The 105,928-nt window shown below is 38.7% G+C and overlaps 6 protein-coding genes and 1 long non-coding RNA gene across 18 annotated transcripts; 2 read left to right on the plus strand and 5 right to left on the minus strand.

The window, feature by feature from the left end:
* Nucleotides 1-2,100: 2,100 nt before the first annotated feature.
* On the minus strand, nt 2,101-16,703 carry tmem154 (transmembrane protein 154). Of its 5 annotated transcripts, none has more exons than XM_023957744.1 (11): nt 15,358-16,703; nt 14,630-14,749; nt 14,076-14,123; nt 11,694-11,759; nt 10,996-11,028; nt 9,921-9,971; nt 9,795-9,830; nt 8,808-8,978; nt 8,385-8,439; nt 8,201-8,277; nt 2,101-2,936 (listed from the first exon to the last, which is right to left on the minus strand). In XM_023957744.1, exons 1-11 carry the CDS (start codon nt 15,425-15,427, stop codon nt 2,932-2,934), a joined length of 732 nt encoding a protein of 243 aa, XP_023813512.1. In that variant the 5' UTR covers nt 15,428-16,703; the 3' UTR covers nt 2,101-2,931. The 5 variants fall into 5 exon arrangements, with proteins under 5 accessions (XP_023813512.1, XP_023813510.1, XP_023813513.1 ...); XM_023957742.1 differs by having other exon boundaries at nt 10,996-11,031; nt 15,358-16,689; XM_023957745.1 differs by having other exon boundaries at nt 8,808-8,942; nt 10,996-11,031; nt 15,358-16,673.
* A 3,407-nt stretch (nt 16,704-20,110) lies between these two features.
* Nucleotides 20,111-27,006, plus strand: tma16 (translation machinery associated 16 homolog). Its single transcript, XM_023957750.1, has 7 exons — nt 20,111-20,243; nt 20,336-20,439; nt 21,857-21,894; nt 21,981-22,065; nt 22,330-22,478; nt 23,182-23,224; nt 26,610-27,006. The coding sequence occupies exons 1-7, from the start codon at nt 20,241-20,243 to the stop codon at nt 26,779-26,781; spliced, it is 594 nt and encodes a 197-aa protein (XP_023813518.1). The 5' UTR covers nt 20,111-20,240; the 3' UTR covers nt 26,782-27,006.
* A 682-nt stretch (nt 27,007-27,688) lies between these two features.
* LOC101155329 (E3 ubiquitin-protein ligase MARCH1) lies at nt 27,689-43,533 on the minus strand. 3 transcript variants are annotated; one of them, XM_011476768.3, is made up of 8 exons: nt 43,039-43,533; nt 36,535-36,585; nt 34,891-34,961; nt 33,232-34,041; nt 32,131-32,311; nt 31,905-32,049; nt 28,789-28,833; nt 27,689-28,711 (listed from the first exon to the last, which is right to left on the minus strand). In XM_011476768.3, the coding sequence occupies exons 1-8, from the start codon at nt 43,123-43,125 to the stop codon at nt 28,389-28,391; spliced, it is 1,713 nt and encodes a 570-aa protein (XP_011475070.2). In that variant the 5' UTR covers nt 43,126-43,533; the 3' UTR covers nt 27,689-28,388. The 3 variants fall into 3 exon arrangements, with proteins under 3 accessions (XP_011475070.2, XP_020559604.2, XP_004066053.2); XM_020703945.2 differs by lacking the exon at nt 43,039-43,533 and adding an exon at nt 40,351-40,487; XM_004066005.4 differs by lacking the exon at nt 28,789-28,833 and having other exon boundaries at nt 43,039-43,532.
* Nucleotides 43,534-55,665: 12,132 nt separating this feature from the next.
* LOC101158421 lies at nt 55,666-57,673 on the plus strand. Its single transcript, XR_177315.3, has 3 exons — nt 55,666-55,959; nt 56,946-57,035; nt 57,277-57,673. It is a non-coding gene; the product is annotated as an uncharacterized LOC101158421 (long non-coding RNA).
* A 258-nt stretch (nt 57,674-57,931) lies between these two features.
* tmem192 (transmembrane protein 192) lies at nt 57,932-68,501 on the minus strand. Of its 2 annotated transcripts, none has more exons than XM_011476790.3 (6): nt 68,313-68,501; nt 67,824-67,976; nt 67,131-67,392; nt 66,904-67,026; nt 59,541-59,646; nt 57,932-58,649 (listed from the first exon to the last, which is right to left on the minus strand). In XM_011476790.3, the coding sequence occupies exons 1-6, from the start codon at nt 68,340-68,342 to the stop codon at nt 58,535-58,537; spliced, it is 789 nt and encodes a 262-aa protein (XP_011475092.1). In that variant the 5' UTR covers nt 68,343-68,501; the 3' UTR covers nt 57,932-58,534. The 2 variants fall into 2 exon arrangements, with proteins under 2 accessions (XP_011475092.1, XP_004065988.1); XM_004065940.4 differs by having other exon boundaries at nt 67,824-67,979; nt 68,313-68,496.
* A 1,122-nt stretch (nt 68,502-69,623) lies between these two features.
* LOC101155575 (LIM and calponin homology domains-containing protein 1) lies at nt 69,624-98,659 on the minus strand. 5 transcript variants are annotated; one of them, XM_023957773.1, is made up of 31 exons: nt 98,185-98,659; nt 90,296-90,366; nt 90,122-90,191; nt 89,943-90,049; nt 89,815-89,845; nt 89,607-89,717; nt 89,333-89,460; nt 89,107-89,177; nt 87,002-87,203; nt 86,625-86,831; nt 85,870-86,178; nt 85,487-85,732; nt 83,267-83,524; nt 82,240-82,599; nt 81,848-82,141; nt 79,987-80,316; nt 79,784-79,819; nt 79,242-79,371; nt 79,004-79,158; nt 77,856-78,900; nt 77,338-77,679; nt 76,677-76,773; nt 76,558-76,583; nt 76,238-76,351; nt 75,964-76,056; nt 75,676-75,877; nt 75,472-75,571; nt 74,569-74,643; nt 74,378-74,486; nt 72,562-72,664; nt 69,624-70,867 (listed from the first exon to the last, which is right to left on the minus strand). In XM_023957773.1, exons 1-31 carry the CDS (start codon nt 98,293-98,295, stop codon nt 70,842-70,844), a joined length of 5,559 nt encoding a protein of 1,852 aa, XP_023813541.1. In that variant the 5' UTR covers nt 98,296-98,659; the 3' UTR covers nt 69,624-70,841. The 5 variants fall into 5 exon arrangements, with proteins under 5 accessions (XP_023813541.1, XP_023813544.1, XP_023813550.1 ...); XM_023957776.1 differs by having other exon boundaries at nt 76,677-76,749; nt 98,185-98,657; XM_023957782.1 differs by lacking the exon at nt 76,238-76,351.
* A 707-nt stretch (nt 98,660-99,366) lies between these two features.
* uchl1 (ubiquitin C-terminal hydrolase L1) lies at nt 99,367-103,146 on the minus strand. The gene is made up of 9 exons (XM_023957806.1): nt 102,756-103,146; nt 102,647-102,658; nt 102,117-102,245; nt 101,709-101,850; nt 101,090-101,175; nt 100,788-100,835; nt 100,438-100,507; nt 100,279-100,337; nt 99,367-100,047 (listed from the first exon to the last, which is right to left on the minus strand). The coding sequence occupies exons 1-9, from the start codon at nt 102,786-102,788 to the stop codon at nt 99,964-99,966; spliced, it is 663 nt and encodes a 220-aa protein (XP_023813574.1). The 5' UTR covers nt 102,789-103,146; the 3' UTR covers nt 99,367-99,963.
* Between the last annotated feature and the right edge of the window lie 2,782 nt (nt 103,147-105,928).

The following is a 105,928-nucleotide window of genomic DNA, read 5'->3' on the forward strand; positions in this document are numbered from 1 at the left end:
GATGAACCTCCTCTTTGGTCTTCTTCTCGGCCTCTTTCCTGGTTGCTCCCATCTAAGCATCCTTTCACCAACATAATCATTTGTCCTTCCTCTCAAAGTGTCCAAACCATCTCAATCTTACACATTTGCTTCACACATTTTATCTCAATTTTGATATATGTTTAAATACATTAAATTAGTTAGTCAGATTTACTTATTTTAACTAGAAATCATCATTATCTTTGATTGTTACGGTTGCACCTTGTCAGGAAGAAATTTGATTCAAAAGCTTGCATTGTTCAGCTCGGGAATTCTGAACTTTCTCAAAAGAAAATCATATTGACAAGCTGTGGTGCTCATAAATGTGTAAAAGCAACAGTTTGTAGGCCTGTAAAATGTTTGATTGTCTTCATAAAGTTTAAAACTAAATTGAATTTATGTGGATGTAAAAAACTGTTTTTTTACATAGTTTTCTCACACTTAGTCACAATAGTGGAGAGTGCTGCCAAAAGTCTGACATATCTGTTTAAAAACCAGTCTATTTGGCATATCAACACAAAAGAACACAGATTTATTGGTCTGTGCAGAGTTGCTGTTTGGAAATCTAAAGGGGAAGCTAATAAAAAAAGGGGAAAGTATTGCCAAAGCATTATTTCTTATTTGTATTGTCTGGAGTGTTTCACCTCCATGTCCTTTCCTGTGAGTCAAATCATCTGACCACAAATGAACATCAGATGTTCAGATCTCACAGACAAAATATTAGACTGTGAATTTATCAATTTAGACAAAGCTGAAACTACTGATCAATTACAGAAGCAAATGATGCATCACACTTTTAGTTTCAAGTTTTATAACTGACTTTTTTTTAGAAGTCTAACATTTTTTTCTTGTTAGAAAAAAATCCGCCTGACGCCAAGAGATTTCTGAGATAGATACAACAGAAAACAATGGCCTGTAAATAAAAAAAAATAAAAAGTTATCATATTAGACATGACGAGAGCTGTTAGGAGCACAATGTGGTCAAAGAGTTTTAGCTCAAATGAAAGGAAAGAATTTTTCCAAAACTTTGGCAAAACCAGCCATGTTGTTTGACCTATAGTGGCTCTAAAGAAAAGAACAGAAGCAGAGCTGGAGGTAGCAGAGATGAATGTGCTGGGGTTCTCTTTGGGAGTGACCAGGATGGATAGGATCAGGAACAACTACATCAGAGGGACAGCACATGATAGGGATTTTGGAGATACAGTCAGAGAGGCCAGATTGAGATGGTTCGGACATGTTCAGGGGAGAGCCAGTGAATATATTGGTAGAAGGATGCTAGAGTCTAGAACTGCCAGGCAAGAAGTCCAGAGGAAAACCAGAGAGGAGCTTTACGGATGCAGTGAACGAAGACATGAAAGTAGCCGGTGTAAGAGTGGAGGATGAAAAAGATGAAGGAAGCTGATTCGTTGTGGTGACCCCTGAGAAGAAAAGCCGAAAGGAGAAGAAGTAGAGGGAAGACAAGCATAAACTACTGATTACGTTGATGGAATTTAATATTTGAATCAAAATCACAGACATCCATTTGTCTGAACCTGCTGTATTCCCGTTTGGGGTCTTGGTTGTTGCTGGAGACCGTTCCAGTGGTTGTTGGCTAAAAGTGTGGTACACCCAGGACAGTTTGCCAGTCCATCTCAGGGTAACACAAAGACTTACAACCACACACATGTAGACACTTGGGGCAGTTTGGAGTCACCAATTAACCTATGAAGCATGTTTTTGGACTGTGGGAGGAAGCTGGAGAAAACTTACACATGCATTAGGAGAACATGCAAACTCCACACAAAGAGTTCCTAGCAGGGATTTGAACCAAGGCCTTCTTATTGTGAGGCAAGAGCACTAACCACTACCCCACAGTGCAGCTCCATCACAATCATGAACTCTTTTCATTTTTTTTGCACAAAAATAACTGACCAAAAGTTGAAAAGTTTGTCGCTTGGGTCCACTAAGGTGAGGTTTGAGGGTCAGGATCAACTTCAACAGTTTGTGAGGATTGCATTTTAAATCAATACTTCAAATAAATAGTTATAGTTTCTTTCATTTATGTCAAAACCATGAAAGACAGACGATTTTTTTGGTCATTTTGTTTTTAGAATTTTATCTAAAACTGTGACAGAAAAACAGAAATGTTTGAAAAAAGTAAAAAATGATACATGTGTTAGGTCTTGCTGGTCACGATGATTTACAACGCAAACTCTTTAACATCTGACTGAATCACATTTTTTACACCATTAAATCTGCTTTGAACAAACACTTTGAGGGCAAACTGATAACAAAACACACACACAGCCTCTGCAAATATCAAGTATTCAGTCACAGAGTATACGTTATCCACAGTGAAATACAAACTTCACCATTAGCAGAAGGTGAGTTCAGAAAACAACAATAACTTATCAAAAAATTCTCATTTCATGAACTGAAGGCAGAATAACAATTCTTTGTGCGGCCGCTCTACACATATTTACAGACAGTTGAATCCTTTGAACCTGAGACGGCATGAATGTAGACCATGAAAAAGAAAAAGGCAGTCAGAAAATGATAAATAAAAATATCATGCTTTCACTTTTTGTACCCAATACCTGGACATTAATGTTTACTTTGCAAATTTTTGATTCACTCAGAAATATAATTGTTGCCTCCTGTGAAGCTATGTGGTGTAAAGGTTCAAATGGAACTAATTGAGTTTCCTAAACGTCTTGCTGCAACACTTCATGTTTCCATTTGCAAAAGCTGACGGCAACCATGCTTGAAGAAGAGCAAAAACCAAAGGGAACCATATTTATCTGTTGAGCCGCTGCTTGTTGCTTTCCAGGGAAGACAGTCAGGAGGTACACCTCTCAGTTTGCCAATGCGGTGAAAGGTCAAAGCCTCAACAGTCTGTCTGTCATTGTGGGTCCGTGCAAACCAGAGTGTCCTTTAACCTGGGGTGGAGGAATTACAGGAAGGTTGTTAGGAAATAAAAGCATTCATTAACCAATTAAAAGACTGCCCAACATATGAAAATATCCACTTTTACATGCATGTGAGTGTTAAATACACTCTTTTTTTGTGGAGCACCACCTGCACAACTCCACATCAGGCTGAAGTGCAAAGGTGGAGTGGTCGAGCTCTGATCAAAAGATTGCAGATTTGGTTGAAAGTATCCTTGGGAAAGACACAGAACCCCACATTGCCTCTGGTGGTTAGGGGTTGGCGTCAGTGTTCGGCAGCACAGCCACTAGCAGTGTGTGAATGTGTGTGTGTGTGAGTGAATGAGACTGTGACTGTAAAGTGCTTTATTGGGCCTTCAAAGAATGTAGTAAAGTGTGATATACGTAAATGCCAATTAGCATCACCATGAAATATTAACCTCCTAACAACTTGTGGAAAAGCCCTGCTGCTCTAAACAAAGCAGCCTGTTTGGGGTTTAGGCTCCCAGCTCTGGGATCCAGAAGGCTGAATTCTCCCACATGAAATGCACACTTCTAGTTTTTCCACAACATTTCACAACATCCTAGGTTAGAGAGTCAAGACTTTCACTTGGCCATTTCCCGAACTTGGCTTTGCAGTCCTGTTACGAACATCATTGTTTAGTGTCCTCCTGCTGAGTGTTAGGATCAGCCAAGCTAAATTTTCAGTTCAAATTTAGTTTAACTCAATTTCGTATGAGTTAATGATGATCTGCACTAATTTTTCTGTTTAGACACCTGACTACAGAACACTAAATCCAAACTCTCTCTGGAGATGAAGACTTTCTGCAGAAATGCTCTTCTTTTGTTGCCACACATTTGGAATAAAACTTGATTTAATTTTCCGTTTATTAACAGCCTGGTTAATTATTTTTTATTAAATAAATGTGCAGAAATCTGGAAATGGTTTTAAGTTTTTGTCCAAAGTTTTTTAATGATTTGTTTAAATTATAGGATGGAAATGAAAGTGCACCATAGGAGTATTTCTCATTTCTTTTAAACACTGTATAAATACATGTTATTGATCATATAAGCCTAACACTATTGTCACTTTTAGTAGTATCAGTAAAAAAAAAAGAATAGAAAAGGGAATCTAAAATGGAATCCTGATTACTGCTTCCACAATTCTAGAATGAACGATGCTGTTATGGATGAACGTTTGAAGGAGTTTGATTAACGCATGATCAAACTCTTTGACATGTTTCATGAAATGCTGTTTGTTCATTCCACTAAAAATGTTACCAACTAACTCAATAAAAAACAAAATAACTTAAATGTCACCTTTGGTTCCTTACCAGCTGACAAAACAATCAGAGATAGCCTGAGTTACATAGCCCAGGAAAAGTAGAAAGTTGAGATTGAGATGAGATAAAACTGTCCTAACAAGGAAACTCACAAACACGCAGAACAATTTGGAACAAAGTGCAGCAACAAGGAGCTTGGATAACAAAACAGCAACAGGAGAATTTCTGCGTAAAAGCAAAAACAATCTGTCAAAGCATGTAAGAATATAGGCATGAGCAACCAATAAGTCGCCACATTCCCAGCAGCAAAACCATGAATTAGATTTTTCTGTAAGAAAGTACGGTACATTTTTTAATTTATTCTTTTTCCTCATTAATAATATTGTTCTACTTGGAAGCAACAATATAACACAGTTCACCTTTATTCAACAATCCCTTTTTAAGTCTGCCCTTTCTAAAAGCACGACGAATCCACCAACAGTGTTTTTTACAATTTATTTATCTAATAAAAAAATTGATCAACAAAACCACAAACACCTAATTCTTTCCAATAAACCTCCAAAGTTGCAGTAAAATCTGCTCAGCAGCAGTGCTTTTCCTCCTTAATCTGCTGCATTTTCCGGCCTGACTCACTGTGGAATTTCTCAGGTCTGACAAACAATACCCAGCTGCTGCGGGGATGGCATCACATTGTGCAACCGCAGCAGCAACAGCCTCACATTTACTTCTGTTCTGGGATCTCTTGTGTAACCCAAAGCATACAAAGAGCCTCCCTGCTGAATGAAAGTAACCTCTGGTCCTTGCACAGCCTTGGATATAAAAGCCTGAGAAAAACGTGGTGTGTAAACGAGGTTAGTCAACAGTCAACAGAGTGGACTTCAACCTCGCCCTCAGCAGTTCTTCAGTGAATTAGACAATCCCAGGGTTCAGTTTCACCACACTTCCATGCATGCCTTTCGTAATCACAAGCAGATGTTAGGGGACTTTGTACTTTCAGACAATATCATGCGTGATGATGAACTGGTCCACAGTTCATCAGGACAAACCAGATGGTGGATCACAACAAACACAGGCTGGCTGAGAAAGTGAAGTTATTGGAGGGATTTTTTGTTACTCAGTGTTGTGTGTTAGCCATTTGAGTCTTTGATAAATGTGATATTTTGTTGGACTGACTTCTGGAAGGCAGATGAATTTGATTATTTTCCTGCATTCATGCAGGGGCATGACCCTTATACTTTTGCTTGGCTCTTGGTGGATAATTGCTCAACTGCTTTCATTCAAAATTTTCCTAACAAGCACTGACAAGACTGACGGAAAATGAGTAGAAAATGTTTCCTTAAAAGAGAAACTAATGAGTTTTCTGTCTTTTTGAATGTTTTCATTTGGTTGTTTAATACCTCCCACCTGCTTAACATCATGACTTGACATGACCGATCTGAGAGTTTGAGAAATGTTATTATACATAAAAACAAAGTGTTGGAGTTCTTTACTGGAGATCTCTAAAGTTTGTTCTGCAGTGTTCAGCAGGGCTCTGGGGTAGACAGTTGTGTATTTTTTTGTGTGTGTTTTTGATTCGATAAATGCAGGTTTCTTCCCACACTCAGCCACCCTGCCTGCCTGCATGTAAATTCATGTCAAACCTGTATTTCTACACTCAAATTCACCACTTCTAATGCAAAGGTCTGCTGTCCTGTTTGACCTCTTCTCTTTGCCTAGTATTTGCTTTTAAAGTTCTCAGTGTTCGACAAAAGATGTGTCCTTGTTTAAACTCCCACCTATCACAGCCTAAACTGCCTCTGACTATTATGCTTTATTTAGCAGATAGTTACTGCTTGACTGACTTCAAACAAATACATTTATAATTTTTTGTATATTTAAATGGTGTTAAATATTAACCTAAGTCCATCTGTAGACTTTTTAAATCACACAGTATAATATATTTTTAACAAATTAGTTTGATGGTCTTTTATTAGACGTTTCTATACTGACTAAAAACAGATTTACATTAAAATTAAGAATTATTTTGGTTACATTCAGACTTGTTCCAATTAAATGTATTACTATTTTTTAGGGGAAAAAATGTGTTAAATACTACAAGACTCTGTACCTCCTTAATCCGATAAGACTAACAATAGGAGTAAATAAGCTACATGTTAACAGAGGAGTGTAGTTATTTTAACTTATATCGTCAACTTTTTCATTGATTTCTTCAAAATTCTATGTTCATGTTTTGAAGCTACAAGAAGAAGAAAGATGTCAGGTTTGGGGGGGCATGAAGCTGTTTAAAAATACATACATGCGAGTAGGATGACACCCAGCTCTATTTTTCCAGCCAACCCAACTCCACACTACTGCCTCTATTTGCGCAGGTTGAATGCATCAATGAAGTCAAATCATGGTTCACCTCAAACTTTTTAAAACTCAATAGCAATATAAATCTGAACTTCTTCTGATAGGCACCAAATCCACCCTGAGCAAGACCAACCATTTCTCTCTTTCCATTGACGGCTCCATCATCTCTCCCTCCCCTCAGGTAAAGAGTTTGGGTGTCATCCTCGACAGGCGTCTTTCTTTCACGTCTAAACATAAACTTCATCACCCGCTCAGCCTACTTCCATCTACGCAACATACAGTAACTCTCTTCTGTTTGGTCTCCCACAAAAAACCCTCCATAAACTTCAACTGGTTCAAAATTCAGCAGCTCGTATCATCGCACGCACTCCCTCCATCAAATATGTCACACCTATCCTTAAACATTTTCACTGGCTCCCCATCCCATACCGGATTCAATACAAAATCTTGCTCTACACACTCAAAGCCTTTCACAACCTTGCACCTCCATCTCTCTCTGACCTCCTTCATAACGCCATACCTGCTCGCTCTATCCGCTCCTCTTCCTCTATCCAGTTTTCTGTCCCTTCCGCCCGTCTTGTCACCATGGGGAGCCGGGCATTCAGTTGCTCTGCTCTCCGGCTTTGGAACTCACTCCCCCCTGACCTCCGCAACACTGACACACTCCCACATTTCAAATCAAAGCTAAAAACTCATCTTTTCCAAATGGCCTGTTCACTGTAACAGTAACTTTTGCATGTTTTTATATACATTTTATTGAATTGTGTATGTATTTAAATTGTTGTTGTTTTAACAGTTTATTGTGTTTCTTATACTGTACACATGTTGTGCGGCGACCTTGAGTGCCCAGAAAGGCACCTTATAAATTAAATGTATTATTATTATTATTGGGTTGCATAGTTAATGACTTTTTGAAGCTACAAAAACCTTTTACGTTAACATTAAAACTTTTTTTATGTTGTAATTTAATGTATTTTGTTCCATTTATCACGATTTCGTTTAAAGAAGCTATTTTTTAGTGTTAATACACAACAAACGGAATCATGTTTTCCCCAAAGATTTGCTATAGATGTGGTTGAATCACTATTTAAGGCCCTCAGGAGAATTTTCAAAAATATCAAAGGACTTTATTCAAATCAGAAAGAGTTTTCAATCATGTGCAAGAGTCACTGAGGCAGAAAAGTTAGTTATATTGGCTCCTTTGCTGGGTCCTTTATAAGACTATTAAAAGGAAATATAACACATTAAAATGGCAAAAGAGAAAAGCTGTGACAAAAGGAGCTTTCTATTTTGACCTTTTTGTACGGAACAACGCTGACCTCTACAGGAAAAAATATGCAACAACATACAAATCCAGGGATCCTGACTTCTGCTTTCATGTTGGCTTCAATGTGACTCAATCCAAAAAAGTTCTGCAATAATATACTTTCAGAAATGTCATCATATCCTGTTTTAACATTTTTAGGATGATTTCTTTTTGTTTATCACGTTAAGATTTCTGTCATATGTGCCCTGTTTGTATTTCTGAGCCTTTTAATTTACGGTAAATATCTTTATTCCTCACCATAAATGAGTAACATCCATGTTTGAGTTTAATAAGACCCTCGCTCACATTCGTGTAACATAAGTATGAAAACTTACAATCTTTTGTTATCCACTGGTCAAAATCTTCCATTTCTAGTTCAAGTACAGAAGGCACGTCCTCCTCGAACATGGGCCTGTGAGACACAATGGAAATAGAAAAAAGAGTGAACAGACAATTAAATCTGTGCACATTGGTTGAAGAAAATCCTAAAAAAATAAATGTCAAGGGATGCAAACTCACATCGGCACCTTCTCTGTGCTGGGTTCGTCCAAAAATGGATCTTCTTTAACTGACGCTAAGAAAAAAGAAAAGATGATGGTAAAGACAGTGACAGATGTGAACATGCATGAATCTTCAAGTTTTACTTTTTTAATTCCACATTATTTAGTGTTTTCTATATATGACCATTCATTTTTGCGAAATATGCTCTGGAATAGCTGGACTACAAGCAGATATATTATATTTAAGCTGTGTCCATGGACAACCTTCCGTCTCTTGTTGAGTCAGGAGAGTGTTGCCTCAAGAAAAAACTTTGCTTCATGCCGTGGGACGTTTAGATTTTGAGTAATAAACAAGTTAAAGTCAAAATTCTGCTGATGTGAGTTAACGTGTGACTTTGTGGCGAATTTTGGAACGTTTTTGTAGTCAGTTGCATGGACGCACCTCTTTTTGTGGCGTTCTGTTTCCACTTGCGAATGATGAAATAACCACAAACTACCATGCAGATGAGAGTTACTATCACCACAGGAATCAGGATGAGCATGAGGGTTGAGTCTCCAGGCTCCTCTGTCGAAGAATCTGAAGATACATAGTCCAGATCATATGTTACTGGAGCTGCAAAAACAAGAGATAATATAAACCTCTTACTGCAAGCTTGAGATTTAAGATTTGTCTCTGGTAAATTAAAGTATACAGTATGGAGCGCCAAAGGTGGTTAAAGTAGCTACAGTGTGCTTTTTGAAAGGGTTTTATTACTTCGAAATAGTATTACTCCAGCAGATTTTTAAAATTATCATTCAAATAATTGCTCAAGCATTTGGTGAAAAATGTTATTTTATTTTAACCTGAAACTTGTTTAATCTTATTTGCTTCCTCTTTTTTAATTGAATTCACAATTTAATTATTTTAAGGCGCTGCTAAAATAAAAAGGAAGAAAAACAGTAAACCCAGCAAAAAATGTTTATACATGATTGCATATTCCAATTCATTAAAAAAAAAAGATTACTACAGCCAAATTTCGTCTAGTTTATTTCAATAAATAGTCAGACAATCAAAATGGCAAGAACACCTGGAGAAAATTCTGATATTTCTGATCATTGAAACAGAACTGGTTAAAAATGAACATCCAGTTATGTTGCCAATTGCTACATGGTGGAAAAAAATTGGAAATATAAAAAAAGTGTTACTAAAAATGACTCTTGGTGAGGCTAAAAGTGCTCCTTTTGATCATATACCTGTTTAAGTGAAGCTAAAAGTTATGGTGCTTTAAAAGTACTCTTAGGGGTACTCAGTGTACAGTATGTGAAGAATTACTCAGGTAAATGTAACTTATTGTTAACCACCTCTGAGCAAAACGCATATCAATTCTTAGATTGAATCATTTAGTTGTAACATGACCACATGGGTTCAAAAAACAACCCAGGTTTGTACCTTCTTCTGATAAAGGATCCTCTGCACTCCCCTCAGCTGTAAGTGCAGGAAAACATAAAGTATGTTCAGTGGCGTGGTTGTGGAAACGCAGTTTTTCATAAAGAGGAGAGTGATGAATGTATTTACTTGCACTTGAACTGGCTTCATCTAAAGTGGTGGGACTTCTTGTACTTGCATCTGGAGGAAGTAAAAAAAAATGGTTATGGCTCTTAGACATCATTATATAGAATGCAATTTTTGGGCACATTTGCCAAGTAAAATTGTAAACCAAATAGGGACCAAAAAGGAAAGGTGAACTGGTTTCAGCCAACCAAACTCAAAGGCAGTGTCAAAGAAATAAAGAATTATCTGAAATTTGGTGAAAATAGCCATTCATCAAGCAAAAACAATATGTACCCGCTATATTTTCATGTTTTTCTGACATTTAGTCTGCCTAAATTTGACACGTAAATGTACTAACTTCAAAACATCAGCTACCCAGTTTCTATGCACTGCAGCTGTTGCCAGGTATTCTGGGATATCTCAGCAGTAAGACAGAACTTTATGGTAAAAAGGAACATTCATGCTTTTTTTGGCAATGGATGAATGCTACAAATAATTTATGTAGTATTACTATAAAATACAACTCATTCTAGCTGAGTAAGAGTGCTCATCCCAAATACTAAAACTTGTAGCTTTTTTAGTTAAATTTTAGGGTTTCATGTAAGTGCATCTACATTTAGCTTATGTAAAAACTCAAATAAAAAAAAAAAACGATTTCCTCTGCGTTGAACTTTTTCTCATTTATGCTGTACATCACCGTTTGAAAACATTGCATGAATCAAAAACATCCATTGAAAAGATTTGGGTAAAACAAATGTATAATATTTATTTTAAACTTCTAACTTGAATTTTTTTCTTCCTACCAAAAGTCTTCTACATCATTATCTACAAGTTTTATTAATAGTGACAAGATATGTGAATCTTTTTAAAAAAAAAAAGTAATAAATAAAAAATAAGCAATCGTTATCTCATAAACTGCCACTGAATAAAAATGTCAATAATTGTGTTGCGTGTAGTTCTTATTATTTTGCATTGTATCTGGCTCTTCTGGTTAGAGAGGGTCCCCCAATTTGTCTTTTGTAATTAAGTAATAAAGAAAAGAAAAACTATACAGTATCTAATTAAACTACTGCTGATATTTGTCATTTATAGTTCTTACCATCTGGCAGATTTTCTGTGCTTTCTGCCAGGTCTTCTGGTTGTGGGGAAATTGTGGCAAAAAAACCAAAACATTCTGTTACTTGGGACACAGTCGATGATCCATGGCAACATGTCAATTATTTCAAAGGCAAATCACTCACACTGAAAAATTGCAAAGTTTTAACAGTATTTTATAAGAACAAAACAAATTCAACAAAAATAAAGTCAGAAAATATTAAAAGTTTGCTTAACTCTTATCGACACAAAAATGTTTACTTTAAAATATTGTAAAGTTCACTAATTAGACAAGATGGAACAATAAAGTGATGTTGAGCTATTAGTGCACACTCTATTTAGTACCCATTAGTATTCTAGGGACTGATTGTTCCTAAATTAGAACCTCTAAAGAGTCTAGCAGAAACAAATTCCTTCTCAGTGGCACGAGAGACTGACAACATTGGGTAGAAAACGATTGTTCATGTTCTTGCTGTAGAAGCTTTTTAATCTTTCAGGGACTAACTTCATAAGTTTCATATACTGCTCTGTCTTACTCTGAAAATGAAAAATATCAACTACACGCTGTTTTGTATGTTGTGTTGTTTAAGTTATAAATACCTCAATTTAAAATGGTAACATCAATAGAAAGATAACTATTCATTCTGTCATAAACTACTGCTAAATAAAAATGTCACTAATTGTGCTATGTATAGTTCTTACCATCTTGCACAGCAGTACTTTCCGTGGTTATTTCTGTCTCTGATTGTGTTGCTAGATCACCTCCATCTGGGGATGTTAAAACATTTTGTTACTCATAGGACACTGTCATGTCACTAAAAGCAGTGATACTTACAAAAATGACAATTAAATAAAATATAAACGCACTCATGCTGAAAAACAGCAAGCTTTGATATGAATGCTCAAAACAACTTCAACAGAAAAATACTCTGAACATGTTAAAGGTTTGGGCAACTCACAGATATTGGAAAGGTTGGGAAAAAATAGGATGTTGAGCTATTAGTTCCTCACAGAATCTAGTTGGATCATTGCTGCTATTGCTGCTACAGCAGAACCATAAAGAGCTGAGCAGAAACAAATGTGCTTCAAGTTTAATTCAAAATGTTTAAAGATGAGATCCTCTGACACTGACAACAATGGCCAGAAAAAGATTTGTTCATGTTATTGCTGGTTTTTCAAGCTTCTAAATCACAAGACTGACTTTCTTGTTTTCCTATACTGTTTTGTCTCAAACAAGAAAGAAAATATATTATCTATGTTGTGTTGTTTAAGCAATAAGTGCCTCCATACAAAATAGGTTGTTAACCACTATATATTTTAATTTATAGAGTCTATAAGCACTTTCATAGTTTTAACTTATTTTATTTTATTCATTTATTCAATATAGGGACAGTAGATAGTAGCGAGGATCGGTGAGAGGAGGTTTACTCAGTGTTGACAGCTCTGATTGTCAATGAGACATTTCTTTAACTGTGTCTTGAATAAATGATATGTGTTTTAAATTTCTGATAGTGGTGTGAAGTTCTACTCAGTAGCAGCTCTAACAGAAAAGGCAGTCTGACCAAAAACACTTTTTCTGAAGGGAATGATACAGTCTCCTCTGACTGAACTCCGAGTTTTGTTGTGATCTGCTGTCCGGATGTTCACAAACTGGTGAAGAGGAGGGGATGATAAGCCATGAATGATTTTGTACATGAGACAGAGATTTGAAAATGTGACCATGTTTTCCCAACTCAGTAATCCATGTTTTTGTACTATGGACAATAGTGAAAAATGTTGGGTTTTTCATCCAAAGTTTTAACAGTTTGTTTGTACAATTTTTGGAGATGTTTTAAAGGTGTATTGCAAGCCTGTGACCAGACAGGCAAACAGTAAGTGAGAAAATCATGGAGTGCGTGTACATTTTTGCTGACTGTGTGGAGATCTGATGGCGAATGTGTCTAAAATGACTGAGGTTGAATTTGATTCTATTGCAGACCCTTTTGATGTGTGATTTGAAAGACATCTTTGAATCCATTATGACACCCAGATATTTGTATTCTGAAACAACCTGCAGCCTTTCTCCTTTTTTATTATTTATATTATTATTGGATTTGGTGATAAACCTTGCAACTGTTTTAGATGTGTTTAACTGCAAACAAGAGTACTTCAACCAAGCTGTGATGTTAACCATAGCATTGGTGAGCTTCTTAGCCACCTTAGAGGAATTACTGCCATGAACATAGACTACAGTGTCATCAGCATACATCTGCACAGAAACATCAGGACAACAGGTTGGAAGGTCATTAATGTACAGTAAAAATAACAAAGGTCCCAAAATTGATCCTTGGGGAAGACCAGTTGGCAGACTGAGAGCTGAAGATTTAAATGACTGGACTTTGACAAGTTGGGAGCGGTCAGTGAGGTAAGAGTCAATCCATTGCAGTGCATCAGAAGAAAAGTTAAAATTGCATGATTTTGACAAGACTGACTGTATGTGTGTATTTGTTGTATGTCTGATCTTGTTTGGGTTGTACTGGAACAAATTTCGTAAGTTAGTGTAAAAGCTGTACATATGACAATGAAAGGAATCTGATTCTGAAAAGGGGTAAATGCACAGAAAAAATTGGGAAAAGGGGAGTTAAGGAGAAAGAGAACGTTTTTAACATCACATTAGACTTGAGATATGCAAGATTCGATTGACTTGGACAAAATGTGTAGCTGTTCAAGGCAATAAGTAAAAAATTTGGTTTAGTTTGAGAGTTTGTTGTAAGTGCAACTACATTTAGCCAATGCAAAAACGTATTTATTTCCCTACACTTCACTCTTTCTCATCTGTGATCAACATGTATTACTTAAATCAAATTATTCGTTTAAGAGGTTTTTGGTCCAAGAAATTAAGAGGTGGTAGGAGACAAATTTCTAACTTGATTTTTTTTTTTTTACCCCAAAGTCTTGTACATTATTATCTCCATGTTTTGATTAATAATAATATCTATATGTGACTCAATTTTTTTTAAAGCAATATATAAAAACAAAGCAATTATGAATCATTATCCTAAACTGCTGCTGATTAAAAATGTCACTAATTGTGTTAGTTCTTACTTTCTTGCGTTGTATTTGGCTCTTCTTCTGTGTTGTCTGGTTGTGAATCTGAAAGACATCACATTAGACTTGAGATGAGGAAGATTTGATTGACTTGGATAGAATTTGTAGCTTTGCAAGACAATGTGTAAAATCTGGTTTAGTTCAGGTTGTTTTTGTTAGAGCAATTAGATGTGGCCAATGCAAAAATATTCTTCATAATAAAAATATACCGTATTTTCCGGACTATAAGTCGCCCTTTTTTTCATAGTTTGCAAGGGGTGCGACTTATACTCCGGAGCGACTTATAGTCCGGAAAATACGGTAATAATTCTCATATTAACAATAATATTTTCCTCTACCTTTTCTAAACATGTACGACACATTAATTGAAAAACGTTTGTTTAAAAAGTTTTTGGTCTAACAAATTAAGAGGTGGTGGGAAACAAATTTCTAACTTCATTATATTTTTCAACTAAAAGTCTTGTACTGTAATACCTGTAAGCTTTAATAATAGTGTATCAGTATGTTACTCTAATTTCTTTATATGTGATTAAAAAAAACAGCAGTATTACCATCTTGCGTGTTGTCTGAAGCTAAGTCTGAAACCTCTTCAGCCTTTTCAACATTTTCATCATTTTCAGTATTTTCAGTGTCTTCAGTGTTTTCAGCACCTTCATTGTCTTGGGAAATTGCTGCAATAAAGCAATAATAAACATTTCATGTCACTAAAAAGCAGTGAGACTTGTAAAAATGACAGTTATTTCAGAGGCAAAAGCCCTCATGCTTGATAAACTGCAAGCTTTTAACAGTGAAGGCAACAAAACTTCAACAGGAAAAATTCTAAACATCTTCAAAGTTTTGGTAACTTATCAGAAATTCACACTGTTGCAAAAGTAATTATATCGGACAAGATAAAAAAAACAAACAAAGGAATGTTGAGCAATTAGTTCCCCACAGACAGTTACAAAATTGTCTTCTATTTTTTTGGACGAGTAAGAAAGACTGGAAGAAAAATAGATATAAAAAAACAAATTTAAGTTTAAGGTGTGGTAATAAAATAGTTACAGTTCTCAGAGTAGCCATATGTTTAACAAGAGTTCAACAAAACTGAAATACTCATCAAATTAGGCTAAATTAAAGTATTGGACTTTTTTGGTGGGTTCAGTGAGAAGTAAAAATGTAAAAGAAAAAGTCTTTTTACTTCAAGTCATAAAGTCTGATAATAAAAAAAAGTCAAGTAACAGAGTATAAGTAGGGCGGAGAAGGTCGTTTTCTCCTAAACCAGAAGTGTAGTTCTTACCTGTTCTGGTCAGACTGGCCAGCAGCAGCAGCAGCAGCAGCAGAGGGGTGTTGACCCAAGCGTCTCTCATTTTACAAGTTAAAGACCCAGAAATGGTGGCATTATGCACCAACGTCTTCCTGCACTGTCACAACATTGCACTTCCTGATCTGACTTAAGGTTTCTGAAAAAAAAAGTCCCATACACACCCACAAAGTCACTCAGATAACTCACTTGGATGTGATGCAATAAGCCGTGTGCTTGTAGCCACAAGTCTGACTGTTTCTCAGCTGCAGCACAACTGCATTCCCGCCAGTTAGGTATGCACGCCAAAAAGAAGTGAGCAGAAGGCAGAGCAAACTTGGATGAAGAATGGCCTCTTCCTAAAAAGTTAAGCAAAAGGTTCCGCTCGCTCAGGTGTGTTACCCTCACCCTCATGGGGGAGTCCACTCCAAAACTGTGAACTCCTTCTGTTTTTCAGGGGAGAAGTGATTCTTAAAACCAGCTGATGCCGGATCCTTAGCCACACTGTGCGGTGAATTACTGATCATGAATCTGTGGGTCATGCTTCAGTGATTATCTCTTGGCAGTTTTTTTTTTTTTTTTTTTTCCGTTGAACGTTGGCGGGGGCATGTTCCAACACGGTGGCTGCAGCCTGAAGCGTCTGTGAACGTTGTCTCCTATCAGAGTATCAAACGTGGCATTAAAGAAAATTTTAAACTAATTTCTTGCTCAAGGATGGGAGCACACATCTAAAGAAAGTGATTCAAAATTTTTGGTTCAGTCCTCAATGAAAAATGTGAGTAAAAATCGCAGAACTTAATTGCAGACTGATTTTGCAAAACTGGGCAAAGTGTTTTTTCTTTAGTTTTTTTTTTTTCTTATTTTATTTTCAGTTTTGTGAGTCAGTAGGCCATGTTTTCCTTCTGAAGGCTGGTGCTAATAATCAGAGTACCGGTAATTGGAGCCAAATCGGTTCACAGGGTCACCACCGGGTGACTTGTTATTCAAGTGAGTCAGACCCCATTCACAACAGAAACTTTGTCCATTTCCATTTTCAGTGCTAATGCAAAATTTAGCTGAGACTGATGGGAGGACCTCTGCTTCTCAGGACATTTTATAATAAGAAAAGTTTTGAAATACAGTAACTTACAAATGAAGACATTTAAGTAAAATAAAAAAAGAAGCAAACTGAAATGAATGTGCCACTGTGGTAACACTAACAAATGTTAAAAGAAAAAAATGTCTTAGTTTTATCTACTGATCACCACAAATTTTGTAGCACGGCATCTGATCTGAACAGATATAGCACATAAAACAACCATTAACCACAGAACTGCAGTGTTGCTTGCAGTAATAAACCCTCTGAGCATCAAAGAAGAGACTGTTTGTACATTACCATTGAACCAGCAGTAAAGATATACCATGTATTGTCACTAAACATATTCCAAATCACAGACAGATTGAGTTGGGCAGAAAAACACAATGTACGTGCTAAAATACATCTCTAATTCATAGCTCTTTCTGCTATTTATTTGTCACAAAACAGACTTTTGTCTAAAGGATTGTTGTTTAAGTAGTCCAGCATTCATAAAAACAGATCAATAACAACCAAGCAACTTCAGTGTACTTGTTTTTTTGAACATCAGATGAAGATATAAAGGCCATGTCACTCAGCAACTATGTACCTTTTGCACATTTTCCACAGATAAAATTTGGGTCTTTTTGTAATACAGGCATGACATATGTAACTCATAAAGAGTTTCTTGCGTAAAAGGCCCGTACACACCGGGACGAATATTCGCCAGGCGTTATTCGCCAGCGTTTTTCGCCACGTTTTTTGTGTTCACACCCAGGCGATTTTCGCTGACGATTAGCCGAGCGAACATGCAATTTCATTCCCTGACATTAGATGGCGCTTAATGTAAACAGAAATACTCCTGTACACAAGGTGGCGCTGCGCAACTTTACGATTCTTAAAGTCGCTTTTCACTCAGAAGAAGAGAGCAAGTATTTACGCGCTTGTCAGAATAATACAAAGAAAACATGAATATTTCAAGCATCAGTAGCTCCAACTGGTACTTGGTAAGGGGATATTTAAGAATGTCCGTCATTATTTCTTCGCGGCAGTGTACTGTAGACGCTACTTGGCGTCTATCTTCTTCGCTGGTATGTGTGCTCAGCAAGGCAGTTTTGTGTTTGAGCGCCCCCAAGTTGTGTTTTACTGTAACTTCAGAAGCTCCAGACACGTGTGCAAAAGCGCAATTCTCATTGGTCGAATAGATTTCGACGCGACGCGTCGAAAAAAAAAAAAAACGAACCCGAGGCGTTTTTTTTTTTTTGACGCTTTGGCGCGTGGCGTTTTTTCGCGTCGGTGTGCACACTCACATTGGTGCCCTTTGTTTAGTCACGAGGCGTTAAACGTCGGCGAAAATCGCCGGCGAAATTCGTCCCGGTGTGAACAGGCCTTTTGTCATTTTTTTAATGTGTGCAGATGTCCGTCGAGGGTTTTTACGTACGTTCGGTTTTGAGATGTTCAAAATTTTTGGTCGGCTGAATATTGTGCAGCTTGCGCATATCTTACGTTGTTTTGCGGCAATTATTACGTAAATCGTACCCAATTAAATCTTTGCTAGATGCATGTGCAAATTTGAGGCTTCTACGATCATTCCACGTTTATGTCTAACAGACATTTCATGCATTTCCCACCCATGTATAACTTTTATATTTGTACGGCAATAGACACACCTATTTGTATTTGTATCACATTGAATTTACGTAATAGACACACAAATCAGTGCGTTCTTTGCATTGTTTATTTATACCGCTACCGTGGTTTTGACGTGGTCATTCGTGATACATCTGCGAAGATTTCACGTAAAGACCACAACTTTTCTCCCTTTTTCCATGTATATTCACGTATGACCAATTTTCATCTGTGCAATATGCGCAAAAAGTACATAGTGGCTGCGTGACATTGCTATTAAGCGATATAAGTATCTTTGTTTTTTGTTAAAACTATATAAAAGTTAAATTGTGCATTTATTTAAGCTACCGGTAAGTGTTTTTTTTTTTTAACAATTGTCAAACATCTATTTCAAACATTTGATGTTATTTAGAAAAATCAACAATAGCTTTGAGAATCTGAAGTCCTGGTTAAAGGAATAGACCAGAGACAAATGAATATAAATATGTTGAACAATCTGAAGTGTTTTGCTTGGAAGCAACCAAAGCTAACAGTCTCTCTGAGGAGCTTCTGTTCAAAATGCAAAAGAGAAATCTGATGTCTAAAACCGCTAGCCCTGCTTCAAAAAGCTGTATTTGTCTCAGTGGGTCATGTGAACTCAGCTTGTTAAGGCTGTAACTCAATTTTGGAGACACAAAACGTGTTTTGTTTTAACCATTTTTTTCATCTCTCGCTTGAAAAATTTTATGCTGTTTTTTTGTTGCATGGAAGAGGATTTTTTCCTCTCCATCATTTTACTTTCAGGTAATGAAAAGGGGTAATGGGACTGGGCTGACTTTAATTGAAGGAGACATCTATGAGCTGAGTTCATATAAAGGTATGTCGTATGTTTTAAACTTTCCTTTAACATCCTTTTTATGCAAGAGTTATACTTGCACAACAAAATATTAATGAATATAAGAGGAATGTGTTGGCAAGAAAGAGTGCATCTACAAATGGTCATGTCTGCAAGACAAGAATGCAGGACACCATAAACATGGAACACTATGTTATACATTTTAGATATTCAAACAAAATAATAATTTAAAAAAAATTATGTTTTGACCAAACAAGTTGTGTTATCTGTGTGGTCCATCCTACTACTACTTCTACTATCTTTACCTTTATTTATCCTTAAAATGCTTTTTGTTCTTATTATTGTCAGTGGAATTGTCAAGTGTTTTGCTTTGAAAACAGAATGGTGCCAAGGCTGAGAAGGGTTTTTTATCTGATCAGTTTCCAAAAAAGATAAATAAAAATAAGCTATAAGATCACTGACTCAGATTTACAACAAATATATTAAACATTTTGTAGGGGGGAAAAAAGGAGTAAAAGAGTACAGAAGCATCCTCCAGTTTAAGTTAGGTGCTAACATTTTAAAAGATAGAGTTTATATAATTAATTTCTCTTCTTGCAAGTGTCACTTAAAGCTCATATTATACAGCCAGCAGCTGACTCCCCTTAGCAAAAAGTTGGTATGGTTGGTATACTTCCTACACCACATGTACATTTGGGTTGTCACAATTCTCAGTTTAAAACCAAATTGTGTGTTACCCCATTAAACCGCATTGGGGGAAAATTAATTGTTGCATCCTTATTGCATACATTGAGATATTTTTACATTGTCAAACATTTGTGTTGTGCAAAAGATTTATTTGTTGTTAGTTTTATTATACTACTCTGGGCTTAATATTAGCCAACTAAAAGGTTTTTCTTAATTTTTAATGGCATATTTTAAAAAATACATTTGTGATTTTTTTTGTTTGTTTGTCTATTTGTTTTGCATTACACAAATCAAATATCAAAACAAAAGTGTGACCCAAAACTTGAGATCTCTTTTATAGTGGACTTGCTGTTCTTATACTCAAGTATACTTCAAGTGTACTACTTTTTGCTAAGGGTAACTGAATATTAGCACAGCTCTTTTTAATGGATTAAGCTACCAATATATGTGAAAGTACTCTCCGTCTAAGACACTAACTAAAAACAAAGTTTCAAATTCAAGAATTGTTTATTTATTTAATTAATCTAAAAGCCCACTTTGTAGCTCCCGGAACTTTGTTACCTGTCCCTTCGATGCACACGAACAGTGGACAGTGAAGGACAACTTCCGCTTCCGGTCCAGCTGTCAAAACAGAACCACGCGTTTTTGTTTTGTTTTTTAAATAGAACTTTAAAGATGGTGAGTCTGCTGCAAGTTATGTCTTTAAACAAAACCAAAATGTTATTTTAAGCACCCTACAGAGTAATGTTATGCTTTGCACGTGTTTTTAGCCGAAAATCCAGAAGATTAAAGCAGCGGAGAAGGTTGTTCATCCGTATAGCAGGAAAGCGGGATATCTAGCCCGAGAGGAGAGCAAGCTGAAGAAGAAAGAACGGTGAGCAGATACAGAAAAACAACAAAAAACTTAAAAACCAAGCACTCAAAAGTAGGTACGACGATTATCTTAAAGAGCGATCAGACTAAAATTGTTGTTGAGGCTGGGGGGCGAAAAGTCAGGAAATATCATTTGTCTTTTTACACGTGACCTGCAAGTGTTCAGTCCGTCATGTTAATCTGTTGGAAAAAAATTGAAAAAAATGTGATTACATCATTTGTATTTATTCGTTTAATCCATGTATATATACACACTAATACCCTTGAAGTTAAAAATTAACACAATAAAAGTCAAAATTAACCTTACATTCAAATAGTGCAGGCAGGGCATGAGTTGTTGGTCATATAAATTTTATTTTATAGACATCTAACTGTAGCCCCCCTTCTAACTTGTCCTGTCTAACAGCTTAGCAAACATAAGAGATAAAGGCTTCTTGTGTTTGACAGATTTTACTGTTACAATAGGAGGTTATTCTTCTGACACATCAGGTATATATTTGTATAAACCCCTTTTGTTTTTTGAGGCTTACCTTTATGTTAATTAAGTTTGTATGCATTGCTTGTTGGACAGGACAGAAAAAAAAAGGAGGAAAGAAAGTGGGATATTAGAGATGGAGGATAAAGTTACAAAAGGAATTAAATGTTGTTACACCCTTTTTGTGTCTAGGGGTACCAGGAGGAGCATAACATAAAGGCAAAGTGTTTTGCCCTGACTTAAAATTATTAAAACACCAAACAATCATCTCCATACAAATTACAATTTAATAAATACCAAAACCAACAATAACTTAAAGGTGAAGCAAAAAGGCTTCAGGTTGAACCAAGGCCAAAACAACAAACAAAACCCCACCTAACTGAAATCTGAAATGAAAGAAAAAGGAATTCAATGACAAAACTCTAACCTCCCTAGACTAACATGAACTGGAGAAAACATATGTGAAAGAAAATGGCAGTTCACCCCTACAGCTTCACTTAAACATAACTAAAAACAAAAGACTTACACAGAGTGGGCCTGAACAAAAAACCACAAAGAAAGTGCAACACAAACTACAGAAAAGTTGGTGAGGAGCACACAGCTGCAGTGGAGCCAGGTTGGAGCAAAGCCACCTTCTCACTGACTGGAAGTCCACATGATGCTTTTAAGGCTGCTGCCATCAGTTTGGGAGCCACACCCTTTCAATACCACACCTGAAAATAATCAGACAGAGAGACACACAAAGATCCACAAACACAACAAAGTCCCACTTTGATAGAAATAAAATACACAGAACACCGAACAAAAAGAAAGAGCAACGCTAAATACGGCCACAGCGTAGGTGTTCCATTTTAAAAATTCTTAACGCACTTTGTGGTTTTATTCTGTTAAAAAGTTTTACTAAAGTGTATTTTTCTCTATGATGGTTTCTGCTGTGCTTCAGGTTAAAGAATGAAAAAGCTACACGTCTGAACAACATTGGTAAGCAAGTCCATGCATCAAATCAATTCATATGCATCAAGCCCAATGTAGATCTAATTGCTTGTTTCTGGGTGTTATAATGACAGGTGAGAAGCTGCTGTGGTTTCAGAGTCAGTTGGATTCAACAAAATCAAACTACACACGGAAAGATGCTTGTGAGATAATAGAAAGGTATGAAACAGATTTCCTGTTTCGTTCTGTTTGAATTTCATGCAGCATATCTTTGCATCGAAGGGAACAACAACGAAAAATGGGTTTAACACTTGTGTTTGTGGATGTTTGGCAAATTGCTTCATTTTTAATGCAGACATTTTTTTAGTATTTGTTACTATAGATTAGAAGCTTAATGGTTTTATATTGCGCCTTCTTATTAAAATATAGTCTTGATATGTTCTCTCTAAATGGCATGTGGGTCATGAGTTTGTGTCTGTTCAGATACCTGCACAGGTTCGATGCAGAACTTGAACAGATCGACTTAATGAATGGGATTAAGGGTCGACAAGGTCGTCTCCATGGTGCCAGAGAGGCTGCCATCAAACAGACTGTGGAGCGTGAGCGGGCGCAGTATGAGGGCATCGGGTTTGGTAAGTCGAAGGGGAGGATACCTTTGTTTTTAACTTACAGTATCATCAGATGAAAAAATAAAAACATCCTGAACATGTGCTGAAATATAATAAGATGAATCGGATTTGAGATAAGCTACACACTTTTCTGTTGCCAATTTGGCAGCGATGGCTGAAATTCTTCTGTTAAAGTAGCTAAACTCCAACATTATCAACCAATTCCAAAATAAACCAGCTCAAATCATTGTTAAATAAAATCTAAAATTGTGAAATAAAAGTTTAACTGTTGTATTAACTTATTCACTCCTTTTCCCTGTTAGGCTACCACCCCCATTTTTTAAATAAGATTTCATTCTAATTAAGAGTCTGTACTTGATATTTGCTTTAATTTTAAGAAACAAAGATGCTTGCTCGTCTACTTAAAAAAAAATCTCTTTGACTCGTGTTAATGTGTTGTTAAAACTTAGGGGTGAGAAACATTTTTAACTCTTGTAATTTTGTAATTTTCCAGATTTGTTTTTTGCATTTTCTGAGCTTGCGCCAACATTAACTCTTTGGAAAACTTGCTATAGTTTTCTATTTGTGAATTATCATTTCAGTTTTAAATGTTGACTAGTTTAAAACGTCTTTTTTTCCCTAGTCCCAGATTAACGAGCAGAAATAACTCTTCTTTTCTCACACCTGTAGTCAACAATAATCACATTTAACATTGTTGTACTTGCAGAGATCCCAGACATCATGAATGGGAAGCATCTTAAAACATTTAGGTGAGTTTTTAAAATATGTATATTGATTTTCTTTTGCCTATATGTTGACTGAATTTAACTGAGCAGTTAGCAAAAATGGTATCTTTTCATTTCACTATTTTAATGTAAAAGATTTCACACAAAAATGAGAAAATAAAAAGGATTATAAATTTGGATTTATTAAGGTAAAAATCCAACAATGTGAATTCCTAGATTTCTTTTTTTAAACATTCTGTCTCTCACAGTTGAAGTGTACCTGTAAATGAACATTACAGACCTCTCATCATTTAAGTGGGACAACTTGCAGAGTGGTGACTGAGAAATACTTGTTTCCCCCCACTATATGTACAACAAAAATAAATCTTCTGGTTTTATTCACTCATCTCTGGAGGGTACTGGTCGTTGCAAACATTTTTTATGCTGCCTTCATTCTCAGGTTAGTTGCCTACATAAAGGCCAGCTGATGTCCTCCAGCTCTTCTGTTAGTGCAGCAGACTCATATTGTGTAAAACACAAAGCAGAATCAGAACAGGGATCCTTAAACACCAGGACAGTCAGAAAATGTCAGTATCCTGGAAGGGTTTTATGATCTGTAATTTGAGGTTTTTGGAGGAAGAAGAGGAGAAACCTGAAGCGTGTCCATTTGCCCTTCGTCCCCGCTTTTTAGTCAGTCTTATTCATTTTTATTTCAGTTTATTTCTTAAGCCCTGATTCACATAAATACTGTCCAGCTGCATAAGTTGCTGCCTTATCTTTGTTCATCTGTGAATCTCCTTCACTGAACTCATTGTCTTTACTTTAATGCCGTGCGGCTCCAGTATCTCAAGCGCTCCTTTGTTGTGAGCTCAGCCTCCTCACAGTTGTTTAGATCCGGGTTGACCTCTGAATGGTGGGCGTGGAGGTGTGAAGCGGCACATTCGCTTCATCCAGCGGAGGAGGATGAACTGTTCACTTCAAAGAGCTGGAGGCAGAAATCAGTTATTTTTGCATTTCTGTGCTCTTAGAGAACGTTTCTAAATGAAGAGTGGAAAACTCCAGACTCTAAAAGTTGACAGAATTTGAAGACAGGAAAAAAATAGAGGAAGACGATGATATCTGATTGACCTGCATGTGTGTTGTCTTATTGAGTAGATTTGTAATGAGTCAGCATACAACTTGGGAATACACCTGTCTGTCCCTTTAGAGTTACAAATCTCAAGAAAGTAAATGGAATACAAGTGCTGTTATTTTTAAGTAAACCAGCACTTTCTTTACAAGTGTTGTAGAAGAAATCTTTTTAAATCAATCATATTTGAAGATATCTCTTTTAAAAAAACAAAACATTTTTATATGTGTTTTTAAGTATTTGGAAGTATTTGTGTTGAGATTGGCTGCTGTTTTCCATGATGGAAAATCACTTTTTACCTATTAAAAATATTGCTGTACAGCCTCAAACAGGTTTAACTGTTGCTTATAGGCGTCTTATTTTAGAATAAGACATTTCCTGTCACAAAAAGCCCCTGTGTTCAAAGTTATTTTTAACCCTTGTGCTATCCTATGGGGTCAAGATGACCATTGACGTGTTCTCCCTACCATGACAAAGGTGGATAGAGGTGGAGAGGATTTCATGTAATCCATGGACACCAGTGAAGATCATAAATCATTGAAGAAAAAAGGTTCAGCGCACTGTCTAGTGGGTCTAGATGACCCAACTCCCAATGTTAAAGTGCCTAGGATTGCACAAGGGTTAAAACGTGTTTGCTTACCACAACAAGAAAAAGTATGACAGAGGTAAAGATGAATGTTTGATAGACTAGATTCAGCAAGAGAAACTTCAGATCTACCAATTTAACCTTGTGGTTTTCTGTGGAAGAAATTAACCCAATATAACCAATCTATATAATCTTTCATAAACACATTTCTGAGATTTGCATCTCATTAGTGGGATCTAAACTTTCCAACTTCCATCATCTTTTTATCTAATGTAAAAGGATTCCCAGTGGTCTTTTAACCATGATTACCTCGAACAAGGCCCTTCGTCCCCCCAAGTGCAGACGAGGTATGGTTGATATCCCACCATGCCTTTATTTACACTCTCTCACGCTAGCTTACACCCCCTCACAACCCCAACCGTATATTACCGGCGCTACAAAAATGGCGAGCAACATTGGAGCTATCCAGCTGTAGAGTTTTGAGCCAGATGCCAGCTCAGACGAGGAAAATGAAGACGTTAATGGATCTATTTGTCTGAAAGTGGATGCATCAGAACGAAACTGAGCAGGGAGACTTTGGCCCATCCATTTCAGTTGTGTCACAAAAGAAAGCCTTTTCAAACTGGATTTTATAGTCTGCTCCTGGGTCATTCTGATTTGAATAAGTACTCAGAAATCTTAAATAAATGTCCTCCTCGTGAAAAGAATTCTACAAGAACATGTTAAAATCCCCCAAAACACTATTTTCATTGGAGTGGGTCTTTAAAACCTATTGTATGCAACTTCAAAAATGTTTTCTGCCCTGAAGTTCAACAACATTCCACTAGGGGCAGTAGTGGAATTTCAAAATGGCTGCTTCAGTGAAATCTCAAAAACCTTGTTGGTTGGAAAAGTTTAGCTAATTTTTCTATACTTCATGGTCAGAATAGCTCCTTTATTGTTATTCATTTCTAAAATGACTACTCGCTGAATTAAATAAATGCAAATTTTGTTGACAGTAAATTCTTTCTAACAATGTCAATACCATGTCAATAATATGTGGATCAAATTTGAGACAGTGAATAAATAAGGTGCTTTTTTGTCCTGAACATTCATGTCAGAGTTTGCACATCTTAAACTAACATTGTTGCGAGCAAAAATTTACCAAATGACCCCACCCTTACATGTTATTCCTTGTTATTCCTAACATGACAAAGGTGGATAGAGGTGGAAAGATTTCATGTAATCCATGGACACCAGTGAAGATCACAAATCAGTGAAGAAAAAAGGTTCAGAGCACTGTCTAGTGGGTCTAGATGACCCAACTCCCAATCTTAAAGAAGTACCATAAAAATCTTCTATTTTGTAAATTTTTCCCCTTTAAAATCCATTCATAAAGTAGAATCATGTATTTATTAGTGATGCTTTGAACATTGATATAAATAAACAGGTTGCTCTTTGGTTGGTCTAAAGGAACATTCTTAGAATCGTTAGACCTCTTAAAATAAGGGGATTACATTTGCTTAAATGAGATTTCTGGACACCATGCTTAAGAAATGTCTTACTGCAAGAAAGGATGTCATGTTGTGTAAAAATCTGCTTGTGGTTTCATAAGGTTCTCCCTCATTTGAGACTTTTGCAACTCTAAAGTCTGCGTTTCTGATGTGTTTTGTTTTGTATGTTCTGCAGCTTAAAATGAGATATTTTTGTCGATTTCTGTTTTTCTTTCATGGCAGAGAATGGACCGGGGATCTGAGAAAACTTCCAAACATTAAACTGCGAAAGGTGTCGAATAAAGGGCTGGGCACAAAGAATGAAGGAAAGGAGGATGTAGAAGAGGAACATAAAGAAGATAAGGATGATTGCAGTTATGAAGATGAGTCAGCGCAGATGTCCGACTCCCACTGAGACTGCAATGAGGCTTTTGTGGAACTGCCACCAAACTGGCCTTAAAATAAAGGACTCCTGTGAAGCACCTGACCATGCTGAGCTGTGTTCGACTGAACGACGTCACCACAGCAGCCTCACTCGGGGTTCTACATTCAGTCTTTATTGCACAGACAAAAATGGGCGTTACACCCAGAGAATCATGTGAAACGTCAAAGTGAATAAATAAAGCTGTAGAAAAGTGGATGAACTGTGGTCTATTTCAGTGCAGTGTGACCAAACAGCTTTAATCCAAGTTACAAACTGATGGCAACAATAACATTTCTAGTGACACAAATGCATGAAGAACTGATCTCCAGTGAACGAGAACACACAGCTCCAATCAAAACAGCTACTTGAGGTTCGATTTTAACATTTAACACATTCCTATGGCAATAATATATATGTATATATATATATTTGAAACATTAGATTTTTATACTTCAGACGGAATTACAATTTATTTTTGAATACCTGTTTCTGTACTTGTGAACTCTGACTCTTTGGTGTCTGGTGTCCTGATTGTCCAGAGCTAATGTTAAGGCCCCAGTATGCTTCAAAGTGCAATTCAGATTTCAGCAGAGGCTCTGGAACGAGGGTCACAACAAACTCTGATCCTCTTTTTTTTTTTCTGCATCAACAGAAAGCTTTAGTGGGACTGATGACTCATCCAAATGCATTTTACGTGTTTCAGCTGTTATTCTTCTTTGAACATTCAGTATCTGCTGGTTATAAGATAAAATAATAGTGGTCAAAAAGAAAAGAGGGTTTGGATTAACCCTTGTGCTATCTTAGATGACCCCCACCCTTATATTGACGTGTTCTTCCTACCATGACAAAGGTGGATAAAGGTGGAAAGATTTCATGTAATCCATGGACACCAGTAAAGATCACAAATCATTGAAAAAAAAAAGGTTCAGCGCACTGTCTAGTGGGTCTAGATGACGCAACTCCCAACGTTATAGTGCCTAGGATAGCACAAGGGTTATAACTGGGATTTGTCAGTCTGAACATGGCTTGTGTGAAGTGAAAAAAATCGGCAGAAAGGAAACCCTTCATAAATGCTCTTGAGTGAATTTAAAGTGCAGTAAATTGTGCAGCATCCACAGGGCGTTGACCTTTGTGCAGCAGCAGAGGAGCATTAACTCCCACTTCATTCCGGATTTCTGTCTTCCACTCCTGCTGATGTATAGTTTATTTTATCTCACATTAGCTGGTCTTGAGTGTACTATTTGAAGCATAGTGAGGCCTTTCATTGTTAGCATTCACATGCTTTTGAATATTTTAAGTTAAGTCAGTGCAAGTTTACAAAGTGCATACAAATAAGATGGCATCGGTAATACCATTTCACAAGTGTCCGCATTAATTTCTGCATCTTTGCTTCTGACCTTTTTCTCTTTCTCGGATAGGCTTATATTTTGCTGCAGACGATCTGCTCAGTTTCCCAGTTTCACTGCAGGACTGGGTCAGTTCTGCTTCAACCAGCCGTCCCATGAGCTGGGGAGAAACTGCTGCAAGAGTCCACATCACACACAACAGCTGGTCTCGCAGGCTGAGCAGGGTGTGATTGACCTTTCAGGAGAATCAAGTCAAACGGGGTTTTGCGCTGGCGCCACTGCAGCCTCTACAGACACGTCCGAGTCCACTTGGGCCTCAGGTGTCGGGATGGGAGCCGGGGTGACCGGCACCTCCACGGTTTCGTGCTTGCCGTTTGTGAGGGCGCTGCACTGCGTCTGAGACTTGTGCAGGTTTTTCTCGGGGCAGTTCTGCACGGTAATGATGCGGTTGAAGGCCTTTAGGCGGCGCCACAGCTGCAGGTAGACCTTACACTGGATGTACATGAAGATGAGGCCGCCGGTAAAGCCAATGGCCACTACAATGAGTTTGGTCCAGAAGGGCCACTCTAGCACACCTGAGGACACACAGTTACTGTCAGGTAACCTGCACAATGCGTGAGGCGGCCGCGATGGTGGTGTGTGACGAGCTTACCCTGCTGCTCATAGGACTTCAGTAGAGAAACTCTCCAAAACTCATCTGCAATCAAGAGTGAGCGCAGTTTCTCTTTATTTTTATTACAGTAAGAAGCCTAAAGTAAGTCAATCTGTTTTGATGCATTTCATTTTTGTACCTGAAGGTTATCACAACACACCACAATGAGCACATCTAGAGTGGAACACAAGCACAAGGGGTCTGTTTTTACTACACTTAAGAGCAAACTGATGTTTCAGAGATGCTCCAGTCTATGGCAGGAATGTTAGAATCCAGGCCTCGATGGGCGGTGTCCAACATGTTTTCCAACCAACCTGCCCTTGAATCTCTTTATAGGCCCAACAGACCTGATCCAAGTAATCAGCAGCAGATAAGGCGGGATTTCTGGAAAACCAGCAGGAGGCCGGCCCTCGAGGCATGGAGTTTGACACTCCTGGTACTGTGGTGTTAGTCAGACTCCACTGCATGGCTGCTTAAGGGGTTTGGGAACCCGTCAATTTCTACATGTCTTTAGATAATTGTCAAACAAAACACAAAAACTGTAAGAACAGTATTTTTATAGCTTTGCTATGTTCTGCATGGTTTCTCATTGTGCTAGACTGTCATGGTGTGCCATTGAGATTCCACTTATTTTCTTGCTTTACTTTTGCGTCTTTGCACTTTGTCAGATTTTTGCATCCATTTATTGTTACCTGGCTTCCTTCACTTCGGTTTTCTCATCTAAAAGTAGAATCTTTGAATGTGTTTGCTGGCTCACCTGTTCTGGTTGATTTTCACTGTAAGAAGTTGGTGTCTTTCCAGCTCATTTCTGATTTTTAAAAGAGCTGTGTTTTTGGAATCCTACACTTAACCTTCTAATACTCCTGAATTAAAATCAGCTATCGGCCTGCTGCATTATTGGAAGTGAATGAAGAAATCACCCTGTACTCATATATGACATTTCTTTAGGCTTTGCTATGAAGGGATTAGGTTTTATCTTTTGTTTTTTCTTCTTCCTTTTTTTTTGGGGGGGGGGGGGTATTGTAGTCTTTTTGCGAGAAAAAAGTTACAACTGTTAAATTCTGAGAACATAGTTGTACATTTGCAACTTTAAATCTCGTAATATTACTTTTTTTCTTTTAGTGGCCCTAAAACTCCATGGCATTAAAGTGATTTGGATTATCCTACAATTCTTCGACTCAGAATCAATCAGTTTGCCTAATATTATTTAAGATGCGTAATAAGAATGTAATCATTGTCTTACACTAGGAAAAAAGCATAGTTAGTTTTCAAACATGTTTTAAATTCTAACAGAAAGTTGTAAACTGTATGTAAGGCCTGTTGTTACTGGTTTTCAAGGAGTTGTGAAAATGTCCTTGTAGTAAAGACTTTACAGGCTGTAAAGTTTGATCTTGTGTTTGCCATTTACTAGATGCGTTATTACTTTAAATTTCTTTTTTTTTCATTTGTTTTTTATCTTGAAAGATCACAATTGTTCATAAATTTCAGCATTTTTAAAACCACAAAGAAGAACTCATCAAATTAGGCATACATTTTTTTTAAATGATTTTAAAATGTAAAATGTCACATTAATTAAATCAAATAATGCGCTGACACTGTTTATACAGTAAGTAAAATAAAATATGTATAACTTAATTTCAGTGGATTTTATAGATTTAAATGATCTTAGCCTGTCAGTACCTGTACCTGACAATGGATTTGTATATTACATTTTTAAATCAGCAGTTATTTACACTTTACATGTTAACCTTTAAATTCTGTCTAAATACACGCACCTAATTAAACATAGCTAAAGTCATGTTGATAATGAAATATTTTGTATATGACTGATCATTTTCTACACTAAGCTGAGAGTGTGATAAAGATGTCTAAGGAGCAGAAGGAAACTTTACTGGTGTTGTGTTTGTTACCTTTTCACAATGTTTATATTTATCTTTACTGCTTTTAGGTTTATTTTGCATTTTTATCCTCTTACATCGTTTATCAATAACTGCTGTTTTATATATTTACATTTTGATTTCACCCATCAAAAAGGTCATACATTCCCTCCCAGCCATCTATTTTCTTAACCTGCTGTATCCATTTTGGAGTCCCGGGGTTGCTGGGGCCTATCCTAGCTGCTGTTGGTGAGGATGGGGTACACCCCAGACAGGTTGCTTGTCTGTCGTAGGCCACACAACCACACCCAGGGACATTGAGAGAAACCAATTAACCTATTAAGCATGTTTTTGGACTGTGGGAGGAAGCCAGAGTGGCTGGAGAAAACCCATCCATGCACAGGGAAAACATGCAAACTCCACACAGAGGGGTCTCAGCTGGGATTTGAACCAGTAACTTCTCACTGTGAGGCAAGAGTGCTAACAACTTTGCCCATTATGTACATTGTATTATTTTTCCCTTTTATGCTGAGATGTATTTGTGATTCTTTAAAAAATTGCCTTTTGGCTTTCACTCTTTGCAGAGATGATTTTTAATGCACAATGCAAACTAATAAATAGATACAAATAAAGATTATTTCCTATACCTGTGAGCTGAATTGAATGAATGTGGAAAAGGATGTCTAATGAGCAGAAGGAAACTCTACACACCACCACCACCGCACTTGACCACCAAGGGACAACAACAGTTCCAGTCAAACGTTCATTTTGCTATTTCACACCAAATTTCTTTGTCAAACCTTTGACTGGTGCTGCATACTGACCAAAACTAGATTTTAAGGAAACATGTAACAGCATTTGAACAACAAGCTCCAAGTCCCACAGCCAGAGTCATGCAGGTGTGAAGATTGACAGGTGGGAAACCACTGCAGCTACTCTGTGCAGTTTGAACCGCTATGAGCTGCTTATTCAATGTAATTAACCGATTAACAATGGTGTTTCTGATCCCAGTGGAAATAACGGAATACACCAATGAGAAATGTCAATAGTTGTCACTGGTTCATAGACTCTGATTGCATTTAGTGAGTAAACGTCAGTGTTCTAGGGTGACTATGGAGGAAACCACATCACCACCGAGCAGTCCTTTTGCTGCATAGCCAGTGCAAAGAATTTTATGAAGTTGTGTCAGTCTGCATGCCTCTGCTCTGTGAGTGGGTAGAGGTTTGGTCGAGGGCTCACCGTTCTTCCCAAGTTTGATCTCCTCCGTGGTTCTTTTTACCAGAATGTAGACAGACCACAACATGCACAGTATTGCTATCAGGTGAAACAAGACTGAACAAAAGATTTTTCTCCTCTCGCTCTTCGACATGTGCAGCTTCTCCCACTGAAACAGAGGTGAGACGAGACGGTTGAAGTGCAGCAGGAACTAGTCCTCTAAAAAACCGCAGCTGGTGTGTGCGCGCACCTTGTTTAAAGGCTTGAGCTTGGTCTCCATGATGAAGTCAAACTTGCAGAGTTCACAGCAGCGGGTGTCTGAAGACTTGATCCACTGGTTGAGACAGGCCTGATGGACAAAGCTCAGGCTCCCCGTGCAGCGGCAAGGCATTATCAGCGGGAACTCGTCATCCCCCTCACAGTGGCAAATCCTGAACACAAACAAAATTAACAAAATCTGCCAATGGGGTAAGGAAATGGTCTGACCAAAGCTGCCATTTTTAAGAAAAAAAAGATGAAACTAAGATTATTTTGTTATTGAAAAACTTTTTTGGTAAGATTATTTTTCTTACGAGGCAGAAGAGTTAATTTTTTAATTTTTTAAAAAGGGTCTTTGTACAGTTTTTATTCAGTTTTTGCAGTGTAGCAGCTCTGTGTTTTATTTGGTTGGTTCAGGGGTCACATGTGACTCCTTTATTTCTCCACCGTGGCTCTTGAAAAAATGCGAACAATTTACATAAATAATGAGTTTGTAGTTTTGATCAATATGTTTTTAGGATGTTATTTATGTTTAGATTTTTCATATGTCACATAACTGATCAAAATGATGCACATAAAGCCCATATTTTGGTCCTCAGCTGCACAGCAGTGTCTGATTGCTGTTTAGAGGCAAAGTTCTAAAAATATGGATTTGCATTAACAAGTATAGATTTAAAAATTTTACACCAATTTTGTCATGTTTATTCGATAGTAAAAGGAGAAAAGGGTGAAGACAGACAAAAGTCATCACAATAGAAAATGTCATGTTTGAATTTCTTGATTGCTTGCAGTTTTAATTCTGCAAACTGTGAAGCTTTATTTTCTTTTTGCAAAGAACTTGTCCTGCTGTCAAAAGTAAAAGTTAAAATTGTTGTATGTAGAAGAAAGCATCACTTTTACGGTACATATTTAACAATTTTTGTGAATATTTAAAAGCTACATTTTTAAAGGATGGCATCCGGGTCTCAACAACATAAAGTGGGACTTGGTGGCTCTCACTGGGTGTGGTTGTTAAAAGACTGTCCCAAATGATTCTTTTAGCTTTAAAGGCTGCAGACTCCTGGGCTGATTGGAGGTTTTATTGCACACTGACCTGCAGACCTCCAGCTCAGAGTCTTCTGAGCAGGGTCGAGGCAGGCCCCCATTCACCCCACAGTGTTTCTGAGGGGTGGGCACAGACATGTCCCCGTCTCCTGACCCTCGTTCCTGGTATTTTTTGGTGATGAGTTCCTCTCCGCCCTCTCCCAAAGAGGAGCTGCCTCTCGGGCTCCGTGACTTGCAACTTTTCTCGTTTTCTTTGCTCCTGGACCTCTCTCTCTGTGACACATGACTGTCTCTCTTTGTTGACCCTACGATGCTGTGGCGCTTCTTAAGGCCGCCACTCTCCACCAGAGGCTGATTCTCCTTTCCTTCATTGGAGTCTACCGACTGCAGCTCCATCGTCTCTGCTTTGTCTCCCTGCTGCCCGTTGGCTGCTTCCCTCTCGCGGCTGCTCACACTGCGGCGGCGCGCTCTCCTGGCTTTCTCCTGACTCCAGCTGCGGGTTTCACGCCGTGTCTCATCCTCGGAGGAGGAGTGAGACTCCTGAGCACCTGAGCAGCGGAGGCGGGGAGGGAGCTCCCTGCGGTTCCTGAAGGAACGCTCCCTTTTCTCGCTCAGCTCACTGCGGTCAGAGCTGAGGCTGCGGTCGCTCTGCTCCTGTTTGCAGTTGGCCTCCACACAATCTAGGGTGGTGCAGCTGCTTCTCTTGCGGCGGTGGCGCCTCTTGGTTTGTTTTTTCTGACCCTGAGCTGCCGAGCTCAAAGCTGTGCTGGTGACTGTCATGGCAGAAGTGTTTTTTCTGGTCTTGTTGAGTTTGTTGCACTCAGGAGCATCCTCCTGTAAGTTGGTCAGCTGGCCAGAGCTGGATGTACACACAAACACATGCAGATGACAATGAGTGACAAAAAGTGAGGAGATGGAAAAGCAAATGTTTCTCATGCAGTTACTCTGGCATTTTTGTGCATCAACTGCCTAAAAAGACAGCACAAGGACAAAACGTTGACCATAAAAAATGAAGGAAATGAAAAGATGTGAAAAAAAGTATGGAATGAGCTGAATGTAATAAATGATGGTTTGACCACAGACATTCTAGCATCATCTGAACATCTCCATGATGCAGTCATGAAGATTTAGGGTTATAGGTCACATATTGGGGTAAAAGACAGTTTTTTTTTTACTTTATATAACCATCTGTATCACATTTGATGCACGCATTTCTCAGAGCCCTGTCATTATGGCATGATCTAAACGTCCCTTAAAAAAACACTGTTTATAACTTGGTCCATGTTTTCTGCCCTGTAGTTCATCATCATTCCACTAGGGGCAGTAGAAGGGCTTTTCCTGCTCATTTAAAAATGGCTGCTTCTATGAAATCTCAAAAACACTTTTGTTTTGCTAATTTTTAAAACTTAATAGTGAGATTACCTCATCTGTTTTTTCATCGACTTCTTGCTGTACTAAGAGTTTAAAATTTGTTGATAATACATTCTTTATATACATTCTTTATATGTCAAAAAGTGTGGATAACCAGAGGTTCATGAACTGCAAAGGTCTATTTCTGTGTGTTTTCTGTCTGCTCTGTGGGTAGATCATATATTTTTTACTGTATGTTTTATGATGCCCCAAGAAGGTCATACCAATTCACTCTGCACCTCACCAGAAACCAGCTTTAAGTTGTAGTTTACAACGGCTGAGAAAAGAGCTTTTTTACCTGCATATGTCCTGAGCAGATGTTGTTGAGGTTCTCGAAACGGAAGTGACTCCAGCTGTAGAGTTGCTCCCCTGAAACAACCAACATCTGCAGTTTAGCTCCAGCCTTGCTCTGTGACAACATTTGTGTCCCGAGTTATCACCCTGGTCCAGCAACTTGCAGACTAACAAAGCATGAAACCCATTAAGAGATCAGAACTCTAACTGACAGTTGTCTTGAAGACTGATGAAGCCATTTGGATGAGGGTGAAACATTTCAACAAAGAAGATTTGAAGTCCTGATGCCACATCTTCTTTTCTGTCTTCCAAGAAAAAATAATTTCACCAAGAAAGTTTTTCAGTTGCAAAAAAGTTTTAGTTTGAGAAAACCTGTTTAGTGACTTGAATTTTTTTGTAAATTAAAAATTCTTGGTAAGACCATTTTTCTTATCCCACTGGGGGATTATTTTGCTTATTTAAAGAAAATCTTCCAATGGGGTTAGAATTTATGCCTTCTTTCTAAGGGGGTTGTTTTTCACATTGCATGGATATGAGGGTGTTTGGTGTGAGTGAGGAGGAGGAGGCAGAGGTTAGTGTTAGATGGAGGCAGATCATTTGCTGTTCCCTAAAGTGAAGAACTGAAATGCAAAGAAGAGCTAGATTTAATGTGAGAAACATTTTATCCATTACAGTCCTTAGGTTGTGATCACAGACAGCTTTGCCATTTTTATCTTTTTTTTCTTTGCGCTGGGCATTTTGGGAGTTCTGTGCTCAACAATCTCCTTTAACAGTGACAAATCTTTGCATTTATCTCACTCCTGCTGCTGTCCATGTTGTAATCTACAGCAACAAACGTCTGTATGTTTCCAACAATTACAAAAATCCAAAAGAACATCTTTCGAACCATTTCTCAATTATAGAAAAGAAACGTTTGTGTCTAATATTTTTGTAACACCGTACATTCAAAAGTCGGATTAAACGAGTAATAATTTTATCTGTTGGTTACTTTTGACAAAGTTACTCTCGAATGATCTGATGTGTTCACGTTTTTTGCCAATGGGGGGCAAAATAACTGTAAGAAATTGACCATGGAGAGGCTGCTAACACCTGCTCCTGTTCATATTTGACAGCTTAAGTCAAACATGTTTGGTCTTTATCCCTGACCTAATTACAAATAATGTTATAAGGTAGATCCTCCTACATTTTAATTTATTTTCTCTAGCCCTTAGGACACTTTACAAGTAAAAAATAGTATTGAATTATTTTTTTAATCTATTTTTGTTAAGATTTAAATGATTAAAACATTCAGAAATACACTTTTTTGTTTTTAATAAAGAAAAATATATTTTACCTCGAGTGTCTCTGCTTAAGTTTTGATTTTTATGGTAACATTGTGCAAAAAAATTTGTCTTTAATTAATTTGTGAAAATATGGTTTGGAAAAGCATTAGTATAAACCAAAAAAACAACAACCCGTGATCCACTGAATCTATAGTCCTGGCAAAAAAGTGTGAATATACATTTACATATTTTTAATTTCCATGTTGTTTATTCATGCTTCACTAGCATATAACCTCATTTTATATCCAGTGTATGGTTTTTCTGAGTTGTTTCACATGAAAAGGTAATGGGGCCACAGATTCTAAGCTTTGACACATGACCGTCACCTTGGAGATGTTGCTGTGTCGACTCCCTGAGCGCCCAGGCACCTTCTTCCCCTACAAGAAGACAAAAAGGCACAAAAGCGTTAATGAATAGAAAACAGAGAATGATGCTTTTCCAGAAGCTACCTTCACGGGGCTTTTAACAAGAAACAGCTACCTTGGTGAAAACATTGACATAAATGAATCAAAGTGAGCAAATTACATAAACTAACAAGCTTTAATGGGTCTCTTGTGTGGTTTAGTCGTGCTGTATTTACTGTTCAAAATGCAGCATCAAAGGTCACATGTTCCTTCTATTTCACTGTGACCTGAGCTGGGGCCAGCAATCCAATTACCTGGTTATCCTGCCACACGAACACAATGCTGCTCTGCAATGTGTTGCTATTTAAAGTCAACCTAAGTTACTTTGTCAAGAACTTCCCAGACTGCTGATCACCTCCACTGCTGGACTTTGAACTTGACTCTGTGGGTGCAAAAATTTCACCCGGTGATGATTGAATGTAGACCAAACGTTTTATTGTTTTTTAAATCACATTTTGTGACAGTTATTCTGATAAAACTATAGCAAGCAAATGCAAAAAAAAATTTTTTTTTAAAACAAAGAAACTCTTCTTCCAGAAAATGAACTTCTTAGTAGGATCGCAACAATTAAAAGAAGTATTACATTTTTAACACCAAAAAAGTTTTTTTCATTTTTGTAATTAAAGTTGAATAAAATATTGGAATTCTTTTATTAAATAATATGATGAACTCAAAAAACGGGAAGAAGACTTCTTTTTGACATGATTTTTTTCTGACCCCTAAACTCATAAGCATTTTATCTCATGTAATAGTTCAGATGATACTAAGGCAAAGCTGGGAAATCTTCTTTGTAACAACAGAAGGATTTTGGTCTTCCACATCACCAATTCACTCCCAAGTCATCAGCTAGACAACAGATTATTTACTGTCTGGACTGCGTGTTCGTTAGGTCCTTCGTGTCGCCATAATTCGCATTTACTCAGTAACGCCACATTAATTTGGCACACTTGATGTCACAATTATGTAATTGCATGCTTTCTTGCTTTACATGTGTTAATATTCCTGTAAAAGTGGCTCAAACTAAGCATAAATAACTGACTATTAAATTTTATATTACTGATACAAGTTAAATTCCTAAAGATAAACAACAAAATCAATTCTAGTTTTTTTGCAAATGTTGTCTTTCCGTCTTTTTATTTTCTTCATCAAAAATGTCTCTTCTTTACTGTTAAGAAGAGAAGTTTTTGGTGCTTCCATTAAGAGGCTGTGACTTAAAATTGTCCTTTTCTAGGAAGCATTGAGGCCAAAGCAGATCAGCTGGCCTATGGTTAACCCGTAGAGTGTTCCATCTTCCAGCTACTTGATTTTTACTTTGGCAGGTTTGTTTCACACACCAAATTGTTTTTACAGCAACTGAAGGACAACAAGTTTATGTAATTTTCTAATGTGGGTAGTGTTTTAAAGCTACTTTCACACCGCCCTCAAGCAGCTACTTCGAATAAAAAGCCTATGTGAATACACGTAAATGCGCAATTTTGGGCTTCAAAACTCTTGCAATTATGCGTGACTGCGTAAGTCTTTACAATCATTTTTGGGCGGCCCTGATTGCAACCAATCAGGGACTTGAATTTGGTAGTGACGTATGGAGGTCGTCCCTTTTACTTCCCAAAAGTGCCAACTGTTTGAAAATTGATCAGTTGCACCGCTTTGACACCAACTGTGGGTGGTGGACATGCGCTGGAAAACAGCAGCAAAAGAAAAAGAAGCCCCTCCTTGCTTGTTTAGTGTGAACACCATGGGCTAAACACACTTTCAAGAACCTGGATTTAGTACATTCTTGAACGCATGTCACATACCTTGAGTGTTCTCTTCTACACAGAAGTACCACCTAAAAGTACATGTTTTCCTTTTTGGGATGGACAGCTTCAGAGGTCAGACAAGGTGAGCTTTTTTAGTCGAACAGAAAATCATACACTGATTAAATGTTTAGTCATGCTTTGTTTCCCCTTTACAGACTGAAGGGTGGGAAACAATCAGGTAATGGCATGCTTTGGAATCGTAGGCACAATTTTCTGGTTCTTATAGTAAATTAATGAATTTACTCCTACCAACTTAGAGAGCAAAAAGCTTCTTTGGGGCAAATTATTATATATTAGTTCATGACACTTCTAAACTATGACAGTAAAAATGTTGAAACTGCAAATGATTTGGAGACACAAGTGATAAATGCACAATTGAAAACTAGCTCTGTGTTGAAAGTTAAAAAAAGAAAAACAGATTTTAACTTTCATGTCATCAAGGTTTGATGAATTGCATGTAATACTACATTGCCCTGGCTAGTATACGAACCCTCTTGCAACCCTGGAGAGGACACTCCAGCCTCGCTGGCATTACTAGCGCGGCCGACATGAACCAAGACGAGAGCTAGGATACGTCATCCATGCTCAACATGACCGATGGAGGCCAAAAAAACACTCAGAAAGATTTGACTCTTCTTTACTTTTTTAGGTTTTTAAACACCAACTTCTTAAGAAACATCATCCCATCTACACAAACTCATCCTGGGCATAACAAAAAAGGTTAAATTACAAGAAAAAAATACAAAAGCTTTGTTTATGATTTATAATTTACCCCAACTTGAAATGATAAAGCATTTTTTGTTACTTCTATCCATGATATAGTTGCTGGAACACACCATGCAACCCATTAAAAATAAACAAGAACAAACTGACAAGTAGGAGACAGCATCACATAAGCTGATCAAGGGATTTTCTAATTGCCAAGTTTAAATCAGTGGTTGTGCTCGGAGTCAAAGCAAATGCACGTCCGCGTGCTTAAGCGGTTGGACACATGTACTGAGTTTTAAGGCACACGTTTATTCTGATACGCTGGTTTCTACGGTCTGACAGGAGAGATCCATCACTTTAGAGTCTTGACTCTGGCTGTGAATCAAATATTCCTTCTGAAACATCATGCAGAGTCACAGTTTCAGCTGTGATATAGTGTTGCTTCTACATAGAAGCTGTCAGCAGATTTACTCAAATGTATGTCTGCTGGAACCTGAAGCCATAAAGAACATTGCTCAAGACTCATTGCATCAGTAAAAGCATGCAGATGCTGGAGACACAGTTCAAACACAGACAGAGTAAAGTGTTGCCAGGTTTGATATTGTTGATATTACACTTATCAGAGTTGGGTCATGTGATATTTACTGCATCTGCTTGCTGCCCTTGTGCTACACCAGACTTAATGCAACTGCTAATGTAACAAAGATCTGTCCGATTTTATCCTGATCTGTGTAGTTATCATGCCTAGTCTTGTGCTCTGTTTGTTTTTGCAGTTTTTATCTGCAGAAATCTTGATTCTTTATGCAGACAGTGTCCCACACAGTTTTTGAGAAATAATGACAGGAAGGAACATCTCAGAACAGTTATGTGATTCATGCCACTGAGCTTGGAAGAATGTGTGACTGATAAAACAAAAAGCACAAAAATACTGTTTGTCAACACCAGGCTCAAACTCAAAATACATTTAAGCTATGATGCTTTTTACTTTTAAAAGAAGTACATCATCTTAAGTTTATACAAAGTCACATGTTGAGTCCTTTTGTCTTTTTTAAGTCTTTCTTTTTTAAAATTCAACATGATTGAAATAAAAATGTAAAATCAGGTTTAAATAATCCAGCTCTGCAAGCTTCCCAGTCCCAGATTTTACAGACTGGATCCGATCTAACACCACAGACCTATGCAAGAACATAGATTACAAATAAAACATCTGCAAACGAGAAGACCTACTTACTGCCTCCTGCTTAGGCCTTCAGTCACTTTGGAGGAACAAAGTAATGTTTCACAGCGAAGACATTACTGGGACAAACCTGAGCCTCCGCTCCTCAGCTGATACTGAGACACATCGCGGATTGCAGCGGCTCTGTGCGAGCACATGTGCATGTTTTCTGCAGAGGGGATTTAGTGATGCTGCGTGGACTGAGGAATGTATTTTGGTTCCGTTCTTTGGCACACAACCAAAAACGCACAACTGTGAAACTGCAGCTGCATGCTATCCTTTAGCTCCAAGTAAGCTGACCTTCATTCCACCACATTGTGTTCATATTTTCCGCTCATAAGGATGCAAGACATTTATTTAACTTTGTTCTGAGAATCATCAAAAGATATAAGTATATAATTTATCAAAGCTGCTTGTAACTCTTGTGCTATCCTAGGCACTTTAACATTGGGAGTTGGGTCATCTAGACCCACTACACAGTGCTCTGAACCTTTTTTCTTCAATGATTTGTGATCTTCACTGGTGTCCATGGATTACATGAAATTTTTCCACCTTTACCCACCTTTGTCATGGTAGGGAGAACACGTCAATGTAAGGGTGGGGTCATCTAAGATAGCCCAAGGGTTAATGGTTATGTCTTCATGACAACACAGCCAAACAAACTGAAATTCATGTATTTTTATTATAAACATCTTCACTAAAATATTGCAAAGGACATTTTAAAACACATGTAACAGAGAAATCTGTCATTCCAAAAATGTAAGTAATCTTTTCCCATTAATCATGTAAATTGAAGTTTTTAAAGACAGTGAAAGACGTTTAGATGTCAAAAGTGATTTGAGCACAAATTAAAAAACAATAAAACTGAAGCACTAAAACCCGTTGTTCAGATAAAAAAACAGCCCCTGATTCAATTTCTGGCTGTAAATTAACAAAGTTTCAACAACCAAAACTGAATTATGACCGAGAGGCAATTGGAGAGACCGTTTGCAGAATGTGTAGCTCATTTAAAGTACTTTTTATATTTTCTTCACCAATAACACTAACTTAACCTAGTTAATCATTCCCAGTGACACTCTTGCTTTGAAGGACTTCATGTTGAATCATTGATTTCAGCTTTAATTTTTCCATCTCAGACTTGACAAAAATATGTAATATGCAAAATAATTAATCTAAATGAGATATCAGGTTACACACATCTAAGTTGAGTAAGTCAAAAATCTATTCACATCAATATGTTTGGTTATGCCTGTGACTTTCAAACACAATTCCCCTGGATGGATAAGATAACTCCTAGACCAGCGTCAACCCTTGTGCTATCCGAGGCACTTTAACATTGGGAGTGGGGTCATCTAGACCCACTAGACAGTGCGCTGAACCTTTTTTCTTCAATGATTTGTGATCTTCTCTGGTGTCCATGGATTACATGAAATCCTCTTCACCAAGGGTTAAAGGAATAACTTAGGGTATAGATAAATAATTAGAGGCAAATGGTTGTTTTGGGCACGAAAGTGGATATTTGCAAGAGACAAAAAGAAATAAAACTGTTACACTGGTGGAATGATGATCCATGCAAACAAACAAAAAAAATTATAATTTTGTATTTGCACATAAATACATACAGTCTGTCACATTAATGCTTTTAAGGGCAAAAAGATTTGAGCAAAAAAACTTTTTTGTACAACACAATGGCAATACAGCTGACAAGAATAATATCAAGATCTGACCATATCCATTGTGGTGTACTCAGCCAGCTTTAGAGCTCATTTCTAATAGAATGACCTCATTAGACAGTTACAAGTGGAGCCAAAATTAGACCTTTTTTATTTCTGAATATTTAATTAGAGAGTGAAAAAAACAGACCATCAGGAAAATGTACCAAAGTTTTGTTTGCATTAAAATACTGAACACCGGTGAGGAGACAAATAAGTAGAGAAAGTCGGGAGAAGGACGCAAATATTTATACCCTGTTTGTATAAGAGGCCTTGTTTATAACTACATTTATGCCATTAGTTTGATATAACAGAAATATACACACTTGAACGACAGTGGGACAAGGGATTGAGCAGGTAAAGTTGTTAAGTACAAAAACAACAAGAAGAAGAACAACAATAATAAATAATTAATAAAATTAAATAAATTATTTCCTTACATTAATATATTTTTCTTTTGAGATGCTTTTAAACAGCAACAAAAATTCTACTGTGATTTTATAACCAAAATCTTTAGCAAAATCAGCTTTGTAGTCTTACTAAACCAAAAGAAGGGTCAATATTTTTAAGGATTTCATTATTCACTAATTGGAATTTACTAATTGGAAGAGTCAAGATCACGCAGCACGAGACAACGTATCGAGATTCTCATTTGATGATTTTTTTTTCTATTGCAAAAACGTCTTCGAAGAAAGGAAAAAAGATGTTTCTATGATATAAATGTGGAGTAAAGTGGATTAATGGTTAGAGTTTGTAACCAGGAAAGCATGGTTACAAAAATCTAGCCTGTCCTCAAGTCAAAGAGCAGGGTCAAAAAATAAATACGAATACTTTTCAAACTATTTAAAAAAAGAGCAATTTCCTTAAAATAGAAAATTCTAAATTTGACTTTCTTTTTATTAAAAAAACAACAGAAACACAACAACACTGGGGTACTTAGTGAATAAAACTGCTGACGTTTGAAAGCAGAATGAGGAGGTCAGAAACTCACCTCATTCTTGTCTTTGGATCGAGGAATGCTCTTGCCGTTGGTGGCGGTTTCTCTTGCTGGAACCACAGTTATCTGTTGTACTGGCATGCTGCTGTTTCCAAGCAACCTTCTTGTGCTACTCCCGCAGCATTCTCAGTGTTCCGTACCCTCCTGTCCTCCAATCTGTGCCCCTGCGTGGGATCCGCCGTCCCATCCACAGACAAATGAACCACTGCTGCCAGATTCCACTTGTTTATTGGCTCAATCCGGATCACCAACAGCAAGGGAATGGGATCAGGTCACCGTAGAAACAGGATGACAGCTCACAAGATGGTTGGGTGTGAGGTTGTCATGGAGACAAGGCGGAAGCTACTCAATAGTGCGCGCTGCTTCCTTCTCTTCCTCCTCCCTCCTCCACACAGACAAGAAGAGGAGTTGAGGTGTGTGAGCAGTAAACAAGGAAGCAAAGGGGAAAAAAAGCAATGATAAGTGCCATGCGTGCCTCACAGGGGGCGGGGCAATAATCTGGTTGTATTTGCTGTACAACAAACATAAGGTTCCCAAGGATTAGGGCTTAGACTAACCCCAATCTCCTCCTCTGACCAATGGTGTAGATAATAGGCTTACACAACTTGTGCACATGTAAGGCACTCATCCAATCACGCATTCTCCGTTTAAACAGTCTGTCTCATATTATAACAGTGGACTGAGATCAATAAAAGTTACTCTTTTCCTGTGTTATGTTGAAGTGATGAAAATGCATCAATACAGCTAGACTGGACATAAAATGAGATTTGTAAATAATGTGTAAACAGTTCCACGAGCATGTGTGGGCGGTGAGGTGGTAATCCTATTTTAAAGTTTCTCGGGTCAGGAGGATTATGTTTGATAAAAGTGGAAAATGTAGGAGTTAAAGTTGTTACTAAAGGTAAATCTGGAGATGTTCTTTCTTTTGCATTTAGATTTGATCATTCAATAACAAATATTGTTTATTGACAAAAAATGTTTTACCGTTCAACAGGGGAGAATTTTTGCCCATCATTTCCAAATACATTTGTTGTGAGTGAGCTGGAAAGGTTTTTAACAGTGACCTTTTAAAGACAAGTTTATTTCACTTATTCCATGGAAGATTTTTGTAGGATGCTACTGAGCCCTGGACATGACATTAAAAGAAACCAACAACAACAAACTGTTCCCTCATATCAACAACTTGACCATACATTTTTTTGTGTGCACTAAAAGTAGAATTTCTTAGCACAATTTGGTTTTGCTGCCACAAATTAGAATTATTTAGCATATGGTGCACACAAATGAACATTTTGTGCAAACAAATGAGCATTTTGTGCACACAAACTAGCATTTTGTGGCCACAAATGAATTTTTGTCTGCAAAACTTTGCTTTTTGTGAGCGCACATGACATTCCAAAAACAAACAAGTAAGTAAACTGTTCCTTCAAATTAATAATTTGTGGCCCCAAGTTAATATATTGTGTGCCCCAGTTAATATTTTTGTGGCTGCAATTGAGTATTTCATGGTCACAAATAGGTATTTTATTAGCAGTTTTTTGGGCACAAATTTTCATTTTGAGGGCACAAATGAGCATTTTGTGCCCACAAAATACAATTAAATTGGTACACGTGAGCACAAATTAGTTATTTGATGGCAAAATTTATTATTATTTCTTTTTTAATATGTTCAGTGCTCTATACAAATTAGTGTTTTGTGATAACAAATTAGTAGGAATTGAAAATACTGTAATACTAATATGTGCCCACAAAATGTTAGGGAAATGCTTATTTGTGGCCATGAAATAGGACCTGCTAATTTGTACGCACAAAATAATAATTCAAGGGCACAAATAATTAATTTCAAAGCATAATTTATAAATATTTATGTTTAAATGTCATGTGTGTATTTGCAGAACTACCTCCAGAGCACCCTGCAGCAAACTGGCGACCTGTTTAGGGCATACCCCACCTTTGCCCAACAGTAGCTGGGTTGGAACCAGCAGCCCCAGCGATTCAGCAGATGCTGAAGAAGAAAGATGGAGCATCTGTCTTGTTGAGAGCAGCAGTAGCTTTGATTTTGAGAGAAATACATTTAATGTCCTGTCCACATTGTTTTCCCACAAACCTTTGTGGCTTTGCTGTAGTTTAATGTTTTTTTTAAATGACCACACAAGGGAGACGCACTAATTAACTTTTCATTTTAAAAAATCACACGACAGATCTATATGAAAAAAATACAAACAAACAAAAATTTAGTTTGATCTTTTTTTACGATTTCAGTTTAGAACAAACTAAAGACAAACTTATTTAAAAACTCTGAGAATATTCTTATACAACATGCCAAAGAGGTCAGAAATCTTACATCGTAAGCATCCGCTTACATCCACACAGCCCATCAATAATTAGGTTAAATGTGATCTCACTTGAACTTGAGAGGGGATGTATAAGTTAGCACATCTTCTTTTCTTCTCTGCAAGTGTGAGACACAGAAAGACAAGAGTCACTGAACATGTTTTTGTGATGAAGCGTTAAAATTTGTACCTAACTGCTTTCACACAACACCCGGTGAGTTTTAAACTGTAATTTTCCTTTTTAAATTTCCAGCTGGCTATTGAGCTGACGTCTTGGCTTTGTTCATTTTTGCAGCTGCTGCTTTGGGTTACAAGTAGATGGCCTCTCTTTCAACTGAGCTTGAGGTGTTAACTATCATGTTTTCCCTTTTGGTTTTTGCCCTCTTCACACTGGTTGGGATGATCAATGAGGACTATATGCACCCTAACAGTATGTTTTCAAATTACACATGAGAGCGGAGGCTTCTTTTTGCTTTTTCATAATTTTTCCCATCGCATTTGTTTTTTTTTTGCCAATGCCAGACGCTTACACAACTTTCAAAAATATGTCAGTTGGCTTTTAAACTCATTAGGACAGGGGTTCTCAAAGTGCGGCCCGGGGGCCAATGGCGGCCCGCGGGAACATTTTTTGTGGCCCTCATTAAAAAAGAGCCAGATCAAGTTCTTCTGAGGAAAAATGTTGTTTTGGCGAGAAGAAAATGCGCTTTTTCTTGCCAAGTGAACAAATGCTTACTTTGTCGTCCCTTAAGGGCTGAATGTGCCTGATTTGCAAGCAAGTAAATGCAATGCTCAAAGTATTCACTATAAATCGTCACTATGTTACAAATCATAAAAACTATGACAAATTTACCGGCGCAACAATAAGCTTCAACAACAACAACGAGGCTATGCTGCACAGCAGATGTTTACAAAAATGTCTAAATCCAGTGAAGCTGTGACAGAAGCTAGCTACGCTGTGGCTTTGGAAATGGCCCGGGGTAGCTAGACCTTAAGTCACAGGGAGTTTGTAAAAAAGATGGATGCTGAAAGTAGCTGACATTATTGGTCCAGAGCAAAAGAAAAAGTTTGAAGAAATAAGTCTGTCAAATGAAACAATTACAAGACGAGTAGAAGATCTGGACAGCAACCACCGACTGCAACTGGGAAAACGTCTGGAGGGCCTGGTTAACTGTACAAATGACACTTGGTCATTATTGTTATTAAAAACAACTTTTCTCTTATTTCCATTTTTTTTTTACCATAATTGGCCCCCAGTCTAATGTCGAGTTCCTAATTTGGCCCTCCGCTACAAAAACTTTGAGAACCCCTGTATTAGGAGATCTGTGAAACTGAATGACGTAGTTTGTAATTCATTTGCTAATGTTTTATAATAATTTTTAAAGCACATGACATAACAAAACTGGAAAACTTTAGAACTTTATGAGTTTGATGTTACCGCCTAATTTCAAAAGTTTTCTGAAAACATAAAAAGAAAAAAATGCAGAGTCCCAACTAAGTTACAAGAAATTAATTTTCTTCCACTTCCACCTAACTGTTATTTGAAAACATGAGGGAAGTTCTTCTGAAAAAAGGGTTTTATTTTTGTTTTTTTAGAAAGGCAGTAAAAACTTAAACATATCCTTATGCCTCATGCTTTTCTTTGATCATAAAATAACAGATAATAAAAAAGGCATATTTGTGGTAATCATGCAAACAAAACATATTCCTAAATCTGCAAACTTTGTCTTCTTTTAATCATGTAAAATACAGTTATTTTAAAGGAAGGCCAATGACAGTGTGTTTATTTTATACCCTGCAGAAACCAGCATGATACCCCACAGAGAGGAGCTGCTGGTGTGATGGAACTGATGACGCATCTAAGAAGGCAAAAGAGAAGTTTTTTCTCCAAGTAAACTCTAATGACACGTAGGTGTCAAAAAGGTGTTGCTGTTTTTTTGAGCCAAGTTGCAGCCCTTTCATTTTTGTTTTGTAATGTTAGACCCTCTGAGAAGGAGGGTCTAAGGGCAGAAATGCCCAGTTTAGTTTAGTTTAGTTTAGTTTAGTTGAGTTTAGTTTAGTTTAGTTTAGTTTAGTTTAGTTTAGTTTAGTTTAGTTTAGTTTAGTTTAGTTTAGTTTAGTTTAGTTTAGTTTAGCAATCAGCTTTTGTATTTTCAAAGAGATTTTATGTTTTGCACAACTAGCGAAGCCCGTTGAGACAACTGTGTTGTAATATTGGGCTACATTAACTGAGCTTTTATTAGTATAGTCTTCCTTCATGAACTTTGAACCTGTGTTTGCACTGTAGTTGAGGATATACTTGTAATTTGCTTCCTGGATGAAACAATGTGATATACTAGATAGAGTCTCTCACTTGCTGTCCTTCTTTTTTCTTTCTCTCTTTTTTATTTTTTTCCCAGTATTTTGAACTTTTATTTTGAAGTTCGCATTTGGGACCAATCAAAGTAAGTCTAAGACGACACACGTCTTTTGATTTTTTTGTCTGCCCAGTTTGTAGAGTAGAAAAAAATGTGTAATAGGTATCATTATATTGATATCTGTTGTCATTTGCAAATTCGCGCTTATGATGTAAAAATTAATGGAGACCAGAGAAAGAATCAAGAAAAAAGAATTTGTTCTTCAACTTGTTTTGGTTGAAAGAATAACACACACACCCTGGAACAGACTAGCATCCTGTCCAGGGTGAACCCCAACAGTGGTCAGGACAGGCCCCGGTGACCCTGTGACCCCGAAAGGGATAAAGCAGGTAAAGAAAATGGATGGAAAGACAAACACATCACAAAGTAGCCCTATTACTAAACTGTACATGTTGCTGTAATGAAGAAGTTTCCCATGTGGTACTTTTCGTTAACCTCAATGTAACTGTGAATTGTTAACTTAGACATTAATAGATGTCCATTACTGAGCCATTTTATTTATTTACTTTTCATCTTAATTTAAACCAGAGTTAATATTCATAGTTTTGTATTTGCAGAAACAAATCAGTGTTGTAAATTAGCTTGTGGTCAAATTTTGAAAGTTTTTTTTTTTTAGATGATTTTGATAAAATGTTAAAAGCCACGTATTGAAACTAAATAATATCTGTTTTAATAATTCTCATAATGATATTAATTCACATTTCTGAACTACGTTCTTCTCGTGTTATTTAGGTATATAGCTGAATGTATTCACAAATAAAAGACTATTATTCTCTCTATGTGTCGGTGATGATTACAGTTACTGTTCAATTAGAGAACAATGCACCCTAGTGGACACACCTAGGTATTTTTTCCCCACTTGTTCCTTCTTTAAATTGAGTAGAAATGATGCAAACAAATAAATGACATTATTTAATATGTGATAGTTGGTCAGTTTGTGTTTTATTGAATCCTTTCCGTGTTCTTTGTGTTAAGTTTTGTGTAGATGGAACTACCATTCACAAGCTTTGAGTTGACCTTTATCATCATCGCCTTCCTGGTTTTTTCCCTTTTTGGCCTGGCTTCAGTTTGCATCGAGCCAAGATATGGTCGTCCAGGTAAACAAATGTCTTCTGCTGTAAGAAATAAAACAACAAACATGGTCTTTAGTGATGATGCTTACTCTTAGTTCCATTCTTAGTTTTTTGGACAGTTTAAAAAGAAATCTCCAAACAAGTCAGACAGAGGGAATCCGTTAAAAGCCCCAAACACTGTTTCTTATCTGTCTTGAATGGATGCATCAGTATTTCTTCATAGAGGTCAATTTTAGTCCATTTTGGGAAAAAACACTCTTTCAACAATAAGCATATTGTATATTTTGTATAGCTGGCTGCATAAAAAGAGAACACACACAAAAAAAATTGTAAAATCCAATATGGCATCACACAACACATTGAAACAGCAGCTCAATAACAAAAGGTTTCTAAAGTAAATATATCTAGCTTTAGGTGACAATAGTCCACATATGATCTAATATATTCTTTAATTAGTTTTCTGTCTTGTGACCAGAGAGCACTACAACTACCTGTACACTGTATATGTCCAAGAATACAATTCCCCATTTGTTATAAACCCAAACTTGACCTTATTTCTTATTTTCTGCTCCTATAGGGACTGAGGCATATGACCAACCATAACCCAGAGGATGTCTTCTGCTCAAGTCAAGCCGATCCTGCCAAAGGATATGCAGAAAAATTGAGCATCACTTTCTGCTTCCTCAGAGACTGTCAAACCAATTCCCAGCTCTATTCCCTGCTTCTCACATGTTCTTGCAAGTTTTCAAAGACGTTCACACTTTAAAATGAAGTTTTAAAGTCTTATCTGAAAAGATCAAAACTTCTTTTGATATTTGCAAAGAAAAAAACTTGAGCTTTAGATGAACTAATAACGTATTCTGTAATCAGACAATGTCTATGCATTGAAGCTGAATCAGTCAACACAGAGATGTCAGGAGGTTGGTGCTGTTTCTTTGTATTTTAGATAAACTCATATTTCAAGATAGAAGATAAATGGATTTTTATTAGCTTGTTAATGTTTAAAATCCCATTTTGCCTGAGGGTATTTAAGTTCTTTTTGAGATGATAATAATTGTCCACTTCAAATGATTTTTTTAACCACACGATTGTTGTTTTAAAATGTAATCACTGTCTTGAATCACATCTTTAATTGATGATCTACAACCACACATACTTTTTGGCACCATGTTTGACCAATCAGGGACTTGGATTTAGTAGTGACGTAAGGATGGCATTTATTTGAATTGACCAAAGTGCCAATCATTTAGAAATTATCATGGAGGAGATATTAATAATTGCAGTTTATTCTGAATTATATGACACCAAGTCCTTCATAGATTGGAATACAGCTGTGAAAGAAGACGCCTGGAGCAAGATTTGCAAGATTTGGACCTCTTTGACATTTTACAACAAGCCTCTTCCAACTGCAGGGGGCAGACATGCAGTAGTAAACAGTAGAAAGAGAAAAAGGCCCTTTCTGCATGTCCAGTGTGAACACTATGGGCCAAGAATCCGCGTTGAGGGCATTCTTGAACATTTGTCACATGACTAGTGTGTATGTAGCTTCACACAGATGTTAAGGCTGTGTCACACAGCCACAATGTACATTTTGCGCATTTTCCACCTATGAAATTTCGGTCTTTCAATTCATAAGTGATTCTTGCGTTCATTTTCGATGTGCGCAGATGTCCGTCGAAGGTTTCAGCCAACGGCTCTTTACATTTTTAGGTCGTTTGAGAATTACAGAGAACACGTCCAGTGGACTCTAGCTCTGGTCCTCATGAGCATCCGTCCTGCTTGATTCCAGCTATCCCTCCTCTGATTGATGAGGGTTTTCTGGACCAACTGCAACTAGAACCGCTAAAAAAAACAACTACGACAATTTCCAAAGACCGTGATAAAAGACAATAGATGTATAGAATGGACAGGACTCCAGACTATCAAAGTGGCTGTCATTAGTCTGTTTGAAATGCTACTTTTGTTTCTATTGACTCCTAAAGCGGTTTATTTCTCAAGAGCCTGAGAGGTCCAAACGATACTCACAGAAGTAATCAAACTCCACCCTGTGTGGCAGACTACTGACTTGTGGCTCGTGAGGCTCCTGACTGGTGGCATCCCGGGGGTTAGAGGCCGCTCCCTATTGAGTTTGACCCTCGACCTTTAAGCTTTCCATCACTCCTCTGTAGTCAGCCCTCAAACTGTTGTCAAAGCAAGAAGGAAAACCCCAGAAATACAGACTTAGGCTAAGTCTGTCATAGGAATTGCGCTTTTTTTTTTTACACCTCACTCTTCCTGGGACTCAGATTGTGTGATGCGGGGTCATTTGTTGTGTATTGGCAGGGCGTTTCTCTTCATGTGTATAAAAGTACATTAGGTTTTGCATTTGCCAGTTAGAGATAAAGAGTCTTAAGAGTAATTAAGCTTTGGCTGGCTGCAGCGCTCATTAACACTGATGACCTTCAACAGGTCAGCTATCAGTGTAACGATGGACAATGAACTGACCCATCAGATCACAATCAGCACTGCAAACACACACAGGCGTCCACCCAAAAGCCTTCAGACATCACGGCACTTTTATCTCTCAATGCCTACTCTGCTGCGTTTACTTCATGGAACTCTGGGCAGAATTAGATTATAAACTAAACATATGTTTCAATTCCTAAAAATGCACAAATTTACAATACTTTCATGACCTTCTGAATGTAAAAAAGGGTCTGGATAGAAACCCATTTGAAAGATTTGTTGGAACAGTCAATAACTGGAACTGAAATTTACTTTCCAAAAACAACAAACGCATTAGTGTCTTTCTTAAAACACTAAAAGTAGACCAGTTTATTTAAATTTTTTATGTACATATTTGTTTTGTCAGTAAAAAACAAACAAACAAGATATTAAAGTTATGGTGACTCTTCGGGGAATTTTAGACATACCAAAGGCCGACACAGTTCTCTCAATAAAATATGATGCTTCTACATCCTTCTTCTAAAGATCACTTCATTTAAATTTGAGAAGGAAAAAATTGCAAAACCACAAAACATGAAGACAAAATGATTATTCAGAGGTGTGCAATCCCACTAGCCCTCTTTTACAACACATTAGCTGTGGTCACATGTGCGAAATATCTTTGATCAGATCAAAGATTGGATTAGAATTGAACCTTGTACTACATGGGCCCAGAAATACCTTATCCGATTATAACAAACGTTTACATACGCTACACCTTCGGTCGGAATAAATCATTTGGACACACGCAGAACTCTCTAAAATACCGGAAACGACCGTAGAAGAAGAAATGTTGAGTTCCGTTGTATACAAAAAAACCTGCAGCATAGAGCGAGATGATCTTCTAAAGGTTCTTTTATTATTGTTATGATTATTATAAAGTGCATGTTCGCTCAAAATCTTTTTTAATCCATGCTTTTTGGCTGAACGGAGCTGGAAGTAGGGTTAGGGTTGGGCTAATATGTGCCAACAACAACATCTAGCCATGGATGCACCTAAAATCTATGCGGGCAATGCCGCAATGTGCACCTTGACTGAGTGTAAATATGTGGGAATAACATCAGCCCCTTATTTCTGTCTGGACAGGACTGGAAACATAAATTCACATGATTGTTTACATGGTTTCTCAGGACTGGGCATCGTTTCTCCCTTCAAAAGCCACCGCCGTTAGCTCACATAACAGTCTTAAAGCCGCTCGTCTGCTTGGCTGCTCGCTTAAGCTGAGCGGCCGGATGAACTGCGGTCCGAAGCCTCCTCTGGTGCGAACACTGTAACAAAGCAGCCTCCCCTGCCCGCAAAGACGAAGCTACGAGTCCTGCTGCTCTGGAGCGGCACAACGTCTCTGCATTATGCAAAGCCAGCGCAGTAGTGACCCACGATCAGAATAAACTGTTCATATGAACACGATCGGATCAACAATCGGCCTTATTTCGATCCGACAGAAATTTTGATCCGATTGAGTCTGATTGGGGCAGAGTATTCAGAACGGCGTGTTTACATGACGCATTTTTATTCTGATCAGGTGTTCATTCCGATTACTTTTGGCCATGTAACCGCATTTGTTTAAACTTCAGCTATTTGATATGTATTCTTACTGCCCATCAAAAAAGTGTCAATTTTATTCCAGTAAACTTCTCCGTGTTTTGAAAAGAATTTTTTTTTTAAAAGAGACTTAACTTTCCATAGTAAAAATTGAAAGTTAAGTTTTGAACTAGAAGCAAATTTGCCCTCAGAAGATCTTCCAGTCAAAGTCTTTTCCTACGCATGACTTACATTAATGCAATTAGCAAAAACAGAAAACAAAATATAGAATCCAACATTTCTGGGTCTTACTTTCATTTCAATATACTTTAAAATACTCTCATACTTTGAATATATAATAGAATCTTAATGTTATTTTATTTTTCAAAATCTTGTAGAAAATGCTCAATATTATTGAATTTTCACAAAATATGTTAATTCTCTGAACATTTTTTTAAACTATTTTAAAAGTCAAATAGGGGAGCCGGTTTAGCTTGTGCTGGTTTGTGGCGCCTTACGTCCGTGAAACCAGGATTCAAATCCAGGCTGCTCCCTGTTCCCTTCTCTACCTCTGTGCCGGTCCCAAGCCCGGTTGCTTTGAGAGGGTTGCGGCAGGAAGGGCATCCGGCGTAAAACATTGCCAAGTTTACCATGCGACTGATGGGAAAAGCCGAAAGAGGAACAATTTTAAAAGTCAAATATGGAAAACTTGTCAAAGTCCCATGCAGAAAGCTTAGAAATTTTTAGTAAATTTAATAAAAATATTTGAAATCCAAATATCATATAAGCCCTGCAACAGACTGTTGACCAGGGTGTACCCCACCTTTCCCCAACAGTAGCTGGGATAGGCCCCAGCAACTTCATGACCTCAAAAGGGATTATGCATGTTTAAAAAAATGGTTAGATAAAATATCATATTAATTGAATAGCATTATACCCCATTTTGCCATGAAAAAACTGTATTCTAAAAGTTGTAAAAATCTTGAAAGTTTGAAATGTTTGAGCCCTTATGTATTGTTTAATCAGGCTGAAATGTTACTTAGAAATCAAATAAATGAAATCTGGTTTCGAACATTTAAGATGATTTTACTTTTTTTTGTCATTTCAAGAGACCATAAATATATTTCAAAGTTTTTAATTTAAATTTTAATTGACAGAGAGAAGTTTTTCAAGGGCTTCCCCATGTGGGTCAGAGTGTGTGTGCCTCTCACATAGGGGAGTGTTTGAGCAGCCTGGGTAATCCTCGTAAAGACGTATAATCTCCCAGGGAGAGCAAATATTACAACCTGCTCTAATGAGTCACACAGAAAACCTGTGGAGAGAGTTTGGTATAATTCTGTTGTCTGCTTTCCGAAGAGCACGGCAAAAAAAAAAAAAAAAACTGAGGTCCACCAGCAGCAGTCAGCAAGCAGAGGACTACCAGGTGGTTCTGAATGACAATTAAACCAGAATTAACATATTCAAATGGAGAAAAAAAGTTTTTAAAAAGACAATGGCAGCTGAAATGCAAAAAAACTGGTCACCAAAGGAGAAAAATAAAAGAATGTTTGCCATGGGATGAGTGCAACAGTGCACACACTGAATCCGTCTGGAATCTTGGTTATTTTAAGCAACATTTTTGCAAACATCATAAAGCAATAAAAGCATATTTACAAAAGACACCCGGATGCAGATGTATAAACACTGCGATAGCAGTGGCAATGAAAGAAAAAAAATGCATCTGGAGAAATGCAGGTCCATGTGACTGTTCAAAGTGACTACCAGTCCTGCCGTCCATTAGTGTCCTGCTGCTTCTCTAATCCTCATTCAAATGTAATAGCTGGCATTTCATCTGTATATGTTAATTCATTAGCTGGTTGCTGAATGGAGTCTCAGTCCACAGAGACAGTCGTGGGCAGACACACTAATGAGTCTCCACTGCAGAAGACTGCAGAGATAATGCTTGCAAGTCTGCTGGAAAAAGGATAAAAACAAACCAGGTATTAGTTCAGCCAACAGCATTAATGACATGCAAAGAAACTCTTTGTTTATTACTAAATAAAAAAATACATTTCGTCATCAATATTAGAATATGAGTTACTCTGGGTGCATCATGAGAACTTTTTCTCACCATAATCTGCTTTTAGGATGAAGCAAGGAACACTTGTCTTGTTTATGAGATGTTTACAGAAGTGTCAGAAAAGCTGGCATCCTACTCCACCGAATCTCAGAAGCACAAGCAAAACTTTCAATTTTGCTGCAACAATCACTTCCAAAATAACCTGAGATTCTGCTCACAGCACACCTGGGAGAAGGCAAACAGGCACAGCGCTTCAGGCCTCTTTACAAGTCAACCCGCAAGATCACTTCAAAGCACTTTTAAAACTACAATTTCACCAAAGCAGATGTCCGGAAGGTCAAACAGACGGCTCTGCCAGATATGACACATTTCTGGATTTGATTTAGTCAAAGCTCCTGTCCTATAAAGAGCCCCCCACCCCCACCCCAGATGTTTGCCAGAGTGGGGGCTGGGGGTCTACCGAATGGACCTGGTGTCTTTTTTTAAAATTCAATTTCTAAAATCTGTGTTCTGAAGAAAATGATGATTTAACTCTGTCATGACTTCAATGCAAGTGTAAAATAAAGCTAAATGTGGGTTTTTGAAGCATTCGGATCCACTGAAAGGGGGATGTCCCTCAACATGTGGGGTCAATGTGCAGGGAGAGGGAGAGAGAATGAGGGGGGGGGGCATGGGGGGCAACCCTCCCCATCCCTCCCTCCAAACAGGCAACATATAGGAGACACCCCGGTTAGATTGCTCTCAGAGGTGGAAAAAGTCTCAGTGCGCAGGACTCACCAGCCGTCAGGACACGCACTCTCCTCCAGGAACAGTTTTTGGTATTTTCACCTGTTTCGAAGAGACTTTCTAAGAGGTGATCCAGGAGATCCAGAGCACGCCGAGCATCGTTTACTCCGTCCAGCAGCACCTTTCTGTAGATATCCTTAAACCTTTGGAGCCAGCTGGTAACCCCACCATGAGGGTTTGGAACCTGCTATACCTGCTGCTGCTGCTCGCAGCTGCGCTCGCGCCGGTCTTCTCTGCCAGGCCAGGTAAGATTCTGAACAAACCTCAAGTCTGCCCTAACTTAATTATTTATTTACCTGTAGTGCCAAGAAATAGTGTCATTTTCACCTCAGTCTCAGACTGAGTCTTCGCTCATGCCCATACATGCGGGCACACTACTGCGCCATGCCCTTGTAACAATTTGTAACCATAGCAACAAGAGAACACTTTTTTTCTCCCAAGTGGAAAAAAATAACTGTGTATTTTAAATCTACACCAGCTCTTCTAGTTTTGCGCTTTTTATCCAAATTATTAAGAAGTAATGGCACATTTGCGCATGCGCATTTACGTGCAAATCCAAGTTCTGCAGTTATTCGGAGAAGCAGCAGATGTAATTTCTAGGGGGAAGGGGGGCAGTGTTGTGCTCAGGTTCATGTGATGATGGAGTGAAAAGAAGACGAAGGTGGATGTAGGGGAAAAGGATGGGGGGGGGGGGGGGGGGCAGCTCGACCCCCACTGCCCCCGGTTGGAAGCCACTCCGGTGGGCTTTTGTTAACCACGGTGTTAAGGAGCAATGCAAATCGCCGCGGTTATTAACATGATGTGGAATCGCTGAGCCAGGCGTAAGGAAAGCTGCAGCTAGTTGGTCTCCAGGCTCGGAGCGGAGGGGCAGGTTCTGGTGGAGGAACTCGGGTGGGCTGAGACTGAGGAGGTGGTGCTGCGGGGGATGGGGGTCATAAAGTCATCTAGTTTATCTCTTCCTGGGCTTTGCTGGCTGGCAGACTGTGAACCGCTGAAGCTGAAGTGGATTTTTATTAGGGATCTTAAAAAATAATCACGTGTTAGGTCTGCGTCCCTCCCTGTGCGGCCAGCTGTTACTTTCCAGGTGTTTGACCTGAAACAAGCAGCAGGTGTGTCATTAAAGCACAGAAAAAAGTACAACTTATTTCATTCGAATGTTTGTAGATCTGATGAAACATTTTAATGCTCGCTTGTGTATGAACAAAATAATAATGTACTATTCCTATTTCAGACTTTTTGAACCTGAGGAGGAAATACCACAGACACCACTGCCTCCACAGACGCTGCATGCCCCTGCACTCCAGAGTCCCTTTTCCCTAAGGTGAGACGCTGTTCAGCAGAGGTTAAGCACAAGGTTACATCGCAGTAGAAAGGGTGGATGTGATTAGCAGCAGAGGTGTTCATTTGAAACAGGGCAAAAGAAAAAAGGTCAGACACAAATCTCATTAACAATGACAGTTTTAGTACCTTTGGTTTGGAGGAAAAAGTGGGTGAAGGAGACTTCAGATGTTTCTTAGGTTATTAGAAACTTTAAAGTACAATAAAGGTTTTATTTATTACAGACAAGTACAACAATGGGCGTCTCCTCCGAAGGAAAACTTTGACGTGAACAGCGGCGTACGTGGATGGAACCAAGTATACAAGACCTAAATGGATGTAGAAGTGGGGACATGGTATCTGCACACGTCCTGTGGACAAGACACACAGGGGAGGGGCGTTCAAAGCCAACCTCAGAAAAGGATTATGGGTAAATGAATTGAATCTGCCGTGATGTTGCAGCAGCTGCTTGGCAGGTACAGGCCGACAGAAATGCAGCCCAAAGACTGTAAATCCCATGATCCTTCAGGAAAGTCCAATGTACCCCAGACCCAAAGAGTTGTAAATGTCTTCTTATAAAGTGTTTTCTAATGTATGTATGCACTTCAAATGTTTATTAAATTACATTTTAAGCTTTCCTAACACATGTGCATAGTTTTTGTTCCCCTTGGCCAGATCGAGAATGTAAAAAGACGGCAGCTTTGAAGGGTCAAAGGTGACACTAAAGGTGTTTTTAGGTAATTTTCAGTAGAGAAGCACAAACCAATGGCCTGCAGCAGCTTTTGCTACCTCCAGGCCCTCAGCAGAAGCCTCATGGGAAAAAAAAAAGTCATAAATGCCTGAACTACAATGGGGGATGAAACAAAAGGTTTAGAAAGAAACGTCAGTGATTTCTAGACCCGGAGTTATGGTTTTTAATTAACGTTTAACAAACGTGAACTTCATCTAAATTCCTATCAATTATGAAAACAAAACTAAGTAAATTAAAACATGGGAATATTGACAGATTTTATTGGGATTAAAGTACACATAATAATTCACAGATTTACTGTAAAAAAAAAACAGAAATAGACAGATAAAATCAGCAGGATAGAACATTTTCTTAAATCCAGACGTGATGAATTCTCTTTCCTTTGTGCAACTGATCTCTCCGCTCCGTTTCTCCTTTAGAAACAAAAACCGGGTCGCTGCGGGTCAAGGGAATGATAAAAAGAAAAACCTTCACCTCTGATCTGTGACCCGTGACTCCTCACCTCGGTCCCATTTCTCCCTTTGCTCTCCACTTGTTTTTTTTTTATCTGTGAATCTCCGGTGAGGACGCCTCACAGAGCATGCGGGCTCAGTCTGAGTGTACAGGTGCTTTTGTTTGCTTTCGTATTTATCCAGCTCTTTTGAACTCACAGTTTGTCTCTGGGTGCAGTATAATCTCAAGGCTCACTCAGAGGGTTTGTGGCTGCTGTGGGGTGGACAGCACAAACAAAAAACAGGGGGGCCAGAGTGCAGTTAGTGCTGGGCAGTGAGGTTGAGCAGCCTCTTGCTCAGCAAACTGTTGTGGTGTTTCAGGTACTCTATCAGGTCGGCCTGCTTCTCAACCACCTCCTCCAGAGTGGATGCTCCTCTGTGAGAAAATGATGAAAGCAGATGAAATGAAATTCATTTGTCTTGTTAGTTACTACTTAATTACACAAACAAGTTTGTTAACCAATGCTCATATTTTCCTCTACTTGCAATTGTGCAGCAACTTTATATCACCAAACTCTAAGACAGCCACCAGATTCAAGGAGATTGAGGGTTGAGATGATTTTTAACCCTCAGCATAAAGTCCAACTCCAATCATCAAAAGCATTCCCAGTGGTCTCTTGATTTACGATTATGCCGTTTCAAAAATCGTCATTTTCAAGGACATAGTTTCTGCAGAGTGCCAGGAGTTCAAAGTGGTGGTCGGGAGCATTGCCGTGGACTTTGACCCACTTCCCATCATCCATCTGTTAATGTGCTTCCCCGCTACAACCCCAACCTAAAATTAGCGGTGCAACGAAACACCCAAGAGTTTTGAGTCAGATGGCACCTCAGACGAGGAAAATGAAGACGAATGTGGATCTATTTGTCTGCAGGGGGATACAGCAGCTTGTGGCCCACCCAGGATTTTCTCACAAATTTGTACATTCTTTTTCAAATAACATTTTTGCACTTTTCCCCTGATTCACATCGATTTGAATAAAGAAATACTCAGAAATGCAATTTTGAGCTTAATTTTCTTGCTAAATGAACACATTAAAAACTCCAAAAGCACAATTTCATTGGAGTGTCTTTAAAGTCATTGAATTGAACTGTTTTCTTTATTTCCTGTTTGAAATGCTCTCTTTTGCTAATGTGAATCACTTTGTGATTATGACTGATATAGGTGCTTAAGAAATACTCGTTTACTGACTTTCTTACTTTAAAGACAAATAAAACATCAACATTATAAAACATTCACGTCTTAAACCACAAAGCTGAATGTGAGTACCTGAAGCCGGTCTCAATGGGTTGGCCCGTCACACTGTATGAGTGTGAAAGCTCCTCCTGGTTTACATCTGGCGCAGCACGCTCACCGTTGAACTGCATTACTTTGACTGCAAACACAGATCAAAAACACGCCGTGTAAGTCGTTTGTGACAGTAGAGACATTAGAAATCAGAAGAACGTTCTGATTTTGTAAGTAAGTAACCAAAGCTTTAGATTGTAATGAGTATTTCTCTTTCCCTTAAACACACAGTGACTGTTATATCCTGCACTTAGTACTTATGAGGTGCCACATCCTGCACTCCAGCCGCTAATTCTGACACCCCAAACATAAAGGTTGGCTGTGGGTGGGGCTGGCGGCAAAGTGTTGGTGTGGATGAATGAAGTATTAATAAGAGGAGCAGTATAAGAGCTGGCAGTGGCTGAACTTCTGTGGATGCTGCAGATGAAGAGGAGTTGTTGGCCGAGTCTCGATAAGGTTTGGGCGTCATTAGCCAAAGGGAATTGTCAGGGAGGCTCTAAAGAGCGCTGTCTTTACCTTCTTTATCCAAAGAAATGCAGCACATTCCTGCATAATGAGACCCTAAGTCTGTGTGTTTGTGAGGTTGCCTGTAAACCAGGAAACGGGCAAGGATAAAAAAAATATTTTTACATGTATTTATTTAAAACAATAACCTAATGTTTAAATGTTATTCATCTTTTTCATTAGGACTCTGAAAAGACTAGATTTTCTTTAAAGTTTATGGAATATCTTAAAGATACTTGACTGTTTTTCTTTTTAGTTCAAAGGTAACTTACAAGAAGGATTTTAATTGTTGGTTTGATTTAGGGTTACTCTTTGGGAGGAGAAAGCAACCACTAAAAAACCTCAAAACCTTTTGTTGTGTGTAGTTTAAAATTCTGAAAGAAACTACTATATTTTTTTTACATTTTTGCTTTAGTAAAAAAAATGATACATTCAAATTTACATCTTATATTATTTTACTGTTTTTTCAAAGTGTTTATAAAAAATTGCTATATAAATTACCTGCACATTGACAAAGACCATTAAAAATTGTATTAGAATTTATATGATTATTTATTACATTTTTCGAAAGCTACTTTTGATTTATTTAAATTTGATTTGGAGTTGTAGATATAGACAAGGCCTTTTTACACACTGTTGGAAAAGCATCACTTGTTTATTGAATCGTGTGTGAATATTATCAGCAACTCTGCTGTTGCTTTAAGACGTTCCTGAACACCACTGACTCAGCTGATCCTCCAAAGATGGTTTGATGCAAGAATGTCTGGATGACACGAGTTGGTGAAAAAATGTACTATTTAGGAATCAAGGAAACAGAGTAAACGTTGTGTGGATGCACCGGGAGGAAGAGATGAAGGACTGGACAGATGGAGGAAGCAGTGTAAAGCTTGCGACACATTTCACACCTTCCTGTCAGACACTCCTAGCTGGACAGTCCTGCTTAAAGCCATCTTATCCACATCTGAAAAACCTCAATCATCCGCCAAGAAATGCAGATTTCCAAGTGATGAAGCAAAGCAGCCAAGGTGACAATGGCTACTATAGCTGAATGGGACAATTCAAATGTGCTATCTGATAGCTCAATCAACGGTGTTGGGAAGAGGGTGCGGGGATGCACTGCGCCAACAGTCCCGCCCACAACTCAGAAGTGAATTCCTCTGCCACTTTGCAGAAACTGTCCTAGAAAACGACACAGACTTTTTGATTTTGGCTCAAAACGGCATAATCATAAATAAAAGACCACTGGAAACGTTTTTACATTAGATGAAAAGATGATCGGAGTGGGTCATTAAAGAAGTAGTAACAGGCCTGTGAGGAGGAACAATGTTAGAACTCTTCCATTTGTTTTTGTAGAAACTGAATATTCATGTTTTCACATCATTATATAAATAAATTCTTTAAAAAAAAATTGTGATTTTTCTGAATTCAAATTTTCCCCCATTCTGTTTGTCATAAAGGGTACCAACAGTGAACATTACAGACCTTTCTGGCAGACAACTTGCAGAACTGGTCACCGTCCAAAACCTTTTTTGCTAAAACACGTTTTTTTTTTGTTTTTTAGACCAAAGGTCAGTTGTACTTTAGCGTGTCATCACTATGGTTGCACTAGCACGTCATCTTCGGGCTCCGCGTTAGGTTTGGGGAAAAGATGGCCGTGCAAACGTATGTGTATGGGGATGGTGCTAGGGTTGTGTGTGACAACCACATGCCCTGCAGTGCTTACACTAAGTTCTGACCAAGCAATGTGTAAGAAAGAGGTGTATTATATGTGGAGCCTTTGAAGGCCTCGACAGGCCTTTGATGTGTATGGAGCTCTATAGAAGGGGGGCATTCATGTTCAAATGAGAGGCAGAAACATACAGAAAAACCTCAAACACACAGGCACATGCACACACACAGTTACAATCAGTATGCACTTCAAAGAGGGCTTTAATGAGGCCTTCCTGTGTGGACTTCATAGCTGCAGGCACTGCATCTCCTTCTATGCTTCCTGTAAATAAATTAAAAAAAGCATCTTCTTTATGGCCTCTCTGACGTCACCTTTACTCGGCTTCTGCCAGCATTGGGCTGGGTGTAAGTAGGCCTGGTGTGCAGAGGCGTTGCTCGGTCTGCATCATGCCTGACTGCACTGATCTGAGCAGGAATGCAGCGGAGGAACAGATGTACCCCACCACACACCGGATCACCGGCACTGTAAACACAGAGACAATGCATGCGGAGGGGGCCGAAGGCTTCCCCTTGGCTAAGTTAAATCTTTGTGTTTCTTATCTTCTCTGCCTGGATTTCTGATATCTTTCCCTGCAATCTGTGCCCTTCAGCTGACAAACAACCCTTTAAAATGGATTTCCTCTGAATACAGATTCTTCCATTTCAATATCCTCTGTTCCAACATCTTTTCCCCTTTACGCACTTGGATTGATTCAAATGATAGCAAGATGCATCAGATTAACAAAAGCTTTAACAAGTTATTTTATATAAAAGTAAACATTGTTTAATGCTCACTGTAGAAAACGACATGCTTGACCTTTTAGAGATTCTGTGTTGAATGACAGTTCTTAGACAGTAGTACCGATATTCCAAACATGCTTGTAATTTGTCAATAAAACTCTTTATGTGAGGTAAAACCTTGTATTAATGATTTCTAAAAGTTTTTGTAAGTATTAATACATTTATATCAAAGTAAGTCCTTCAACTTTTGGCCAATGTCAACACTTTTGTAATGCTAAACTCGAACCACAAAACAAAAGTGGATTTATCATTCTTTATTTGATCACAATGAATCAAATCCTTCTCCCATTTCACATCACTGCCTCAAAGCACAACAAAACACCTTTATCTTGTTTTTTCATTGCTATCAAGTACAGTCTGAACGGCTGTAAGGATTTCTGTAAAGACAAGGCTTTACTTTCAAGATATATATATACATAAAACATGAAATGCATGTTTTTTAACAGACTAAATTCTTGAATTAATGAAAAGCTTTCCTGGATTTGTCCACATAATATACCTTACAGTCTCATAACTTCAGCTGATATTGACTCCATTACTCTGATCAGGTTGATAAAGTAGCTGATCATAGCTACTATGACATAGCTGAAGGTAAAGCTGTACTGACAGCTTTTTTTAATAGCATATGACAACAAACATGTTGCTCATTTATTATGAATGGCATGTGTTGCTTTGTAATTTTTGGTTGTCATGTCTTCCATCAGACTTCCAGCGCATGCATGAACCACTTAAGCCCTATCAGGATCCTCAAAGTTCATTTTGCCTTAGCTTTTTCAGACAGACTCAAGCTAAAATGACTAGAAACCAAGCATAGATTTTTTCTGAATTTTATGAGAAACGGCTAAAGCAAAGAACTCTTCCCATCTGGATCTGCAAACGGTTTTTCTCCCGTTTGTCAGTGAACTCCCTTTTCTGAAACATAACCTTCAGAAACAGAGACTGAATACAGTTACTGTGAAAGCTTCAGTGTTTTCTAATAGTCCACTTGATCAGCAGAAATGGTTCATTATGAGGTTTTTTTTTTATTAATATAGCTGAAAAAAACATTTCACAGACACGCGTGTTGCAGTCAGCCATGAAGGATAATTTCCATGCCACTCCACCAGTCTTTCATCTCCTAATGTCTTTTTCTGTGCAAATGTGACGCAAATGGGTATTTTTTGTATTTCATTATTATTTAACTAAATTGTGATGTTCACAGCTTCTTGCACTAATTGTGTTGAGGTGGGTCATAATCTTACCTTGTTCACATTTATCATTGAAGTGCTTAACATTTTTATTAATTTTATACCAATGCTTGAGAGGTAAAATACCAACTAAAGAACCTTTTAGGGGAAACAAGTTTAAAGAAAACCGTAGACTTGTTAATAGATGCAGAAGTCTCTCTACAGTTTTCCTCATGGAAGGACTTCCGATGTAAAATGGCCTCCACTTGAACATTACGAGACGTTTTGATGACTTAACATTCAATACTTATTGTCAGTTTCTACAGGAAATATGAACTTTAGGAAAATACTGGATGGGGTTGTTTTCGAACACACATTTGCATCCAGCAAAGTTTGCTCGGTGCTTGTGTCAGGAGAAAAACACCAGCAGATCAGCCAGGAGCAGGAGGATGGACAAGAAGCTGAATGGCCGATTGTTATGCTGTCGAGTTTGAAAAGGGCAGGGTGGGTTTTGTGATGCAAATGCACTTGGATGGAGAGTGGGGGAAGAGTGTGTGTGTAATGTAATCTACAGGGTGTGTCTCTGAGCTACAGCTGGAACCGCAGTCAACATACAACAGCATCAACTTGTTAGCTTGGTGTTTAGGGTCATGTAAAAATTGAGTTATGGAGACTGGGGATTTTCCATGTGGGTCAGCTGATTTTTGGGATTCTGACACGAGTATAAAAACTGTACCTTTTTCTTTTGAGCTGGAGTTGCATGAATGGACCATTTCCAAAGTGTTATTAGGAAATCAACAACTTTACAACATTGTTCCACAAATATAAATGTCTAAATTTCAGACGAGCACCTGCATCATCAGGGTCCTCAATTAAATAATAAGCCTGTTCTTTCAAAATCTGAAGGTCCGTTCAGCCTTTATTATTAATATTCTTGCTGTTGGAAGCGTTAGACTAAGAGATGAGCGGTTTAAAAACGGGGTGCACAAATTGTGTGTGGATTGTGTATTTCTGCATCCTTGGACATGGGTTTTGTGATACGAAGTCTTCCTCTTGCCTCAAAAACATTTAACTCCATTCAAAACTCTAATAAAACTTCCATTACTTTGTAATAGAACAGTTTCTACTCCGCCTGTGAGGATTTAATTGCCCAATAGATTAAAAATAATAATGTTTTGTGCCGTTTTTTTTTCTTTTTTTTAACATTACCAGTGTGTTCTTATGAGCAGGGCAATATTAAGTCTTTTGATTTATTTTTTTGATAAAAAAATGTACAAACACCTGGATCATGGATGCTGTGTGTATTTTGCCTACAAAAGGCTACACACTCTTGTTTGGCCTGCAAACCTAACAATATGACTTCAAATCAAATCTAAAGCAGAAATGTAAAAGGTTCCACATTTGTGTGAACCTAAAACTGACTTTATTCCCGTACGCATCAAGGTTTTCTACTGTATTCTAAAAAAGCAACAGATAAAAAAACAAATTACTTAACAAAAGGGGCTCTTTACATCAGCAGGTAATGTGCCTTCACACATGTAAAAAAAACTGGAGGATTGACAATTTTGCAGAACATATGAAAACTTATTGCTCTTTGTACACTGTCTCTGTGCTTTCGCTTTGATTATCATTCTCCAAGTGACCTTAAGCATTAATAATCATTGTGCTGCTGCAGGCTTACATTGATGGGGATTTAATTTAGTAACCCACCCAAGTTTGTTTACCCCACCTCAGTTACATTAATATAATTTTGTAACAATTAATAAAAGTTCCTCTTTGTCTTAACAGATGCTCCAGCGATGCTGTGTTTGTCTGCTTCCTCTCTTCTCACTTAAATGTTTTTTGTTTTGTCAGATAACCAGTGTTCCAGTAATTTTGCTCTGGACTGCTTCATCATCTAACTCAGTGTTTTTCAACCTTTTTTGAGCCATGGCACACTTTAACCTTGACAAAAATCCCGTGGCACACCAGCATCCAAAAAAAAAAAAAAAAAAAAGGACAAACTCATAGTCTGTATTGATCTACAGCCTCTCTGCAATCTCACATGCATTTTTGTGATAATTGTGGCAGAAAAAGCTGGAAGCTGCAGCTGTTTTTTCTAAAAGATGTAATAAAAGTTAAGTTAGAAGATTTAAAAACTGTTTGATGTGCGTTCGTTGTGGTTTCAAGACGTTAAGAGGAGCGCCGAGACGCTGTCACTTTAACCCAATGCATCATGGGACATGTAGTGCAAAAATCAGCCGAACTCAGAAAGACTAGCGTCTCTGAGCTTCATTGTTTTGTTCAATTGTTCCACCGTCTGACACCGGATTTTGTGGAAGGCTACACCGCTAAAGACGAGCTTTTGCTGGTATTTTTGTTAGAACTGAGAAACTTTATGAGCAGAATCGGAACAAGGAAGTGAAGACTTTAACCACTTCTGATTGGTCAGAGTGATGACATGTGATTAAGCCTCCAAGAATGATTGGTGGAGACAGTTAAAGGGGCGGGACTTTTCCTGATACAGACTTTTCCTGATAAATCGTGGTACCGTCATTCTTATCAAAATGTCTTTAATAATAATAAAATAAACACAAAGAAAAAATTATTTTACGATTTTTCATATTTCTAATTTCTCAGTGTTTTATCAGGACCTGTTTGGATGAACAAAGAGCTGATATCCTAAAGATGGTAAATGTTTTTGGATCAGTTTATGAGGGCAATTTACCACAGCACACCTGACCATCTCCCACGACACACTAGTGTGCCGCGGCACACTGGTTGAAAAACACTAATCTAACTGTAGCTTTTTCTAATGCATCTCTTTTGCCTAACAAGTCATTCAGTGATCCCAATAAGTCACATCAGATGGTCACCTTGGTCTGGTTATGCCAGAGCTTTCTTCCTATAGTTTCATTTCAATAGAATGTGCTATATAATGGAGTTCATGTTACATAATCATTGGCCTTGCAAGGCTCTCATTACCCACAAGAATAAAATTAGATATCCTCCCCCCGTGAACCACGTGTTAAATCCCAGACACACTTCAGTATGAACAGATGTGCAGCATAACACCAACAAAAAACAGCATTACAATATGTTCTAAAGATGGAAACAAACTCCTGTGTGTGTGCACTTAATCAGTGGCCATCTTAAACAAATTACAATAACAAGAGATGTGTCTTTACCTGCGTAGTACAGAAGACATGGAAAAGTCAACAAAAGCTCCAGCCCCAGAATGCTGAGAAGCATGTAGGTACGCACCGTCTGGGACAATCTGACAGTCAGAAATATCAACATCAAGACATTTCCTATTTAGACAAAAACAAAACAAAACAAAAAAAAAATCACTCTTTACTGCCACCTGTTGGATATCCATGAACTTTACGTCAGAAGTAAGTGAATGTACATCTACCTGAAGAGTGTATTGTGAACGGCAGATGTTTCAGCTGCTGTGTTTGTCTGTAAAATTGCAGGTATCCTCTGCCCCGAACTTTATTGTGATGATGCTGCACACAGCAGGAGAACGCCAGGACCAGCAGCCACAAACACGCCTTTGCGTAAACTATGATGCTGTTGCCAGGTTCATTTCCCAGAAAGTGCATACACCTCTCCTCTTGGCCAAACTTCAGCACACACAGAACGGCCACACATATTGACAACACAACGAAGACAATCTAGGAATAAAAAGCAAAGAGACAAAGTCATTAAAGAACAATTTAGTGCGAAAAGCCTCGTGACAGTCTTATGACAACAAACAGGAAACAAATTGCTTACTGGGCCTAGATGGAAAAAGATCATTTGCAGCTAAAAGTCGATGCAGACACTTAGAGAATAAAAAATATATCATGTAGTTTTTACATAAACTTTAGCTTAACGCTGAGTATAAAATAAACAATTAAAAAAGGCTGAGTTCTTTATAAACACCCACAAATGGCCCATCCAGGTTGAAGGAACTTTGCGAGTCCCTCCGACAAAACTAACATTAGCAACAGTTTATAATAAATACAGTCACAAACAATGAAAATATTCTTTAGAATCAAATTAGCATCAGAAAGAGAATATAAAATGATTTATAAAAGGTACAAGCTACATGTGGGCGTCATACATGCAGAAGAGACAGCAAGGCAGCATGAAGATGTGTTGGCAATGTTTGAAACTCTCTTCTGATGGCAGAATGAAGTGCATCAGCAGAGATCAGTGGTCCGTCTACCAAAGTGTCCTCCTCTGTACTCTGGGTCATATCTACTGAAGGACCTGCCTGCTGGAAAGAGAGAGAAAAAGTTTACATGTAAAGAAAAAAGGAAAAAGATAAGTGTACATTTTTTAATGGAAAAAAATAAAATTATCACTTATTTAGCAGCTACTTGGCAGCTAAATTGTTAAGTGAACAGTAATTCAACTCTAGACAAACGTTTTAAAAAATTAGATGGCTCCTGTTTAGGCAAATGGTGGAGTCATGAAGTCGCTAACAAATAAAACAATGCAGCTCCTAGTTATTGTTTTTAGCAAACCGTGCTAGCTAGCAACTATTTTGGGCAGTCAGGTGAGTTGGTGGTAATTAATTGCTAGTTAATGTAAAGCAGTAAGTACTTACTACATGAGCAGAAGGTCTTTGGAAGTCCATCTATGTGGTCGTCCTAAACAGCCAAAGAAACAATAAGATATAACATGGCTTTATTGCTTATTGGTTTATTTCCGGTCGAGTGACAACTGTGAAATATCAGCGGCAAAGTCTAGTTCCGTCTTTATCTGGTCCGACTCCTGTTGAACATTTGTTCCTGGCTAAACAGTTCCGCTTCACAAGCGAGAGTTAGCGCAACTCAGAAAAGGTTAATAAATGTGTATATATGGGAAATTATTTACCCCAAATTTTGGTAGACAAAAAAACAAAAGACACCCCCCACACACGCACGTGTTATTTTATCAAGGAGGGTATGACACAGCTCTTAGCAAAAACTTGAGTATATTTATTGCAAGTAAATTACAGACCATGTTCCTGTAGTGGTTGAAGTATACTAGATAATACATAAAAAGTAAACTTCAAGTAATCTGCTTTACTTTTAGTATAGACTGCTTGTTGTACACTGAGACTGCTTTGTGTTAAGGGAAACCACAAAACCTGATCATAATGAGAAAGTCATTTAGGCATTTTTCTTTTTCTCTATTGTACAAAATATTTTCACTTCAGCGAAAAAAGAAAAAAAAACAATACATTTTTTTCACACAGGTTCAACCGGGATTCTGTTCTTTAAGGGCAGGTGTGTCAAACCCATTTTCACCAAGGGCCACATCAGCATAGTTGCTGTCCTCAAAAGAATATAACTTATACATGTAACAAAATGTAATGACAAATAAACGTAACTACTCCTTAATGTTAAATAACTCATTATTTATTTACTATAACTTTTTCTAGTGACAATTACAATTGCGTAGAAAACACGTTTGCTTGTTACTCTAGCATAAATCCTTTTACATTTTATTCTGTCAGGTTAGGTTATATGGACAGTGTTTAAGTCCTAATGTATAGTTGCCCAATCCGATATTTCAAGTCTGATTCCCCCAAGATATGAATAAATACACACCAATTTAAATTTTTTTATTCTAAGAAATTAAAAACTTTTATGCTCTCGCGGGCCACATACGATGGCATGGCGGGCCACCTTGAGTTTGACACGTGTTTTAGGGCAACTGAATATATAAGGTTGATCTTGTAGAAGTTTCAAAGCTCATCCGAGTAGCTTCTTCAGTTTGTCTCAACTTTTATTGTTCAGCTCAGTAACAGAATCCTGTGATAAGATGACTAGGAAGTCTAAGAATCTTCACAGAAATTTAAGTTAAACATTTTTTAGATGTTTTAAAACGCCGGTTCCTTAAATCTCATTTGGACTCATTATCAGAGAGCAAATAAATTATGACAATTTCAAATGTTTTTATTGTTAACCATAATACAGCTGTTATAAAAGACAACAAATTGAACTGTGTCCAGGAGAAAAAGACACTTGTCCAAATGTAGGTGGGACAGAGGAAAGAGTGAGACGGCTCATTCTCTGGGGAGGCAACAGTTGTGATAGAGGCAGACAGCAGATGAAATCATTAAGAAGGACGCAGCAAAAGCACAAGGTGTCATTGGTTTACATCATTGGTGGAGTGGTAAAGGGAAGCTGGTAAATAGGAAATATTTATTCGTACATTTTTTTTGCTGGTATGGAACTGTGCTTGAAGTCTAATCTCACAATTCATTCACATTTACACATGCTTACACAAACACACACACACACACACACACACATACATAATGTGCCGAGACCCAAAGGTCAGTGTGGGGGTAAAACCCTCACCTTTGCATTCATTACATAAGGCACTGATTCATATGGAGATAATCTATGAGAGTAAAGAATAACTAGAACCTAAAAAGGGAAATAATGTAAAAGACAAACAGTATTATCACACAAGAACATGCAGTCTTACTTTTAAAAAACTCATCTAGCAATAACAGACTTGTGTAAATAGGCCGGATTCTTAAATCTATCAAAGTATCATAAAGATGAGCGACACAAAAGAAAAGAGATCAAGCTCAAGTGTTCACTGAGAAATACTCATAACTTATATATGTTCATGCAAAACTGTAAACACAAAACTTTAAATGAAGGAGAGAGGGTACAAGTAAGGCATAACAATGGTCAAGCAAGCTACTGCAACCTGAATCACTTTGTAGTCACATGACCAGTGCAAAAGCAGGAGTTAACAAGCCCAGAGTTCAGGAACAAGCGATGTTCAGCTCAAAGTGTTTAACATGTTTAGCAGAGAACATATGGAGCGGCATGAGCAAGAACCTAAACATACAGCTTTCTTGAGTTCGTCCATGCTGTGCATTTTAAAATAGGAGAGTAGATGCGCATCTAGTCAGGAAGTACATTATTTAATGCTAGTGTTGTGAAGCCCAAATGTGGATCCAGTTTCTCTGTCATAAACACTAAACTCCAAGCTGCATTACAGGCAAAGGATGATGCAGGAACTGTGGATTTCAAGACTCTTCCAGGATGTCCAGAATGGGACTTAAAGTTCCAGGATTGTTCTCGTTCCAATCACCGCCTGCAGAAATCCCAGTTCCAAGGAAGGACTATCAAAGAGTTGTGGGCTGACCTCTGCCTGCATGACACACAAACAAACAAACAATCAAACAAAGTGTGTTTCCACAAAACCACAACCCAGTTTAGAGACTGATTAAGTTACTGTTGAAATTTAAGAGAGGTATATATTAAGACATGTATTTAATAGGTCAACAAATCAGCTTAAAATGTTTTTTTTATGTTATTACATCAACAAATAAGTAAAATTATATTTATTTAAAAAACACCAATCTTATTGCGCCAACCTTTTATTAAAACGGTTTACATGCTAGCTGCCTTTATAGTTCTATGGAGCTAAAACAAAGGGAACCACACTAAAAACATAAAAGGTTTTTGTCTTCTTAAATAATAATTGTAATTATACACCAATTAGGAATCTGTCTGATCTAAAATTTAACTTCTAAAAACACTTCTGTAAAATTTATTTCACACTCAGGATCACATTTTTTAAATAGGATTAGCTGCTACATAATAATTAATTTTACTTTCGATTGGAATTGTCTTTATCCAAAAATTATATTAAATTTACAATTGTCTTTGTATGTAGTTCCAAGGATTAACCTTTTTACACCATATGTCCCCAATCATCATCATCATCATCATTATAAAGCACCTTCCAACACCAGCCAAGGAGGCCCAAAATGCTGTACATATCGAGAACAAAACATAAAAGAATCAAAAGCAGAAAACCAAATTAAAACATTGTAGAGACATAAATAGAAAAGAATAAAAAGCATAACACCAATTTAAAAGAGATTAAAACCAACATAATAACAGGACTAGGCTGATGATAAAACACTGAAATGGAGGGACAATTATTTTTTAAAACTCTCCAAAAGCGTGACCTCTCTAATTGCAGGTGGCAGCTGATTCCATAATTTAGGAGCCAACACAAAAAACACACAGCTGCTCTATATGAGACTGCACTAGCTGCAGCTGCTCTGACTGAGTTTGGTTCCTACCTTTGGTTCTGGGAACCATTAACACAAACTGGCCAGTGAAGCGTAAGGACTTTATGGGGGGCATATTTTAAAAGCAGACTGGAGAGGTAAGAAGGTGCTGCACCTGCCAGGAAGTACCTGCAAGTACTGCACTGGCAGCCAGTTCAAAGAGACCAAGATCAGTGGTCAAACTTCTTTGCCCACAAATAAATCTGGCTGCTGCTTTTTGTAACAGCTGCAGCCTGGCTAATAATGCCTTTGGGAAAGCCAGCATACAAAGATGTAATGTATCATTAAATCCAGGCCTCCACTTAATTTAGAATAATCTTGAATAGGAAAAAAGAAACAAACACATAGGAACATTTTCTTGAAATATAAATGAAGTTATTTTCAGGCATAAAAGGGTTCAATTCTACATTTTATTACCCTAAACCTTAGGTAGACTTGAATTTCTCTGTGTTCAGGAAATAATCTGTTGTAATGAACATCCAGGTTAGGCCATGTCCCACAGTTAGTATAGACAAATAAACAAATGTTATTTGAATCCTGAAAAAACAAAACAAAAGCATACTTTTGCATGTGCCTTACATTTGACATTTTTCCCCACTGAAAGATTGGTGCTTGATCAATTTTTGACTGCAGAGAAAGAAGATGCATTCTCCCCCTCTTATAAAAATGCTTTCTAAATATAAAAATGTAACTCTTAAAGACATTTGAAGCTCTGTTATTGAAATGAAAATAAAGAAAAGTTTGGGCGAAGAGATGTTCTTACCCCGTGATGCAATGTAGCATTCGTGACAGCTTAGCTGTCCATTACGAATCCTTACATCCGTCCCTGCACTGGCATCTCCCAGCTGTCCTTTGCACACTCCACACTGTTTACAAGTTAACATGAAACACAAGAATGTTGTATTTTGGTACTTCTTTATGTTCATCACTTCTAGAGCAGGGCACCTCAGGTTCCACCACCCTGTCTGCTTTCTCCCTTCCCTAGTTGCTGCTGATTGGCTGACTCAGGTGTTTCCACGTTCTGATTGACTGAGCACATCTGATCCAGGTAATCAGCAACAAGCTAGGCAGGGAGAGCAGGAAAACATGCAGGATTGGAAAATCTCAGGAACAGGGGGGTGTTCCAAAAAGCAGGTTATGTGAGTTACCGCGGTAAGTTTGAGGCTAAGGAAGCGGATAACCTCAGCTTTTGGTTCCAAAAATGGAGGTATGTTTCAGGGTATGTCAAGTTGCCATAGTAACTCATGCTCTGAACATAACCTGGTCTGGAGCAGGTTTAGTTGAGGGTCAGTTTCTTTTCAGAGAGGTGAAGCAGCATGACGTGTCCATTTGAAGATGATTTAGTGGATGAAGAAACTCAGATAATACTTTTTCCACCATGAGAGGGTGATAAGACCACGCATGGATGTTGGAAAGATAAACTTTTTTAAACTACCGTAATCTAACTTCATTATTTGCTACAGTTCAGATAAATCATTTTTTTGAGTTCAGTCAACTTAAAAATAAAACGTAGTTATCAGACAGTTATTTTATTTTCATTCAAATTTATTCAATTGAGTAGGTGTAACTTTGCTGCTGCTGTTAGATTGGCAGCGCAAGGAATTGTGGGATACCATTCCCTTTGCCTGTCTTGACGGATTGGTGTTTAAGTGTGGGTTTTTGACCAAATGTGTTTAGTTGTTTAGCTGTTTTACGTGTAGTTATTTGTCTTGTTATGTTTAATTCTTACAGCACCATGAGTTAGAGGGAGGGAGAGGATGAAGAGGTTATTTAGCACCACTAGTGCTATATGTAGTCACAAGAATTGAAGTTAAAGTCAGAGTCTTGATAAATGAATGCATGTTTCACATTCCAAATCCACACTGTATCCTTCATTTTAATGTTTTAAAAATGAGAATATCTGCGGGCTCAAACATAGACATATGAGAGTTCAAGAAGTACAATAAATTAAGATTGAAAAACATTTAACTGAATTGGAGTAAAATGACATTTAGTTAGATAAATATGTAAATTTGAGTTGTAAAAAAATATTATTTTAAATTACGTGTTACCAATTAAAGTAATTCATTTAAGTTGTGTATATATATGCGTCACAATGAAAATGGAAATGAGATAGAAACTCATGTGTTTACTTTGTCCGTCATTTTTCTCCAAGCAGAAACTCTTTCTTTTGCTGATGCAGCCGCATTACATTTTTGATGGGCGTACGCTCTTCTGACTCCGTCTCACTGGAGTATAGCGCTCTCTTTTTCTCTCCACGCGTTTCCATGGTGACTCCGGAAATAGGCGATCCGTTGAGAATGTCTTTATGTACTGGCTGTGCATGCACATTAACCCAGGGTTACCAAGTGGAGTGTAATTATGCTAACTCATATCCGTTCTTTTGAAACCGACATACCCAGAGTAACCAAGTTCAGGCGGATTTCAGCCAGAGTTCAAGATTAGAGTCAGGGTAGCTTAAACGTGCCTTCTGGAATACCCCCCAGCAGTTGGGCAACCCTTCTTCGATTAACATGGCTTAACTGAGTCTGACATTTGTGTCTATGTAAAACAATTATACATGTGTTTTAAATATGTACCTTAAAACATCCCATGTGGAAATACAAGCCTAAAGTATCAATGATCATTGCAGCTCCTTTCCCCAAAGGTTTCGAACAACCAGAGCACAGCCGCTTTCCGCTGACACACCTGAACCAAGATGGAAGGAAAAGAGTTAATTTGTGTATGAAATCTTAGCTGGTGCAAACTGAAAGTGTGCTTGTTTCATTACCTGCTGGGTGAGGGAGGCTGAGGAGTGGACGGGGAGGACTGCTGCTCCCCTGTTACAGCATCATGTGATCCTGATCTAGAAAAAGTGAGCAGCACATCTGTTAACTTAAACATTTTCCTACAAGCAACATTTTTTTCTCAATTATTGTTAATTACTCAATTATTGTTAATTCTCATGACCATAAATCATTTTTAGTCTCTTATCTGGCTATTATGATCTAATTTATTTCAAAAGTAGCAAATCTCCCCTTTAAAACATACAAAATTCCTACATAATGTGAGCCGTAATAATTATTTTGATTGAGCAAATATGCTTTAAAGTCCCACTGCAATCATATTTTGATCTATTGCAGAAGCGTTCCAAGTGGCTTTTTAATTATGTCATTTTAAGGCAAAAATGTAAAAAGCCTGTTGTTTTCTAGGACTTAGTTTCTGCAGAGCGGCAGTAGTTCATTAGAAATTCGCTTTTGCAACCCTTCCCCTCCCCAATGCTGAGAGCTTGAAGCAGGTAGCTTGTGGCCTGCCCAGCGTATTTTCTACGTCACAAATATGCTCTTTTTCAAACAACATTTTTGTCTGCTCTAGATTCACAACAATTTGATTAAATAAATACAGAGAAGTGAAATTTTGAGCCTCCTTTTCCTAATGTATGTCTTTTTGCATCAGAAAAATGCCACATGAACATGTTAAAAACACCACTTTTATCAAAGTGGGTCTTTAAGTTTTCCGTAAGCATAAGTATTAAATTAAAGGTAAATCACAACTGAAAATATTGCAAAAGAAGAAGGAGGATGATGTTTAAGTATTTGTGTGTCCACCCCTCATAATATACTGATTATTCCCAGCTCCCCCTTGAGTGTCCACAAGGACATGAACCCTTTTTTTCTGTTAACATGCCACAAACCTTTTGACATTCTGGGTCTGGCTCAATTGTGGGTTGCGGTCCAAGGAGGCAGTTTTCCACGGTTCTGGTCTCTTTGAAGGCTGACCGTCACATGCAGAATCTTCAAAAATATGCAACAATGTTATAAACTCTGATCAAACACCCTGGTCACAAATGCAAAAACATCCTCCTAAGTATCACAGAGGAGATCCGTTTCATGCTTACCCTGGAAAAAATGCAGCTTTGATGCATGCTGATCTTCCCTGCCTGTGGGGACTTTTTTCCCGTTCTGCTCCAGGGACACATTTCCTTCCCCTTTGTTATTGTTTTCTGGTGCAGGCGCAGAAACTGCTGTGTGTCCTGAGCCCTGCTGTAACAAGCCCGTGGGACTGAGGGGTGTGACAGTCTCCTCCAAGATGCGTCTCTCCTGGAAATGCCAAGGTAAGAAAGAAAGAGAAAATCAAAAGGCCAAAAAGAGAAGTAATATTTATTTTCTGTGTTTGACTCCTGTACCTCTTCGTTATGCTTTCTCTCCTCCTCCTCCACTTCTATCTGTGCTTTCTCCCACTCCTTTTTCAGCTTCTCCTGCTCCCTCAGGTATTGTTCCTGATTAAAAAAAAAACATGTTGTTGACTGAAAGATGAATAAAAAGCATATACGGGTACACACACACACCTAAAGCACACACTGATATGATACATGTATACATACACAGACAGTAACAGTCTCCTGTTCTCTTCAAAGCAGGAGTGCAGCCACGTGCATACATGTCATTACACTCCAGTACCTGTAGAAGGCGCTCCTGTTCCTGCTGCCACCTTTCCAAACGTTTACGCTCCTCATTGGGGTCCCAGACCCAGTGATTAACACGTTTAGCCAAGTTCAACATGGGGGTCTCAATCTACCCAGACCCGAACAATAACCACACACACACACACACAGAAACACACAGGTATAGAGACCAGAGGGACAGAAAGAAAGGAAAGGTGAGGCTACAAGTACGACTACAGCAACTCCACTGACTGCTCCAGACAGAGGATCAGGACAGGATCCAATTTAGGGATGAATAAGAAACACAAAGAAGGAGAGTTGCTCTGAGATACTCACGGTCACACAGCTCTCCTCAAGTCCGTCTGTGGAACAGGAACAATGCACATTGAAATAACTCTGAGTTTTATAGACAGATACAGGAAAAAGTGATTATGCTTCAAAGGAAAAGGTTTTACCTGTAACAGTGGGAGAATATTTCTGCTTATTGCTGGGTGATGCAGGAGGCTGAGTCTTCTCCTCTATGGGAGTCTGAAACAACAAAGTGGATCCAGCCTGAGGGTTGGATTTTTTACTGAGTCAAAACAAGATGTGGGTTTCTAAATGCACCCTGTGATAGACTGGGATCCTTGAGAATATACCCTGCCTTTGCACTAAAAGTAGCAAGGATGGGTTCCAGGAACCCCCATGGCCCTTTGCAGGAGGCCAATCAGACAGGACTCTAATCATCTTCCAAAGGTAGATATACTTTGGTCACAGACGTTAGATCTTCCAATCATAAAAATTGAATTTGATCAATTTGAATTGATAAAAATGCTTCTTTTGCTTTTATATGATCTGATTAAAAATATGTAGGACTTGACTTCTTATTTGTTACCATAACATTTTAATGAACCGCAATGAAATATTTGCGTACACATGGGGTTATTTTATCTGTATATTCAGGTGATGATGATAAAAAAAATACACTCAGGATAAATATTGTTGCAAAAAAATGTATTTCAAGGTATTAATTCACGACTATGAATTAAATCTATCTTGATTTAGTATAAAACACCAATAACAACAAAAAAACAAAAAAGCAGTTTTTGAAAAGAAAAAAAAAAAATAGGTTTTTACCTTCTTATTGCTTTGGATCTCTGGGTAAAGCGGCTCCACCAGAGTCTGAGTGAGTTCTGTCACAATCGTGGTGGTGATGGTGCAGCTGCGTCCTCCAATCAGGGAACTGATGGCAGAGGTTGCCGCCGCCGCAGTTTTTTCATTTTGTGGGGGAGGCGTCAGCTGCTCTGCGGTCTTTGGATTTTCCACAGCTTCCTCAGGAGGGTTGTCTTCTTCCGCCTGTTTGGAGGAAACATCTTTGTTTTCCTGTTTTTCCTGCAGTGAGTCCAGTAGGGCCGAAGGTGAAGGGGAAACGACGGAGTCCTCCATCATCTCTCCATTGACTCGCACCAACCCGTCCATCTGGGGTAGGATCCAGGCAGAGTGACATGTTACTTTAACCAGAATTTCCCATTTAATGATCGTATTAAAAAAATAAAACATTTCAAATAAGTAACTCCAATAATCATAAAAAGAAATGAGCCAGAATAAAAACATTCTAAAATAATTGGAGAGATTGACTGAGTTGAAGGCTTTACCTTCACGGGTTTGAGTGTGGTCCTGGGCTGGCAGTAGGGCTTGGCTACCAGCATGGGGACAGGTCTGGCAGGTGCAGGTGATGGGAGGGTGTGTATAGGCTGTGTGTATATAACTCGCTGCAGATGCTCTGAATGAGGCTGCGCTGGCTGCAGCTGCTCTATATGAGACTGCACTGGCTGCAGCTGCTCTGACTGAGACTGCGCTGGCTGCATCTGCTCTAACTGAGACTGTGCTGGCTGCAGCTGCTCTGACTGCGCTGGCTGCAGCTGCTCTGACTGAGACTGCGCTGGCTGCATCTGCTCTAACTGAGACTGTGCTGGCTGCAGCTGCTCTGACTGCGCTGGCTGCAGCTGCTCTGACCGTGACTGCGCTGGCTGCGGTTGCTCTAACTGAGACTGTGTTGGCTGCTCTGACTGTGGCTGCGTTGGCTGCAGCTGCTCTGACTGAGGCTGCGCTAGCTGCAGCTGCACTGGCTTAGACTGCGTTGGTTGAGACTGTGGAAACTGAGGTTGCATCGTCTGCGACTGTTCTTGTGCATCCTGAAACGATATGTGTTTGCTTTGGAGCAGTGTATCTCCTGAATTCAGGTCTTTCTGATTTGTAGCAGCAGACTCTGTAAACTGGGTTGTTGGTTTACAAAACTGTGGGGACTGAGGTGGCACAATCTGTGAGTTTGTGTCTGCAGAAACTGGACTGTTAGATGTTGTAGAGCTGCTGGAGGTGGCACCCGATTTTTCCAGCTCCTGAATAACATCTGTCTCCATGTTTTCTGGGTTTGTGTGTTTCTGGTTTAGAGAAGCTGGCTTTGGTTTAGGCAGGTGCTCCAACATCTCTGAGCCATTTACAGGTGATGCTGGCTTGTCTTCTTGAGTTGTGCCATTTAGATCGTGTTTGGGTTTTGAGGTTGATCTGGGCAATTTGAGGCTGTCGAGTGTTGCGTCGCTGATAGTGAAGCGAAGAGCATAACGCTGTAAAACCAAGGCCGCCTCCTCTGGAGTAGCTGCATTTCTGTAGGCCTCACAAAGCTCGGCTTCTCTGCGCTCTCTGGAAAAAAAGCCAAGCAGAAAGACACTGAAACACTGAGCTTTTTGAAAATACCCAACTTTGCCTTTGCTAGGTTCAAGACAACACAAGATATCATCCTTACTTTTCCTCTACAATCTCTTTGTATGTCTTGATACTTTTCCTCTTATGTCCATCTCTTCTTTCCTCTTTCATCTTCTCCATCCTCTTCCTCTCCTCCTCTTTCCTGATCAGTTCTTGTGAAGCACTGCGACGGCGACTTTTCCAGCGAGCCAAGTCCTGACACATCGACAACATTACTCTGCATCCATGTCTGAGGATCTTAACCACTGATTTAGTTTGCAACAAACCCAAATCCTTACATCTTGCCAGTGGTCCTCCTCCTCCTGGAAGTTGTTGTACTGCTCGTGCATGCGCTCATGTCGAGATTGGCTCAGTAAGGGTAAGTGTCCCGCCTCTTCCTCGTTCACCATGTCAGTCATACTCACACTCCTGGAAAAAAAAAGAAAAAGAAATGTTTCTATTTGTGACAAGACTTTCAAACCTTTTCTAAACCAAAAGAAAAACAAAAGACACGTATATATTAGCTTCGGCACTTAATTCTTAATTGACATATGCACAAACTGAAAGACATAGTCCATCCATCCTACTGTACATTACCTTTATGTGTGTAGTGGAGATATAATGTTTACCCTGTTTACAAAAATGTTTGAACAAAAAATTTGCAAATGCAATAAACTGAAGACATTCAGTGATTTTGTTGACAAAGTGGTGCACAGATGCGCATGAACATGTGACTGCGGCATGACTTTGACGCCACACGTGGACTGAACTCTTGAAACGCAACGTGCACAGCGGTTAGGTATCATCATGCAGGGCGTTCGCTCAGTTGGTCAACACTTACTCGTTGTTTAACAGAAAAGCAACTCGTCGGCTCACCCTAAAACAACAGCAGAGGGAGGTGAGTGAAGGTGCCAGCGAGGCCCAAACAGGACAATTTTTCACTCATTTATTAAAAAACAAAACAAAATGGAAAGTTATTTCCTGTTTGTTGGATCAAAAATATGAATAAACATGCGAAAAAACAAAACAAAACAGTTATCTCACATTATTGGAGGTAGCTCATCTTCCAGCCAAAAGGGTTTCTTTTGTGTTTTTTCATTTACACCCTTCTTTCCCTCCTCCGCATCAGTTCTTTCCGTCTCCATCTGCTGCTCTGCCTCCACCACCCGGCTACAGGAGTGAGCGGGAAGTGCAAGTGCTGGAGAAGGGGGGGACTCAGTCACTTTGCTGACGATAGTGTCAGTAGCCCTCATTGTGTCTCCCTTCTCTTGATCTTCCCCCTCTTGTCGCCCCCTCGCCCCGGCATGTGTGGGGCCGGTCGGGTCTTTAAATGGGATCTGGTGTTCTGCTGCTACAGAGACGCTGCTGCCAAAACTATGATCCAGGGACAGAACCAGGATTAAGGGAATTAAGGAAAAGCCAAAACAAATGCAGCTGATCTGTTCTACTTTGAGAATTGTTTAGCAATCACAAATGGCTCTAATTTTCTGATACATATTTGATATTGTTCAAATGGTGCCAAAATCTATCTTTTATCTCAATTTGTGTGTTTTCTAAACTCAAATCTCTCTCCATTAAACTGGATAATCCAGACGCAAACCAAAAGCGAATCTAAGCACTCATTAACTAGCATAACTATAACTTTTGACTGAAATTCCATTTCAAGGGCATCCCGCTGTTTTTGCAACCCCAGTTTATTTTGAATAGATAAATAGCTTTATTGTCATTGTTTGCAATCCACAATGAAACTCTCACCAGAGCTTCACTAGGTGAAGGTTGCATAAAAAATCAATTAAATGCTTTGTAAATGGGAGCTTGTCATTATGCAAACTGCATATACTTTTAGATCTAAAAAAAAAAAATAGATCTAATATATTTTTTAAACGCACTTGGCCCTAAATATTTTGTTAGTCTAACTTTTTTACAGATTAGTGAGGCTTTCTAAAAATTGGCTCACAGGTGCATTATTGCCTCCAAGTATTTCCAAATCAATGGCAAAAATGAAGCAATAAAGTGAAAAAAAGGACTAAGAATAAAGATTTCAGAATAGATGACTGAATAGACCCAAAAATATGTCTGCTTGTATCTGCAGCTTATTTGATAATGTTTGGTAGTTAGGCAGAAGCACATTTAAATGTCATAATATTGACATCCTTTGGAACAAATATAGAGGGAATTTATCAAAAAATGAAAACAGAAAGTGTCCAGCTTGTAAATGTTTATCCTGTCTTTTCTTTATATCTTATATTATTTTTAGACAGATTTATAAAACTAAAACAAAAGTAAAGTTTGTCGTCACAGATCACAATATTTTAAAACTGTACACTGACATACATTCAACCTTAACGTATGCTTCACTTGTTTAAAAATGTTAGCTTCTACAAATACTAAATTTACAAAATTATTCCTCAACGTGAAATGCACTGGCCACAAATCCGCTTTTACAGATAGACTGTGAAAACTTGTAAATCTCAAAGAAGAACAGAGTATTTTCTCCTCCTCCTCCAGACCTGATATCCGAGAAAAACACACGAATCCACTCCAGGCAGTTAACACTTAACCAAATTTCAACAACCAGAACATTTCCAATCCAAACTATTGCTAGACGTCACACACCATAAAAAAAACTGAGTTAGTTTAGACAATGCACAAACTGAGATACACCATGTGAGAAACCAAGCTTATATATAGATTATATATGTCCAATATGATAAATAGTTTTGCTCAGACTTTTGCCGACAAAGAACAAAAACAACAAATGTCAGTCAGGTCAGTCACTCAAAATAACCTTTAAAACCTCACGTTAGTAATTCAACCATTAAAAAAACCAGAACCAAGACTTCCTTTTTTATAAGATCAGCCGACTGACACCACACCCCAGGGTTTTATCCAACACAGTAAATACCTTTCTGCGAGCACCGGCCTGCTTTGTGGCAGCTTCACTGCAGATACAGGACTGGCGTTATATTTGGCTGATCCAGGTACGGGCAGGAACTGATTAAAAGACTGATTTGTTTTCAATGCACTTCCTTTTTGGAACAATCTGGCCTTTCGAGCCATCATGTCATCCTTCTCCAGGTCTGGCACTGCCGGGTCCTGCTCTTTCTCAGAGAGAGAAAGAGATGCGGTCCTGGTCACTGTAAACTCTTGATGCTGCTGAGCTGTTTCAGCAGGAACTTTGGGATTTTGATGTTTCGGTCTAAAGTAGAATTCATTACAATTGAATTAACTTAATACTAGGAATAAAAGTAGCTTTAGTGGCATATTTAACAATAGAAACTTTAAACCTCAGCCCACCTCACATTCAAATCCAGGTGTTTGACTTCATTCGCATCATTTTTGAACTTTAGAAGTTTATTCGTGTTGACCTCCTCTTGCATGCAGCGTTTGGAGCCGGGCAGCGGCAAGAAACGACTGAAAGCTGCTGAAGCAGCACTTTGCTTCTGGAAAACTCCTGTCCTCCTCGCCATCATGTCATCTTTCTGAAGATCTGGGATTCTTTCCTCCTCCTCTTCCTCCTCCTCCTCCTCTGCTCTTTGCTCATACAGAGCAAGACGAGCATCTAGCTCAGCAACAGTAGGAGTGGCTTCAGGAGTCCAGGGCTGGACGTCCGCAGAAGGAAGGGTAGCTTGATCGGGTTCCACTCCGTCTATGTGGCTGGTAAAACATTCCATTAAGCCAAAAACTGGAGTAATAAAGACTGATTATTGTCACATTGTGAGGCTAAAATCCAGATTTAAACATGCAGTGGTTGCAGACTGTAAGCGACAACCCTCCAACCTTGCTCCTCAAGATCTACCACCTGCTTGTTTCCCACATCTGTTAAACTTGCTGCTGCTGGATCAGTGATTCCAGAGTCTAAGAAACACAGATAATTAGCAGCAAGTATGGCCGCGTTAGCTGGAAAACAACCATGGAAGTAGATCTTAGGGAAAAATCCTGCTAAAGGTTTACGTTACCTTGTCTTTGAACAAAATACAGTTGGTCCAAATTTATTCCAAGCCTAAGGTTCTCTTCTCCGTGCTTTCAGGACAGTAGAAGAAAATATGTGTCCGGATCTGCATGGAGCACTGTGTTCATGCATGAATTTGTGCATTCTTTACTCCTAATTGAATCAAGAAAACCAGTGCAATGCAGTGCATCTGATTACCTTCCAACGTATTATTGCTTCAAATAAAAGCAACGTGTGTTTCAAAGGACAAAAATCACAAGCATTTGAACAGAATGCAACAGACAAGGCCGACTGGCCGTTAGCTCAGGCCAGACCGATGCAGGCGACTTCGGGTTCGTGCGACTACTAAGTTGCACTCGGCCTCGTCCATACCTGTGTTCCCGCTCTGAAAGCTGGGAGCCCAGGTCAATGGCAGGCACGGCTACTGTTGCCACGGAGAGCAGTCGTCTAAGCAACTTGTTCTCCTCCCATTCACTTCCCATGACTGTGTCTACGGGCTGCTTGATCTCAGTCACGCCCCCAAAGGTAACAACTTTGCTGTGACCGCGTCCAGCCTTGGCTGGCCTGCCGTGTGGCCTTCCGTCATTTTTCTCCAGACAAGCCTGACACACAGGGGCTGGCCTATCCTCGCTGCAGATGCAGTCTCACAAAGGAAGACAGGCCAACGCAGATGCAGTCAGTCACACCAACCAGCAGAAGAAAGAGAGGGTGGAGAGCACATCATGAGTAAGATCAGACTGTGAAGACAAAAGGATGGGTGTGAAATGTTCAGTAGGACAGAGTGTGTGGATGGGCCGAGCACAGTGGATGTGCAATTTGCTCACGCACACCAGAAGGTACGCTCACAAGAACACTTCACATTCAATCTGGTCTACTGCAGGTCGCCACATTTCCCCCGTCTTTCCTCTGGGTAGACAAAACACCCTTTATCCTCTCCCTCACGTCCCTTCGACATCGGCTCGCAGAGAGGAAGAAAAAAAAAGCAGACGCAGCGCTCACAGCCAACAGTTGCCTCCTTTTTTTAGCCTCTCTCACACACAGGGTCTCATACACACCGGCCAACTCCCTGTTCCGTCTTCAATGCCAGTCAGCGCAGAACAGAGAGCACTGAACTGCACAATCAAGCGGAATAATCGAGCACATCAAACAATAGGAAACCACACGGAAAGGAAAAGCTGAGGCCGACTGTCGAAAGGAGAACAGGAAAAGTTAACAGATGAGCCTCATGCTGAAGTTTAGTGGTTAGAATGGTTGAGGATGTTCGAGAAATTCTCATAAAAAATAGATTTGAAGGTTTGTTAGTAACTCTGCTCAGATCTAGCTGAAAAGATTCTTTCCTCTATCATTTTCATGAAGTTTAAAGGTTTGCACAGATAGGTTAAATGTCTAAAGGTCAAAAGGAAATAAGAGAATATTTCACTGACATTGATTAATGTAAATGTCCTAATTATTATTATTTTTGTGATCATAGTATAAATTATTTAAACAATTGTTTTCTTCTACTTTTAAACCAGAATAAATTTGCTCTCAAACGGAAAAAGCAATAAAAATACAGTCAGATTTTTTGTATTGATTAAAAACAAGAATGTATCCTGATGAATCTGCAGCTCTTCATTTTTCCTCTTTGTCTTGCATTGTTGCATTATCTAACAAAATCCAGTCAAGTAACAATCAGCTCTTAATTAGTTAATACACAAATATCTGTTTGATTTACGTGTCACTAATTTGTAAGGCATCATTAAATCCTGGATTCCACTCAATTCAGCGTCACCCTGAACGGGCGTGAAGGGGGTAAGAATGTCTTTTTTTTTTGTTTCAGTGAATCTTTCCTTTCAAGATATACTATTAATCCATTTAATTCACACATTTTCTTTATTCAGTTCTTCCTTCTATTTACTGCATCTGTGCTGACAAATGATCTTGCTGTTAATTTATAGTCTACATTCTACCTTTTGTTCTGATCACAGTGCTACTATCGTGTAAAAAGAACTAAATTGGATCTGCAATGGAAATGTGATTTTTGATTCAAACAAATCTTACTGAATCTAGTTCTTGTGAATCTGGATGAAATCAGAAATGATAGGCATTTTAAGATCCCAATGTTCAACACTTTAGTAGAGACATGGCTGCTTTTCTACTTTACTGAACTGATGCTATACTTAGCTCCTTCATGTAAAAAGCAAGAACGGATTTGTTCAAACTACGCTAGCTAACTAAATGGGATTTAGACTGTAGAAACAGCTCTAAAGTGATGTTGAAGTCTGTTGGCAAAAATGTAGACTAAAAATGTGCAATTTCTACAAGTTCCAAAATTATCAATGAAAAAAAGCATTATTGATTTCAATTTGAACAAAATAGGTAAAAGAGCAAGATTTCCAGTCAGACAGATTTCTCAGTTTGGTTGATGTGCTCTTTGAAAAAAAACAACCCACTAGCTTTACATAACTGCAAAGAATCCTGCACAGATTTGCTCAGAACCAAACTAATAATAGAAGCCACTGCACACTCAAGCGCAGACAAACGCACTCTCTCTCTCCAGCTTTAAAACCCACTGCACTGCATGTGCTCAGGCTGAGAGCGTGTGTTGGGCACCTTGGTTCCGTCATCTTCAGCCTCTCCCACCTCTGCACATCTGCTTGGCTCATGGAAGACGTAACAAAGCTCATCTGTGCGTCCCTTTGAGGAAGCGGCCTACTCTGAGCCCGCCTGCGAGCCAGGTCGTCCCTCTGCTTATTCGGCACGGCCTCGACCTCCTTTCCCTCATCCGACACCTCTTCCTTTTCTTTGAGGAAAGGATTGTCCCTGCGAGTTATGATGTCGGGGACTGCTTCCTTCCCGCTGTCCAACCACAAGTCCAGAACAGAGGCATCGAGTGGCACAGTAACCGTCCGAAGGACGCACATGGACAGTAGGGGAGACATTTTTAATCAAAAAGGTAGAGCTTTCAGAATGAAGTTAGATCGTGCATTGCTGACCTGATATCTTTATCCTGTAGGGTTTGCTGGGAGGCTCGTCTGATGCCCTCCCAGCGCTCCATGTCTTTGTTTGTACATTCAGGGGAAGGGACAAACTGATGCACCTTGGCCGTCGTGGGGCCACGACGACCTCGTCTGGAGGCCAAATCATCTTTACGAACATCTGGAACTTTCCGTTTCTCTCCTTCCTCCTCCCCATCAGAGGAGGAATCCCATGCAGTTTTACAAAAGTTCATAAAGTCATTTTCACACCGAAGGATGATGCTTGGAGGTTCTGAACTTGTTTCCTTCTCCTTGATCGTGGCAGGGCTGGAGTTGGACACGATGCAGGAGTCAACTCAGAAAGGATTATAGGGTCATGGGGGCATTTTTTTGGGAGGAAGTAGCATGTGCAGGTTTGACTTATCAATAAATGAGTACTAGCACTGGTTGTTAGTTAAACTTTGCAGTCAAATGAGCAATAAGATTTTTAGTCAGTCCAAGGTTGTGTTTGCACTCCAGTTCACCTTTATCTTTGTCACAACGGAACTCAGCAACTTCTTCAAAAAATCGGCAATAAGACATGAGTAAGTCGCCTAATTCTCAGCAAAGTCAGTAACTTACGATACAAACATCACTAGAAAAACCAAAGACAACTTCCCACAGCAACAGTTTTTATGAAATAGCGCTCAAGTCGGACAAACACGCCTTGTGTTAGTGAATGCAACTACAACGGCCGAAGCGCAGCAGCAGCTCTCATGCTCGTCATCCCTGACCTGATGTGGTGAACGGCAGCAGGAAGAACTTTAATCCCCGCCTTCTCCAACTTCTGCAACTTCCTCTGCTCCAGAGTTTCCTGGGTAACCATCTGCTCTTCCTGTTTTGGTTTTTCACCATTGTTCTCGGGTGCCCAAGTGACAGTCTTGGGAGCTTTGTTGTGCTGCCCAGTTCTTTTGGTTTGCTCCGGAATGGCTTGAGAGTGACTGAGAAATGACGTATGATGGCAGGGGGAAGTTGATGCGTGAGTAGCGTGGTGTGTTTGTTCATATTTGTGTATATATTTTTACCTCTTCCATTGGTAAAAGTTTACTTTTCCGCACCTTGAAAAATGTAAAATAATTTCATTGTAATAGATTGGTTTACAGTGCGTTACCTTCGCTGTTCTCCCTCCTCTGTGCTCATCTTCCGCCGTGGCGTCGGGATGTAAGCGGTGGCGTTGTTTCGATTGGGAAGGAACTGGTTGAAGGGAATGGAGCTTCTGGACTCACTGCTGGCAGTCCGTCTCGCCAACATGTCATCCTTTCGAACATCTGGCTTCCTGCCTGGACCATCTGCTTCAGAGTCGCTGCCTCGCCCTGGAAAAAGATGATGAGAATGAAAGTTTTATGCACCCGAAACAAAAACCACTTTTATCAAAGTGCTTGGTGTAAAAAGAATCTTTTCGATTTCACTTGTTACCTTGGTAACTAACAGTTCCCAACACAGAATAAGGGACTCACTTTAGGATCTTTACCGTTGTCCAAGCAAGCGCTGACTCTGCACCCCCCATGTGGGGATAGTCTCAGGTTTCCGCCACAAACTAGACAATGATTGACTTTCAAAACTGTGACCTTTCAACTCACTTCACTTCAGTGGTGTATTATTATCTGCTTTTAGGAAAGGGCAAAAGCATCCTCCATATCAGGATATAGACACAAAACACCTTTCCTCATCTCTTTCACCACCTAATGTAGCCCAAGAAGGACAATCTTGCAAACACCAACAGAAGAAACACATTTGATGTCAAAGGCATCTTAAAACCAAAGTGAGTAAATCTAAGCAAAGATTTTTTTTAAAAAAAAGGCTAACTTCTCCTAAACTAAACTAAACTAAACTGCTCTCTTGTTTATGTTCATAAATAAAAACATTTTGTGCTTTCTTTAACTAATTTTTTAAAAATGTAATATTTTGTTATTTCATCATTTGAACATCTGTTTGTATATTTAGTAGGGATGCAATGATCCACTTTTCCCCACAATGTGGTTAAACCTCAATTTAAAATCACGGTTTTTGTTTTGGTTTGATACTTGATTTTTGTATTACAAAACAACAACAAAAAACTAAATCCTTTTTAAACTTAGGAATAAGCAAGTAATAATAAAGAAGAAAACTTCCAGCTGGCGTATGCTGAGCCTGCACTGCATAAACTGACTCTTCAGAAAGTTAAAAGACACTTGTTTCAGGAAAAATTGTCATATTTTCTGTCCCGCAAGAAAAATAATTAGATCAAATAAAAAACATTTTAATAGCAAAAAAATATTAGTTTAAGAAAAAATGTCTTAAAATTCTTCTTAAAATAAGAGTTGTCGGTTAGACAATTCTTCTTACCCTATTGGCAGATTATTTTGCCTGATTAATAACACTCTTTTACATTTTAAGAATTTTTATACTTATTTCTAGCAGTATGATATAATGTATTAAAACAACACATAGTAAATCCTTCTTAAATGTATGCCAACACGTGTGTTTGACACTTTCAACGTAAACATATGAAGGAAGGTTGCAGCAATTCATGTTCTTTACAATACGGTTCAATGCTGCAACATACGGTTTGGCTTTAAACTGAGAATTGTGGCATCTGTAATATTTAGATATACTTTATCTATATTGCCTTAAAAGATTCAAAGTGTCCCTGAACAATAAAACGTTTCCCTCAGAGACAAATGAAGGTGAGGTTATGGCTTCTGTTCAGACTTAGCTGACCTTAGCCTTGTGACCTGCAGGGAACGTAGAGAATGAGACTATTTCCTGATTGTTTCTTCGCCGTCTGGGACATTTATTCTACCTTCAACATATGTGGCCCAAACAGTAACGATTATATGAAACACACACTGACAGATAACTAGCAGGAGGTTTCATTCAGTCTGCATTTGCTCGATTTAAACCTCCAATGATTGATGTGTGAATCAAAGGCTGCTGCGTATGGAACATGCCCACACACAGCCATGCTGGCATTTTCAGCTGTTGTCCCCCAGCCCATCCGAGGCGTCATCGTATGCCAAGGTTAAAAGCTCGGCATGCTAAAGAAAAAGTAGCCTATTTATGGAAGCGCATGTATTTTAAGGGACGGCGTGACACTTTTCGGAGCGCTTGTGAGAAATATCAGCATTTCCATGCTTGATTGCTAAAGAGGTTTATGAGAAACTGTGTGAGGAGTCCCGTAGAGAGGAAAGCATATAAAGTCTTTTTTTTATTTAAAGAGAAGTGAACAGAACCAACCGTCACTGGCGCCTCGATTCCCCACATCTGGAGAGGGGCTGTGCTGTGAGCGCGAGCCAAAAGAATCCAGGCTGAAAAAAAACAACAACATATGAATTCAAAACAAAAAAAAAAGTTATTTAAAAGCTGATTTTTCACTTGTGCAATTTCTTAACCCATTTAGAACAAGTTCTAAAGAGCTGTCCGTCAAAGTACTTGGGTGTGCGTGTTCAGACAGGTATCTCACCTGTCCAGGGAGTTGTCCCTTGTGTGTCTGGGGGGAGAAAGAGACTCACTCCTCTCTGAGTCCCAGCAGTCGTATCCACTGTCTCTGACACTGCGGTTCTGAGGACTGGTCGCTCCATCATCACTTTCCTGACAAAACAGGTGTGGAGCTCAGATCGGCGGCCGGTCCAGTCTGCCTGACTTCACATCATCTGCATCCTTTCCTGCTGCTTCTTTTTGTAATGTCTGCATAACTACTGTCCATTTTGATGAACTGCTTCAGGGTGTTCACTCACCACCCGCATCTGAGCGAGGAGTCCTTCGAACTCTTTGAGGTTTAGAGTGGGTCCACTGTAGAATGCACAGCCACTTGCAGCTTTCCCGAGCCAGAAAACTGTATTTAGCACCTGTCACGCAGAAAGTTACATACAAATCTGTAAGAAGATATTACTAAAGTTTGTAAAAAAAAATTTAAAAAAGGAACAAAAGGGGGAAAAAACATACATTTTTAAGCTTGCGGTTGCAGTCAGAGTCCCTAAAAAAAGTATGTGATCTTAGTAAAACAGCTCACTAAAGACACAAAAGAAAACAGATATACATGTTCACATATGGATAAATTGAGGTTTATTTACTTGAGGTTAGCTCGTATTGATGTGTCTTGCAGATCTCCAGGGTCAAATAGTTGGGAACCCTTCAGGCCCAACTCCTCACAGCCTCGCAGGAACACGGTCAGGTTGTCCTGAAGAAAAACAGCAGGCAGTCATTTGAAAGTTTACTGCAGCGCAGGTCAAACTGCCGAGTGTCTCCTTACTAGACCAGCAATGGGGGTGGGAAGTCTGTTGATCTTTCTGACTAGGCCTGGTTTGATGGCACTCAGCAGCCTGCACATGAGAGGGAAGCAGAGGCAGAGATTTATTGGGCTCCAGTGGAGTTTAAGCGTGGTGCTGCCATGCGGTGCAGCCATCGGAGAGCGGAGCACGCTTACTCGCATAACAGGATGCCGTTCTCCAATGCACTGCGGAAGTCCTTGTCTCCAAAGCATTTCCCTGTTACCGCCTGAGGAAGGAGGACAGGAAGAGACAGATGTGAAGGCGGTCAGCTAGATGTAGGCCAGGCTGCTAACAAACATTACACTCAGTACAGCTCCTAAATGCCAGACTAAAAGGTTACACACATCTCTGCAGCAAGAAATGCTCGGACCTCTGCTTAGTTTCATTTATTAATAAATTATATGCAACATTGGTGAAAGAAAATTATTTTAGGAGGATTTTTTTCAAGCATGAGCAGAATCCATTTTCCTAAATTGTTCAAGACTAGGGCTGGGATTTAAAAATTAATAGTGATTCATCTAATAAATAAATGGATTTTTTGTGGGTTTTTTTCAGTGTTCAGTTTTTATTTCTAGATATATGAAAAGTGTTTTTATAAATTTGAAAATAAATTGAAATTAAAATGAATTGAGAATTTGTAAATTGAATGGGTTCAGTGATTTGGAAGTAATTGCAGGTCCTGTTAAATGTGAGCCAAAAAGCCATGCATGTTGACAAATTCAGTTGTGTTACTGGCACAGTATAGCCAGCGAGGCCAAGTGGGCCCCATATGGTTTAAAAGTGGTTCTGCCCACTTTTAAACCATTTGGGGCCCACTTGCCTTGCTGGCTGTTCATGCGGTGTGGGTCCTTGGGCAAAACCCTTCATGCTACTGCCTAAGGGTAACTATGTAGCTACAAGGGGGCCCAAGTCTGGGTCTCCCTGTGCCTGTCCACAGCCAGGATAAAATGCAGGAAGGGTTGTGTCAGGAAGGGCATCCGGCGTAAAAGAAATCTCTGCTAAACCACCAGTGCAAATCAGTAAAAGCTGATCCGCTGTGGCGACCCCTGAAGGGATATGCCTGAAGGTGAACAACAACATCTTTAAGTCGGAGCCTCAGTTTAAATTAGTCTCTTTTAAAGCAGGAAAGAAGGACAGAAACCAGGAAACAGAAACAATCACAGACAGGATTTCAGGAGCTGTTGTGTAATCGGCAGACAAAGATTAAGGGGAAAAGAAACGAGGGTTGTCTGATGCTATTAGGATTTCTAATCCAGATTAGAACAGAAACCTTTTCTAGCACCCACACACAGGCCAAGCCTTCAGACCTTTCACCTCTAAGTTATATGGATACAGATCAATATCAATAATACTTAGGGCCAGTTAATTTGTTCAAATTATTTAAACATTTCTTAAAAAATTAAAAAGAGTGAAACTAAGCAAAAATTTGATAAAAAGCAAAGATATTTGATCAAGCTGGCATTAATTGAAGATGATGCGAATATCACCAGTCTATGGGGTTTATTTTAACAAAAGTAAAAGCATATATTTCCCATCATCCCATGCTGTTTGTCTTTCATCCAACACACAAATGCCACGTTTCTTTGCTTGTAAACCCTAAAACGTCCTTGCTTGTTTTAACTCAAATGCATCCAGCCTGAACATCATATGAACTTTGAGTCTTTGAAACATTTACAGCGTGATCATACATAATTGACAAAGATGAGGATGGTATTGAGAGGAGAGCAGGACTGTGTGTGTGTGTGTAGTGTGAGTGCAGCCTGCTGGACAAAGACATTGAGTAGGTGGGGGGGTGTAGGTGGCTAAATACTAGCTATGTGAGCTCTAAATGAAAGGCACCATGCAAATGTAATAACTGTGAGAGCGTGCATGTTCGAAGTCACAAACATTTAGTTGCAACAGTGAGAAATGTTGCTGTGAACGTGTGCGCACAAAGAAGCAAAAAGAGGCCGTAGAGAAACGGCCACAGCAAAAACGATCGCACAGGCCCTGGGGGGAAATGCCAGTTGCAGTAATTTGAACCACCATGGGTCATTCTCAGTTCTCGTGGTAAATGCTTTGCTGAGTTTGAGCCAATAGTCGCAGCTACCTTTAAAATAAAGAGGATTATTGTGTATGTGTCCATATTATTTGTGTTTGTTTTAAATTTAAAGAAAAAAAGGTTCTTGTTGGCATTATTTCTGTTACAGGCGGAAATGGACATTCCTATCTGGTTTTATATGTTTGCGAATGTGTGCAGCACCAGGAGCTGCTACTAGTACAACTAGTAATATGTTGGTATATAACAAATATAGGTCACCTTTATCCCTTGAAGACCCACTCCGACCCACTTTTTCTGATGATGGAGGACATTCAGTAAGAAAATGAAGCTTAAAATGAAATTTCTTTATTCAAATTGATTTGAATCAGGAAAGGACCAAAAAGTCTTTTTGAAAAAGCTTGTTGACAGGCCACAAGCTCCCTGCTCTGCTCCATTCTGATGCATCCACTTGCAGACAAATAGATCCATTAACGTCTTTGTTTTCCTCGTCTGAGCTGGCATTTGGCTCCAAGTTGTACAGCAGGATACTCTAATATTCCTTGCCATTTTTGTTGCACCGCTAATGTTAGGCTGGGAGCTGTGAGGGGCTGTGAGCTAGCGGGAAAACAGGTAAACAGAAGGATGACGGGAAGTGAAGGAGGCTTACTACGCCCCAACAGTCCCGCCCACAACTCAAAGGCAAATTTCTAATGAACTACTGCCGCTCTGTCGAGACTGTCCAAGAAAAAAACATAAATAATTTGGTTTTGCCTAAAAGCGCCATAATCATAATTAAAAGACCACCAGGTATACTTTGAAAATAGATCCAAATGATCAGAGAGGAACTGATTTTACATGTTTAAGTACTATTATGTATTTTCTGCTATTTGAGAATTAAGCTTTATGAGTTATATTTGATCCCTAAGGGCTGTGCAGAGCTTTGCACTTTTGCTTCACAACAAGAAAGCCCTGGTTCAAATCCCAGCTGGGCCCTTTCTATGTGGAGTTTGCATGTCCCCACTGCATGCACGGGTTTTCTCGGGGCACTACGACTTCCTCCCACAGTCCAAAAACATGCTTCATAGGTTAATTTATTGTCCCTTGATGTGACTGTGAGTGTGTGGCCATACGACAGGCTGGTGACCTGTCTAGGATATACTCCGCCTCTTCCCAACAGCAGCCAGGTTAGGCTCCAGCAACCCCTTGACCCCGAAACCCGGAAAGGGATAAAGCAGGTTGAGAAAACGGATGGATGGATTTGATGAATATAATATGGCTGCATTGAAGTCACAAAATGTAAAATAAAAGGCCCACCCTGCTGAAGAGTGGGTGGAGTGGAGGCGAGCACAGCAAGACCAGAGAGACGCATGAGATTCTGCCAGGTTTCATAAGCAAAAACAAGAAATATGGCATCTGTGAATAAAATACATGAGATGCTTTATAGAGGATAATACTATTTGAATTTTAGGAGTAAATTAGGTTGAAAACTAAATCTGTAAAATAAGTGTAGTGTGTAAATCATGTATATATATGTGCACTGAATGAATTTAAAAAATCTGTTTGCTATTTTAGTTGAGTTTAAACAAAGATGTTTAACCTCAGCCAATCATAACCAATATTACCAACCTTTTTTAATCGACATATAATAAATATTGTATGGGTCTTTTCACTCAACCTTTCAGTTACTGTGGCAAGGATTCGTCTACCAACAAGCAGAAGTGTCATCCTTGTTTCAGCACGTCATGTTTGAAACATCCCAGAGCCTCTGTTCTCAGTCTCTTTTTCTTGCAGACACAGCTGGCTGGCTGAGAGTTAATCTTCCCATGCGGGACAGCTGTGACGTCTGGCACCCACACACAATCCTGCCTTCATTCCCCGTGTGTGACTTTAGCTCCTGAACATGTGTTGTACGTCAGTTAAAGCAGACATGATCTGCTGTCGTGGGACAAAAAAAAAACTGCTTTATTAAAATCCAGAAAAAACGTTCAATCTGCAAAACGCCACCTCTGACAATTCTCCTCAAACTTTCAGGCCACTGAACGGATCTCATGTAGTGACAGCTCTGGTCCATCTGCTCTCATTTCATTTACTTCTCCAGGATTTTATGACATCCAACCTGTCCCCTTGAAAACAGAGATACCTGAGAGTCAGGCTGTGTTGTGTTGCCATAGTGACCAGAGTCACCCAACCGGGGCGTGTCTGAGGTGTGTCCGAGTCACGCATTGCTGACTGGTTAGTGTGAGCGTGCATGGAGTTTGCATGCCTTACAGGCTGCGTTGCTCGCTCATACTGGAGCGAGCACGGAGGACAGGGCAGTTTGGTTAACCCCTGAGCTTTCCCCACCTGTGACAGCACAAAAATAAACCACCCGAAATAGAGGCAGCCTGACTGAGCTGGAAATAACCAGACAATTAGGAAGCAGGAAGGCAAAAGGGACGAGACACAGAAAGAAAACACTGTAGATTTGAACAGACTTCACTTCTCCCTACAGAAACACTGGTAAATGTGGTTTCTGCACACACAGATCTGTCTTATTGTATGTCTCCAATGTGAAAAGTTCTTCTGAAAACACATATTATGGATCTAGGATCATCATTTGGATTAAAGTGTATTCTTTGAAATAAACTGTGGAAGAAACAAACAACAATTAAAGTTAATAGACTTTTAATAGAAGACACTGGTCTGTAAAAGTGAGAAACGTCAAGATTATGTAATAATGGAAATTAAGAAGAAAGTAGATTTATAATATTCCTAATATTTTAAGTCCACTGTTTGTTCTGACCGTGTAAATTTGGGAAATACTGCATGATGTATTTGATTGTTAAAAAATAAATAAATAAGTAAAAGTGCTGTGTAATGCATAGAACGAACTGTTCATGGAATAAAATAAAAATAAAAAAGTTCTGTAGTTTCGTTTCATAATTCTTTTCATTCAGTCCATAAAAACACTTTGGGACTTGGAAGCTGCTACTGAAAGCTTCATAAATGTAGTGATTTAAGAGGCAATTTTATGAAAGGAGCAAATAAATGTAACTTCTGTTTTATACTTTGTTTACAAAAACTCTAATATATTGCAGACATCAGGCACGAGTATGGTAGAGTCAGAACTAGATCCACTATGATTTAACTATGACAACCGTTGAAGTTTCTTAAAGATGAAGCAGATTTGCCATCATTTTGAGAGGCTTCTGATGTCCAAAGCCACAGGATTGATTTAGTTTCCAATCCAACATGATTTGATTAATTACTGATTTTTTTCCCCCATATGCTAAAACACATTATGTACAATTACTCAAAAAGTTTGTTCATAACTTGGGATGTAAACTTGACTAAAAGTGAAACAGGTATGAATTGTTCCACCCATCCAGCTTGAAAACCTGCTGAATTCCTTTTGGGGTCATGGGGCAGCTGAACGCAGACCTACAAAACCAATTTATTGATCCATGATAATAACTACATTGCTTTGTAACCAGTCAAAAGCCTTCACAGAAAGCAGTATTATGAAATGACCATGGCTGTGTATTAAAAACCTTGCAATTCAATACACCTACTTTATTGCATTTGTTGGATTCATGAAGGAGATTCCCGGTACAGGTGATTAACCAACAAACACAGCACATGTGTGCTTGGAGGGTAAACAAAAAGTATATTAAAATGATGCAAGCTCTACAAATGTCTGCATGATTAAAGTAATTTTATCATAAAATACTATTCTTCAGAGCAACTGGACTTTAAAGGTTCACCTAACAGATGCTTTGCTGCTCACTGGAATAGCCTCATTTCTAATTCTGCAGCGAAAATTGCCAGACTTTTAATTTTTTTGTTGATAACACTTGGATTTACATCCACAATCATCCATCCATTGTCTAAACCAACTTGATTCCTGTTTAGTGACACAGGGATGCTGGAGTCGACCTAGTTACTGTAAAGCAGAGGGAGGGTACAGTCTATCACAGGACCACACAGAAACACATCTTAGGGACAATGTAGAGTCACCAATTAACCTATGAGGGAGGAAAAATACACGCAAACATGCATGAGGAGAACATGCAAACTCCTCACAGTAAGGACCCAGCAGGGATTCAAACCATGACTCACTAACTAACCATGATAACACAGTGCAGTCATCCACATCAGGTTTGTCATTACACAGCCTCACTCCCTATAACTTACAAAAATTATAGCAGGACCTGAATCCAGATTACAAACCAAGAACAGAAAAAAAGGCTGGAACAACCTAATGAATGGAATGGATAGAGTCCTGTGCATTTGTGCAGATCTGTTGTTTTGTTTATTTTTTATTTTTTTGTTTGTTTTTATTCTCCTTTCAGGCGGCACACTTCTTGCAACAATCTTATTTTTCAACTAGGGGGGTAACTATTAATTTTAACAATGATCTGATTCATTTCATGATTTATGGTTGACCATATGATTCATAGTTTTTTTTTTTATTTCATTTTGAATGATTCAAATAATTGACCTAAAATTGATCCAGTTCATCTTTAGCCAAAACTTCAACTCGTGTGACTCCTTCACCTGGTACTGAACAGTACAGGTGACGTTTTCCAGATTCCTTGTATTTCTTGCAAGATAATCAACTGTAAATTAAATACGTGTATCAACAAAAAAGTAAACAAGAATGAATGGAAAATCCATTCACTTTTTTCCTAAAGCTCAGCCCACTGTTGTTTTTCCACATCCAAAGGGAACATTATTAGCACATTCTACCTCACTGTATGGTCACATGTCTTTGCTAAATTCAGTGTTTCCATTTACTGGACTGAAGTGATGGCCTGATCACTTGTTGTTGACATCACGTGTTTGTCTGCTGTGATGTACTTGGTCGTTTTTACGTTATAGTAAAATAAACGTACCGTGCCTCAATCCAAAGTCTGCAATATTGATTATATTAGATTTATTTCATTTTGAAACACTTTCCTAATGGTATAGGTCGATTTTGAATAACAATTTACGTCACACAGCTCGGTCTAGTTTGATTGCAGGAATATAAAGCAATTTATTGATTGTGATGAATTGATTGTTACACCCCAAATTTCAACTTTTTCATTGCTAGTTTGTCTCAGGGGTCTAAACATAAAAAGAAGAGACGTTCTTCCACAAAGAAATTAGGTCTGATGATACAGTCAAGGTGACCTATTATAGTTTGATTGTGGAACTGTTCTACATTCAATCAGATTATTTTTACGAGTCGTGTGAGTCGTGTGACCTGCCGTTGTGGTGTTCCTTAACTTCACAACATAAGAAGATAGTGTTCTTTTTTTGTATTCCTTTTGGCGTTTTGATGGAACATTTTGAGTGTTACTGATCTATTCTCAGTTTTTGTGGAGAAAGGACAGAACACAAAAACGTACATAGATAACAAAACATGGTTTTTGATGCACTCAAAGGCATCTTCTGATTGTGGTTAAAAGGTAGCTGGGCAAGAGGGAAAAAAATAGGTCATAACATAACTCCACGAGCAAATCATGATTCACCACTGAGGCTTATGGGGGAGGCAGAGGGTGGGGGGGGGGGTGCGGAGCGGATGATGGAGGAGGCGATGCAGCAAACCACGCAAGATAATCCCATCCGATGTGATCAAATGTTGTTACAGTCAGTGCAGCATGTCCACGCCGCCATGGTAACCGGAATCCCCTGCGCTCTAAAGAGGGGGCGTTCCTCCAAAATAAAAGAAAAAAAGGAGGGGGGGGGGGGTATTTAAGCGGGTGAACGCAACTGCTAACTATTGGTTCATCTTCTTCCTCCAGCTGACTTTAAATGTCGGACAGGAGCAACTGAAAACTTTTTTCAATTTGCCGAACGTCCCGTTGCGGGTTGTCCCGCGCGGTAACCTTACCCCGCACCCTCCCCAACAGGTGACGACTCACCGGCGGTGAAAGGCTGTTTATTTATATCCCCCCCCCCCCCGGCTACAGACAGTGCGTGGAAGCGTGGCCCGTGTCTGCCTGCCCACACGGTGTCCGAGCAGCAGGCCCCTGTAGTGTTTGCCCCCCCCCCACTTACCTCTATCCATTTCTGCGCCTCCAGGCAGGCTGGTTCGGGATGGTGGTTCGCCTCCAGCAGCGCTCGCGGCGGGGCACTTGAAAGGGTTTTGCACGCGGCGGGGCTAGCCATTTGCGAGGGACGCAGGTTCGGTCAAGACCGACGCCGGTCAGTTAGTGATAGATGAAGGGAAAGTCAAGCGTCCTTCCTTCAGATGTCTCTCGTCTTCGGTCCGTTATCCTCTTCTTGCTGCAGCTCTCCTCCTTTCACGAGCCCGCGCGCGGACCGGGTTTGCCTCGCAGCCCTCGTGCGCGGCTCGAGCCCTGCTCAGGCTTGTGACGCAGACTCCGAGAAGGAGCTTCTCGCGATCGCGGCGGTGAAACACAAACCAGGCGCTAAAAATATCGATCCCTGCCCGACGAGCTGTGGGAGGCTGAAGCTCCGCTCCAGCCTCGAGACAGCGACGTTGCCGCGCATTTCAGGACGCGTGAACGCGCAGAGAGGAATCCGAGGGGGAGGTTGGACGATGGACGAGGTGAGGGGCTGCAGATGTCCCCAAATGTCACTGTTACCTTTGCTTAATCAACTTTAAGGCCAGGACTGGACATGTTCAATAAACTTTGATAATCTGAACTCATTTAATGAAACTAACAAGGTGCTTCTCAAAATTATAAATAATGCTATTAATTCACCCATTTATTAAATTAGAATTCCAAAATCAGTCACCATTACTCTGAAATTTTCTGTAAGTAAACATCACTTATTTGCTGGATTACCTCATAACCTTCCAAAACTGCCACCCCTCACCCAAGTCTTTCAAATACAGTGGGACTATTTATGAAAACGCGGACTTTAGAAATAACTTCAAAAAGGTATTTAGCCAAATATCTTCCAATAATACCAGGCATTAGCTGGAGTTCAACTGTAATAGTGTGAAAGGTTAAACATTCCTCCAGAATGTGAAAATATCTGTTGTTCCAAAAGCTGTTCAAAATCCTTCACAGATAAATCTTTCAAACTGTGAGGGTGGTCTAATTCAGAAGTATTATTAGAAGTATACAAATGCAGCGTTTATTCCTGTACCTGTGACTTTCTATATCCTTTAACAAACCTAATGTTAGACAAAGCTTCATTGGTGCTTCCCTCCACATCCAAGGTGATCTTGCATTATAACCTCAATTAGGACATGAAAATGTACATAAATGCGTTATATGGGGTTTACATTTTCCACCCATTTTATTGAATTGTCTTGCAGCCATGGGACGCAACAGCAACACACAAAGTTGTTAAAGTGCACTGAAGCAAACAGTTTGAACACAGCCTATATGTGGAAAAAAATCCTCAGTAAAAGGACGGACAAAGCTCAAATTGTGGCATTATGGCAACCAAAGTTAATTTACAGTTAGTGGAAGCAGATCATTAACCTTCTGACAAAGTGCTATGTTTCCATGTAAAGCAAAAATATTTCAGAAACTAATTGTTAACATTTGGAAATAAGTTCGACTCTTAATTTAAGAATTCATTCCACAAAAGTCACTTTGGTAACAAATAGGAAAGGTTTGTAATCAGAGTAGCCTTAAACTTTTTCAGATCCCATCTCAAGTCAAACAGGGATTGTATTGATATCTAGATTAAATGGAACAAGAAAAACGTGTAAGGGCGACAGTGTTTCGAGCTCAGAAAATGGCCTTTATAGTGAACTTTAGTCATATGCATGTCATACATAGATTAATTGGGCACTTTTAACTGTGCAGCCATAAGAAGCCTGAAGAACGTTTCTTTTTTTATGTTTGTCTAGATTTAACTCCGACAGAGCGCCACAGCAGAAAAGCGAACTTCGTCTTTTTCCCTTTCCGTGAAGCCACGGCACACTTTGGCTGCATCCTATGGAGAGAGAAAGAGGAAAAAAAAAAAAAGTTATTCTAAAAAGTTCACTACTTGCCAATCACAATAGTCCATCAGTCTAGATTCTACAGATATTCAACTTTATACTCAAGATTTAGAAAGTCCTTTTTAAACATTGTACGTGTTCTTATTGAATTCTGCCAAATCATAAATGAATAAACTAGAATACAAGTAGTATTCTCAGTAGATAGGTGAGCACGTTTTGCCTACCGCGAGAAAAGATTCCTCGGTTGTCTCTCCGTGATTTACTGGTCCGTCCATTTTCCCATCTTAAACAAGTAGTTGATGCATCAGTAAGCGGAAAAAATATGAAGCTTTTATTGGGGAATTTGTTTTTTGTTTTTTTTTTAAAGTTGAACACATGCTTACCACATTCATAAAGATTTCCTTTGGCGTTTATGAAAGCAATAAAGTGGAAGTTGATCTTGTCGGCCTCTGGCTGCAGAGATACATAGAGTTGGTGATGTACATGATTTAAAAAAAACAATGCATAACAACGGAACTGCTTTGTTTTCTAAGCTGTTTATGCAACACAAAATTACAGTTCTCATTATGTTAAAGTGTTGCAAATGTCCTCAAAACCAAGACATTCATAGTCTATCATTCAAAAGCAAATGCAGTCAAGGGGTCAACCTAGATGGGTTGACATACTTTTAAATTAAGGTCTTGCCCGTCACTATGCAAAATTCTATCCATAAATGCAGATAAATTCAACTTACCCGGCATTGACCCTGCATAGCAACTTCATTGTGAGCATCATAGATGGCCTAAAGGATAAAATGTAGTTGATTGTCAGCAAATCAATAAAAAATATAAACAGATCTCATAAAGTGATGTTTCCAGGATGTCATTTCTACATTCTTAAAAGCGTTTGGCGCCCCCATGTGGCCAAATAACACCGTATCACTAGAAAAGTAAAGAAAATCTTTTGATTCAATGGCTTTCAAATTGTATTTTGCTTCTCATTTTGTTTTATACATTATCTTACTATGTCTGTGAACATATTAAACCCCAGTCTTACCTTGTTCTGTTCCAGATGTTTGGCTCGATCATCAGGAGACATGTTTGCAGTCTCTTCTAGAAATTTCTTCAAGGCAGATCCAGCATCTGAAAAGCCACCAACCGCAAACTGAAAAATCGGTCATTTCAACACCAGGACAAATGCAGCTGAAGGGTGTAGACAATAGGACAGATTGCCAAAACAACATGATTGCTTCACACTTATTGCAGTTTTAAGTTATTTTAATACGCCTTGACAAAAAAAGAAAACAGTTTTGGAAGAAAAAAACGTAAGTGTGCCAGCTAAATCTCAGGAGAAAATATTACCTAATGTTAAAATTTCATGGTCTGACAAAGTAGGGACATTTGGCCCCTTAGAAATAATTTATTGAAAAATTCAGACACACGTGTCCCCTGGACTTGTGGATCATGTCTTTTGAAACTGCTTAGTCACTGCTCTGATATACATTACATTTAAATCTAAAGCTTTCAATTTTTTGTGATCTTACAATTAATATAACTGAGAGGATGAACTGTCTGGTTCACGATAAAGGCATTTAACTTGACAATGTGGAAGCAGGATAAAAAAAAAGATTTCTAATGTAGCATCATAATGTCACACCCATTTCAGCAGCACTCACCGAAAGCCATTTTGTCTTTATTGTTGGCCACAGCGTGCAGCAGAGCGATGGTGCCACAGGAGTTGCCCGCTTTCTGCTTTAAGAAATAAACCTCAGATCCATCGTCGACCTTGTCTGCCTGCTGGGCTCTGAAAGATTCATGCTGCCGTGCACAAACATGGAATCTTCATTTGTCAGGAGAAGATATTAAGGGTACCTTTCTAAAGATCAGATTACAGCACATTTGTACAATTCCAAAATAAGGTGGGAAGAATTATAGAATTTTAGAACTGCAGGTGTCTAGGGAGGAATGCTGTTGATGTACAAGAAAGGGATGATGAGTCACAATAAGTACACGGATAGAGCAGTGACTTTTTTTGACCACCATCTTTGTCAATCAAATGCACCATCCACTTGTCTCACTATTACCTGTTGTGTGAGTGGGAAGAGCAGCATCAAGGCACAGCATGGTTTTGGCACAGCAGAAAGTTGCTCGCCCTCCAATCCAAGCACATCAACAAAGCGCCAGCTGTCACCAACACCAAGTTTGCTCATAATCTGAAAAAATAATAATAATAAAAAAAAAGTAATTAAAGAGAGGATTTGACCAAGTTGACAAAAGCATCCCGTTCAATAAAGACCAGACGCCATTAAAGATGGACCAAGGAGGCCGAGCTGTGCTGGTCCAGGCAGACCACACCCTGTAACCCAGACAGGGAGGTCAGCAGTGGGGAGGATGCTGCCTGCAGTCAGGGTTCACACGGAGACTGCGACCTAACTGATCACCTCTCAAACCACAGGTGACGTTTTTTAACATAACTTTCTAAACAGCTTCCCAACTCGCGACAGCTCATGATGTTTACCACATTCTGTTTAAACACCAGCCGCTCTAAAACTTACCTGGCAGTTAATTAACAACATTACCAACCCATCGCCATTACTGTCCCCCCGATACCAACCTTGTTCAGCATCTGAAATAAACACAGAATTCATGATAGGGAGCTCGCACTAAGCTAACCCTCTGAAATATTAAATAAATAAATTTAAAAAAAGGCATTGCTTGCTTACCTCAGGGTTGATTTCCATCGGGGTCCACTCCATTTTTTCAAATTTTAGTAACTAATGGGCACAATGTTGTCGCAAATTCTTGTCCGCTTTGATAAAACGTCTGTTAGCTTCTGTCAGCCACGCCGCGCCCACTTTTTATACTGCCGACCATACCACTTACTGGCAGAAACGGGGGAGTGTCCAGATTTAAAATATATTTCTTTCACGATTTAAAAGATTTTCTTGAATTTAATGTATAAATTGAATGATACATTTCATTTAGGATTTATTTAATCACGTCTGAACCTTGAAATAGACTCGATTTCATGTTTACAAAATTGCAAATAAAAAAATCTAACCACTATGTACCAGACCACTGTGGGTAAATCACGTTCTTTCTAGAAACTGAGGTGTGAACTTTTGCTCCATCATTCCTTTTAAATGCATTTAAACCTTTAACCTTAATTACAAAAAAAGAAAAAAATCCTCTCTGTCAAAATTATAAGGTACTCCATTTTAATCTGATCTTATTATCTTGAAGTTGTGAGATAGTTTCAAACGATTAGAGCTCTTAATTTTGATATAACGAGCTCATCATTTTTAAGAATGTGAAAAATAAAACTATTTTACATAAGGAAATTATATTGTGTCTAGTTTACGTTGCAAAGCATTTACTCAACTGATATTCTGTTTCTCTTTATTATTGTTGTTTGAATGCTGACTTAATTCAGATGAACGCATATCCAATGATAAGGTTCTTTTCTTGATAATTCTTTTTTCTTTTGTAGTATTTTCAAAGGAAATTTGATGACGCAACTTCTGTGCATATTTTAGGAAAATCTTTCTGGTGTTCAATTGAAAAAGTGTTTTAAAGAAATCTCCCTGGCATATCTGTTGAAAGACTTTGTGCAGCACATGTGACGATTTTTACAATCTTCTCAGACAAGTTATGGCTTCAAGGTTTTAGTTTAAACCAGTCATAAGATATTGAGATAATACAACAACCATTTTTTTCTTGTTTTACGAAAAGCCTCCTTTTTATATTCCGATCCTCTTTGCACTAACTTTTAAAAAAAATTCATGAGTTTTCCTGGAAATAGAAAATTGTAAAACAATGGGAAGCAAACCTTTTAAACAAATATTTTTACAACTCCGATGTTCACACATACACACACGTGCACGCACACAAACACACGCACACAAATAAAACAAAGAATAAAACAAACAAACTACAGAACACTGGGTAAATGCTGATTTCTTAATCAAAGTCCCTGTTTTTTTTTTTTTTTTGTAAAAGTTGCCATTTATTCTGCTCTCCAGTTGGTGGCACTATAACTCATTGGTGGATGAATCATGAGCTTAGAAAATGGTCCAAGTAGATTTTGTAGATTCGTGTGTTTTCCATCAACATATTTTTCAATATAACAAGTTGATACTTTTTTGCTGCACTTCCTGAGGGATTTTTTCAAACTAAATATATGATGATGTTATGAAAACAATGTGTGAAGCTAAATCATTCTTTTTTGAATGCAAAGTTTTTCATATATTTTTACTCCCATTTGTTTTTAATAAACTCCTTGACACATTTTTAACTATACCAGCCATGTCAGTTACAAATCTTTAGATTTTCCTTTATAAAATCTTGAGTGAGGGTTGATTTTTTAAAAGTTCACATATTCTAGGTCAGTATTGAAGAAACTAGTAAGGAATAAAGACTGACCCAAAACAGGAGTGGCAAAAAAAGGAAAAAAGGATTGAGCATGGATGCAGGTAAAATGTCATTCTAACAAGTTTTGTTAGTTTACAGCCTGTTTTTGACATTCTTACGGCTGTTCTGTTTAATCTCTGAAGGTGTAAGACTATTGTCATAAAAAAATTGGAGGATGGAGGTTTCTAGTATAAAGGTCTTAATCTTGTGGGGAGTGTGTGAGTTTAATCACCGTTTGCCATTTTTATTGGAATAAAGATTCCCAACATGCCTAGCCAGAGTCTAACAAAATGAACACTGTTCATGGTGAAAACACTGCAAATTGAATTCAGCTCCTCTCTGCAGTGTGGAGTTGGTCTCCTGATACCAGTGCATACTAATCTGTTTTTTCCGATATAACAACATTTCTTTACTTTACTACAGTTTTTGGAATGACTAATTAAGCAATAAAACAATGGTGATCGAAAGTGTCTCAGCTAGGATCTATGGGATTTCTGCAAAGATCCAAAAACAGACACAATCAGAAAAATGACGGACTGCAAGTTGAACCCAATTCTCTGTGATGACCTTTTCTCTCTGAAGCATCAAATTCAATGAAAGATTAACCTTGTCACAAAGATGTTTGTGGATGACCTTGTTTGCTGACGTTTTTTAGTATTTTTTTAAGCAAGATGTTGCCCACAATGAAATGTAACACACAATGATGTGAGATGGTAAGAAAAACCTCTTTAGGCTGATCTGAATGTTGATCCAAATCTGCCACTTTTCTTGCTCCTCTAAATGCAACAACAGAGTGGTGACAATTAAAGTCCCACTCCAATCTTCTGATCTGTTTTAAGAGTTCCCAGTGGTCTTTTATTTATGATTACGCTGTTTTTTTTAGGGCAAAATCAAAACATTTTCTAGAACATAATTTCTGTAGAGCGGTAGTAGTTGATCAGAAATTTGTTTCAAAGTTGTGGGCGGGACTATTGGCACAGAGTAAGCCTGTCTTGACTTCCCATCATTAAATTGTTCACACACTCTACTGCAAGCTAACAGCACCTCACAGCACCAACCTAACATTTCTTGAGCAACAAAAACAGTGAACAATATTTGTCACAAGAACAGGCAGACGGCTGGTTCCAATTGCAGCAGGTTTATTAGCTCAGTTGAAAGTCCACAAAGCTAAATCAGGGTCAGGCAGGAGTCGATAGCGAGCATCAGAACATGAGAGAATCAGGCGAGAGTCAGGAAACAGAAGGTAAGATCCTGAAATAACACTCTGTCGTGAAGGCAGGGTGGTACAAACAATACATCACACTGAGGTTGTGTCCAAAATTCTATCACTACGCACCATATAGTGCGTTGGCCATTTTGTAGTGCTATCCGAATATTCAATTCCAAAATCAAGTGCTCTAGAAATTCCCAGAAGTCTCAGCGAAAAACCAGTATGCTTCGATGCACATTAGATTGGAGAATACAGACCACAATGCATTGCGTCTGA

The sequence above is a fragment of the Oryzias latipes genome, chromosome 1, assembly GCF_002234675.1.
Source record: "Oryzias latipes chromosome 1, ASM223467v1".
NCBI classification, from domain to species: Eukaryota; Metazoa; Chordata; class Actinopteri; order Beloniformes; family Adrianichthyidae; genus Oryzias; species Oryzias latipes.

Excerpts from the sequence above, each read along its gene's own strand:
- tmem154 (XM_023957742.1), bottom strand. The coding sequence starts at position 15,427 with ATGAGAGACGCTTGGGTCAACACCCCTCTGCTGCTGCTGCTGCTGCTG. Across the intron at positions 14,124-14,629 it reads TTCAGACAACACGCAAGATG|ATTCACAACCAGACAACACA; the intron begins GTAATACTGCTG and ends GATGTCTTTCAG. Across the intron at positions 9,831-9,920 it reads TGAAGCCAGTTCAAGTGCAA|CTGAGGGGAGTGCAGAGGAT; the intron begins GTAAATACATTC and ends CTGCACTTACAG.
- uchl1 (XM_023957806.1), bottom strand. The coding sequence starts at position 102,788 with ATGGAGTGGACCCCGATGGAAATCAACCCTGAG. Across the intron at positions 101,851-102,116 it reads TCTTCCCACTCACACAACAG|CATGAATCTTTCAGAGCCCA; the intron begins GTAATAGTGAGA and ends TGTGCACGGCAG. Across the intron at positions 100,836-101,089 it reads AACATCTGGAACAGAACAAG|GCCATCTATGATGCTCACAA; the intron begins GTAAGACTGGGG and ends TTTATCCTTTAG.
- tmem192 (XM_004065940.4), bottom strand. The coding sequence starts at position 68,342 with ATGGACTTCCAAAGACCTTCTGCTCATGTA. Across the intron at positions 67,980-68,312 it reads AAAGACCTTCTGCTCATGTA|CAGGCAGGTCCTTCAGTAGA; the intron begins GTAAGTACTTAC and ends CTCTCTTTCCAG. Across the intron at positions 58,650-59,540 it reads CCCATTGAGACCGGCTTCAG|AGGAGCATCCACTCTGGAGG; the intron begins GTACTCACATTC and ends ATTTTCTCACAG.
- tma16 (XM_023957750.1), top strand. Across the intron at positions 21,895-21,980 it reads TACACGTCTGAACAACATTG|GTGAGAAGCTGCTGTGGTTT; the intron begins GTAAGCAAGTCC and ends TTATAATGACAG. Across the intron at positions 23,225-26,609 it reads AAGCATCTTAAAACATTTAG|AGAATGGACCGGGGATCTGA; the intron begins GTGAGTTTTTAA and ends CTTTCATGGCAG.
- LOC101155329 (XM_011476768.3), bottom strand. The coding sequence starts at position 43,125 with ATGCCAGTACAACAGATAACTGTGGTTCCAGCAAGAGAAACCGCCACC. Across the intron at positions 32,050-32,130 it reads AGCTCAAGCCTTTAAACAAG|TGGGAGAAGCTGCACATGTC; the intron begins GTGCGCGCACAC and ends CCTCTGTTTCAG. Across the intron at positions 28,712-28,788 it reads GAAGTCCTATGAGCAGCAGG|GTGTGCTAGAGTGGCCCTTC; the intron begins GTAAGCTCGTCA and ends GTGTGTCCTCAG.
- LOC101155575 (XM_023957773.1), bottom strand. The coding sequence starts at position 98,295 with ATGGCTAGCCCCGCCGCGTGCAAAACCCTTTCAAGTGCCCCGCCGCGA. Across the intron at positions 89,718-89,814 it reads GCAACCGCAAGCTTAAAAAT|GTGCTAAATACAGTTTTCTG; the intron begins GTATGTTTTTTC and ends TCTGCGTGACAG. Across the intron at positions 76,057-76,237 it reads AACAGGAGCGCCTTCTACAG|GAACAATACCTGAGGGAGCA; the intron begins GTACTGGAGTGT and ends TTTTTTAATCAG.